Source organism: Sabethes cyaneus, chromosome 3, assembly GCF_943734655.1.
Source record: "Sabethes cyaneus chromosome 3, idSabCyanKW18_F2, whole genome shotgun sequence".
Classification (NCBI taxonomy): domain Eukaryota; kingdom Metazoa; phylum Arthropoda; class Insecta; order Diptera; family Culicidae; genus Sabethes; species Sabethes cyaneus.
The window spans coordinates 98,105,675-98,232,278 of NC_071355.1; the positions used below are offsets into that span (position 1 = coordinate 98,105,675).

Below are 126,604 nucleotides of genomic sequence, written 5' to 3' on the forward strand. Positions count from 1 at the left end.
TAAACTTATTATATGCCTGACACCTCATTCGATGTCAAGACGTAGAAACAACGAGGTTGGTCTATTTCATAGCAACGGAGCCTTTCCCTGAACACGCGCGTTAAGAATCGCGGCTAATATGTTGACAGACGAACAAGTAAGTCGCAAGCGCCTGCATAGTGTCGTCGTCCCGTCAGTAAAACGAATTAGATTAAACTTCTGGCTCGTCGGTATCTACAGTAGACGGAGGAAGAGACACAATTTGTGTGTACAAATAACTCAACCTGCCAAGGATTGGACCTTAGATAGATTATTTCCTGCTTCGAAACAATTTGCATTGTTGCCGAATTATATGAAAAAATTTCCAAGAACGGTACAGTGAAGTTACAGCATAAAGTGTTGTAAACAGTAAAATTCATTGTAATCGTAAAGTTTTTACATTAATATGAAAAATTTCCTAAGAACGGTACAGTGAAGTTACAGCATAATGTGTTGTAAACAGTAAAATTCATAGTAACCGTAATGTTTTTACATTAATATTCGTTATGCATTTCTACCCGGGGTATTACCTCTGGTTTTATTTATTGTTTTACCAGAGGATATGAGTCACAACACACTTATAGATAGCTATAAAACCATAGTAAAGCTGTTAATAAAGCAAATTTTTTTATTGTTGCTTATATTACCACGATAAGACTAGTTAGCTGCATCACGTCTCTTATCAACTTACCATAAGTGCGGTGTAGTCACACAATATGGGGTACCTATCAAAATTGACATTATTACGGTTGCTTGTCAAAGCACAATAAAAATTTGTTATGATTGACTGAAGTTTTTGGAGCGTCTTAGTAGAATACGAAACCTAAAAATAAAAAATAAGAAAACTTATCCAATTTAATTCTACTATGTTTCCACTATCGTTTGGTTTATGTTAAGTTTATGCTGAGTTGCTAGTAGTTGGTAATAATCTGTATAGTTACTATATATATAGTACGGCGGATAGAAAACCAGGCGAATTGGCATCCCTGATTTATGAAATTAAATTTGAAATTATGGTGAAATGTGCAGGTTTTTACGAAAAATAATCACTGGAGGGTGTTAAAAATGACTAGTTCTATGAAAATAAAGTGTGTTTTTTTAACATTACTCCTGCATTTTGGATTTTGAAAAGCTTTTGGCTCCGCTTTTGACGTTTATTTGGCTCCCGATTTTCTATCCGCCGAACTATATATATAGTAACTATAATAATCTGGTATGAACAATTATGAAATGTAGAATCGCGTATCCATTTTTGCTGTTGAACTAGATCCGACAGTAATTCTATCACATAAAATGTTGTTTACGGTGAATTTTATTATCAGAGAATTTAATAAGTATATTTTCGGCACTTTACGACCGTTAATTTAATAGTGAAAATTATTGGTCAATTTCATGCTCAACGTAAATATGGCATCACTCCCGTTTCCTTGGTAACGTATCCACAACGACGGTCGCGGATTCGGAATAGCAATCGAAATGAAGCAAAGTTTTTCATATCAATTCAAGTGAACAGTTTGGGCAAAATCATTATAATATCTTGCTAGATAACTGTTCGGGTGGTAAATTCAAGTTTTCTGTGTTTCAAGTTAAGTTTCGCGAGTGATGTGATGAATGAAATGGCCGAAAAAAATTAAAGAAAAATCAGCGGCGAAAAAGTGAAAATATAGTGATGAATTTTAATTGGGCAGAAATCTCAGTATTTAGTGTAAGTTATGCCCCAAAAAGTAATAGAAACTATAGAATGCAATGTTTAGTGCTTCGAGTTGCAAGATCTGATTACGGCTAGCAGGTTTGTTGAACTAATTTTATTTTTTTGTGATGGTTTCCCGAGTCTATGGGAGCATGTTGGTACATTGAAGAAGGGAAGGGAAGGGTGATATTCGCTGCCATACTGACTGCCATAAATGGACTCTGACGACCTTGTCCTTAAGATCATTTCATTATGCGGGGCTATATTGCCATATTCTAGTATTTTATTTTAGCTCGCAAACAAAAATTCATCAAAACAAAGTGTTTTGCAGAAAAAAGTTATTATTAATTGGTTTTCCTGCCACAGGAAGCAACTAAAATGATTCTGCTAGAAATTGAAATTGACTAACTGAATACATGTAGGGTACGTGAGGGTATTTTCAGCAGGTTTCTAAATTCAGCCTATTTGCCTTTTCTTTCGCCAATAAAAGTACTTTGCCGACATACAATTTTAATATGTTATAACTATTTTCTCAAAATTGTAGATTACTACTATTTTTTATTCAGTATTCAGAAGTAGATTACTACTATTTTTTATTCAAAGAACGTCAAAACCACCAGTTCTTCCACTAGAACTAGGCCATAGGCCAAAAAACAGATGCCATCGCTTAATGGGCCGAAAATACCCTATTTATTTCATAAAAACAATCATTTTTTGAAAATTGCGTCATTTTAATGGCGTGTTGATTTTATCCACCTATCATATCAATATGCACGATAAAATTTAATGCGCATATGCTGCAAACCATCGAAGATTTCTTAAAATTTATTAAATACACCCAATTCTGTTTTTGCACGGACTTTTTTTGCACGACTTTTTTGCACGGTTTCTCGAAATAACACAGATTTTACACGGTTTCTCGAAATAACACGGTTTATTTATGCACGGTTTTGTTTTACACGGGATCCCCCGTGTAAAAAAAGAATTAGGTGTATATATTCTGTATTATTATGGTCTATTATTATTTTCATTTTCATTTTCATTTTCATTTTCATTTTCATTTTCCTTTTCATTTTCATTTTCATTTTCATTTTCATTTTCATTTTCATTTTCATTTTCATTTTCATTTTCATTTTCATTTTCATTTTCATTTTCATTTTCATTTTCATTTTCATTTTCATTTTCATTTTCATTTTCATTTTCATTTTCATTTTCATTTTCATTTTCATTTTCATTCGCATTTTCAATTTCACAGCCATCAGCTTCGAGCAGGGCCCGACAACATCACTTTCAATTGCAAATTGTCACTCGACAATGAAGCTTCGGTTTCAACTGCAGCAACACCGCTTCGTTCTGTTCTGCTTGAATACGCTGCTGGATCTCCTCATTTGTGTTGCTGTCCGTGGCCACCAGTGATCCCACATACACGAGCACATTTACCACTTCTGGTTCGTCGCTGCCAACAATTGCCGTCCGCGAAAAGCGCACGTTGCTCTCGTTTAAGCCTCCACCATACATATATTTGGTCTTTGACGCATTTATTTTAAACCCAATCCTCCTAGCTTCCACTTTCAGTCTAGCGCAAATGGCCTCTGCCGTGACAAAGTTTCTGGTTTTATTATCAAAACGCGTAGCCTGCGTAGTTTGCTACATTTACTGAAAATCAAACATCTTTTTTCGATATCCGCTTGTCGAATTATCCTCTCAAGACCGATCTTGAAAAGCATGCAGGATAAATTGTTAGCTTGTTTCGACCCTGGCCGCATCTCGATCCTATGAACTTTTACAGCCTCTCCCAGCCGAAATTCGAACACATAACATACCTCGATGCCAACTGAGAGGCAAAATTTTAATAATTGTCTGATTTTATTTCAATTGATTTTTTTGCCAAATGAAGAATACTCAATTTCAATCTAAATAACTTTTAACTGAAAATAATTTCCCTATTTCTTGAATAAACTGCTTAATGTTAGGCTATGTCCGATTTTTTTTGTAAACCTCCCCCCCCTCCCCAAGAAACTTTTCTGGCTATGCCCCTGGCTTTGTTTATAACTGTCAAAATTACGCCTTCCAAAGAAATGAATTGAAATTGACCTATTAATTTAATAAAGTTTTGTAATACTCTTGAAATTTACGCTATTTTTGCAATTAACATGCGTAAATATTGTTATCGTGAATATGGTTAAATTTACATTACAGTCAGTATATTTTCAAAAGTTTTCTTTCTGTATAATACTCAATGGGGAAACTGACTGAGAAATGATTAACATTTACGACATCCGGTTAATGCAAACAACGACACGACTATAGGCATAGTATGTGCGCGATCCAATATGCGTGCTCGTCATTTTCCATTTACTTAAATAGGTCAGATGTCTGGGAGCTAAATTTACCACCTTTTAATAGCTTTGATTAGACAAGTCTTGATCGCGACTCGAAAATGAGTAATTATCAACGCATTATTTCTAGAAATAAATTGTATAGCACAAGACATGCGACATAATGTTGCAGCCGTCTGTGATTTCGTTCCACACATTAGACTAGTAGTTCCGCGAGTTAGTTTTGTCTGTGAGTGGGTTCGTTTTTGAACACCCACAACCATCCACGCCTACTGTATGGAACGCAGGATGATTAATGTGGTCGCATCTCTGCTGCGGTGGACGAGAACTCACACAAATATACCTATTTCGCAGCCAATAAAATCGAGATTTTGATAGAAAGCCACATTTTTGGAGACTTCATAGTTGTGACCTTCCGCAGATTTAAATAAATGAGCACGTCATTTAGGATAAGCGATGGTCTGTTGTTCAACTGTTCTACTAAAGGATGTTACGATTACAATTTAGTGAAACAAGAATGCATGTAAATTGATTGAATTTTCTATAAAAAAAACTCAAATTACTGGAAAATATAGAAAAAATATTCATTTAAGCTTCCGGTTGACTGAATACAATATACCGAACCTTTGGATTGGATTGCTGATCTATCGGCTGTATTTGATCAAATGTTTCGTCTTCGTTCCCAGTTATTTCCGGAGTTCCGTAAGGCAGCTATTTCTGTCTTTTTCTTTTTCTACTATACAATTATAATGCAAACAAAAACTTGAATCGATACAAAAAATTTTATGCTGACGATCTGAAGCTTTATTACGTCATCAACAAACCACGTGATGCTCTCCCGAAAAAAATAATCGTAATATGAAGATAAAAATTATTGTTACAGTAAGGTAAAAAATGTAGTAAAAACATTAAAATTTATTGTCAGAAAAGATAACCAAACCATCAAACTTATTGTAGTCCACCTTAACTTTCATGGTTTTGGGAGATTCTACCATAAAAATGACGGGTTGTTAAGTATCTTAACAATAAAAGAAATCTCTTTTTTCGCGAACAAAAATTTTCATTACAGTGAAAGTTATCGTCCTTTCATAGTAAATTTTTTAAGCGAAAAAAAAAATACAATTAAAAAAGCAGAAATTTTGTGATGAAATATGGCCTGAAATTCTATTGCATAAACAAGAAACAAAAATATGAAAAAAAATGCATTTGAGACAATTTTACAATAAAAATGTCCATAATACAATTGTTGTAGAAGTATTGTTTCTATTACAAAATTTGATTTAAACTTTTTTCAGGCTCAGACTTGACTAATGGGACAACTTTAAAGCTTTACGAAAACAACGTAAAAGGTCTTGGTGTACTACTTGATTCCACACTGAAGTTTAAAGATCAAGTATCATTTGTTATTTCTAAGGCTTTGTCTCAATCAGGATTAATTTTTCGATTTGGTAAATATTTTCACGGTGTCTATTAGGTATCGCAAAGCTTTATACTGTTCCTCAGTGCGTTCAACGCTCGAAAACCCATCCGTCTTTTGGGTACCGTATCAAAACGCAATCATCAAAATCGAGGCTACCCAACGTAACTTCATGCGTTTTCAGGAAAGGCAGCAGGTATTTTTCCATGCACTCGTTCACGTAAATTTCCTAGCTGACAGTTCCGACTGCAATAAAAATGTCGATTTTCAAGTGTAGGTAGCATGCCAAATAAATTATTTTTTAACGAAAACGACAGTTTTATATGCATGAAAATGTCTGCCACCTACCTGTGCAGTGTTGCTGTATAAAACTTCTGCCCTAGAAGCTGTTTGAAGTCTGATTTGATGTAGGTTTCGTCGTCCATCGTCAACTGATTGAGCTGCATTAGCATCTTCTTGTACAACTTCCGGGATCGGGTTTTGCCGTACTGTTTTGTTTATCGTAACTATCTGGAATCTTCTTATGAGCCGCCACTCCTGTTCGTTTTTTAAATCGAGGTTTCGCTGAAAAAAACTTGCCAACTCTTATTGTGCTGCGGTGGGGAGCTACAGCCTTTGATGTCTCTCCGATCCTGCCTTGCCTTCTGTCGACAAACGTTCCTCAAACACGTTTAGGGTAATCAACGTATTTTGGACCCGATCAGTAGCTGTACATAATTTGGACACTTACAGCAAAATCAAATGGATGGGGTCCAAAATAGGTTGGTTTGTTTTCTGCAGAAAAAAGCACGTTACAAGTGTGTTAAACTCGGAAAATCGTAAAATCATAATCGTCACTTTTATATAGGGCGTAATATACAACCGTAAATTCGCAGTTAACGTGAAAAGTAACTAACAATAACTAACAATTGTGTGAGAATAACGATCGCAAGAGTACTGTCAGAAAAAATACAATTTGTTTTGTACCATGGACCCCTGCACATGTGAATGACATTTCATACAGTTCATACATGGGTTTACCCTAGGGGCGTCTCACTAGATTTATAATGAATATCTTCACTGCAAAAGCTGCAATCACTGCAAATATCGCTTTGCATCCACGGTTGCAGCCAATAAAAAAATTTGCAGCAAAAAAATCTCGCTTGCATTTTTGCAATGAATGCAAATGATGTAAAAAGCTAATGCAAAATTGCGAAGTGAGACACTCTTTGGGTTTACCTTATATTTTGTCCAGTTAACTTAACGGTCAATTATATCAAACAAAATTTGTTTGTTCACCTTTTACTGTGCACGCATTTAAATTATCGGGGTTCAGATTAAACAAGAATCCGTTTGAAGATGTTCACATTAGTGGGGATTTATGAAAATTACTAGTTGCGTAACAAAATTTCGAAAATTCTTGAAAATGCAGATATTACTCCGTTTTTCAATGCGTATTTAAATGCCTTTTAAGCGATTTCCAACTAATTGTTATAATAAATCGAATATGTGCTCATCTAATTAGCATCATCTGTAAGACGTTCGTCGTTATCGTCATCGACCGATATAAGAAAAGCAGACTTATACTGCCGTACTCGGCCCACACACCAAGAAAATTAAACCACAGACTAGCAGACATATTATTTTAAAAAAGGTTTGCAGAATCATCGCTCCCATTTGAAGTTCTGTACATGCCAGCATATTTTCTATCTAGATTAAACCGAGACTTTTAGCGGTAGTGTCTTAAGATCAGAACAATGAAATCAAAAATGAATGGCGTGTCTGCTCCTCGGTGGCTAAACTATCACCAACATAAATCGGACGTCTGAGGCGCTGCGAATTCTCGCCACTGAGACGAAAAAAATGCGCCGACCAACAAAAATCGCTTGCGTAATTTAGAACCATCGCCACGACGACAACGTTCAGGTTAATCTTGGTTTTGCTATGTAGTTCGCTGGCGCTTGGTACGGGGAGTGATTGGCGTGGTGGAGAGCGTACTATTTTTAAACAGTCTGATGGTTTCCGTATTTTTTGCTGCCGTCGGATCTGTGCGTGTTTCGCTCTGTCGGCCTTCTCTATTTATTTGTCGCGGATGGTGTTTCCCGGCTTCCTGTTCGGTTCAGCATAGGAGGACATGCTAAGTTTGCAATTCCTTATAAATGCTTTCCAAGCATATGACTTACTGTCTCTTCGTTGAATTTCGATAATGGTTGGGTTTCACGTACAGTTATATTCTAATTTCTTCGACCCTGTATGATTTTTGCCTTAAGATGAGTGAAATGTTTCTGTTGTTTTCTCAAACTATTCATGTGTCTTTGTTTTCTTTTAAAAATTTCTATTTAAGAAATTTCCTAAAATTAAAAATTTTAATTTTTAAAAATTTAAAAAATTTTAAAATTAATTTAAAAATTGAAAAATTTTAATAATTTAAGTTTTAAAAATTTCGATTTAAATAATATCTATCATCATTCCTCGCAATCATTATTATTTAATTTTTAAACATCCTAAATATGTACCAAACCTGTATTTACACTATTTGCACAATATGATAAATTGATGCCAGATTTATGAATGGTTACAAAAAAATCTACAGCAAAAAACTGTTATATCTTTGTCATACTAACGTGCCCGATAGCGACATCTATTTTTTCATTACGATAGCATTGCACCGAGGTGTTAGTGAACGCATCGAGATTTGTAAAAGTATGTATACCACCTATACCATGGTCCCTTTTTAATCTAAACATATTAATAAATGACCAAACGTATGCAAAATTGACAGTTAAGTTGATCAGACAAATTTAAAAAAAATATAAATAAAAAATTAATGCCGAGCAGCTTTGGCAATACTAGCTCATATCTTACTTAGGAGAACTGTGGGTAAGACGAACAGGTTAAAAAGAACGGCTAATATAATACAGAGAACTTATGATTTATAAAACTTAAATACAGTTCAATATATTGTCAAAAGCAGCTAGTGAAATATTTAACAAAAAAAATGTTTTTCAATGTGTATTTTGAGTATTAAAAATGGTCCGAAAAAGTGAAAAATGAAGGGGGCAGTCCACCCCCTCCCACTAGAGGCAGCCAATAGAAAATTGTTTGAGAGTGGCAATATGAACAAGCATTCCAAAAACTGTTTTATGCCTAGCCGCTGCTAGTTTGTTTGAAGTTCATGTTTGCCGGTTAAATTTTCATTTATTTGCTTGAGATATCACTAAGAAGCAAAACGAAGAGTTTTACTACATTACAAATATTTTATAAAGTTTTTGTCTTTCCGGTGTTATGCCACTGAAGGGGGTAGGGGGCGAAAAAAAAACAAAGAGATTTTTTTAATCGAGCCAAAAAAAATTGATTTGAGGTATTTTCACTTAAAGTTTAAACGTGAAAACCAAATCTATTCTTGCTTTTAATATATACGTTATTATTTTCCATGCGAAAATCTACGAATAAAGACAAAAACAAAAGAAAAATTTTTCGGCCGATTTTCGGAAATTCCGTTGTTCGAATTTTCATTTCTGTTTCGTGCTAGAGGCATTAACTCAACTCGTATAGGGGAGAGACGTCTACAGTGAGACACTTTTTTTCCAAAAATTTTAAAAATTTTTTGGTGATAGTTACCAACGAGGTCTTCAATCCATTTGAAAGGTATATCCTTCTAGTTGTCTGAAAAAAAGTTTCAGCCCTTTTGATTAAAAGATAAAATAGTTACAAACGCAAATGTGAAGGTGTCTTTTTGGCTCACTGTTCCCCAGTAGATGGGAAGAGTGAGACAACGAGTATTGAATACTGAGACACATATTAGAATTAAATCTAAACCATATATTTTGTTTACAAAGAATAGTTTAGAGGTCGTACTGTTTATTTTGTGCATAAAGGATACATTATTGTTGTGCATTATTGAAAATTCCGATTTTACTCACATCTACATTTATATTCATATAAAGGTCAAATCCTAGTTACCTGACCTTCAACTTACACTTCAGAACTCATTTACAATCAATTTATATGGATTGAGTTACAATTCAACACAAATTTTTTTTTTTGAAATTATCCACATCTGTTTGTCTCACTGTTCCCAATAGGATTGTTTTATAAGAAATAGTGAAATAGTGGTGTTAGCAAACAATTCGATGGTCTAATATTTTTTATTTTTATCTCTCATTCCTATGAGATGCCATGTAGTAAATTTAATTTGGATTAGTTATGCGATTTGCCGTTAAAATCACCTGAAAATGATCGCAATAAAATTTACTTTGACCCCCCCAAAAACGACTTTTGTTGAAAAATATACTAAAAAATTAACAAATTTTTCTCAAACTGTATTATGTGATATAGATTCATAAACTTTGCTTTGCAGGAAAATATCATGGATCTTATATGTTTTATGGCGAAGCTATTCCCGATGTCTCACTGTTCCTGTTGTCTCACTGTTGACTACTCTCCCCTACTCATTTTTCGAGTTTTTCAGGCCGTAGAACCCACAGACAATTGATTTTATGAAAAAAAAATTAAAAAAAAAATTAACTCATTTCCTACGAATTATTTTTTTGCCCCTCGATTTTTCAAGACAATTTTCAAGGGGGGGGGGGGGGGGTTTGACAAAAACTTTTGAAATTATTACCCACACTAGCAGTTGTCCATTTCACCCCATCATTATGTATTTTTTTAAAGCGTAATTTTATTATTTCAATGCAGTCGTTACTTGAAAAGGTAATAACGGGAAACTAGCGGTCATTAACTTTTCGTCGGAATGTCCAATTTCAGTACCAGTTTTTGGGCACTTCATGCTATGAGCAAAATTTTGGAATTAAATCACTCAAAAACCTTAACTTCGATGGAAAAAAAAGTTACATCCAGACGCAGAATCATTTTCAATTTTTAGTTTTTCTGTACTTTATCAAAATTGGAAAGTTCTAAATGATGATGGAAACGTTCAGACATCATGAGATAGCAAGATGGTTGGATGCCAACAAAATATTTTCGAATTTTAATGCTTAACTGGTAGAATCAACCACCTGTCCGTCTTACCCACCCTGTTCGTCTTACCCACAGTACCCCTACTTACTTACTTGCCATCCTAAGGCAAAGCCTGTTGAACAAGGTTCCTCCAGTTAACTCGGTTGTGGGCTATCGCTCTCTTCGACAGATCTTGCTCCACATGGTCTAACCACATTGCTCGCGGCGATCCTGGTCGTCTTGTTTCTACCACTTTTGAGGTAAACACCATCTTTGCAGGATAGTTGTCCGGCATTCCTGAAACATGCTCTGCCCATCGTATCCGTCCAGCTTTAGCAACTTTTTGGATACTTCATCCTCCGTCTCCATACTCCGTTCTCCTGTATGCCACGGAAGATCGTTCTTAGCACTCGTCTTTCAAAAACTACGAGCACTTCCCGGGCATTGTCCATGTTTCATGCCCGTAGAGAATAACCGATCTAATAAGCGTCTTGTACAGGGTACACTTTATACGAGGGCTTAGCCTGCTCATATCACGTGCAACATGTCAAAAGGTCCAATATGTAAATGAGAGATTCGCTTCGAGTCTCTGTTCTTACACTTATCACAGTGACATCAACACATTTCTCGCGTTACTTTTCAAAAGGACCTAAATAACAATGAAAGATTCTTTGTGCTTCTTCTCTTTCGCTTGCCACAGCAATGCAAATGCACTTTAAAACAACAGCTTTGCATGAATCGATTACTAGCGTCGCTATCTAGCGAAACGTTAAGAAAATTTTCGTAGAAATGCATTTATGTCGCCGTAATAATCAGAAGAGAGGGACGCCAAAGAGGGTCTCTTAATGTTACTAGGTAATTTTGAAAAGTTACGCGAGATTTCACCGTAATTTTTCTTAACGATTAACTAGCTAATGACGCCAGCAATCATTTCATGCAAAGCTCATGCTTTCAAATGTATTTGCATTGCCGTGATAAGCGTGAGCCGTCAGAAGACACGAAAAGAATCTCTCATTTGCACATTGGACCTTTTTACATATTGCTCAAGATATGCAATCAATATGTAGCGCCCAAAAAAAAAGTTATTTTAGTCGGGATTGCCGTGCGGATTTCCTATCTACTATAATCCTATCTACTAGAATTCGTGTGTGTGTGTGTGTGTGTGTGTGTGTGTGTGTGTGTGTGTGTGTGTGTGTGTGTGTGTGTGTGTGTGTGTGTGTGTGTGTGTGTGTGTGTGTGTGTGTGTGTGTGTGTGTGTGTGTGTGTGTGTGTGTGTGTGTGTGTGTGTGTGTGTGTGTGTGTGTGTGTGTGTGTGTGTGTGTGTGTGTGTGTGTGTGTGTGTGTGTGTGTGTGTGTGTGTGTGTGTGTGTGTGTGTGTGTGTGTGTGTGTGTGTGTGTGTGTGTGTGTGTGTGTGTGTGTGTGTGTGTGTGTGTGTGTGTGTGTGTGTGTGTGTGTGTGTGTGTGTGTGTGTGTGTGTGTGTGTGTGTGTGTGTGTGTGTGTGTGTGTGTGTGTGTGTGTGTGTGTGTGTGTGTGTGTGTGTGTGTGTGTGTGTGTGTGTGTGTGTGTGTAACGAAAACTTCAAAAATAATTTGTATGTTGCATGTTGAAATTTAATTTAAGCCATATTTTTTTGCTTATAAGGAACAGTTTATAGGGTACGAGAGGGTATTTTCAGCCCATTAAGCAATTGCTTCTATTTTTTCGATCTAGGCCTACTTACAGTGGAAGAACAGGTGATTTTGATATATATTTAGCGAAAGAAAAGGAAAATAGGCTGAATTTAAAAACATGCCGAAAATATCCTCCCGTACCCTAGGTCGCGCTGTTTATTGTGTCTATAAAGGGTACAATTGATTCCATTAGGGAACCATTTTATTATGGTTAATGCAAAAGCAAATATGAATTATTTTGATTAGTTTCAATATGGAATAACCCGTGATCTTGGCGAGAACAAGTATGGATTCTTCGGTAAAATTGTTCAGTAGCTTAAAGCCTTCCGAATAGAGGACAATATTAGTTAAAGATTTTATCGCTAGTTAGAGTACGGGAGGGTATTTTCAGCAGGTTTCTAAATTCAGCCTATTTGCCTCTTCTTTCGTCAATAAAAATACTTTGCCGACATACAATTTAAGTATGTTATAACTATTTTCTCAAAACTGTAAGTTTTCTACTATTTTTCATTCAAAGAACGTCAAAACCACCTGTTCTTCCACTAGAACTAGGCCATAGGCCGAAAAAATAGATGCTATCGCTCAATGGGCTGAAAATACCCTCTCGTGCCCTACTAGGCCCTACGTTCGAATGACATTCGTTCGAAAGTTAAGCCGATTCGTATTCTTGTTTTCGTTTGAATCAATTCGAACGTTCGAACGCCCCTTCCTTTTGCTCATTCGAATATGAGAATTCGTTCGAAACAAGTATTCATACGAATGCAGGATACGGGCGTAAACAAGAATAAAGGTGAATAATTTTAATTTGATCTCGTAAATGTATTGCATAGGGTACGGAAAGGTATTTCCAGCACGCTACTAAATTCGGCATACATTCACCCTTATTCTTATTTACGTTCGAATGATATTCCTTCGAAAGTTAAGCCGATCCGTATTTTTGTTTTCGTTCGAATCAATTCGAACGTTCGAACTCCCCTTCCTTTTGTTCATTCGAATATGAGAATAGTGCTTCCCGATTCGTTCGAAACAAACTATTCGTACGAATGCAGGATACGGCCGTAAACAAGAATAAAGGTGATTACCTTTTTTGTTGCGCTTTCCCAAATAAAAACTTTGCCGCTATATAACAATACTGAAACGAATGTAGCACTCATAAGCTTTAATGTGTTATAACTATTTTCGTAAAAATGTAAGTAATTTGCTAAATTTTGCTCAACAAACATCAAAACCACTGTTTTTCTACTGGCAATCAGGCTGAAAAAAAAAACAGCAGCAATCGCTTACGCGTGTCCGCTCTTGATGATGGTTTGGAAAACACACAGAACAATTCTACTTCTTTTTATCACGGAAGAACACAAAAATTCCCTTCTGATAAAAAATATAAATTAATTTTCATTCACTAGCCCTTGTAGCATTTTGTTTTTAATTTCAGCATATGGTGCTCTATTTACACTACTACCAATGTATGAGGCAGTTACTCCTGAAACTATTCTATCGTGTTGACATACAGTCAAGTCTTTTTTTACACTGTTTGTTTTTTTCGATTACTCGAGAACGCTGCCACTAAGGAACTATTTGCAATCTACGTGAGGAATGTCCAGCCACTCCTAAATGTATTGAGAGATAAATTAATGGTCCCTAAGTTACCCCGTTCTTAATATTCAAAAAACCAAACCGTGTAAAAAAAGTACTTGGGTGTAGCTAGTATTTGAGTGACAACCACTTGCTTCTGGTGCTAATGTATATGCATGATTCAATGATACACTAGTGCCAGCTGCAAGCTGTTGTCACTGCAAAACTAGTTATCTTTAAAGAGCCGGTATATAGGCTATACCGACACGTTATCCATCTGTCTCTCTTTTGATCTGTTTTTGAAAAGCATTTAATCCCTGTGCTGGCTATTTCGGCCGGTCGGATTTAAAAACACAGGCAGCACTATTGAAAATGGGCTCAATTTAGCCGCAGCGACTTCATAATTTCTCGCGAGTATAACTCAAATTCAGTAGCGTTTTATTAAGACCAAAATACACGCCGATATTCAGTAAATATTATTCTATCACGAACACGAACGAAAAATTATTCTATCAACTGGTATAAAAATCTTGTCTCGAATAAATATAGTTTCAACGTAATTCCTGAATATTGTTCAGGCAACCGCTTAATGGGCTGGAAATACCCACCCGTACCCTTCAATGTAAAATGATAATCATGTTGATTTGACTTACTTTTCTTTCAGGACATCGACTTCGTTAAGGTTGAGTAAGGTGGGGCCAGAGCTCAGAGGGGGGGGATCTTAGCGCGGAGGGGGTAGCTTAATGGGGGGAGTAGCTTAGTCAAGGGGGTATCTTGGCAGGGAGGCAGCTTAGTAGAGGGGGGGAAGCTTAGCAGGGGAGGTATCTTAGCAGAGGAGGGGGTAGCTTAGCAGGGAGGGTAGCATTCAGCAAAATTTTTAAAAACCGCTACGTAACAATTTAAGTATTGACGTAAAGCTTCAAAATCATCTTTGAAATCTGTTCTACGATACTTCGTTGGTGTCCGGTACCACCGCAAGCAAGGGTCTGTGTTCTAGAGATGATCCATGCGCCCAGCTGCCATCGGCTTACCTATTACTATTCTGGCACCCAAAAAATACAAAAAACATTTTCAAATATACCTTAACCGATAACCCGAATTCCCCAACACTTAACTTTAATTCTAGCGTCCGAAAAAAACTTACGAAAATCTTTTATTTTTCGACTTTGCAGAGTAAGGTCTCCCCCTTAAGAAAGCATCTTGTAAGAATTAAATACAGGGCTGTAGACTAAACAGTTAAATAGTTTAACTACCCGAATTCTACAGTAGCTAAAAACTATTTAACTTAATACGTAGTAAACTACGCACAATCAGGGATTCCCAACTGTACACTGTCCCGCTCTTTATCATTTAAAGAAATCTGCCGCTTTTATAACTCTGAACTTGAAAGTTTACCGCATCTGCTCTGCAACTACGGGGCTCTTGCTTTATCTAAAGATAGCTTCTCGAAAGTTTCCTTCCTAAACCCAAATCCCAAAAGATCATTGATTTTATTCACCATGTAGTACCGAATTGAGGCACAATATCTGCTATGATGCTATGGATAGTGTATGCATTAAAAAATTGACCTTTTTTCGGATGTTGATAAAAAACTAAGACAGCTAATTAAGTTTGATAAATTTCCCATGGAAGGTACTTACATTAGCCTACTTGCAAAAAAATTCTACTCCCTTGTGAGCGGCCTTCCGGCAGTTAACTGGAACATTCGTCATGGCGGACGAAAACATTACAGAGACTGTAGATTACAGAGGTGCCTATAGACACTCAAAATCTGCTAAATTTTGAAACAAAACTCTCCGCTTTCGTTCAAAAATTAGCGGTTTTTGAGTATCTCGGCGCCTCTGTAATCTACAGTCTCTGTAGAAAACATGCGTGTAGACATGTTTTTGAGTTCATTCTTTGTTTTATTTATCCCGCAGTTTTCACGACAAAATTTTTGGAGTAGATCTTACGCTTCATTCTCGATGGGACGTAGCTGGGGGACGTTGGGCGGATTCGCCGACTTCGAAATTCAGCGGCTCCATCTCCTCCAATCATCGCTTCGAGTAGTGGGCTGACGCCAGATGCGGCCAGAACACCGCGTCTCCGCCCTTATGGAATTTCTTGATGATCGACACAACTTCCGGCAGGCCCTTCGTACTATAAATTTCCCCGTTCACGGCCAGTCCGGAGCTAAAGAAGAGCGGCTTTGACATCCCCTTTTCGCAGATTGTCAGCCACAGCAGTACCTTCTTGAGGAATTTGGTGTATCAAATGTACTCAACCTTGGAGCTCACTTCCTTCCTCGGGGAAGTAAAATACGAAGTGCCCTGCCAGTCGTTGTCATACAGGGTGAGATAGATCTCATCGTTCATCACCACCGCCACTTCGCGTTTCGCCGGGAAAATCGACTTGACCATCTTATTCAGCCGCTCTGCGTCTGATGATAGTCGAAGGATAGTAGACTGAAACGTCACGTACTAAAAATGGAATACAAAGTTGTCATCATTGCACCGAAAATAATCAACAAATGCGATAAATACTTATTTTGATCAGTTTGTCGAACGAAAGTGGATAGTAGTATCCATTCCGCTAGCAAAATTAAATCGGCAAAACAACACGTTCGAAATAAGTTGAACGAAAGTAAGATCTGTCGGGAGTCAGAACGAGGGCCTATAGTTTTCTCCAGAGAACACAGAAACAGAAGTTTGGCACAACTGTTCCAGTAGAAAAAACTATCAGAATACCTCTTTCACGAATGATTTTACTGTTCGGAGAGTTACGATTACGAGAAGATCGAGAAAACTATATAATTGAAATGATTGGAAATGTATTTAAAAATTAGGTTAGAAGTTAATTCGGCAGTTTTACCTTCAAAGATTTATTTTCAACAAAAAACTATTTTTTCTCGTCTGTGCGAATCAATCACAATTATTACTTTAGCAGTAAAAGTAGTCTTTTTTCTCAATTCATATTAACTAGTTAGACCCAAGTCATCCTTAAAACTAGAAATATCTTCGACGTCGTCATTGGGTTTCTCCGGTTTGTCCAAATCAACAAGTTCACTTTGCTGTGACTCTATTATAGTCTTAGATTTTTGAATAATCTGTTGGTATCGATCCTTTATTTCAACCATCCATTCATTGTCATCCCAATGGTACCAGCTCAATATACAGACAATTATAATGAAAAACAAATTAGTGGTGATACCTGTGAAAGCAAAATAACTTGTTAGATTCAATCAAAACAAACTGATTTCTGAAAATAATACCGATGATAGCTGAAAGGATTGGCCAGTTAAACATAAGATATCGCAATCCGGAGAAGTTAGCAGTGATGTGCAGCTGAGCGGAGTAGAACTGTACCGTACTGGAGAGTATAGTGATGTCAACACTGGTAGCCGGATGTACTTGGTCATCTTCGAAATGGGAAAACAATTCGATTGCTACCATCTGTTTTTCCTCTCGGTATCCCATGATCAGAAAGGGTGCGAACACTACCGTGGACAAAAGTTTCAATAGATCGGACTTGTAATGCAGCATCGAGAGCCGGCAGGACTTTGTAGTCTGAGTGCCAGAATGATCGTGCATAGTGGCGCAGATTGTGAACATTCCTGAAACGTCAAAAAATATTCAAAATAAGACAATCAAAAAGCGACAAAAATACTCAACGTTAGGACAGGACACAGAAATTGTTCATCTCGCTTTGGCATGTTTGAAACTTACGACAATCGTAAGAGTAAGCAACATGTGGATTCTGCTTGCGGTTTTTTCAGATAATTAATGGAAATTGGCTTGAAAAATTGAGGGGCAAAAAATAATTTGTAGAATACGAGTTAAATTTTTTTCTAAAACCAATTGTCTGTGGGCTGAAAAACTTGAAAAATGAGTGTACGAGTTGAGTTAACGCTTCTAGCATGAAATAGAAATGGAAATTCAAACAGCGCAATTTCCGAAAATCGGTCAAAAAATTTTTCTTTCGTTTTTGTCCTTTTTTCGTAGATTTTTGCATGGAAAATAACCACGTATTTATTAAAAGCAAAAATAGATTTGGTTTTCAGGTTTAAACTTTAAATAAAAATGCCTCAAATCCATATTTTTTTTGCTCGATTAAACAATTCTTTGTTTTTTTTCGCCCCCCCCCCCCCTTCAGTGGCCCAACACCGGAGGGACAAAAACTTTTTAAAATATTTGTAATGGCCTAACTATAGAGGATCAACTCAAAAACAAACGAAAAGAAGCTTCAAATTTGATTCCAATGCGAAAATAATTAACCAAACTAATTCGAGGCTTTAAAAACGAAGACCATCTATTTTGTAATTTACAGCTGCACTTGCTAACGAAAGTTTACTCTCAGTTGTAAATTTTAAGTTGACCACTCAAGAAAATAGACCGACATTTCTACCAAAATTAGGCTGCCATAAACTGTCTAACAGTATGATTTAGTCTTTTCGCGTAATAATGACATTTTTGATCTATGGGTATGAAATGGGGAAGGCAAATGAGGAGCGTCCAATATAGCTCTAGCTATCCCAAGCCCCTACCTAGTGCCTCCACGTGGCCATACCCGGTAATGCTCTATTGAGTAGCCAAGCTAGGAGGTGCGATACTGTGTGGTTCCCGGCTGCCTGATCTCATAATCGAGGTTTTGGGCAGACGGTGGAGCCACACGATCTGGTAAGCATAATATAAGTTATTTTAATTTTTTTTTTCGTTTTAGCTTATGAAGCATTTACTGCTTTATAGTGAAAACTTTGGCCAATACGAGTGTTAATACTGCACATGGATATTGGATACCAGAAGAAAAATTAAAATAATTATTAGAAGCATTTATGGAAACTAAAAGGACGCAACTCTATTCCATTCGAAGGACTGCTGGTGAGATTGTTCTATTTTACCCATATATACCACATTTAATAAATAAACTAGAATCGGGAAGAGGGAGGGACCATCAGAGCACTTGTTTGAAGCGGTGGGCCTAGGGAGAGTGAAACAGTCAACTTTCTAGGGTTAATCTTGGCCCGATTAACAACACATCGTGGATAATGAGCGGGCTCTTCTCCCCACCTGCTGGAGTCATTCTGCATTAAGACGGTTTATTCAACGATTGACTCAGGTGACTTAGCCCTTGGAAGGAGATTCTCTAAGTCCCTGGTACGTGTAAGTGATGTTGCTTATCGACCAATTCCCTTTTGGCCCTTCATACAAGAGTTGGGAAGCATGACCAATCGTTGAATATGTTCAACTCTTTTTGACATGATAGGCTCATTGCTATGAACGGATGTTCTGCTAAGGCAGGTGGTAGTGCCATATATTCATATTCAATAATGACCTTTTTGATCTATATTTATGTAGTTAATTGATAATGTTGATACCGCATCCATAGCAAATTGAATTTGTAAGTTAAGACAGTTCATTTTCGTCAGGGAAAAACCATAAAATGTTGGTACCATTTATCGTGGCTGTTCGAAGTTTGAATCACTCGTACAAAACGCGAGTCAATCTCCGAACACTTCAATAAATATAATATCTTTAAAATAATGCATAGATTATTGAATTTTAACTATGTTTTAGTACATATCTACCATATATGCATCTTATCATCACGAAAAGGGAAGAAAGGTCAGAGTAGTTCTAATAACCTAAGGATAATTTCTCATTTTGTTCTAGCACTTGCTGAGTTCCAAGTAGAAGTCCAACAGTTTAATGCCATATCATACCATATAGAGGACATTTTAATGAACACGGAAATGCACAGGGTGCTAAAAATATTCGCCATTTTGTCAATTGTTATTGTATTTTTCGACTGAAGATCTACTCACAATTTTTCTACTTTGCAGTCAAATTACTGATAAGAACGAACGTTTTTCTTCTACTTCCGAAGTTTCAATTGATATTAAATCTTTTTCAAGGATTAGAAAATTTTCGATAGACGAAAAACGTAAAGATGTTCAGTTCAAAACTATAATGACAGTAGTGCACAATAAATATAAGATGCGTTATCCTATTAGCACTATTAACGAATATTTTCTATTGAAGCGTACGAAGTTTGAGACTTCGAAATTTGAAACTGTTCGAAGTTTTAGTCGAAACGGTATTAAACTCGTTATTAAAATTTAGGATTTTAAAAGTAGTTTTTTACTCAAAATAGCAATTTCAATTATAGAAGTATGTATATTCATAGCAAAAAGAACAAAAGAATTGCCTGCTTCCACCTTAACGGAAAATTAGCAATCATTAACTTTTCGTCGGAATGCCCTATTCTGGAAGCACTTGTTGGACCCAAGAGAGGGTCTCTATTTTTAAAAATGTATTCACTGCATTGTTCTTGCCAATCTGAACACAGAGAATATATTTTCATGAACAGAATTTTTATTTCAAATTAAAAAAAACTGCTTTTGAAATTCACAAAATCCATGACGACTCATTTCACCTTAACCCATTATGACCCGGGTATACCTAAATTTGGACCAAATGAAGTGATACTCTGTAATCTATTATATTATGGCTTGAATGTGTCGGGAAACGCAAAATCGTCATTTGGCATGCTTTCAAGGCCAAAATATCGCAGGTTAAATATTTTATAGGCTCAGTTTCAAACAAACAAATTTCAAAGTTTTTTACAGATTTCTTACCGAATTTTGTGATAGACTTTACATATAAATACTAATTTACATGTCAGGTAATGTTTCATTTGTTTGTTTATTTGTTTGTTTATTTATTGTACATCATCTGACATAAAAGTCTTAATGAAGCGACTAAAATGAATTACTACTAGCTAATCTATTTTTAAACATATAAATGGGTTCGCCAAATTCGAAGAGATGTTCAACATTATTAAAAATTCTCACACAAAACGCTGTTGGTTCAAAATAACCGAAGTTCGTCCGGTGAAACTGGTTTACAAGCATCGAGGATGGTCGCAGCACACGTTGTGAAGCACGGAAGTTCATCATAGACAGCAGTTTTGGAGAGTCTATTTCACCGTTAAGCACTTTCGCCACGAGTAAGGCCTGTTGTAATTTGCGACGTCGTTCAAGTGTGTCCAAACCAATTAAACGGCAACGATCCGGGTAAGAGGGCAGGTTGGCAGGATCACGCCAGGGTAAATCCCTCAAAGCTAAACGAACGAATCTTTTCTGCACACGCTCAATCCGCAAGTTCCAATCGAGCTGGTGCGGGGTCCAAACCGCACATACATTTTCCAGTATCGGACGTACAAGAGAGCAGTACAAGGCTTTCAAGCAATGAGGATCCTTGAAGTCCCGTCCTATTCTAGCGATGAACCCTAATTGTCTACTCGCTTTAGACACGATCGCCGTGCGGTGCTTGTCGAATGTCAGCTTTCTGTCAAGAATAACGCCAAGGTCATTAACGTGATCCACTCTCTTGAGCGCTTGCCCATTAATCGCATACTCGAAAAGAATCGGCGTTTGAGTTCGGTAAAAAGTAATTACTTCACATTTAGCAGTGCTGATAAGCATGGAATTCAGTTTACACCACGTCGTAAATTTATCTATTAAAAGCTGCAGACGATAACAATCTTCTAAGCTACGAATCGTCAAGTAGATTTTGAAGTCATCGGCGTAAACAAGTCGACATCCATTGTCTATAGCACGAGCTGCGTCATTGAAAAATATAATAAAGAGAAGTGGGCCAAGAATGCTACCCTGCGGTACTCCAGATTCGTTTGTGAATGCAGATGATAAATCCGATCCAAGCTTGACTTGTAAAACTCTATTACACAGGAATGATTTCAGCCACGTGACAAACTGCTGAGTAGCACCCAAGCGCAAAATTTTGGTTAGCAGTGTAAGGTGATCAATACGGTCAAACGCTGCTTTCAAATCCGTATATATTACGTCAACTTGTGCTTTACGTTCGGTTTCCAATATACAGTTCGACACGAAATCCAAAAGGTTTGTAGTCACGGAACGACCAGGTACAAATCCATGCTGATCGGGATCTATGTAGTTCTTAGTGGTACTCATTATAACTGTGCTAACAACTATTTCAAATAATTTGGAAGCAGCCGATAAGTTAGTTATGCCGCGGTAATTCTTTACATTCCGACGGTCACCACTCTTGAAGATCGGGAACATATATGAATATTTCCAGATATTCGGGAATTTGCCCTGCATAAACGATTTGTTGAAAATGCAGCAGAGAGGAGCAGCTAGAGTTTCAATGCAACGACACAAAATAACAGCCGGAATCCCATCCGGGCCAGCCGAATACGAACATTTCAATTTTTTCGCAGCAGTAGTAATCATTTGTGGTGTAATTTCAAATATATCAAGATCAATAAGGTCAGCAGGAACGTTTTCAGCAGCACGCAAAGCACTATCATCTGAAGCAGACTCAGCGGCGAATACCGAAGAAAAAAACCTTGCGAAAAGCTCACACGCAGCAGATCCCGAGCATGATTCCTCATCATCGAGGTACACATCAGTAGTAGTTGAGCGGCATTTTCGTTTTGAATTTACAAAATTCCAAAATTTTTTCGGATTCCTGCGCAAATCTGTTTGGATTCTCAAAACATATGATTTGTAAAGACTGGAATTCAACCTACGGTATTCATCGCTAGAACGCTTAAAATCATTTTTTGTCGCTGCGGATTTCCAACGACGAAACTTGCGCAAGCATGCGTTTCGCTTCCGTTTCAGTACTCTCAAAAGACGGTTACTCCACGCAGGGGAGTGCGGCTGTCTAACAACTGGCACATTGTCACTAAGCCATGAACGAATAATTTCACAAAAACGTTCGGCCATCCAGTCAACATTGTCGCTTCATCACTAAATGTAGATTTTTTCATGCGTTTTGGAGACAAAAATTTTTTCGCCATTTTTTCAACTTTTTTTCCGTCATTTGTCACAACTTTGCACTGTTGAAAATACAGATGAAATGACAAAAACTGACAAATTATATCACACACACATCAGATTGATGTCTTATCTCTCTTGTAGTGATATATTAACAATGCTAACTATTGAAATTCAGCAGTAAACAGGTTTTGAAGACGAGGTATATACGCTGGGTCATAATGGGTTAAGAGGAATAAGTTTACCTGTTTTATCGTTTTGTTCCGATTCTGGCATTTCCAGATAAAGAATGACACGGTAAGGTTGTCCTACCATTAACAGTTGCTGTTTTTTAGTCAACTCAACCGTGTCCGTAGGATATTGGAGACATTTCGTGTCTGCTTGGCACTGTCTACAAGAGAGATAATTATTACAAAACTTCCAAATTTGAAATATTTCAATAAATTTGATCTAGATCTTACCGGTAACTGAGATACACATCTTTCACATGCGATACAGTCGGCATATATGTGTAGTAGAAGTAAGCATACATGAATATTGAGGCCCACACAATGGACAGTCCAATGAGTACCACGGCAATAAGCCGCAAAACAACATTTTTTGTCGATTGCACTCCAGCACTAGTTTTTCTTTTATACTCTTCAGCAAACACAATTCCAGTCACTGCTAGGGGTTTCAGCAGATAATTTCGTATCAGATGAAACGGATCCAAGATGTTTAATATTAGTCTTCCTAGCGGCATTTTGGTTTTGACAGAAGCGAGCTTCTTCCAATGGATCAAAATGAAAGTTTCAACAAGCTGCTGAGAGTTGCTTCGTTGCTCTGTGGCTCGTGTCGTGAAATAGCCGTAACAGCTGACGCTGCCAGCATAACAAACTCAAACACTGGAGAATGAAAATAAACTGGAACTCACAGCACTGCTGTCATCGATGCACGCAACGTGTAGACTGCAGACAGAAAGGCACAACCGGCACAACGACGTGCTTCAGAATGACTCGATGATCGAAGCGATACTAAAGGCGATTATTCCAGTAAGCTTTCGATAGTGGCACACAATTCTTTATCATTTTCATTGCTTATTTATTTACATTCATAATTATGTTCTCTAACAACAAAATAGAAATGCATCTTTGAACATTTATCGCCAGTTGTCAGACTCAATCGCACGAACATTGCTTGAGTCGCCTTATTAGGGGCAAAGATCACTTTTGGTACGTCATCCCATATCTTTCGTCCGTTGCAAACACGAGTAGGGTAACCAACCTATTTTAGAGCCCATCGGAAGCTGTATATAATTTGGACACTTACAGCAAAAACGAATGGAAGTTATTATTATGTATAGTTGTAGATGGGGAAAATAGGTGTTACCCTAATATATTATTCGCGACTCGATTCTTCGTGAAAACTTTAGAAGTTTTAGAAAAATTAGAAGTTATTTGGCATGGGATTACCTATAATATGGATCATGGTAAACATTTTTTGTCTCGTTTCAGCTCCGGTGCTTCTTAGCACAAGCGAAGGGCATGCATTCACTTTGAAACTTAAACATGGCTTTTATTATTTGTATGATAGTGTATGATAGAATTTTATAATACCATCTAATGCAAAAGATAGGGACAATTATTGCAGTGAATTTATTTATTCATTCGTGTAAAATGTAAAATATTTGTAATTTATAACCAACAATGCAGAAACAGGAAATGCCATTTATTTTGCTAAAATGGCTACTCTCCATGAAGTGTCTGATAGTGATACGTTAGGCAGTTTTCAAATTACTTTTTTACTTTACTTTAAACAAAGATATAGATTCATTTCGAACACGTTACATGTTACGTTATATGCTCAAACATAAATATAAGTTGAATATTGAACATTGAATTCATTTTATACTATTATAAAGTGAACTTGTTTTGAAAATCAGGCACATTACTTACATGTAAAATAAGACTGCATGGCTTTGGTATTCAAAGGTATTCAAATCGTTACCAACAAGGAAGATACGACTGAAAATTCGACGGTTATCAGCAGAAGGAGTTGCTGCAGAGTACCCTCGAAAGACCGAAGAGCGGATCGGTAAACAACTCGGAGAGATCCTGAACGAAAGTGGAGGCACATCCACGACGCTACAGTACTACAGCGCGGAAAATGAAGTGACCGATGAGAAAAATCGAGCTGCAACTGTGACACGCCAGCTGCAGAGAGAGAGAGAGATACCGAGATGTTAGAGCTGCCGAAAAGAAACTTCACCGTCGTACGAAACGTCAGCACTGGGATCGCGTTTTTGCGGAAGCAGTAGAGAATAGCTTCGAGAGGCACGATACGAGTATTAAAGAATACGATTAACCGAATCAGGAACCGGACCGTGCCAATTCCTGTTATGTACAACGACAAGGAGGGGAACCTGATTACCGAAAGATCGGAGGTGGCCCGGCGTTGGAAACAACATTTCGATGCAGTATTAAATGGTGAACAAGATGGAGCGGTCAACAGAAACAAGATAACGATTGAGGATGATGGACAAGCTGTGAATCCACCAACTTTGGACGAGGTAAGGAAAGCAGCGAGAGAGCGGAAAAACGGCAAAGCAGCTGGAAAGGACGACATCCCCGCCGAACTTTTGCAAGTCGGGCTGTATTGTGCAATCCATCAGGTTATACTAAAGGTATGGACTGAGGAGGAATTACCTACGGACTGGTTGGAAGGTCTCATATGCCCTATTTACAAAATGGGCCATCGAATCGAATGCTGCAATTATCGAGGCATTACTTTCAAGCATGCAAAATTCTCTCCCGCATCCTGTTTCTCAGACTGAGGCTGTTTCAGGAAACCTTTGTTGGCGAATACCAGAGCGGTTTTCGAGAGGGACGCTCCACGACGGATCAAATGTTAAATAAATTTCGGAAATTCAACGTGCCGACTCACCATTTGTTTATAGACTTCAAGGCGGCGTACGATTCAGTTAAACGAAATGTGCTTTGGCAGATTATGCTTGAACATGGTTTTCCAACAATACTGATTAGGCAGATACGTGCTACCCATGATGGTTCAAAATCAAGCGTCAGGATAGCGGGTGAGACATCGGACTCATTTGTGACGTTAGATGGTTTGAAGCAAGGTGACGGACTATCGAATTTGTTGTTCAACATTGCATTGGAAGGTGTTATTCGAACGGCGGGCGTGCAGAGAAGCGGTACAATCATCACGGAATCTCATATGCTTCTAGGGTTCGTGGACGACATCGATATCATCGGTGTTAACTGTAGAGCTGTGGAAGAAGCGTACACGCCTCTTAAGGAGGAAGCTGCGAGGATAGGGCTTATCATAAATTCTACCCAAAACAAAGTATATGGTGGCTGGTAGAGAGCGTGATAGCCCTTCGGGTGTTGGAACTGCGCTGGTGATAGATGGAGATACTTTTGAAGTGGCCGACGAAGTTGTTTACCTTGGTACGTTAGTGACATGTGACAACGATGTGAACCGTAAAGTAAAACGGCGGAAAGCGGCTGCCAACAGGGCCTTCAACGGATCACGTAGCTAGCTGAGGTCCCGTAGCCTACAACTCCGTTTTTTTGAAACGATGGTTTTTACAATTGATGGAGGGACGGTAGGGGAAAATTTTTTGGGAAAGGAGGCGAAAGAGTGGAAAGGAAGGGGGGGGAGGGTAATAGGTAGCTACGCTTAACAAGTTGTCGTTGTGACTCCTATCTTTTGTCCAAAGCTGGAAGGTGCATGGGTCGAACCAAGCTGTAATCAGAGATTATAACCGGATTTGAACCCACAACACCTGCCAGGGCGTGTGGCCCGTGTACCTTTGAACCATAGAGCCGCATTGGCTTCATAATGTTCCTGCAGGCTTTGTCCACGATGAACGCGATGTGCTGTTTGAATGTAAAGGTGGTTTTACACCTACAGTGAACATGAACATGAACAAATTTTCATTAAGGCATTACTCGCTCGTCCATACATATATGCAATCCGAATCCCACTAGGATGATAAAGTAATAAATGTTGCATCCGGAAAAATGTACACATTGCACATATTCTGAAATACATATTGGCATTTATTCGATTTCCGACGGAGCAATAAAATTTCACGATGAAACCATAGCGGAACCAAATTCACCACACTTCATTGGAAGTGTAAATGCGCCAACGAACGTGAACATGAAACGAGGGGAATATAAATGTCACTGTTATTCACAGTGGTCATTCGCTTCCGAACGTGTCACGACATTTTAAAAACGTTCACTCTTTGTGTAAACCCAACAATGAACGCGAAATGAGGAATTCCCCGCTCACATTGAAGTCCGGCGCGGAAAAGTGACAGGTCAAACTTTGTTCATTTTCACGACAACTGTAAAACGGCCTTAAGTTTAGAGTCGAGCAGTATTCCCAGATCCTTGAGGCAGTGTTCGCGACGTAATGGCGTATTTGACAGCTTGTAGTCAAAAGCGAACGGGCTCAGCTTTCTAGAGAATGTGATGACTTTACACTTGTTGGGGTTAAGCAGCATGCGGTTATCGACACACCATTTGGCAAAGGTGGATAGTTCCTCCTGGAGGATAGTGGCGTCGGATAGATTTTCGACTTTTGAGTACAACTTGAGGTCGTCAGCAAACAAGAGTCGCGGACCTTTGAGAAGGCAGTTGACGTCATTGATGTAGATAAGGAATATTAAAGGACCGAGATGGCTGCCTTGTGGTATTCCAGAATGCACAGTGAACGATCCAGAGAGACTGCCCTCAATGTTCACCTTTAAGTGGCGATCGGATAAGTATGAACAGAACCAACGCAGCAACGGACCACCTATGCCAAGCTTATCCAGTTTACCAAGTTTATCCAGTTTATGGATACACAATACAATCAGGAGGCCATAACAAGATTATAACTGTTTTATAACACATTCTGATATTTTTACAAATCGAAAATATGTATACTAGATAGGAAGCAAATCAAGACAAATTCAAGTTTGTAACAGACTTAGACACGAGTAACACATTGAGTTATGGAGGAGCAATACAGATTCCACCACTAAGAATGTTAAATATCACTTTCTTAACAAAATATATCACTTGCAAAATATTGTTTTATTTACCATCTTCACAGTTACTAACCCTAATGCTAACTACTAACTATTAATGCTAGTATATCTTTATTTGCTGTGTATTTTTCGAATATCTGGAAATGGAGACAATTAATCTTCAACTCAATGTGTTACAATTAAGATAAAACTATTACAGGGTTGGTCATGAATCAGGTATTAATTAGAGGAAGTTTAGCTAAAATTCCGTAGGTGGTTACGGAAGCTGATTTATCTATATTTACAATTTATCTAATTAATAACAACCGTTGTTAGAAAATTTGATAACAAAATAATATGATCTGTTAGAATTTAGTCAACAAAATATATAAATCTGACGATCGCCGTGATGTAAGCAACTACCACGGTATTACTAGTGATGTAATACTTACCAACCAGTACTAAAAACTACATATCCACTGTTCAGCGCGGCTTGGGTTGGCACCTGGTCGATGCGTCTGTACTAATCTGTTAGAGTTAATTTTCACGTGTATTTTTCAAATGAGAGAGATGAAACAGATTGATGTCAACAATACTGACCTGCTAGCGTATTTTGTGAAAACTCATCTCTTAGCAATAGAGTACTATGCGTGAAACTCGGTTTCAGTCCATTGGCCGCGTTTGTCAACAAATATGGAGTTCCTCAAGGTAGCAATTTGGGGCCTTTGCTTTTAATAACTCTAAGGATTTTATTTTTTTTTTATGCTATACTCGCTAATGAATTTTTTTATGCTATACTCGCTAATGAATGAGCGATATGCTTATTATTAATTTTTATGTGTGCTTGTGTATAGTGGGGTTTACCCTTCCTTCAATGCTATCTCCAATTTACCCACCTTACTCCTCAATGCCAGTATTGTCTCCAATTACAGCCATTCCTGGCAAGGCTAACCAGTAAATTTAACTATAAAAGTAACTTTTTGCACTGTCAAGAGTGCTTTTATGGGGATCATAGAGAATTTGGCATGAAGGAGGGGTAAATGAGGGCCTGAGAATAAGCCCATACTGAAGTCGTTTGACATCGAATGGCCTGATCTTACTAAGACTCGAACCCACGACCACTCGCTTGTCAAAGCAGACTCGGTAACCTTGCGGCTACGGAGCCTCCCAGAATTGACTACATGCGTATAAAGATTTTTTTGTCAAATGTGGTCCCCTATCATCCCCTGAAATATTTGCACCAAGCTAGCTAACACCCTGAATGTGTATCGAATGATTGGAATTTTCGCCGTTGTTATTGAATTATCACCGCTTTTCTATATTTCGAACGGATTGGTATTTCGAACGAAAGTTGTTTCGAACGAAATTTCCGCCAGCAAAATCAAATGGGCAAAACATCTCGTTCGAAACAAGTCGAACGAAATAAAGATTCGTTCGAAATACAGAATAAGGGTGTATAACAGACACTTAAATTTCTTTTTACGCCAACGTTTCGATACCGATTTGGAGCTTCATCAGTGTAGATTCTTTTAGCCTATAGTGTTGTCTAGTTCTACTCGTTTTGTAAGAAATATCAAGAGCTAGATTGTCTGTATCAAAAATTCAGATGAAGTAGAACGTAAATTCTCATTGAAGAACAAGTTTCAGCAAGCAACGAGTTTTTGTATTTTTCACACAATGTTCACAAAACACTCAACAACCAATTCAGACTACAATTTTAAATGCATACATTTTCTGGCAAAACCAGGTCCATTCCACAATCCGTTTAGCAACAGGTGCCAGTAGAGGGGCGGCATAATGTCTTTTTTCATTAGGAACATCGAATAGCGTTCTTTGCTCTGATCGATGGGGAACGTTTCCAGTGGTGTTAGACTGTAATCGAATTCCGCCAGAATACAGCTGTTGTAGCCTGTCACTAGCGGGCACGAAGCGTAACCGTCAAACACTTTAACCGGTGTATGTCCATTCATTACAGATAGCATATTTTTATATACAACCTGAGACTGGGCAGCTGAAAAGAATGATTTACATTAGAGCTACAACTTATTTGTTATCACATTAGGATCTAGATACATATTTTACTATCAATTCGCAGGCTTCATCAATATTTGTTTTGCAACCATTTCGTTTATGGGTTCATAGCAGTGATGAAGCATGCAAGTCAAAGGTGAAACACGCATCTGTCAGAATAATAGATAAACCGAAGAACAAAAAGAAGAGTTTCATTTTTATCCACGATTTACATTGTTACCGTAAGGGTAAACCACTCGCAGTGACTTACCGACAGAGGCGGCGGTTTTGGAGTTTGGACTGGCTGCACAGTCACCGATAGCGAAAACATTGTCAAACTTCAAGTGCTGCATAGTATCCTTATTTACATCAACAAACCCTGTCTCCGTTACAAGGCTCTTACAGGCAGCTAATACATCCGGAGCGCCCATAGGTGGTGTAACATGCAGGAACTCAAACTAAAATATATCGCAATTTATGGAAAAATGAAATATACATAATTCGTTCTTGCTAAAATAAGTATTCTTACATCAGAAGTAAATTTTTCTTCAGGCTTATCAAGATTTTGGAATACGGCTTTATTTTGACCGGGCAGGACTTCAACTAGGTTGGTTCGTAGATTGACCTGAATGTTACGCTTCTCGACAATTTTCCAAAGAGCATCGGCGTAATGTTTCACACCGAATAAGACCGCCAGTGAGGTGTTGTAGATCACGTTTGCGTTTTGCCGTTTTTTACTCTAAAGTGTAAGGGAAATCAAAGTATATTTTTGTATTTTAGTAACTTAATAGTATTGTCCTGTATCTACCTTACGTAAGTAATGTTCAGCGATGTACATAATCTTCTGTGGAGCCCCAGGGCATTTGACGGGGCTATTCGGGAAGGTAAAAATGGCGTTGCCAGCTTTGAACGCCTGTAGTGCTTCGAAAGTACGATTGACGTACTTTGGAGAATAATTCGAGCAGACCTTACCCTTGGGAATCGAAAGGGCCTCTACAAGGCCTGGTATTTTATCGTAATTCAGTTGAACACCTGTGGCAATCAGCAAAAATTCGTACTGGATCTTATCGCCTTTCTCCGTGTAGACGGTATTATTTTCTGGTTCAAACTTTACGGCAGAATCCTTTACCCACTGCGCAAGGGTTGGCAGAACCTTTGACATCGGTCGAAAGCTGTCGTTTAATGTTTTTATTCCACCGCCGATTAGTGTGAACATTGGCTGATAATAGTGATTCTAAAAAAAGTAATCTGCGTATAATCTATGGTTCTTTGTAATATTAATTTGTAAACATTAAAGTTTTCGGCAGTTTTTTTATTTGAACCGGTGAAAGATTCCAAAATTTCAGAAGACCTTTAATTATTAGTCTCATTGTCAATGGAAAAAGACAAAACTTTTCATTTTAATTATACTATTTTTATAATTGCTTGTTTGCGACAAAAGCTGAGTATGTACCTTAAAAGAGATACATCACATGTCTGTTTTTCTTAAAAAATACAAAATTTTGTTTATAATGCATATCCTCAGTCAAAAATCGCATCGAAAGAAGAGCAAGTTTTTGAACTTTTTTAGAACAATTGTTTGTGGTCACAATAAATATGTCTGTAAAAGAAAATCGAAGACAGTACCTCAAATAAGAACAAATAAAAGATATAAATCGATACTCGTATAATTTGGAAGGTAGCGGACGTATATTACTACCGAAAAGCCACGTGGACTTTGGAAGTGATAGGACTGACATTCTGTTTGAGAAAATCAAATCATTAATTTTTAAACGAAGTATGTGTGGAAGAGCATTCGGGCAACACCTGTCATTTTGTAAGCAATGGAGAGAACCAGTTCAGCGCGTTTTTATGTATCGCTTTTACCATTTTCTTGTCTGCATTCGATGCTAAGAAAATTATTTCATCTCATGATGACTTGCAGAAAAAAATTGCAGCATACGAGTAGTATCTCATATATTGGCCACATCTAAAACAATTAGCACTCAAAAAACTAATCTTGATTGATACCATGGCTAGAAGCGGGATTACTACAAACCTGTTGCATATTGCAAATATACAATAGTAAATAGGTTTCATGCTAATCAAATATTACCGATAACACATGCACTTGTGGGCACGGTTCGCGGTTGCTATCATTCAAAGAAGTTATATTTAGCACTGCAATAGCTTAAATGGGAATTCCCCGAAGCACTAAAGAATAATAAATCTACACTTACTTCAGCTGGTTCCAGAATGATAACCTTCCCTTGGCCTAATTTGTTGGATAATTTTGCGGCAACAGAGCAACCACCGGCTCCGCCCCCAACGATTAGCACCTTGCATCTACAATGTAGAGATATTCCCTGTTATTTGCAAGACATAGAAGCGAACCGCAATCATTACAAAACACAGAAAAAATTCACATGATCATGAATATTATTCTGTAATTTGAATATCCAAAATATCTTACTTGTGATTATCGTTGAGTACGTTGGACGTAGCAATTCCTCGAAATAGAACATCTCCTTTTAGCACATTATACCGCATCAAGTTACAGACTCTAATCGAATTCATTATCGAATATATTATGAATAGCCCGGCAACTCAAAAAAATTCGTATATACACTAGTCCAAAATTAACGACACGTTTTCGGGGTAGAGCTTGGACGAATACTGATCGACGGGGATGTCTTTTCGGTTTCTTGTTGCCCAGCTAGGAGGGTGCATGGACACAATCATAAACACGCACGCAATTCGTTTTTTATTGCTCCGCCGACGGTCGACGCAAAAGAGACTGACATTCTTTGAAGTGAAACAAACCGTAGTGAAACAGCAAGCAAGCTTTGTTTAGTGAACTGACCTTGAATCGCGATAAGCAAGAGCTTTTTTATGAACGAGTACGAGCTGTTTATGATAGATGGCACTGTAGAAAAAGCTTTATAGAGTAGATTCAAGCTGACAGGATTCATCGACATCGATGTCTGTAAGTTGAAAATGAAAAAACTGTAGTTGCTCGATATTATGCTGTTTGCTGTGATGTGAGGCATGTGAAGTTTAATTCATATGAGCTTACTATGATTTATTCAGCTAGCAGCTGAACTGGGTAGTCCGATTAAATATAAGACTTGTTTTATTTGCAATTTATATCTTTTGTAAAGTGTCATTCTCAGTTCTATTATTGATTTGTGCATATGTAAGAAAATAGATAAATATCATAACGAGACAGGACCGTATACTTGCCGTGATATATTATTGAAAGAACGAAACTGCAAACTGCAAAGCCATTCAGCCTACGGTTATGACTTTGAAATAAAGAATCCAATCTAATCTAACAAATTATCCGATAGATTTAAGTTGACAACAGTTTAAAAAGCATTTCCATTGCACTTAGGGTCTGATGCTGCTTCGTCGTAATAAGCATTTTTTATGACACAATGTAAAATTAGTTATTCCTCAGGTTATTCCCTAATATTTAGTCTGTTGGCTATCATGCGCGATCCACCCACCTAGCCAGAGGTGTGAACCCGGGCCCTATTTGGACTTTCATTCTTTTAAATGCATACTAGCTGACCCGACAAACTTCGTATTGCCACAAATTAAACTGTGTTGTACATAAATCGTGAATCTCGGATGATCTTTGTCACAATCCTGAGTTTTTCAAGTTTCTGAGGAGTTCATAGATGGTTTAATATACCGTCATCCGGGGATACTTGCAACACAGGGGTTACTTGCAACACTTTTGCGCATCGCGCTTTTGTCAGCTCTACCGCATTTGTTTGTTTACTTGTTTATTGTCCAGTAGCGTAAGATTAATATCTTTTTTAAAATTGCTACTTCCGGTTCTAATTAATAATAATTTAAATAATAAACTAATTAACACTAATTCACGATAATTACATTGTCTTATCATATTTTAGATTATACGAAGTAAAACGATGAACGTTTTACTTCGGGCGGTAGCGAGTTCCAGCTTACCACACCTCGAACGAACAGTGAAGCAGCGTAACATGCAGTGTTGTTGGCTGGTACCACGAGGTTTTGCAATCGGCGTCCACGAGTTTGGATCAGTTTCTGATGAAGAATACTGGAGGCCTGAGTTTTTAGCAGATTCCACAGAAAGACGCGCGATCTATGAGCGTAGAAGTTTTTTATCGGGCATCCAATGAGGTTCTGTTGCAGGTGACTCACGTGATCGTAGCGGCTCAGTCCATACACGTATCTCACACAGCAGTTTAGTGCCACACGTAATCGATCGAAGAAGCTTGCGCTAGGCCGGATGAGGAGGACACCGCCAAATAGAAAATGCGGCAGGATCAAGGATTTAAAAAGCGTCAGCTTAACGGCAGTCGATGCAGAGGAAGTACAACAGTAAAGCGTTCAGAGGCTAGCATAGGTTTTACCACATTGTTGTGTTATCAAGCTATCCCACTGCAGATCGCATTGAAAAATAAATCCCAGGTTGCTGGCGCTGATTGATATGATATGACAGCAGAATAGTAGAGAGCCGAGTACTGAGCCTTGAGGTACTCCATATGGTACTTCCACACTACGGGAGCAGCAACCACCACAAAACACAATCTGTCTTCTTTCACACAGGTACGATTATATCAGACTCACGGCAACAGAAGAGAAGTTGAATTGCGTATATAGCTTGGCTAGTAGTTTGCTGTGCGGAATGGTATCGAAGGCCTTCGATAAATCGAGCATCAACATTTGTTTGTAAACATAACCATTTGTAGCCAATGCCGGTTTAAAGAAGGGGCGTTTTCCTATTGTTTAGTTAAGTTTGACCTATTATATAATTGTTTTGCTTGTTTTTATACGATTGGAAAGTAATTTCACTTTCAGAGTAGGAAAAATGGATGTGCAAAGTTGCGTCAGTTCATTGACAAGAAATTATTTTTTATCGTTTGGTTCCTGTACACAATTAGTGCATCATATGAGCTACTAACAAATGGCAGCTTTGAGCTTTGTTTATATTTTGAACTTGGAGAAGACATGATGAATTCGTGTTGTTACTTCCAATATGGAGTGGTTTGCAGCACTAGTAAAATAGATAGTAACGATAACTGTTATCGTTATAGACAGTATGTACAAAGTACGTTTGCATCTGTACGATGTTGTTTTGTTTACTGCCGTCTCCATGAAAATTAAAATTGTGAAAAATTCTACGTGCCTTGAAACGGCAATTTGGAGTGCGCTGACGTGCTGCATTTTCACCGAATATCTTTAAAAAAGTGTTAGACGAAATTGGGAAACAAAACATGCCTCCAGTATCTCTTGTTTTACTACAAATACAATCAAAATATCTAAAAATAGTCATTCGCGGTTTCAAATCAAATTTAAAATCATAAGAAACGCAAAATCAGAAAAGTGTTGCAAATACAGTCAAATTTCGTTAATTGCACTAAGCTTATAACCGATTTTCACAAAAACTTTCATTAATTGGGCTGTGCTGTGATAGGTAATAGTTCAATTGATGTTCATGTCATCTATTGACTTTATTAGATCAGCCCAATTAAGGAAAATTTTTCTCAAAATCAGCGAAAACCTTACTGCAATTGACGAAATTTGATAGACCTACGAATATAAATAAACCTAGATAAAAGTGTCTGCGGGGGACTGGTTCCATTTGGTTGATTAGTTCCAAAACAACCACATGCAAAATTTCGTTTCATTTGCTTGGTTAGTTCTCGAGTTATACAGAAATTTGTATTTCATTTGTATGGGAGCCCCCCCCCCTCTTAGTGGGGGGAGAGGTCTCTAACCATCATAAGAACCTTCCCCGGTCCCAAAAACCCCTACATGCAAATTTTCACGCCGATCGGTTCAGTAGTTTTCGATTCTATGAGGAACATACGGGCAGACAGGCAGAAATCCATTTTTATAGGTATAGATTTGTATGGGAGCCCCCCCCCCCCTCTCTTAGTGGGGCGAGGAGTCTCTAACCATCATAAGAACCTTCCCCGGCCCAAAAACCTCTACATTCAAATTTTCACGACGATCGGTCTTACACATTTCACACTTCAATGAAATATGTTATACTAAAACGTAATTTCGATAAAGCTATTGTAGATTGGATTTATCAAATGTTACAAAAAAGAGAAATAATTAGCAGCCATGGAATGTCAACAGTCATGGTAAAGACTGTAAAGGGTTGCCCACAGGGAGGAGTTCTTTCACCTTCGTTAAGGTCACTTGTTGTTATCTTGAAGCGTTAGAATTTGAAATAATTGTTTTCGCTGATGACATTGCACTTATAGTCCGTGGGAAATATGAACAAGTTAGGCCATTGCAAATCATTTTTAAAGTTTTTGTCACCCCCCCTCCCCCCTCACCCTTGGAAATTGGCTTGAAAAATCGGTGGGCAAAACAATAATTTGTAGGATATGAGTCATTTTTTTTGTATAAAATCAATTGTCTGTGGGCTTTACAGTCTGAAAAGCTCGAAAAATGAGTGTACGAGTTGAGTTAACGATTCTAGCATGAAACAGAAATGAAAATTCGAACAATGGAATTTCCGAAAATCGTCCAAAAAAATTTTCCTTCGTTTTTGTCTTTTTTTCGAAAATTTTTGCATAGAAAATAATAACGTGTATATTATAAGCAAAAATAGATTCGGTTTTCACGTTTAAACTTTAAATAAAAATACTTAAAACCCATGTTTTTTTGCTCGAATAAAAAATTCACTTTGTTTATTTTTCGCCCCCCCCCCCCCATTTAGTGGCCGAACACCGGAAGGACAAAAACTTTATAAAATTATTAAAGATAGATTGCAGCATGCGCTGGATTCTACAATATAGTAGTGCAGAGATGAGAGCCTTTATATAAACCCTCACAAAACTACTGTAATATCATTCACGCGAAGAAGGAAAACTAAAATACCTGAGTTGTACTTAGAAGGAACAAAACTAAATATTTCTCCCAAAGTGAAATATCTAGGAGTGATTCTTGATAGCAAATTAAACTGGAATTTACACTTGGATCAAGTGTTAAATAAGGCTATGAATGCCTTATGGATAAGTAGAAAAACTTTCGGAAATAAATGGGGACTGAAACCTAAAATGATTCATTGGATCTACACAGCAATAATAAGACCCAGGATAACAGTTTGGTGGCCGAAAACAAAGATTAAATATACTCAGAAGAAACTAGAGAAGTTGCAAAGATTAGTTACAATCTCCATAACCGGAGCAACTACCAGTACGCCATCAAAAGCGTTAGACACTATTTTAAGTTTGTTTCCACTGCACTTATTTGTTCAACTAGAAGCTGAGAAAATTGCACTAAGGTTTAAGAGAACAAAAAAGTTCTTTGATGGAGACCTTGGGGGCCACCTCAGTATCTTAATATCATATTAACGCATGAGGACTGGTTGGTTAGGCAATTTAATTTGAACAAGTATTCCATGTGATAGAAACAAGCCGCACGGAGTGGGAATCAGGTGGGCCTAGTATTCAATCAGGATTGATAATCTTCTACACTGATGGTTCTAAACTAAATAACAAAGTTGGAGCTGGTGTAACGGGCTCCGGAGTCGACATATCAATTTCCATGGGCCAATGGCTGACTGTTTTTCAAGCAGAAATACAGGCAATTATTGAATGTGCTACAGATTGACTTCAGAATAAAATGCTCGTTAGTATCGCTAATTTGATAAAATATTATGCTTGTTATACACCACCGCGTTCGTTAGAATGTCCTCTATCCGGTGGGGTATGACATTGAACTGGAGGACTCCTTATAAGAAATCAGCAGGCGCTGGAAAAAAGTGAGAACTCAGATTTTAACTTGGTTCGCTTTCTCTTATAGCGAATTCATAAATTAACCTGGCTCAGGTCGATTAGCACTCAGTTTTAATCGAAGTGCTGTCAAAGCGTTCATAAACTAACCGAGATTGCGTTTCGGTTAAACTGACAGCATTCAGTTTGAAGCGCAGGTTAAAACTGTCTAGCATTACGGTTTACGGGTCGATCTGTCAAACTGCCCGTATCGTTCATAAATTTCGGGTTCGAGTTAGCACGAACCTAGGTTAATTTATGAATTCGCTATTAGTGTTTCGTATAAAAGTAGGGTATGTTGCTGCTTCGTCGTAATTGCCTATTCCCGTCCTATCCAACACAAATTATTAAAAATATCAGCGATTTTTAAGACACATAATGCAAAATTAGTTATTCCCTAATATTTTAGTTTGTTGACTATCATACGCGATCAATCAAAGTGAGATCTATTTGAATGCTTTTTTCATTGAAGAATTCCTAGCAGCCAAATTTCCTACGTTTTTTCGTGCGACGAAAAAGAAAATGTCGGCTAATCGTTTCAATTTCAGTCATTCATACAATGAAAATAACCCACGCAACGCATTGTCGTTATTCTGCAGCCGGAAAAACTTGCATGACCTGCAGAAATTTTGCAGAACAACATTTGTCATGCCGTCCTACACAAATACATGCGCGCTAGCTTCGTAAACATTGTGATTTTTAGTTCGGACGATGAAAAATTTTGATGGTCGGATTTCAAAACGGTACGACGAATTTAAGGTATAAAGTCAGATGCGTAATTTCAATAAAATGCTTTAATAATCGCTTTTTAGTGAATTCAAAGGGCACGGATCGGAAAATAAGTGTGTTTGAGTCAAATCAGCAGCAGAACTTTTGGAGTATTCTTTAAATCCACCTAAGAATGATGAACATTGAAGCGGCTCTCCTTACTACGACGGGAGTTAGCAATAAAGCCTATATTACATATCATTAGACGATCAACTGCAGCAGACGAAATTAGACGCAGTTTAATGCATCGAATTTACTTTAATTTACACTTTGGACACTTCCATCTGATAATAGTAGCATAGTAGCGAATTGCCCACTTTTTCAAAAGTTATTTTAGAAGAGTTAGAATAGTGTAATGAAATTATTCTCAGATTATCGATGCGGTTATTAGTACTATTGCTCGTCAACAAACAATTTACAGCATTAACAAACTTGATAGCAACAAGTAAATTGACAAACAACCCTCAGTTATTCGTAGCCTCAGTCGGAAACCAATCTATTAGTCTCTGAGGAAAGCAAAATGTTATGAATGACTGCTAATTCGGAGCTAGAAGCCTATAATTTGTACTCAGTGCATAAACACGGAGAAAGCAATTTCTTTCTTTATGTCTATTTTCGACAAACATGGCTTCTCACGGTAACTGGATCTCCAAAATTAGCATTTGTGCTATACAGCCGGATGGAATATTTATCAAGCGTTTTTCCCAGTCATACCAACAGCCGGTTTTGTGAAACTTATTTATGAATATTGTGCGATTTATATTTATAGGTATGTGTAATGTTAGTTAAACCACAGACAATCTCACTATCTGTGGTTTACCTGTGGTTAAACGATCCGTTGTGTAAATTTTTTAAATTTCTACATTTTTAATATTTTTTGTGAAACATTTAATATTTACTCGATTAAAAAAAGTACCTTTGTTGATAAAACAATCAAAATAAATGGTTTTTATAAAATCGGGAGTGGTATTGATTTAAGGCTCATTTAGAAATGAGGCACTTTATTTTGGCGTTTGCGGCGCTCCAAGTGGTTGGATATGCAGCTTTTGACTCTGCTCGCGGAAGGGTTTCAGTGGCACAAAAACCGACGATTTTTGTTGAGAATGAGTCCATAAGTTCGCAAGTATACAAAGAGTGGCTCAACAAACGAATTTTATCCTGCATTTAGTTTCATGATGATCCAGTTATGTTTTGACCAGAATGAGTCCATAAGTTCGCAAGTATACAAAGAGTGGCTCAACAAACGAATTTTATCCTGCATTTAGTTTCATGATGATCCAGTTATGTTTTGACCAGATCTAGCTAGATGATGTTATAGGAAGGACTTGCTAAAATGGTACAACGACAATGTCCAGTTCATCTCAATCGAGCTGAAATAGGGAGATGGCAATATATGTGGAGAGAAATAAAGAAGAGAAAAGTTAGGGAAGGGATTGAGCGATTCTTACTATGAAAATGCTGAAGATCATTTAGTCTTATCAGGGAATCAAAAATCACGAACGTACAACAGACAAACATATTGTCCCTACCAGCCACGTAGCCAGAGGTGGGGGCCAGGAGCCCTATCTTGGCTCCTAATACTCTATATGCATATCTTACTGCTTATAACTATAACACATCACAATAAATTTAATGTATTGTAGTTCTAAACGAAAAAATATGCATATAAAACGGTTTAAATCAAAATTGGGCCCCCGGGCCCCCCCTTCTGGCTACGTGGCTGGTCCCTACTTCAAAATGATGCGACAATATATGGTCAAAGTTTGTCACTATTGCATGAAAGCTAGGTTAACAACAAGATCTCGTAACTGCTTATCGTGGAAACAGATGTTTCATGACAACTATGCTGTTGCTCTCGAAAGAGATACGCTACAAAAGTAAACCTAATCATGTCACACTGTGTTGGCAGCCGGAGTGTTTGATGATTACCAAGGTAACTTTACCAGTGGTAAGCATTATGCGCCAGACTTTGGGTCAAAGCAAGCTAGTCTTTTCCCTAATTTTTGGCTGTTGGTCCTTTTTGTACAAGTTGCTGATAAAGTATTGTCTTTAACCAGCCGACTGGCGACCTGCACCAAACCAAGTGCTTGTCAGAGCGAGTGTATCAAAATATATTCTCACCGAAAGTTATCGTGCTTACTGGTGCGAGGTGACATGTGTTTGTCCTATTATTTTATTGTCGTGATACATTCTGGTTGCTACGTATGTTTGTTTTATAGGCAGAGAGTAACTGCATTATTGCTCTTCGTTTTTGTCGGTTATTTCTGTGTATGAACAATGATATTTTGATTCCCCGATTTGATTTTGTTTTGAAATTTCACTAGATTTCAACGAAACATGGTAAATGCTGACCCGATTTTCCTATTTCCAGCTCATCAAGCGCTTGTCCCATTGGCTTTAGCTATACAATACAGTTGAATAAGCTTGCAGGGCCAGCTTATCCTGCATTCTAACAGCTCGCTGCGAAGTCTGTCATATGATAACAGAAGGTCAAGTTTCGATAACGGAATGTAGCACCTAGGTTCTAGGCCTTGCTTTTAAGTTGAATAAGCTACTCTTAAGCGTAAATTGACTGACCGAAAATCCGACAAAATTCGACCAGTTGAAGCACCCGGTTATAAATATAAAAATTGTTATTTAATCGTTTCAATTTACGTAAAATTATGTAAATAACAAGTATTTGGAGTCTTTTGACGATATTTCAAAAGGAACAGTTCGAAACTGGAGCTCATTAGTTTGACTGCCGGATTATCGTGTCAAAATTCGATAATCCGGCCATGAATTTATCGGATTAGAGAGGTGGTACTGTATATCTAAATCTAACATTAATCATATAATGGGTGACAACTAAAATTTTGGATTTTTTTCGAGGCCCCTATACTCAACAACAAACGAGCTCAGAGAAATATGAGAGTAGTTATGTGTTAACTATCTCTCTCCCCTCCTTTTGTCAATATTTTTTGTTTTGTTTATGTTTACCCAGTTTTGCTCAAAATGGCGTCGAAACAAGAAGCATTTCGGAAGCGCGTTGTACACTTCTACGAACTGCCACTGAAATCTCGGCAATATGTATACATTTAGAAAGCAAATATGTTGCGGCTTCGACTGTTTACCACATCCTAAGATGCCCAACAACTATTCGTAAACAAGGTAGTGGAAGACCAGCCAAAAATATGGACGCAGATGGATATCATTCTGGCCTGAATTTTGAATAGGTCATAATTACGGGAACAAGAAAGATGCCGTCAAGTGCATTTGCAGAGTTCAAAATTCAGGCCAGCATTCAAAATTCAGGCGAGCATTCAAAATTCAGGCCAGCATTCTCTTTCTTGGGCCTTCAACAACAAACCCTCTGGTTTGGCTCGGCTCTCAATTAAGATGTGCACCAGACGAATATTTGAAGAAAATTTTGATCCCGTTTCTACAAAAACATCATGATGGATAATACGTGTTTTGGCCGGATAGAGCATCATTGCTTTACGCCAAAAAACACAATCGTTCCTGAATACCCATTCGATCCCATTTGTACCTAAAAACCACGACCCGATAAATCTGTCTCAGTGCACCCAATCGAAGATTTCTTCGGGATTTTGAGATTTCCTTGGTGTACAAAAATAGCTGGAGAGCCACGAATTGCAAATAGTTGATTGGTAGAATCAAGAGATGCATTCGCAAAGTTGACAACGCTCGTGTTCTGACATCAAGTGGAAGCTTCGCTGAACAGTCGATTACGGACCGTTTTCAAATGTACACTAATTTTTTTTTCAACAGTAGACAATGTATCTTTAATTTCCTTAAATCATATTTTCTTCAAGTATTTTTGTCCTTTTTGACCGCTTGAGAAAAAAATTCCAAAATTTTAGTTGTCACCCGTTATGAAAGATCTGTGTGAATAAACTGAATTTTGAAGTATTATTGGTATATCATACACAAATGTTTACCAACTGATAAAATTCATTTGTATTTTGTATAGAAACACCACATACATAATTCGATACATATATTTAGCGTGTAATTTGAACCAGATTATATTTATGTTTGACATATGGTATTATGTACAGATACATATGTTTTCCAGTGTTGAGTCCTTTATCTGTAAAACATTCTACGCTCTACATATGTTCAATTGCGAGATGACTAAAGTTATTGTCAGGAATTTTTCAATTTTTAGTGCATTTTAGCAAAGCCAACCGCTAATGAAACGATCTATTTATCAACGTTCAGTAAAAAATAGCATGTCAGTTTACAGCCGAGACCGAAAAATATTAATAAATGATATCACTGCTAGGAGGGATTAAACAGGTATTTATCTAAATGTATTAGAAATTTGCAATTTTCAAACAATCGGTCAACAAGACAATGCAGATGAATTCGATTCAGCACCTGAACTGAATAAAACATGTGAAAGTTCTCGACGCAACAGATAGTGTCCATTTCCAACAGACCTAAATCGTATGCCCGGTTTCCAACCGCAACTGTTGCTATGAATTTCACCACTTCTACACCCGGCAATTGAATATATACACCGCACATCGCTCATCTCGTCGATATCAGGATTCGTTAGCGGTCGCCTTATTCCAGTCAATTGTGAATCAGCAGGGATGCGATTATCATCGACGCAAGACGCAAAAGAACGCTTGCTGGCCGACAGAAGCGCCAGCATCTACTACCAGTCTCATTTTCTTGGTTTTCCCAAAACAGATCCAAGGCAGACGAAGTGGCTGTATATACTGTTGCGCTTATATTTACTAAAATAGGATGCCATTCAAATTGTAATTGGCAATTTACAGCCCTCCGGCCCATTTTCATTGTGCTTCGAGCAACCTTTTCTTCAGCAAGCAAGAGTTGTGAACGAAAGTTCTCGGAAACAGGAAACCTCTCATAATGTGTCAAAGTTCGTGTTTCGTATAGACGAAAACATTCCTGCTTATTATAGCAGCAAGAATTAGACCTGCTACCATAAACAATAGACTAATTCGAGCCTTTGAATCGTGATTTTCCAGTATGCGTGTATATTTAGGCTTATGCCTTGGATGCGCCAATCATTACATGCATGTTCGTCCACGTCCAGCTTGTAATCAACTAATCGAAAACTAAGTGAGCTCCGTCATACGACTTCTATGATAAGGAGAATGACGGTAATATGAGAATTAGCAAGTCAATCGATTGATTTAATTGTACATCAATTGTCGAGCCTCCTACTGCTCGGTGGGCGGTAGTAAAAAAATCCACTCGAATGTATGTGTGGCATTTTTGCTGGTGCGTATAGCATTCGAACAACTAGGAGTCTGGCGCGCAGGAAGACGTTTGTGAAAGGATCTGTCGGGGCAGCGTGGTGCGTCATTAACTGCGCGTTTGCTATATTCACCAAGGAAAAGTTACAGTTTGCTACAAAATGTAATTTTACGTATAAAATTCGCAGAATAGACTTATAGGGTGATTTATGTATTTTGGGGAGGCGATACGTGTACGTGACTGGACATTTCCATTTGACTATCCCGCAAATGTCCAAAATAGTTAATGTCACATTAAAACTTTAGATGGGAACCTCTTTAATAAAAAGCATTAAATTCTTAATGCCCATGTTCTTTGATAGTCACTTTTTAACGGTTCTTATGATAAAAACAGAAACATATAATGTTGGAGTAACGCTTGATGTATTACGTACATTCTTAAATGATTCTACCTGTAAATAGGTCGGATTTAGTTAAAGCTAGGTTGAAACTACTCAAAATGCTCGTAAAGTGTACAAACTCAGATTTTGAGTAATTTTTCAACCAAAAAGTTGGTAGTAGGAACTTAAAAGTGCATTATTTGTCATAGAGAATAATTCAAATATCGGTAGCAAGTAGCCAAAATTGGTTGAAATTTTTATCCAAAGTTTAAGTTTGTACACTTTAAGGGCATTTGGAGTAGTTTCAACCTAGCTTTAACCAAATCCGCTCTATTTACAGGTAGAATCATTTAAGAGTGTACAGCATTCACTAACATAGTGAATATACATATAGGGGAAGATAATAATAAGTCCCACTTCGGTTTCCCTAAAGTAGCGCAAATAAAATTGCAAAGCTAACGAGAAACCCTAGTGTAGTATTGTTCCGATTATATCAGCCCCTCCGTGAATTTTGGGCTCTCTTTGTAGTGATAGTAGCATGTATCCACGCATGTAATAATATAATTCTGCATGTACATCATGCTAAATGCAGCATTTGTTGAGACTAACTCCAGGTTGAGAAAATTCGATTGTTTTTAATTATATGTTAATAGCGCCTCAAATCTTACTTCAACATCAAACATTATTTACATATATATGTATTTTGATGACATCAAAAAATTGTTATGTTAAAATGGCTTGGCTGTGCTGTAAGTTGAGAAATTCAAATTTTTAGAAGTCAATAATTTTTGCTTTTACTCATTTTCATAATTGCAAGCTACTATCTAAGTAAGTTAAAGTTGTTTGGAAAATGATTCGTATTCCTGTATTATGCCGAGTTGACGGTTAAATAAATATTGACATTACTACGGATCCCTCCTGCCTTGTCTTGTCCATCATTTTCAAAAGAAATTAATCTAAATGTAATGCTTGACTATTATAACCAAGTATGTATAGAATTGCAGGCAACTAACTAACGTAAAGCAGCAAATGAAACGCTCAAAACTATTCTCGGATAAGAGAGTTAATGATTTTTCTTTCGCTTTGAGAATTGCTGCGTCATGTCACATACGCAAATATCCCTTCAGCCTGTTCCGAACAAATTTTGCAGTATATGGATGCAATCTGGCAAAAGGAAAGGGTGGCCACTGACTTTCACGTTCAGAACATCAAATTGAGCTAGATTTAATATTTAAGAAGAGGGGTGAACTCTTGCATACTTCTCAAGCACAGATATCAAATTGGACTAGGTTTAATCGCGTTCGTAAGAAATTTTGTAGGGACGAGGAGATTTTGTCACTCTTTCTGGCGTACTTCCCAAGCACAGATATCAAATTGGTCCAGGTTGAATCGCCGCAAAGAATCTTCGACCTGTTGGAACGGGGAGATTTTGTCACTTTATTTTCCAACCACGAAGCGAGGATTGCCAGTTGGACAATGCTTCATTATTTTCAATTTTTCAATTGCGTACTTTGAAATCAATAGGTTTCTATATTGAGGTTGATGCGTAGAAGATTTTCCGATTGATTGGTGCAAAAATATTTAAAATCGATCGGGAAACCGCCAAGCTATGAGCGCTCAAAACCTATCATTTTTCGTGACGCTGGCATTTTTCGATTTTTTGGAATGACACCCTATCCCAAACCTTGCCGTAAGACGTAGTCCTTCGTCAAAAAATTGTTTTAAATGCGTACCAAAAATACGATGTCTTTATAAAAGTTGTAGAACATACTACAATAAGTAACTTTATCGAACATAGTAACTATCTATCTCTGATAGTTGTCGAGATATAATGATTTGTTTGTAAAAAGCACTTTTTAAAATAATTGTAACTTTTAAGGATACAATCAGATACAGACAACTGATACTTGATTTTACAGGGTTTTTGTTGTACTTTTATGTGTGAGTTGTTTGATCTACCACCAATTGCCATCACCTTGTGAAATATTTGAGCTCAAATAAGTACTATTTTTCACCGAAAAAAGCTCAATATCTCGGAAAATTTGTAAAATAGAGTATAAAGAATTTCCACTAAAACGTGTTTTTTAGTAAAATGAATAACTTTCTAGAACACTGTAAAAACGTAAAAATTGACCAGAATAAATTAGGGACGAAAAACTGTTTTAAGGGTTTACCAACAAATAACGCTTCATAGAAGTGAACTATGAAGATATACAGCTATGATGTCTTTGACAAAGTTGTTTGTAATACTGTTTATTACATCTTTGCTGAACAGCTCAAACCTGTATCTCAAATATGTGAGAAAATTAATTTCATATTTCACTTTTAAAGGGATTAATCACGTAATGGTTCCTGTCAAATGAAGCGTTTTTTTATTCTAAGAAATATTGTCAAAGACAATCAAGGGTAGATATAATCGGGTGTAGATATTGACAAATTTGAGTAAAAACTGCCGGCGTGTCGCTACCTGCTGCGATGGTGAGAAAAACGAAAACAAATGTCAGATGCGGTACATTTCATAAAAAATTTTCAGTAAATTTAATTTTTAACTGGTTTTCGATTGAAAACTTTACTAAATTTTTATCAGGTTTTGTAAGAAATTTGCTGTTTTACAAGTTATTTTAAAAACACTTTTAAAATAGTGAATTGAAAGAGCATAAATTTGAAGAATACTGTAAAAGTTAGTGTGGCGACTTAACTAATCGAACACAGAAGTGATCCTCAAGCGGTTTTTGCATATTATTGGAATGTTTTTCTACTTTACAAGATCCCTATGCTTGTTTTGTATCGGTTCAAGTCAAAGTTCTGGAGATTTGAATATCTTTCAGTCTTATCGAACCATGTTGCTTCGGCACTACATGAAAATATGAATGTTCTCTTTAGTTATCCTGTATCTTGCTTGTAATAGCCTGGTTTATATTAATTTCACAAAAAACAAGTTTTTTACCACTCAAGCACGTGGATTTTTATAATTTAGCGTGAAATGTAACCTGTTTGTTGTCGCATAAATATACAAAAACATTATTTTCTCGTATATACTGTAAACAAACCACTGACAAAGTATATACCAAAAATAAAGTACTCAATTTTCTTACATTTTGCAATAATAATTTTACTTGTACATTGTTTCACTACATTAAGAAAATTAAAAAAGTAAACTTTTTTCCGATTCTTCAAGCAAACTGTCAACTTTCTCACCGTTCGGCTAGTTCCAAAGACCACCACCGTCAGCGCATAAGTTTCTGTCGAACAGGTCAATAATAGGGGGCTGATATAATCGGAACCATACTGCATTTGATGGAATCAGCCTACCATGACAAGTATGACAGGTGTCACAGGCTATAAAACCACAACAAAAATAAATACGTTTTCAGTATTTGAATCGTTTGTTTGAGAAACCCCACAAGTCCACTCGACACTATTGCTGAAAAAAAAACAAAAAACGATTCGATTGGTGATCTTCCATGTTCATAGTGTATAATTTGCTACCATATATCACTGGGGATGTTAATTTACTACGTACTGGTAAGAAGAAGAAGAAGAGAGGAGGGGGCGCTAAACATTATTAAAAATTTTGATGTGGAATAATACAAATTTTAGAAAAAGTTTTGCACAATTTTGATCGAAATTGTTATCATGGTTTGCATTCACCTATTAAAAATAAAAGGAAAATGGAGCTATTAGTGACCCTAGATCACCCTAGATCTAGTGATCCTAGATGGTGCTTAGCACCCGCCGTTCGAAAACTGCGAGTGCTCAAATATCCTCTTCTAGCAGTGTCCACATTTCATGCTCGTAGAGGACAACCGGTCTAATTAGCGTACAATGTGCAGATGTACACTTTGTACGGAGGCTCAGATTGCTTGACCGCAAGTCTTTGTGGAGTGCGTCTGCCGCTGATAATACGCTTTTTAGGCTCACGGCTGGTATTGTCCTCTCTTTCTAGTCAGCCAAGGTAAACGAACTCTTCGACTACTTCAAACTCATCCTCGTGGATTCAAGGTGCTACCTGAGCGGAGCTGTCGTGCTCGGTCCCATCCGCCAGCAAAACAGATGACTGTAGTTATTGAAAATCATACCCCGCAATTCTATCGCCACGCGTCTTATAACACCTTCAAGCGCAAGGTTGAATAACAGGCAGGAAAGACCATCTCCTTGTCGAAGTCCCCTGCCAGATTCGAATGGGTCCGATAATCCACTCGACATTCTCAAACAGCATGGGATTCCATCCATCGTAGCCATAATAAGTCTAGTAAGCTTACCCGGAAAGCCATTTTCGTCCATAATTTTCTATAGCTCTTGTCGGTTTACACTCTCATATGCGGCTTTGAAATCAATGAACAGGTGATGCGTGATGTCTCGGAATTTGCGGAACTTCTGGAGCGATCCTCCATGAAGCCGGGCTGATAACTTCCACGAATCTATTGACTATTGGCGACAATCAATGATGATCGCTCGGTAGTTCTCACAGTCTAGCTTATCGTATTTCTTGTAGATTCGGCAAATAACTCCGTCAGCCCACCCCTCCATATCTAGTCATCTTGTCCGAGCCCATTTCGATAAGTTCTGCTATAATGCCATCTTTTCTTGCAGCTTTGTTGTTCTTCAGCCGCTGGAGGGATTTTTTAACATCGATTGTCGACCGCATCTCGGTTGCATGCTACACCAATGATGTCACTTCTTCCACTATCACGGTCCTCTGCCTGCACGCCATTCAGGTGTTCATCGTAGTGCTACTTCCACTTTTCGATCTCCGCACGGTCATTAGTTAAAATACCTCCATCTTTATCTCTGCACATTTCGGCTCGCGGCACAAAGCTTTTGCGAGATTCGGTTGGTAAACGGTTGGATAATGCGTACCACCGGTGCCTTGCGCTCTGGGAATAAAATAGACCTTACAATGGTCCATAGCGTTTTATCCAGCAGCTTCTATCCCTACCTCCTAGTGGTACCAGCCAAGATACGAGTAAACTCCGTGTAGACTGGACAACTAACCCCGGTGGAAACCAGGCTTCACTTTCGGTTTTTGCTCAGTAGATGCTCATTTGACTACAGCGCCTCAACGAAATAGAATTAGAAAAAGTGGTGTAAAGGGCAATTGTAGAGTTAATTATTATCTACAGTATTGCTGAAGAAAGTACTGTTTTATCCTTTGTATTTACGGTGCCATGGCACTGTCACCCCGTTAGTAGCAAAAAGAACGCTCATTTAGCTATTTATAGATTTCAAAGAACTGTAGTTGTACCACTGCGCTCATTAAAACTAAAATTTGTAAAAATCTAGAAAAAAACAATAACTTTACATTAATGGATTATAAGAAACAGTCTAATTTAAGTATCACTGCTCCGCGGAAACCAGGTATGTATAACAGAAAATAGAACGATTTGCATATTGACTGCATCAAACCGCGCCTAGTTGTACTCAAAAGTAGGCAAGTAGCGTTTATCATTTAAATATCAAAAAGGTAGCGACCTGTCATTCCAATAGCAATCTTTTACATATGAAATCTGTCAGAACGCAGAGTCAAGTCTTTAGCGGTTGCCGAACCAAAGTTTCACCTATTTAGAAACTGTAAGCGTCTATTGCTTCGCAATGAAAAATTTAAATTTCATACAATTGCAATGAGAAAAGTACAATTTACCCTCTAAGCATTCAAATTTCAAAAGGGTTTTGACAATCTAAATCATTACATATGGCATATTTGAAGAAGAATTCATCCATATGCATGGAGACATTTTGGATTACTTGAAGCAAATGCTTTAATTTGTCTAAAGGGAACTCCGGCAGGTCTGATCTCGTAGATCGACTCTGTTGATCATGTAGCATCTTGTTCCAGATACACATTAAAAATCAAAGCTCAAAATTAAATCTTTTTAATTTATGTTGATAAGGACTGTCTGGTACGTTTGAGCATTTCTGTAATGCCAAAGGCAGAAAAAATATTCGTCTGTTGTCAAGCGCTAAAGAGTTGACATCTATGTGTACAATTTAACGAGACAGCATGCAATCGACGAATATGTACATAAGATTGAATCCGCACGCAGCGAGAAATCAATTTGCCATCGTTACTAATGGCTGTTCGGTAAGGAATACGTTTAACAAGGATTATAAAAGGAACCACCACGACTGGATGCTTTTCAATCGAAATTCGAAACTGAGACCGTTCCGATCGTTGCTCGTGTACCGAAAAACCGAAAGGATTGTATTATCGGACTAAAAGAATTGTGCAGTACGGTACGTGTGGTGCTAGTGAAAATATTTGGGAGGTGAAACGCCGTTTTTCCGCCCGGTCGGTGCTTGAAACAAAAGTGACACATTGCAGGTTTTGTGAATGATTGGATGTTCAACATAAACCGTTCAATTGTTTACACTAAGTATTAATTAAGTGCCTGATTAAGTGACCGCCGTCTACTCCGTCGAATAAGTTTTGTGCTTCACACTCAAGGTAGGATATTGCTTTATTTTTGAATGATGAATAACGCATGATTTATAGTAAAACATGTGATTAAAAAAAACGAGTGGAAAGTTTTGACGTTTAGCAGAATAGAACCTTAATACTACTGTGTGCAAATTAAGTGCTTGTGTGTTCCTTTTTCGTACTTGGAAAGTGCGTCTATTTGAGGGTCCATTAAAATTTTTTTTGAGCTTTAAGATCCCAAAAAGATTTACAGCTCAGAATTTTGATTTGAAAATGTTTTATTTATTTTTCTCAAATAGCATTTATTATTTATATAAATAGAACATTTAGTGTAATTCGTAAAGCGATGCAATTTGATTTTATATGGTGAAATTAATTGAAAGAGTGACCCCAATCAAAACCCAGATTTATAGTTATTTTATTAGTGGTAAATTTAAGTTTTATTTTCAAATTGGTCGTTGCGAATGCCGGCTTTTTTTTCGCTACTCTGAGTCAGACTGTAAATACAGAAAGCATTTTCAAATTATTTGTACTTGTCCCTTCTATTAGTCTTGAAAACATTCCGTAATATTCGGCCCAATAGCCTTTCGGTGTGCTGGTGGCCGACCAAATAAAACAAAAAAAAATTCCGTAATATTAAATTTTGTTTATTTATATACCAAGTTTAAGTGCATTTCACTCCAGTTAATTTATCGATTAAAGATATCGGTATCTACCATCTACCCTTTTTTAATCAAACTTTGTCTCTAAACAGCACGGGCATGAATTTATTTCAATTTTTTCATACCTAATATGGTAGGAAGAACGCTTAGTAAAGTAAATTAAGTAATTTGTTTCAAGGGACTATGTGAGCTAAATCCTTTATTTTTTCAACACAGAGCTAAATTCAGACTTGTAAAGCAACCTTTAAAACAATGGAGTGGTTTTCATTTGATTTGTGTCCTATTGAAATAGTCTGGTATTTCGTACTCGGAGAAAATGATTTATTTTGCTTAGCTTTCTTTGAGTAATTGGCTATATAGTTTGTTTTTTAGAGATAAATTCAAATATTGTATATTTTCTGAATATATAACGGCTTGCGATGCTTATAAAATAATGGCATTACCGAACCTAGAACCGATAACGATTTATTTACACTCCCTGTTTTAGTTGTCACCTCACCGGCCGGTCTGCCTCTGCCGGACGTGTACAATATTGTCTTCGAAGATCTACATGAGAATAATATATGTACATACCTATAATATATTATTGATAAATGATTAACTGGAATTCTGCGACAGGGCAGTGATCAATGCGAGTTTTGCATTATTTACTCTTTTTGAAAGAAAAAAAAAACAGTATTGCGAATGGATAAACGAAGCACCGTTCGTCTTTGAAATTGGCAGTTGCAACAATAAAGAAAACAATTATATGGCAGTTAGTCGATATATAAGTCATGAACTCGTAAAAAATATATTCCACTTTATTATTGAGCATCTTATTGCAGAAAAATTAGCAACGACGAAACATGTCCTCATTGCATGCAAGTATGACTGAGTTGGAATTTGAACTTTTATTTGAACTTTTAGAAAAATATTTGGTCACCTTTCCTATTTCTTTTCGCGAAGACAAACGGTGCGGGTAATCGCCACAATAGGACGAACATTCTTATAAATAACTGCAATATTATGGCAGTAATTCTTATAAGAAGTCACAGGACATCATGGAGTAATTCATACCGCAAAATTTTGACATAAGCTGGAATCTACACTCCTTGCTCTATTCATCGCCCTATACACACCAAGGGTCGGATGGCAGCGATTACTGGCATTGGCAGATAGGCCATCCAGGAGGTAGTATCGAGCAACCAGCAAAGGTACGTCGATGGCGTCTTTATCTGCAGCTGCTTCACTCCGCCTAGGTAATCACCGGAGCAGTTCGACCAGATGCTAACTAAGCTTACGGACGAGCTCACGGGCCGCAAGTTGGTTGGCAAGTCATTGGAGACAATGCCTGAACAGTCGAGTGGGTAGTAGGTCTGTCCAAACTGGATGTGAGTCTGGCAAACGATGGTTCCGTTAGTACCTTCAACAGAGGAGTACAACAATCAATCATCGATGTCACCTTTCACAGTCTTATGTTACGTATACGATACTACAAGGTTGACCGATGGAGGCTATCGTCGCGAGGGCTTAGATCGACGGATCGGAGATGGAAGGTGAAAACTTTCGATAAAGATGGCTATTCGTGGAAGCACTCAGCGCAGAGAGATCTGACTGCTAATGAGCTGACAAATGTCCTAATGAAAGCATATGATACAACCATCAGACCAAAACTAGGATAGGGGAAAAAGTGATTGTCTTTAAAGATAATGTGAAGTACTCTATGAATACCCCTAAGCGAGGATGTCGAGTGCCATAGGTTGTGAAATGTCAGAGGCATTCAGGATAGTGTTAGGTCGGACTCTATAAGGATGTGCCAGAGGGAATGGGACAGCGCCGAGTACGACAGATGAACCCATAGGCTGATCCAAAATATCTCATCTTGGATCGGTAGCAGACATGGCGAGATAAACTCACATAAACCTCACGCAATTTTTATCAGGCTTACCATTCAAAAATTGCCTGCACAGATGTGTGAGAGTAGGTTCACTCTTCTGCCCCGTTTGTACTGTAGCCGAGAAAACTACGGAGCACGTGATGTTTCACTGCGCGCCTTTCGTTGGAGTAGACAGCAACGCCGACAACATCGTGCAGAGAATTTATGCAGAACAGGGCGCGCGGAGCGCCGTCGATAAGCCCGTGAAGGGCCTGATGATCGTGTTGCAACGGCTAGAACGGGTGCAATGACAGTGCTTGACAAAGCTTGGCTAGGGTCAGCTATAGGGCCGAATAGGTAGTTAGGAAATCTACGGCTAAGGTGATGGGTGCAGCAGTTAGGGCATTGGTGAAGTGCTTAGGCATATCCTCCGTCCTGAAGTAATACTTGATGGTGGTACCTAGAGGGATGTCGGAAAGGTAGAGCAGGAGAGTTTTTAGTAGGTAGGGGCAAGTTTGCACCTTGCGAATCTTCATAACGCCATAAAGTGTCGTGTCTTTTGAAGGTTTTCTCAAACCTGCGTTATAAAAAAAAGCACATACTGGCCCCAGCTGTCATTCTCGTTACCGACGTGGAGTGCTTTATTGTCCTGTGCAGATAAGGTATTGCAGAAGTTTTAGATGATTTTCGGGACTGTTTTACATTCCGATGTAAAGTCAGCATTAGTGAAATAGCTAAGGTATCATCGTGTTCTTGGCTTTGAAGGTCGTTTTCTTCCGAAGGTTATTTCTTCCATATTATACACTAAAGAATGTTTTCTTCCGTATTATATACTAAATCCTATACGGGTACTCGCAAGTATACTGTTAATATACACTGTTAATGTATACTGTGATACTGTTAAGTGTTCATCTGTGGGTTCCAGTACGTTGATAACCGTCTGAACTAGCTTCATAATTTAAAAATTTTTAAAAGGCCTCTAAACTTGGCACCCAAATTTTATATTTGGCCATCAAAATCATTTTTAGTCCATGGAAATAAAACATTCAATGTTTACAAAAAGGCTCTCATCGTGTGAAGCTGAAATATCAAATCTGTAGACAATAACAAGCAATGAATCATCGTACACAAAGGGTCTAGCAGTGATGGCCAAACTGCGGCCATGAATCGTGCGGCCAGCGGACTGGTTTGGGGGATGGTGGACTTATCATTTTTTGGTGATGACTCAGTTTAGTTGTGATGTTCCGTGATATGTTGTGGACAGCCACGTAGCCAGAAGGGGGGGCCCGGGGGCCCAATTTTGATTTTAACTGTTTTATATGCATATTTTTTTGTTTACAACTACAATACAGCAAATGTATAGTAATGTATTATATTTATAAGCAGTAAGATATGTATATAATGTATTAGGAGCCAAGATAGGGCTCCTGGCCCCCACCTCTGGCTACGTGGCTGGTTGTGGATCTGAATGCTTTTCAGTATAAATATTAGGGCGAGTTCTAGAATCTCTGGTCACACCGACAACGATATGAGTAATGCGATTAAACGTCGCATTCAAGCTGGAAATCAAGCCTGCTTTTACCTCCGCAAGACGCTTCGATCAAGGAGCATACGTCGCCCCACAAAGCCGACGATGTACAAAACGCTAATCACCGGTAGTCCTCTACGGACCTGAGGCAGTAGCCCTGCTTACGGAAGATATACGTGTACTTGCCGTATTTGAACCATTTTTCGTTGCGGACTATTTTTGGTGCAATACAAACGGATAGCGGAAAGTGGCGGAGGCAGATGAACCACAAGTTTCAGGCACTACTTGGAGAGTTCTTATCGTATACCTGGCGAAAGTTGGGAGACTATGGTGGACCGGCCACGTTGCAAGGATGCCGGACGCCCGCATAGTATGCATGTATAGCATAGAGACGCCCAACATGCTAGATGACTTGGTTCGATCAGGTTGAAGCTGATCTGCGTAACGAATTGACGACGAGTAGCACTGGACCGAGCACAATAGAGTAGAATTCTTGACAGGCACCCCGGCACTATATTGGTTAAGAAGTAAAAAGCGAGTCCTGGAAAATGGTTGCCACGGCCGTACATTTTATATTTTGTTATTCGCAGTAATGACAGGTCACCGCGACCAGCGACTCTCATGGGGCGATCTGTTTGACCTGCAGCATGCCTACAGCTGGGCACCGCGGAGTCTAGCGAATTAGTTTTATGCAGGCGGATGAAACTGAGAGCGTCCGATACAAAAAAAAAGCAAAAATAAAACAACTTTGTTTGATCGAGCGCTTATCATATTTATCTGAGGCTGAAGTTAGAGCGGGTTACTAACAAACACATTCTTATCCGAGACGAAGTTTGTTGTGGGCTAGATGAGTTCTGTTGGCTACGCAAAAAATGTACGGGAATGACATTTGTGACAGTGCAGCAGTGGTGTGATTTTATGCTACCCACTTTGGCAGCACGGTAGGCATATCGAAACAGTTAAAAGTAAGTAAATATTTTATCTAACGGGTGGCAACTAAAATTTTGGAATTTTTTCGCGGCCTCAATGCTCAACAACAAACGAGATCAGAGAGAAATGAGAGTATGTATGTGTTAGCTCCCTCTCTATCCTCTTTTAGTTAATATTTTTTGTTTTGTTTATGCTTGCCAAAAATGGCGTCGAAACAAGAAGCATTTCGGGAGCGCGTTGTACACTTCTACAAACTACAACAGAAATCTCGGCAAAAAGTATACGATGCAACATTTAAAAAGCAAATATGTTGCGGCTTCGACTGTTTACCATATCCTCAGATGCCCAACAACTATTGGCAAGCAAGGTAGTGGAAGACCAGGCAAAAGTATGGACGCAGAAGGACATCGTTCTTTTTCTCGTTTCTTTAACAACAGGCCCTCTGGTTTGGCTATCAATTAAGATGTACTAGACGAATGTTTGAAGAAAATTTTGGTTCCGTTTCTACACAAACATCTTGCAGATGGACAATACGTTTTCTGGCCGGATAGAGCATCATCGCATTACGCCAAAAAAACACAATCGCTCTTGAATACCCATTCGATCCCATTTTTACCCAAAAACCACGACCCGAAAAATCTGTACCAGTGCGCCCAATCGAAGATTTCTTCGGGATGTTGAATTCCTTGGTATACAAAAATAACTGGAGAGCCACGAATTGCAAACAGGTGATACTGATTGGTAGAATCAAGAGATGCTTTCGCAAAGTTGACATGATGGCCGTACAACGCTCCTGTTCGGACATCAAACAGAAGCTTCGCCGAACAGCCGTTTACGGACCGTTTTCAAATGTACACTAATTTTTTGTTCAACATTGGATAATGTATCTTTAATTTCGGTAAATCACATCTTCTTCATGTATCTTTGTCTTTTTTTGACAGCTTGAGAAAAAAATTCCAAAATTTAATTGAAGGTTCAAAGTAACCGGTAAATTCTTAGATGTCCTAATTCAAAGAGCGTAAAGTCTCTTTGGCCCACCAAATCAGTGTTATAATGAAGTTTTAGAGATATCAAGTATTCAATTCAGGTAATTTCATGAAATTTACTTTGAAAAGTGGATTTTTATTACTTGTCTATTGCATAGATGTTCAATTGTGAAGTGCACGAATGCTGCAGAATATCAAAATTAAATATGAAACTAAATCGAAAGTAACACACCTCACTATGCATTCTCTTCGTGACAGTGAAGGGAGCGTCGAGCCAAACAAAATAAATGAAAACGAGATTTTAAGTAGAAATATTATCGGCGATCGGCGAAATGAAATAAAATTAATAAAAATAAAATAAACTGAAACAAGAACGAGTAAAGACTCGTGTCCTAAAAGAAAAGATCCACGAAATCTTTTCAGCCAAATTCAACCATTCTTTTTGTGGGTCCAGATCTTTCACATGGATCAGGAGCGGATTGCCCATCTCTAGCTTGTTACGATTATCGCTTAGCAACATACAGCACTATTGCGTTAAACGCCTAAATGTTTGCTTTAAATTGGATTTTAAAACCAAGCTTGTACCGTAAAGTGTGGTGTTATTGATTTAGGGAAGATTATGATCATTTTGTCTTTCATAATTATACTCTATAGAATAAATGAAAACTTGATATTAAATTGCGCATAAATTTCGCCACCCCGGCATATAGATTAATGGAGAATATGTTCGATTTTTTAAGATAAGATATTTTTCAAATTGGTTAAACTACTATTTTGATTAACAACATAAATTATTCAATCAATTAATCAAATCAATTGGCATATGTTTGCTTATTTATTTCAATTACAGAAGATCTCTTACCATAGCGAGATAAATTTTATTAAATTGTCCTAATATCGGTCATAAGCCCAGCAAACCTTCCACTGCCTTTATAATTTATCATTCCATGTGTAATATCGTAATCAGATCTTTGAATAATGTTAAAGTTCACATAGTTCACATACAATATGAAACTAAATCGAAAGTAACACTTATGCCACTTGTAAGACTTAACTTGGCAACAATCCTTATCACAGGTTCAGGAATAAACATGCCGTAAGCACATCGGTACAGTCAAACATAATGTTCAACGCCTTATCTACAAGACATGAACATGCCGTGTACTTAAATCATTTACCACAAGTACAGCTCGGTAGGATTAGAGCCGGACTCATGTCATAATAGACACTGTTACCACCTGCTGTACAATTACCCACATGCTTGTATAATATAAATATCAGGATACCCAAGTCCGGCTAGTATAAAAGACTACCAGGGCTGCCAACCATCTTCAGTTGTCGGTTTAAAGTGTTGTGAAATTAACTGCCTAGGTAACCAAAACAAATCCCCTGTACAGTTCTAAAACAGGGAGCCGCTTTAAAGTCGGTCGAATCACGTGAGTAGACTCGATTGTGTACACTGAAGCCATTTGAAATTCTCGTGATTCCGCTTATCTCGTGACGTTAGCTTCCTGCCAATAAACTCAGCGGGTTCAGCAAAAGCTATTATTGCTTAGTATTTATTTGTGTATTCACCGACTAATAGAGGCCGGTCTTAGATTTACATCCCACTGTCGAATGGCTGTGAGGAGTGTTTGTTGCTGATCGGTAATACAAAACAGTACAGATCGTTCGAGTTACACTCTCGATGCTACTACGTCAGACTTCGCCATGTTCGCATTTGTAAATTATTGAATTGTTATCAAACATTCGGGCAATACAGACCAGTGAAGTTGTGGAATTATTTAGTTTTGAGGCAGTCGTCAAAAATGTTTGATTGATAACAAAGAAAACAAATCCTTACAATTCTCAGAAATCAAAGAATATCATTATCAGGCAAAGTGTTTCAATAAGGCATGTCAATATGTCATACAAAACTGTGCGTCTTGAGAATAGCACAGCTAAAGTCTATTAAATGTTTTTTCATTTACTTGTTCAGCTTCATAAAAATATTTTTTAAAACATTTTGTATAATTCTATGGAATACTTTTTTCTTCATTGTTATCTTATTGGATGTACAAATTAATCCGGTTCGTTTTCAAGAGATGGCTGTTCTGAATGTTTTGTAGGACAGCTGATTATGGTGGTCTCAGAGAAGTTCGTATATCGGCCAATAACCTTAAATTTGTATTGCTTTTCATTTCATAGATAAACTTTGTTTTTTTACTGTTGTGAAAATGTCAAGTTTACTGGTAATTAAGCGGCATTTGCGGGAAGTGGTATCCCCTAGTAATAAATCGTGTAGTGAATGGGTTTGGTGTTTTAAGGATGGAGGTTTCAGTGTTGAAGGCAAGCTCCGCTCGGGACGGCCAAAATAGTTCGAAGATGAAGAATTGGGGGTATTACATGATGAGGATCTAAGTCAAATGCAAGAGAAACTTGCTGAATCATTCCGAGTGGCACAACAAGCATTTATGTGATTGACATCGATTTTGAAATAAGTGACTTTTTGTCCTTGGAAAAACGGACCGAATTAATTTGTATTTTGTGTTGTGACTAAAAGGTTTTAACAATATTTTTGGGAGATTTTATGAACTGCTTGCTATAAATGTGGTTACCAGCTGCTTTTAGGAGGCAGCACGAGTCGATTTGGTGATGATACGTTAAGATTTGCTGCCGCTTGATCGTAAAGCCCAGGCTAAGCCAGCTAAGAGCTAACCGGATGTATAAAATAATCTAGATTTCGAGACTGGATTGTCGCAGAAAAACCATAAATGACTGAATTTCGCCGCTTATCAAAATAAATTCGTAGAATTTCTTCAAAACTAGCTCGTACAAACGTCTAGCACGCTTTTTGGTTCCTAAATTCTGGAAATGTTTACTGGCACTATAAGACCTGTTGCCTTTTTCGCAACGTGGTGAAATATTTTGATGAAACTTGTTGCACCAGTTGTTCTTCATGAGCCGAGCGCTGAGCCAAAATTTTTTTCCTGACAACTTGGTTCACGTTTTTCACATGCAGACGAATATGTTGGTTGAACCTGCATTCACCAATTGGCTCAGCCAAGATATTCGTAATTATATTGTTTTTTTTTCAGTCCTGATGCGGCTTACAGGGTCCCAAAATCAGATGTTAATGTGAGTATACTGAGCATATCCAACGATATTGTATAGGTACATGTCAATACACCCATTTTGAATAACTTTAACCATTTCTATTTCTGTGCTCAATTTGCTCAATGGTACATCGCGTAAAGAAGCTGAAGATCTAATAGCTCTAGTGATATTCAGAAAGAAGGTTCAAGTTGATATTTCAAAGATAATAGTTATTTGCAAAACCGCACATTCACATGTGTTCATATGTAATCGACTTGGCACGGCCATATCCTACCCAAAATGTTATTTTTAGAACCAAAAAAAAAAAACAATACATTCCACAATATAAATCTCTTTTTTGCGGAATTTCCACTATCAAAAGAGATTATCAAAGCGTCGCAAGTGTCGCAGATTGCTGGTCCATCATCCATCAATGATTTGTATGTCAATATTCAGTTAATGGATCACCCGACAAATGACGGATGAAGATAATGAGCATTGCTCCTTGTTGGCGACCGGCGGAGGCAGGAGGCAACTTCAAGGCTGACGATTGCTGAAGCCATAAATTTAATCAAACCAACCGCCCTCTTATCACTCACCATAAAAGCGCTAGTATATTTACGGCTATTGCGTATTATTCTTGATGCGCAGCAAAGCTCAGTCAGCCATGTTAATGCTGATGGGCACGAAATCCGCTCGTAGCATCAAGTCAAAGCTGTTTAAAAATCAAGCAAAGCCAAACTGGGGAAATAAGGCCGATAACCGATTGATTGAAAGTGAGAACATTCTTCTACTGACGTAATTCTGATTAGGGCAGCAATTACAACTGTCACTTGCATGCGCGATAACGGTGAGCTAATTTGCTCAATAATTAAATAAAAAGAATCTCCTATAGACGGCATTCAAAGGCGGTGCGTTGATGAATGGAGACTTCGGAATGGAGAGGAAACCCGACTTGGTAATTTTTATACTGTTATACGATGCTCATTGATGATCACAAATTACGTACGGTACTGATTCCTGTCATTTGCAAATTGCCGTTCAACCGTTCATTACCTATTGGTATCATTGATTCAACTCAAGAAAGGGTCTGCAGTTTATTAGTCATTTGAGTCCGGGTGCTACTATAATTTAATACTAAGGCCGTTAACATTTAATAGTCTTTCAAAAGATTTGTGAAAAAGAGAAAAAATGACTTTTCTACCTAAAAGACGCGAAATTTACCAACTTATACTCAGAATAATGAAAAAAAAAATTATAAATAAATTATTATAAAAAAAGAACTTTATCATATTTTACTCCCATGGAAATTATGTTTGCAATTAAAAATATATTTCCTTGTTGCTAAAAACTTATTTCAATAACCAAGTAATAATTACAAAACGAATTATACACTCTGACATGAACTGCACACATGACCATCTTGAAACGAATTTTGTCGAAGAGCATTTTTAGCACTGGAAAGTTTTATAATTGACGCTTGGCAATAAGTAAACTGTCATGCGAAAAGTCGAGTGTACGTTTTACATTTTATTTATAACTTATTAGCGAAGCTCTAATTTGAACTAAAAATAGCACCCCAAATATAGCTGATGTAGGTGGATTTGAGACAGGCATGATCGTCTCATATCACAATTTTCAATTCGATTTCAAATTCACGTAATGAGAAAGGACACACGTCATGGTTCATTTTCAGGACAATTTTGAAAAACCAAAGTTTGAATTCCGTTCGACGTATGTATTGCACGATCGGAATTAAATTTTTGATCGAAACGGGTCCGAACGGGATGCAGAATAGGGGCAAGAGATAAAAGATGGTACGGTACGGTTTTCAGACATATTCATGATCCATATGTTATGGACATAGTTGGTCAATTTAACAACCAGAATAAAAAAAGTAATCGCAGAAGCGTATCGAAGTTATACAGAGTTAACTAACATTAGAAAGGGTAATTGCTCTTTTACGAAAGCATTATCAATCAATAAGGACTTAATAGGTACTTACTTACTTATGTGTCCATGTCTACCGGTCTGGCAGACCAAAGGGATGAAATCAGAGATCTCCACTGTTGACCCGCCATAGCTTTTATCTGTCGCCAGGACATGTTCTCTTCTACAGCCCGGATATTGTTGGCAACGCTGCGTCACCATGAGCCCCTGGGTCTGACTCTTCTAATTAACTCTAATTAATAAGGAGCTTTATTAGAAAAATCTCGAGCTTATGATGTCTCTACTAATTCTACTCTACATGCCTATGTTTTTTTGTGAAGAACAAAAATTGAATAAACTTGAAAAAATTATATGTGACTAGACTGGAGAAAACAATTGACTAGACATGTGGGTTCAACTATCAATATCTGGAGTGACATTGCGATTCTCGTTTCGAGTGATTTTGGTTCGTTTGGCCCATTTGTTTAACGTGGTCGAAACGAGCCAAAATCACTCGAAACGAGAATCGCAATTCCACCCCTGGTCGAATCAATTGTCTTTTTACCACCACATATTTATCGCCACATGCTTGATCAAGTTTACTCACTAGAAGATGTAAATATAGGACGAAGAGATGCATGGACAACGGAACCATTCCTGCTCCTGTCATTCACTGCAGACTGATTTTGTGGATGTGAGTGAAGCTTTTGTAGACACAAGTGAGCAGTGAGAATAGACGATAACTAAGACCGAGTCGTACCATTGCCGCCTTTCGTCTTGACTAGTACGATGTACCCTTCTATAAAAGCCGTGGGCAGTTTCCTACCGAGTGCCTCATTCATTAGCCTTTGGCGAAACTAGCGCTCATTTCTAGGGGGCCCTCGGCATTTTTTTCGACCATTTTATTTGGACGGCCAGGATTATTTTTCTATGTGGAGGGGGGGCTAAATCCCAGTTCCGCCACTGTCATTAGCGGAATAATTTGTAGACTAAATGTATGCTGTTGTGATTTTACTCGTACAGGGTGTTCAATAAGTTCGAATAGACTTTAAAAATGTTGACTAAACCTCGTGATTTAAGTCATGACCTTGAAATGCGGTCAGGCATATATTAATATTTTTTGAAACGATGGTTCTACAATTGATGAAGGGATGGTAAGGGAAAGTAATGAAGAAGGATTTTTTTTGGGAATGGAAGGGAAAGAGTGGGGGGGGGGGGGGTAATAGGTAGCTACGCTTAACAAGTTGTCGTTGTGACTCATAGCTTTTGTCCAATGCTGGAAGGTGCATGAGTCGAACCAAGCTATAATCTGAGATTATAACCGGATTTGAACCCACAACACCCACCAGGGCATGCCACGGCATCGTTTCCAAAAATATTTCTTTGAAAATGTGTTTAAAAAAATGAAAATACCAGATATCCCTTTCTGAGTCAATTTTCATTGAAGCAGTGTTTATTGAGAATCTTTACGACATATTTGGTGGAAGCACCCCCTTTATGTGCTTTATGACGAGCTTGAGACGTTTCTCAAAAGAATCACACGCGGCACGCACCTGGTCCATGGCATCTCGTCGCAGATTTTGGAAATGAGCTTCTTAAAAAGGTCCATAGTGCTCGCTTTATGTTCGCTTTGCTTGACCAGCATGTAAGACCATATATAAACGTCCAGCGGATTAAGATCCGGGTAGCTGGGAGGCCACAAAGTCTTATTGAGAAAATCAGTCAAATTCTCCCGACACCACGTTTGGACGATATTCGCCGTGTTGGCCGGTGCGCCGTCCTGTTGAAAGACTTAATGATCTTTCCCGTAGAGGTCACGAAGTGTCAGGGCCATAACCTTCTCTAGAACTTCGGGCTCGATAAACACTGGTGGAAGTCTCCCATGCTTGGATACGGCCCCCCAAACCATCACCGACGCGGCGCACTGGAACCGCGGGATGTTTATGTGGGACGGGGGGATGCTGGCCAACGTCGGCGCCCACAGCCAATCATTTTGGACATTGTGCGACTGTTGCAAGATGAAGAGTTTCTCACCAGAAAACACGAACTCCAGACCAGCGTGCCGCGAAAGTATCAGTTTTGCTCTGTCCAGCGTCTTTTTCGTTGTAGCCTCCGTTACCCCGTGAACCTTGCGTTTCGTGTACGACTGTAGTCCCGATCGGCACATCCAGGTCAACAGCGGTCTTCCGGATCGAGCGGTTCATTTTTCGACGAACCCGCTCCCTCACCACCTTGATGGCTGCTGGCGTCCTCGTCGAACGCGGCCGCCCGGATCTAGCACGGTCCTTGACCGAGCCCGTCTCCCGGTACCGACGGATGGTGTTATAGATGAAATTCCGCTTCACCCCGTGGGATTTCAACCGCCGAAATATGTCGCCGGGTCGCTCACCTCTCCCAAACAACTTTACTACGACGTTGCGGTACTCCTTCATCGCGCGCGGTAAACAAATAACAAATGACATCAAGTCGATACCTTGCGCGTTGCTTAGCCTGTATATACGTTGGTTAGCCTATATATAACCTGTTATAGAGCTGCAACTATTAAACAGTTATTTGAAAGCGGGGCTGGTGTTTGGATTACTTGAATCGCATGCCCGACGTACGCAGTTGAAATCAACGATTAGAATAACTAGCATGATGATTAGAACTAGCTTGGTGCGATGATGAAGATAATACGCAAGTTGCGATGTATCAGATGGGCGTAAACGTTACAAATGTTCGTGTTCCGCACTTTTGGTGTTAGGAGTTGTGTATCTAGGCTTGTTTATAGATCTGCATCCTGGATGTGTTGTTTCTAATCAATAACTTTCTACTGTCACATGGTTTAGAATAAAAAAGGGCATAGCAACGCAAGGAGAGTTATTCGTTAGCTTCTTCTAGAAAGCATATAATATCAAGACGTCGGCTATTGATAAAATTTCGGATGCGTTCAATTTCGCGGAATTGTGATGGTGCCGATGTTGATGGACGAGATATTGTACAACGTGAGAGCCATTTGTAGATTTTACTCTTCTTCTCTTCCGTCCTCCTCTTCCTAATTTTGGTTCGTTTTATTATTTATTGATCTTCCTCGTTTCATACGACTTATTGCTTTTAAATTGAATAAAAGTCTGAGAGTATGAGAGTAAATGCATAAAACTAAAGCGTTGACAAGTGAAGTGAAGTGAAGTCTAGTGAAAAATTAAGTAAGAGGAACTCGAGAATTGTGATGAATAATTATTCTGTTCGATGTCCTAAAAGTAAAGCGCATTGAAAAAGTGCGTGGTCATTCTGACATCAAATCGCATGCACCAAAATAGAAATAAGTCTAGAAATCCCCCGAATAAGGCGGCGGGTGATGCTGTACGCCCACCGCGATATCTCAGCTGTCCTTTAACCAATAAAGTTAACTTTTGGTAGATGACTAGGTTATACCAGACGCTTACAATGTACCTAAAATCAACTTTATTGATTAATGAATAACAAGGATATCGCTGTGGGCGTACACTACCACCCACCCCCTTATTCGGGAGACTGCTGTACTTAATATGCACTTTATAAAGTACTATATTATGAAATCCAAAACAGCTATATACATTAAAATTATATATTTTACAGTCATTGCAATGGTGAGTTGCCAAGAAAAGTATAAATTAAATGAACTCAATTTGTTTCGGTAGTTGATTTAACCAATACTATAAATAGTGATTCGATAAATCTATGAAAACCTCAATATTCCTTTCTCTAATCAACTTGATTCACTATCTCTACTAAGTGATTACATTAAAATTTCACAATGCAACTAAGAATGAACCTGTTTTACCTCCGGTTGGGGTTTTCCGTTAAGTTCTCGGGTGGACTGGAGGAGAGGACTACAGGTAATTATCAGCTTAAGGTGAAATTAGTCGTCATCGATTCTGCCAATTTCAAAAGCAGGTTTTTTGTTTGAAACAAAAATTCTGTTCATGAAAATATATTCGCTGTGTTTAGATTGGTAAGAAGAATGCAGTATTTACACTCTTATAAACAGAACCCAGCTTTTGGGCCCAAAAACTGCTTTCAAAATTGGGCTCTTCGACTAAAAGTTAAGGACTGCTGGTTTCCCGTTAATTTGTGAATGTTACGAGACGTTGCAGCATAGATTAAAAAACAACATCCTTTCTTTATAGAAAAAATTAGCGTGTGCCTGGTAATATTCCGAAGGTTTTCAAGCCATCTGTCCAATACAGCTCATATTCAAATCATACATTCGTCAGACTCGGAGTGTGGTTTACATGTATCGAGTTTACTAAGTCCGATAATTACGGATTTTCGAGATTATTGATCCTCATTATAAAGATAAAAGTTTGTGCGATTGTTTAGCATAGAAATCAACAGTTTTGCGCTAATCTCGGTGGAATTTTGCTCTTCAGTAGTTTTTGGCTCTGAAAAGGTAATTTGATTCCTTTCCGTTTCTTGATAATCAATTGAATTAAGGACATGTTTGGAAACATGTATACGTGCCAACACTGGATAGAGTAAGATTTATGTTCAATAACCGCTTTTACGGATTGTGTCGCTTTATACTGAAAGCTCATAATGGTCCCGAAAATTAGTTAGAAATTAGCTAGAAATTAGTTTACTTGATGTTAAAATGTTAAAATGATATAAAAGTGCAAATCTCTGATATAACAATGTAAGTATGTCTTCTAAGTTCCATCTGTAATACTAACACAATCATTATGATTTTAACTATATTAACTTTTTTTATTCTCGATTTGTCGTAATAGATGTGATAGACGAAAATTCGAATAGAAAGGTAAAATTGTAAAATACAGTGGACTCTCGGAAAAGTTAACTTTTAGAAAAGTATTTGTTCGGTTTATCGTCGCCTATCCACACTTTCATACAGAGTCGCATCATAGCAGCAGGGATTAAATTAAACGTTTGTACCGGACAGTTGCAACTATAGTTTGATACGGGCACATAGTTACCTCAGGATTTTTGAAATAGGAAACTTAGATTGAATTTTAAATGCAAAAGAAGGCACAGCAGGAATTAAAAATAAGCGCGAACATTATCAAAACGATAACTATGAAAAAACAGAAGTAAACTAATATAACAGATTAATCTAAACTTACTGAAAGGAACTAGTATTATTTTATAAAGATCTTGTTACACATTTCCTTTCATTGCAACTTTCACATACATTAATTCCCAATCGATTAACGTTTCCCAGAGTCCTCTGTATTTTAATCATATTTGTGATCATGAATACAAACACCAGCAGCGCAAGAAACATAGTTGAGCGTTCTAAGGTTGATTGATATCATTATAGGGTAAACTGCCAACTGTTACACAGCTAAGGCGACATCCATTTAGTACGTCACGCAAATTTTGACCAAAATCAAATCCCCCTTCCCCCCTTGTCACACATTCATAACGGAGAAAGTACGTCACGTCATGGCAATCACCCCCACGCTTCACAGCAAAAGAATTAAATATACATTCCAACCATTTTTTTGTTTAAATTATAGTCACTTTAACCTGTTTTGGGTCATTCGTGACTTTTACGGGGTTCAAGCTATCAATATAATTTTCTTCAATCAATTCATCAAATAACAAAAATGAACTTCACCAAATAAAAAAGGAAAATTTTCAAGCCTCTAAGTCGTCGATTCACGGATTTTGAAGATGATCTCCAACTGTTGTGATCGGAAATGCTTCAGAAGTCGCTGATGTGTCGTCGAGTAATGTTTCGCCCATATCCACGTCATTTCAAATTCGTCTGATCTAGTTGAAAAAATCAGAACTTCCAGCTGTCGTCTTGAAGCAATACGCATTGGAAGAACTTTTCTGACGGATTTTATCATTTTGTGTAGTTTTTGCAATCATTCAACATTCGCTTAGATGCGAAATATAATCAGCAACCGCAAGTGGCACAAACTTTTGAGTGTGGGGCAGTATAGGTTATACGGCAGTGCATCGGTTAAGTTCAGCACGAATATCAAGGAGAAACATTGCCATTGGTCTCTGGTAGCACTCCGTAGCTCCTCAGGAGTTTGTGCGACTGCTATTCGCGCTTATAAAAATCTTTTAGGTACTCAAGGAGCTTTTCAGTGGTGTAGAGCATATTCTGTAAAACATTAATGGAGAGTTCATACTAAAAGAATAAATGAGTTCTGTGCACACATATACGTTGAAAATAAAAAGTTGTTATTCAAAAAATTTAACTATTTGTTTTAAAATCCGTCAGTACGTTTTATTGAAACCTTCAATAATTGTATCTTAAAATGAAAACTAAATTATAATTCACCGAGTAAATTTTACATTTGATATTTCAACCCCCTCCTCCCCCCTACATCACAAATCGTTACGATTAACCTCCCCGCCCCCTTTTCCCTAAGCGTGGCGTACTTTATGGGTGGCCCCTAAGCACTGGAATTCCTTACAAAAACCGTGTAAAATACGTTTTTGCATAGCAGCACTGCACCCAATTATTACATATTAAAATAACCTTCAAATCTTATTATTGCACACATCATGCCCAATTGTTGCACAGCTTTTGTTTTGACTTTTCCTCATTATTACATTGGCCAAGTTGTTTTACCTGCCGATAAAACGACTTACATATACTTCCTGATTACCTTAACATCCAGTATGGACCTGAAAACCTTACAACAAACGGTGGAAAACGGGAAAACTCGCGATACAGAAAACTACGGCTCCCACCACTTACGTTCATAAACAAAAAACAATACCGCAGAGAAGTAAACGGTCAAATGCGCGTTGCAGAAAAAGGGGATTAAGACGTGTGCAATAACTTACGAATTTATTGGCAATTTGTATCATAAAGACCAAATTTAATTCATTTATTGAGTATAGTAAAGCTCTATCAATGCTACGAAACTTATAGAACATGTTTATTTGCATCTAACGTTCGGTGAAAGCTTATCTTGTGAATTAACTTTATTAATAATTTTGACAAGAAATTCGTTTGGTGATGGCGAAATTGGGACACATGTAAGAAAATTTATTGTTACGCTTAAAAATCATGTTGATTTACAGGAAAAATCGTAACATTCGATGAATAATGAAATTGTACGGCCGATACATTTAACATAATAAACCGTAGAGAAAAGGCACAAACACTACGAAGTGTGCAATAATTGGCAAATTGCCCTACTTGGCAATTTCCTGTCCAAAACTTGTTTTTGAAAGGTCGGTGACCCACCTTCTGTTTAGGTTTGGGCACGCTAGTAAAAATAAATTACGCTAATGTTTAGACGAATCGGGAATGGCTTTTTCGGATCGATTTGCAAATTTGGAACACCTCCAAAGCTTTCTTATCTAATCTAACGTCTATTTAATTATTTTAGCACCTGGTGTTTATAGGAGGAATTGCCGGATACGTTTCTTCTCTGTTTAAATGTTTGCAGCACAATAATATATGGAACTTGTATTTAATCGGTCTAGTCTGGCCTACTATGGACCGTTTACCGTAGCGATGATTCATAAAAATGTGTCATGCTCATGATGGAACATTTCGGGATGGATTATTATACCATTCTTCTGCTTCTATACCAGCCTTTAGCCCTTAAAATGGAGGGCTCTTTCTGAATTAAGGTTGTCTCAAAAAGCATCAACTTTGCTAACTTTTCTATCTTTGAAACTTCAACGAGACCACGTCTCGAAAAATCTTTTGGGTTCAATATTTCTGAAGGTAAAAGTCTCCTGAAAATGCAACACAAACGAGTATTTCGACTTTCCACTATAGAGTCCCCTTTCAAATATCAATTCTTTTTAAGAACTTACACATGGATTTTTGATTGCTTTCAAATATTCTACAAATTATTCAATACAGTACCATCTCGCTAATCCGACTTCGACGAACCGATTCATGACCGGATTATCAAATTTCGACTCGATGATTCGGCAGTTAAACTAATGTCAGTGGGGGTTTGAAATGTCGTGTTGTTTACATCCGAAAACAATAAAACAATTACGGGAATTTTCGAAAAAACACGCGATAAAGTTTATTTTGTTTATTTTTTTATATAGTTTTAACCATTGCTCATTCACCACACCGCAATAAAGTTGTGTTATACATTATACTAAGTAAAGCTTAATTCAATGCTTAAGTGATGAAAAAATGGAGCCGGCAAAATTGAACGCAGTTATAAGGAGCACCATTAACCATTTCGATTGAAAGAAGCTTTTTGATTAGGAATTTTACGGATTAGCGAGATCAGGACTATTGAGTCGTCGGATTATTGGGTGTCGGATTATCAGTAGGATACTGTATATTAAATACACATTCATATTGATGATAACTGTCATAGTGTTATCAAAAAGTTTAATTATGTTCGGAATCGTGTCGAATTCTATCTCAAATGGCAAATTAGATGGTATTACAACGGTTCCTTTCACCAACACGAGGATTAAATCGGTTTTTTATCCTGAGAGCACAACGGTAACGAATATTTTGTTAGTCAAGCGAGTTGCAAATATTAAAAGAGTTAAGTTGTTGAAGCATGATAGAACTACAACCTCCCATGCAGATCACTGTCAGATAAATCGATTTGAAATCTTTATTCCTCAATTAAGGCGTAATGTGATACAGCGAATTGATAAAAGGATTTAGATATAATTAGTCATCGCAATGTAAGTTTTTGTACAGTTAGGTAAATTTTGGGCGGCAAATTGCCAAAAGTCTTTCCGAATTAATTTGCGAATTTGCGTAGAAGGCCTTATAGAAGCTTCCTTATCTAATCTTGCGTCCACTCAGCCAATTTAACACCTGGTGTTCAATAAAGCTATTGTTAAACACGTCGCTACTTACTGTGTTTTAATATTTACTGCAGCAATATGGTACCATAATATAAAACAAATATGTAATGTCTGGCCACCCAAGTGATGTCTCTTGGATATGAATCATAATAAAGTATTACTTCTGATCGAAAAGAAGCACTCGAGTCTACTTTTAAATTAAATACAGATCCAAGGCGTCTGTTAATGAGGTTTGATATTTACGATGTTACATATTTTCTGTATTTGTCGGTCAAAAAGATTATACGAAATCAATAGAAGCAAAACCTGTAAAGAGGAGGTACTAGTCCTCTCTCCACTAAGTAACATCAAGTAACGGTAAAAATCCACCGTTCCGCAGAAGTCTAAACTAAAGACAAAGCTTTTTTGTGCAACAACTGTTATTTGTTCAATTCATTTAACGCTAAGTCAAAGTCGTGAAAATAGTTTATTCCAGGATTTATAACAAAACTTCGTAGCGTAATCTAACGTCAACCATACGGCCATGTCTGCAACACAACTCTTCTGATTTTTTTAACTAATTGTTTTCGAATATTTTGATGTAGGTAAAGTAATTTTCTTTTCTGTAGACCTTTAGCAAATATGGTACTTTTCCATACAGAAAAACCGGTAAATCATAGTGCACGTTTGACGACCATGAATATTCTCAGAAAATTCCCTCAATTAAACAATTATTCCTTGTAGATATACGACCATGAAACGACCTCCTTATACTGTAATTAAAAAAATTCTATGGAACCGTGACTAACCAAAACTTTCCCTTTCCACTTGCCGGTACTACACATATGCCTACCCGTAAAGTGTGTACGTGACGCTGATCTTGTACGGATCACGGTTCTACTGAAAACTGATTCTGATATCGATCTGCCGTAGGTATTGCGTCATGTTAAATTGGCCGTTGCAAAGATCAATTAATCAATCTTGATTACTATGTATATTGTAACTGCTATATATTGCCTTTTAACTTGCGACGCGCTCATTGATATACTGTATTGACGGTCAATTTGCGTACAATCAAACGCCCACACTAGTGCTAAGGGTCAATTGTCAACATAAAAGAGTCATACGATATGTGGTCAATTGAATTGTGGCAGCCATTCTATGAGAAACAATTGGCGGATTTCTTTCTTCCATCTGAGTCGATGATTTATTGTTATCTAACAGTCTTCAACCAATCAATATCTAAGATTGCTGCGCTGAACTGTGGAGTTTCAGTAGGCATGCTAAACCATGAATTCATGAGTCTGCCAGTCTAGTACCAATAAGAGTCAGCGGTTTAGTAGCGTTTGTACAATACCTCTTTGGTATACAAATTTCTTTTTGAGAATTTTTTTTTGTCAATTTTTTGAATTTTTAATGGTCCGTAAATAGAGTTAAATTAAATTATTTAAATAGCCGCGGTATCATGTCGTTAAAGTACAAGCATATGCATTGTTTAGGCTGGGCAAACTTTATGATGAAACTAGTATGATCAAAGTAATGTCTATGAAAAAAACGAAGCTGGATTTATTTCCAATTTTTTAAAGTGTAGGAGCACAAAAGCACCGAAAATTAATAATATCATTCAACTTTTTCTTCACTTTGACATGTTTTATCCGCTTCGTATCATCGCAAGAAGATAAGGCACTGTATTCAAAGACGCATCAGCAAACAATTTGTAACATCTGATCATATTACTATTTTTACCCTATATTTTTTTTATCAAACATAACCGTCGAATACATCCACTTTGACGTCAATTGCTAATAATATACATAGCAAGTAACATGTAGCTGAAACCCGCGCTAAAAAAATTTTTACTGCTTCTTACGTTCAGATTCTACCATAAATTTTGTAAAATATTATATAGGGCACAATAGAGTAATATCATTTAAGAGAGCTCAGATTTAAATCTCGGCACTGCATTAATATAACAGTTTAAAATAGTTGTTTGCCTGAATGTTAGGTATTTGCATTCAGTGTAACTAGAAACAGTAAAAATTAATTTTCAAACCTCTTTTTTCTATTCCGAAAAGTGACTTTGACCGTACATGACTGTCGTCACCCGTACAAAAACCGTGACCCACTAATATGTCATGGGATCGTTTCTGCACCGGGTGAGTTATAATTTGTGCTTGGCAGAATTATTAGTAGAGCGAACGTGGATTTCATACTCGCTCACCTTTCGGCGGCTATTGCCACGATGCAATGCTGGCCGCCACTCGTGTACGAAATCTGATGCAACTTAGGCACCGACTTTCGTTGACGATCCGGGAAGGCGCAAAATCGCGCTACTAGACGACTGTAGCATTATCACGTGTCGCACGTTTTTCCCTCAGCCGAGGGAATCTTACGTGACGTTGCTCATTCACACACGTATGTTTGATTTCGCGATAGCAATCAAACATTCCAGTCGCTGAATTTTGCTTCATTGGCGCCGGAAAGATAACAGAACCATTGATGACTGTATAGGCGAAATTACGTCCAGAGAGATTTCGTTTACCAACATGACTGGTATAAATGAAGACGACAGTTGGCTTAACCAATCACATCCGGTCAAAATACAAAGAGTCATTAGATTTAATTTGTGATAAGTACAGAGTTACTCAAGCGCATTGCTGTTCATAGTAGTCCAAAGGTAAAACTAAGAAAACTCTTTTTTTTAAATAGAGTAAACGCTTATTGCGAAAAATGAAAAATGTTGTAAATTGAAAATTCTTAGTATTAGACTTAACAATATTAGCTAAGCCTAGGTGTGACGTGAAAAATTCTGAAAATTTTTAGTTGAAAATTATAGGTATTCAAATGTTATTATCTACATTGGTGCTCCAACAAAAATCACAGTTAGACAACTGTGGCATGATACCAATGCAATGTTTTGCTGAATTAATTTCATTATTTGTTTGTAGGCAAACAAATCTATTATTTATTTACAATAATACGGCTCCACAACTTGACGAACGATAAAACAACTTCGGGGATTTATAATTCTTATACCCAAGAACTGTTTGTTGTTTTCTTTGGCGGACAAAAAATTGCGTTAAAAGTTAGTTTTTCAGCCAATACAGTTTAAAATCGTATTATTGTCGAATATTCATTCTTCTATTAAATTTAATCAAAAATATTTCAAAGAATAGTTGTGTTGTAGCTATTGATAAAAAGCTAGTATCCAACGTCTAATCTTTATAAAAATGCAAACAGGTAATCATACTGTTGAACTAATTTATGTTTAAGGTTATGGTAAATTTCACGACAACAACAAGCACACCTTCCTTGAAATATATTATTAATCGTGCATTTAGGCCATTACAAATATTTAAAAAAGTTTTTGTCCCTCCGGTGTTGGGCCACTGGTGGAGGGCGAAAAAAAAACAAAGAGAACTTTTTATTCGAGCAAAAAAAATATGGATTTTAGGCATTTTTACTTAAAGTTTAAACGTGAAAACAAAATCTATTCTTGCTTTTAATAAATACGTTGTTATTTTTCATGCAAAAATCCACGAACAAAAAGACAAAAAGGAAAGAAATTTTTTTTGGCCGAGTTTCGGAAATTCCACTGTTTGAACTTCCATTTCTATTTCGTGCTAGAAGCGTTAACTCAACTCGTACACTCATTTTTCAAGTTTTTCAGGCTGTAGAGCCCACAGACAATTGATTTTACAAAAAAAAATTCAACTCATATATCATATCTGGTGTACCTCAAGGCAGTAACTTGGGTCCACTTTTGTTTATTTTATTCTTCAACGACGCTGTCTCTGCTCTGGGAACTGGTTGCAGACTGGTATATGCTGACGATCTTAAAATTTACTTGACGATTCGTTCTATCGAGGATTGTCATCGTCTTCAGTTACTGTTGGACACATTTGTGAACTGGTGTAAATCGAACCACATGACCATCAGCATTACTAAATGTGAGATTATGACATTCCACCGTATCAAATCGCCGATCGTATATGACTACAGAATTAACGGACAGGTACTGAGAAGGGTCGATTGCGTTAACGACCTTGGGGTCACACTAGACTCGAAAGTGGCGTTTGATCGTCATCGTGCACTGATAATCTCAAGAGCAACGCGCCAGCTTGGATTTATAGCCAAAATTGGCCGAAACTTCAGTGATCCGCATTGCCTTTTTTTTTTTTTTTTTTTTTTTTTTTTTTTTTTTAACGAGTTGGGAAATCTGCTGAGCACCTTAGAAGATACGGTACTATCAGACACCTGAAAAGATAACTCAGGGAGTGGGGTTTAGGTATCCCGACCCCCCTAATGGGGCGTGAGGATCCCGACCCACTAAAACCCTACTCGAGTCTCCAGCCTCAATCCCCCCTGGCACCACCTTATCGGTATTACTTCAGGGAGGGGCTATTGTGCTTAATGCACTCGCTTAGATAACTACTGGACTATGGTAGTTAGGCTGTTTATTCGCCGTTGATCGGCTCTCCAGTGGTTTTGTAGCTCGAGTACAATCTGGGTAGCAGCCGCATTGACCGCTCCCCAGATGTCCGAGCTGGAACACATCTTTTGGACTAAGTTATCCGGGGTAGTGTCCTGTCCGCTCACTGCCATCATGCTGCTTCTCGCGCCCGCGAAACGAGGGCATATGAAGAAAGCATGTTCTGCCGTTTCCTCAACATCCACGCATTCGGGACACGCGGGGGACTCCGCATGCCCAAACTTATGCAGATACTGTCTGAAGCAACCATGCCCTGACAGAATCTGTGTCAGGTGGAAGTTGACTTCGCCGTGGCGCCTGTTGACCCACCCAGATAGTTCCGGGATAAGTCGATGTGTCCACCGACCTTTTGTGGAATTAGACCATGCCCGCTGCCATGTGGTCATCGAGGCCGATCTTGTGGTACTCCGTATGCCTCTAGTTCCACGTTGGTTGAAGCACTCTACGTCTTCGCTGATGATAATGCCAATAGGCATCATACCTGCTAAGACGCAGATTGCGTCATGTGAAACTGTGCGATACGCACTCGCCACTCTCAAGCACATGAGACGATAGGTGCTTTCCAGCTTGGCTAGATAGCTTTTGGTACCTAACGCCGATGACCACACCGGTCCGCCATACCTAAGTATAGACTGGACCACGTTGGCTAATAGCCTTCGTTTGCTGCCATATACCGCAGAGCTATTAGACATCATACGAGACAATGCCGAAATAGCTGTGGAAGCCTTCTTGCAGGCATAGTCGACGTGGCTCCCGAACTTGAGCTTGTCGTCGACCATGACTCCCAGAAGTTTTAAGGACCGCGTTGACGAAATAGTGCAATCCCCGACGCTGATCTTTGCTTGCTGTACCGACTTGCGGTTGTTCACCACGATAACCTCCGTTTTATGATGCGCTAGCTCCAGTTTCCTGGATCGCATCCAATCTTCAACAATGCTTATAGAGTGGGCAGCCGTCAACTCAACCTCTCTGATAGATTCACCATAGACTTCCAGGGTGATATCATCCGCAAAGCCGACAATCACCACCCCTACCGGGAACTTTAGCTTCAACACCTCGTCATACATGACGTTCCACAACACCGGGCCCAGTATGGAACCTTGCGGAACCCCTGCGGTGATTGGAACGCACTTCTGACCCTCCTCCGTGTTATAGCATAGCACACGATTCTGGAAATAATTTTCCAGGATCCTGTACAGCGACACCGGCACTTGGACGTTCCGAAGCGAGTTGGCTATGGAGTCCCAGCTAGCGCTATTAAACGCATTTCTCACGTCAAGCGTGACAACTGCGCAATAGCGGATACCTGTCCTCTTGCGCTGGATTGCCACCTCGGCTGTCTTAGTGACAGACAAGATTGCATCCACCGTAGATTTGCCTTTTCGGAAGCCGAATTGATTCCTTGACAGACCGTTTGTACCCTCCGTGTACTGTACGAGTCTGTTAAGGATAACCTTCTCCAGCACCTTACCGGCAGTATCGAGCAGACAGATCGGCCTATATGACGAGGGAACACCCGGAGGTTTTCCCGGCTTCGGCAACAGCACGAGGTTCTGTCGCTTCCATCTGTCCGGGAAGTGGCCAGCTTCCAGGCATCTCCTCATTACTGCTCCAAATAACTCGGGAGCCTCTAACATAGCCGCTTTAATGGCCATATTCGGGATTCCGTCTGGCCCCGGTGCCTTGCTCACCTTTAGGGATTTAGCGATCTCAATGAGCTCCTCATTCGTAACCGTCACTTCGTCCCCGACCGCCAAACCGCCGTCGCCCACGTTACTTTGGATGTTCGGCTGGGAGGCCGACCATCCTACGCTATTGCCTCAAAGCACTTTATTGTGCTTTAGTCTGACCGATCCTCGAAAACGCATGTATAGTTTGGACTCCACACCAGCTCTATTGGACCCTTCGAATTGAACGAGTCCAGAGAAAGTTTATACGACTGGCTCTACGTAATCTGCCTTGGCGTGACCCAAACAATTTGCCTCCGTATCCTAACCGCTGCCGTTTGCTTGGATTAGATACATTAGAATGTCGACGTAAGGTTCAACAGGCTTTGTTCGTAGCCAAACTGTTAAATGGCGAAATTGACTCACCGAAATTACTGTCACTTATGAATTTCCGTGCATCTGAAAGGACTTTGAGGCCGTCATCATTGCTGACTAACCCGTTTCACCGTACCGAATTTGGCCGCAACGAACCAGTTACATCGTGTGTTAGAGTTTTTAGCTGTGTTGAGGAGCATTTCCAATTTGGCGAATCACTGAGTAAATTTAAGCGGTTGGTGAGAATAAATTTATCAAGATTGTTAGAGTAAGTTCATTTAGACTAATAAGTCAGATGAAGTGTAAAACAAACAAATAAACAAATAAACAAATATATCTAGGAGACAATCAGGCAAAAAGGACCTTTTGTAAATTCTCCACGGTATGAAATCGATGACATTCAACTCTTCTGATATTTTTCAAATGAATTGGTAGTATTCGAGTTTATGTCCCGGCCTTTAAGAGGAAACCGAGAATGGCTCAAAGATGGATAAATGGCTACCGTTCGATGCATGTATTGTTTTGTGCCTTAAAAATGCATCTAAATTGGCAGAGCACGTAATCGATGCTTCCAGTGCTATTAGAATTTCCTGAAACTTGTTATTCCATTTATCGACCCTATATATATCAACAAACGCTTAGCAAAACATAATAGCTAATGGAAAATAAATTCAACTGATCATATAGATCATTACGTGTTCATAAAACGTATAATCGGGAATTAGTTAATAGATATTTGGTTGCGCACATATTTCGTTACACTAGCGCTTTCCGAAAAATAGCCCCATGGTCTCAAAGTTTCGCCACATCAATGAGCTTTTAAAAAGCTTTCTGCTTTTACCGCATCGATAAGCTTAGAGAAAGTAAACAAACTAACAGCTGACCAGCAATCAAAAACTCGCCTTCAATGCAAACGGATTAATTAGCGATCCTATTGATCCTATGCATTATTCAGTTACTGTTGCAAATCTTAGATGAATCGGAATGTCTTGATCTCTTGATAAAGAAAATAAACCATATTTCGGGATGTTCGTAGTCGGCGCGGTTGACTGCGGATCAGCTGTGTTTATGTTTGCAAGCTCTGCCATCTTATTTAACATATATTACCAATACTAATGCAACATTCAAATAAACGTTTAGGTTTTTAACGAACACATGAGAAGTACAGCACAGTGTTTCTCGCTCTAACACAATAACGTTAGCCACTTTCGGTTTCCCCTTAAGTTAGTCTCTCCTGAATACACAGTAAAATCTAATAAAATCTATTAATTATTAGATTTTACTGTGTATTCAGGAGAGAATTGGGTAAAATGGACTATTGTTGCGATGGGATTGATGGGATTTGATGCTTTAGATGTTTAAACAATATAAGGAAGCTGTTTAAGATCATTTCACGGGCGGCGAAAAAGTTTCTATATTGTTTATTTTATTTATTTATTATTATTATTCAATGTGGTTTTAACCAGTGGTCATTCACCACGCATTATTTAATTAGTTATTATCATGATTTTTGAAGATAAAAGTGCAAAATGAACGTCTTCCCCAGGTCTGCACAAGATGGGACCAAAACCAATCAATTTCTTGCATTTGTACATAGGAACAGGTATTTTGTAGGAATTCAAATTGGCGGCATCTAAAAATAATTGGGATTTCAAGCTCATTTTTGCCCATTGTGTAGTTTCAGATAAATAAAATTAATAGCTCTTTCATCCACAAAGCCAGCTTCTCAAGTCCTGCTTCAACTGCTCGCAGCACTCTTGAACTCGACATTTGAGCAAGTTAACGTTGTAGAATTGTTTACTATTCTCGTAAACATAACACGCAAGTATTGACCAAAGGTTCTCTGCGAGGTTTAGATCTTGGCTACTCGGGAACTGCAATGTTTTTATCAGACAACTATGCTTTAGCCAGCTTTGAGTAGAATAACAAAATGAAGACCTATGAACGCCGCAAGGGCTTATCCTTTCCTTCCTCGGTTCAGCAAATTTATGATGCTGATCATTTGTCGTTCATTGCCTTTCTACAAATTCGTTGTTTGGGTTACTTACTTACTTATGTGTCCATGTCCGCCGGTCCGGCAGAACAAAGGGATGAAATCAGAGATCTCCACTGCTGACGGTTACCCGCCATGGCTTTTACCTGTCGCCAGGACAGGTTCTCGTCTACAGCCCGGATGTCGTTGGCTAATCTCTGTTGCCATGAGCCTCTGGGTCTGCCTCTTCTACGCTGTCCTTGTGGATTCCAATCGAGTGCTGCTCTGCAAACCTCGTTCGCTCCTTTCCTCAAGATGTGTCCGATCCACTTCCACCTACGCTCACGAATTTCTGTGGCTATCGGCCGTTGATGACACCGACGATGGAGTTCCTCATTGGATATCCAATTATCAGGCCACCAGGCACGAATAATATATCGCAGGCACCGGTTAATGAATACCTGCAGTTTTTGCGTTGTCTCCACTGAGACGCACCACGTTTCGCAGGCATACAGCAGTACGGATTTAACGTTTGAATTAAAGATTCGGGTTTTCGTACGTAGAGTGTTCTGGTTTGAGCGCCAAATGTTTCGCAGACCTGCAAAGGCACCCCTGGCCTTCCTGATCCGTGTGGCTATATCAGTCTTGGTACCACCATCGGGCGTTGTTTGGCTACCAAGATATTGAAAGGCGGCTACCTGCTCAACTTATTGTCCCGCTACTGTGAAGTTGGTGGAATTGTCAGTGTTCACTACCATAGACTTAGTTTTCGCTACATTGACTGTGAGACCTGCTGCCTGGGAGCTCTCGGAGAGGTCGTCTAACTGCATATCGTTTGGGCGTTGTGCGAGCAAGACAATGTCGTCGGCTAGGTCGAGGTCATTTAGCTGCTCCATCGTTAGAGGATTCCAAGGCAATCCTCGATTTGGTCTACTGTCAATTGCTCCAACTAATATCTCATCCATAACGATGAGAAACAGAAGCGGTGATAAAATGCAGCCCTGTCTCACGCCAGCAGTAACCCTTATGGGGTCGGACAAGACGCCGTCGTGCAAAACCTTGCACGAGAACGCCTCGTACTGAGCCTCGATGAGATGGACTAGCTTATCTGGAACTCCTCTACGCCTAAGTGCGCCCCAGATGTTTTCGTGATTGAGTCGGTCGAACACCTTCTCGAAGTCAACGAACACCAGCAGAAGAGAGTCCTGGAATTCGTTGATCTGCTCCAATATAATGCGGAGCGTTGTGATATGGTCTACACATGATCGGCCAGCACGGAATCCAGCTTGCTGCCGCCGGAGAGTAGCATCGATCTTCTCCTGGATCCGGTTGAGGATTACCTTACAGAGTACTTTGAGAGTAATACAGAGCAACGTGATGCCACGCCAGTTACCGCATTCAGTTAGGTCTCCTTTCTTAGGGACTTTGACCAATACGCACTGCATCCAGTCCACCGGAAAAGTTGCGGTTTCCCAAATATTGCTGAAAAGCTGATGCATCATCTGGGCTGACAAAGATGGGTCAGCTTTGAGCATTTCGGCTGAAATACGATCTATCCCTGGCGCTCTATTGGATTTCATACTCTTGATGGCTGCTACAATTTCGTCCAGCGATGGCGCCTCGGAGTTCACGCGATTTATTCGACGAACTGTAGGCGTCGTACGCTGCTGGTTTTGTTGGTCTCTGACATTTGAAACTCGGAAGAGTTGTTCAAAATGTTCAGTCCATCGCTTAAGCTGTTCTGTACGGTCAGTCAATAGCTGACCAGCTCTGTCCTTTAGCGGCATCTTTGTATTCATCCTGGCACCACTAAGGCGGCGAGAAATATCGTACAACAAACGGATATCACCATTGGCGGCGGCGGTTTCTCCTTGTTCGGCTAGGGAGTTAGTCCAGGCTCTCTTATCCCGCCTACAAGCACGTTTAACAGCCCTCTCCAGTTCGGCGTATCGTTGACGGGCAGCTGTCTTAGCCGATCTGGTCCGCGCTCGCTCAATGCCGGCTTTCGCCTCTCTCCGCTCGTCGATCTTCCTCCAAGTTTCATCCGAAATCCACTCCCTCCGCCCACTGCGCGCTTTGCCGAGGGTTTCAACACTGGTCGTGATGAAGGCGTTCTTGATGCCGGTCCATTGCTCTTTGACGGTTCCACCAGGTGGCAACTCCAAGGCTCGAGATTCAAGTTATTCAACCAAGGCCCTTTTCACCTCAGGATTCTCCAGTCGGCGGACGTCGTAGCGGCACCCAACTTTCTCTTCCCGTCGTTGGACACGTGCGACGCGCAGACGTATCTCAGTGATAACAAGATGATGGTCGGATGCAATGTCTGCGCTGCGTTTGTTGCGTACATCAAGAAGGCTCCTTCTCCATTTCCGGCTGATGCAGATGTGGTCGATTTGGTTTTCTGTTCGGCCGTCGCGGGAAACCCACGTGACTTTATGTACTGGTCTATGGGGGAAGAGCGATCCACCAATGACCATGTCGTTATTACCACAGAATTCTGTAAACAGCTCCCCGTTTTCGCTCATCTCTCCTAGGCCATGGCGTCCCATGACGCGTTCAAGGTCCGCGTTGTTTGAGCCAATCTTCGCGTTGAAGTCGCCCATGTGAATTTGGATGTCCCCCTTCGAGATTTTCTCAACCACGCTGTTCAGCTGACTGTAAAAGCTCTCTTTCTCCTGCAGGTCGGCAGCATCTGTTGGCGCATAGCACTGGATTGCCGTAAGGTTCCTAACCCGTGTTCTGAAACTGGCAACGATTATTCGCTCATTTATTGGTTCCCACTTCATCAGGGCCGCATGTGCCCCTGGGCTCAGTAGGAATCCAACTCCTCTTTCTCGAGTAGCATTTTCACCTCGTATGCCAGAGTAGAGCAAGACTTGCCCGGATGATATCCTGTGTTCGCCAGTACCCGGCCAGCGGACCTCGCTCAGCCCCAGGATTTCAAGCTTCAGGCGGCTAGCTTCCCTTGCAAGTTGAGCCAGCTTGCCCTGCTGGGCAAGGGTCAGTATGTTCCATGTTCCGATTCGTGTCCGTGTTTTCATGCTAAAGGTCGTTGCCAATAATCCGGAGAGATTTCTTCTTTCATTTTCGGTAACTTTTTGTGTGTTCTGGTACAGTAGGCTGTTAACCTAAGGTCCTTATCCTGCTGATGGGGCTGCCATCTTAATGTGGGCGGGAGCCACTGTGCCCCCTTTCCTGTTAGCATACGACAACCGAAGTTGCGTACCCCAGCCGGCAACACGTGGAGGTAGGAATAGGAGTTAATGAACAGAGGTTATGGAATGCACATGTTCACCCTTTGCCAGCCAGTTGTTTGGGTTGTTTGTCTTTACTATTTTTTACTATTTACTATTCCTGTCACATGTTTTTATAAGGCCACAATTAACGTCATTTTTTCATTATTAGCTGTTATTTTTTTATTTTTATGCTGTTATTAGCTGGTTCCAAATTGTCGCATGGATGTTTCGTCCGCAAAATTTTGACAATTTCACACCCCTGCCCTGGTGTGATCGAGACAGTGTTTACAACCAATTTTTCTATTAGAGAGACTGCATCACGGTAGACTTTGATTATTACCTTTTCTCCGAACGTAAGATGCTTTACTCAAACTAGGGTACGGGAGGGTATTTTCAGCAGGTTTCTAAATTCAGCCTATTTGCCTTTTCTTTCGCCAATAAAAATATTTTGCCGACATACATTTTCTCAAGACTGTCAGTAATCTACTATTTTTTATTCAAAGAACGACAAAACCACCTGTTCTTCCATTCTTACTAGGCCATAGGCCGCAAGAATAGATGCCATCGCTTAATGGGCTGAAAATACCCTCCCGTGCCGTGTATGATTGGCGAAGAATACAATTGAACAAAGTTTGAGTAATTTAACCCATTAAGCCCCACACATTTTCCAGCAGAGATAGATAATTGAAACTTTCAGGAAAATTCTCTTTTAGATTAACTAAGAAAGAGCCGCTGACATGTATTTTTAATTTTGGTCCTGTCCTGAGTCCCGTTAAATGGTTATTACTTTATGTTTTTATTAATATTTATGATTTTACATAGCTGTAAGTTGTGGTTAAATAAAAGCATAATGGTGTATTACTCGCTTTTCTTCAGTATTGTTTGAGTTTTCGTCGTGGTGACTGACTACAGGTGTACAAAAACTGCAGTGCGACATTGTCGCACTCTCTTTCTTTGTTATACCGTCGATCTGAAAACACCAAGGTGATACGCACCTACAAATATATAAAATAACTCTTCGAGCCCAGAAGGGTGCTATCCGTATCTTAACGAACGGTGTTTGACAGTCGACTTAACGAAGGGCGCTATTTGTGAAAAAGCGCCCGCCTGACAAATAAAATTACTGCCAACATTGCAACGTATGCAGTGACACTGAGATGTTGGCGACAAAAGCACCCATCGCAAGCCCTTGTTCGAGCCGGAAGCGTCGTGTAAGCAAGAGAAAGAAGAAAATCGTCATACGCTTAGTGTCAAAGGTATCGGCACTTAAAATGTTTAAGGTTAACCGAAGCTAATGGTGGCTTTCAAAATGGTCATTAAATCACGGCTAACGTTTTCGCGGTGACATCTCTAATTCTAGTTAGAACGACACGAAGACCACCTAATCACGCATTCGATGTGAAATATAAACCAATAGGAATATAATAGGAGTACAAACGTAGACGATTCTAACACGTGGATTCGTATTAAGAACGACACAAGAGTCGTCTGAACCACGAAACAAGGGTCGTCATCACGCAGGTTGCTGAATGACAAAAGAAAAATTACCATTAAACAAGGTTGAGGTGTGGATTAGTGCTTGTGTTGGATTTCTCAACTTACTAGTACCTTGTAATATATTATTCACATCATACTGATTATATGGATATGGAAATACAAACAACCTTGACAATATCAGGTTTATTTCAGCAAGTGTAACAATAAACAACGATATGGAGAAGATTAATTAGCTCACCAACCAGTTATAGTCATACAATCAGAACAAGACAGATTTGCTATCCAACAAGATTATGCTGTCGTTCGAATCAATCGAACATGGTGAGGCTTATAAGAACGATATGCTTCTGTTGGAAACCAGGAGAGAAATGTTAAAAGACTTGAACTTTGCACAAAGTTGGCTAGAGCAATAGATCACGGACGAATTTACCAAGCGAGACCAAGATGAGATGCAATACGTAAATGGACTTATTCTTTTTTTAAAAAAAAGTTCAAGTAAAAAAACTACGCCAGAAACAACGGACAGGGACAATATGCGCCCTACGTCCAATATGCGTTGGATTATCAATTTTCAACAGAAATAGAAAATTTGGCTCGAATGGCGCGATTTATCGCAATGATCCACAATCACTCCTAATTGTCTGTCATCTAGACTAGAATTTTGAATATTTGAAATAATATGAATATTTCTGGGAGGAACCGCCTTGGCAGTAATCGACTTATTATCAACAAACCAGCAGATGCATACGAGCTGCTGATCAAACGTTAAAATAATACTAAGCCAATTTACTACTATAAAATACACAGGAATTGTTGTTAGGTATTGCCGAATGTTGAGCTAAATAACGCGATTATTTCGCAAGCTATGTGCTTGCCGTTTTTTGTTGTTGTTTTTGGGAATAAAGATCACTCACATCTAAACTGTTTAATTTGGCCAAAATGTCGTAATGTCATAAAGAAGTCCCTACGAAAGCCTACAATGACTCCATCTGACTTTAGGAAGAAGTATGCCAATATTATTCGTTAATGCTGCTTCTGTGTCTTGTTGAAGTCAGAATATTGCAAGACTTCTACCTACATTCTATTAACACTAATCCGTTTAACATTAATGGATTAAAAAACCTGTGTTGACGGTAAAGATTTATAGAATTCGAAAAATTAAATAACAATTTTGTGCCAAAAGGCCAACAGGCAAAATGTACTAAAATGACGTTCCCAGTTATTGAATTGTTGTCAAATCTGGCATTAGTTTTCAAGCCCATGCAAAAAGGTTGATTATGCGACCTTTTGAAAACTGAAGTTAACCATTTTGAAATGTAGAAGTAATAAATTCAGTCCTTCAGGCACAGGACAGGAAAATTTAAACCACTCTATCTTGGACAGGCTAATCATCGTATATTCGTATAGCGGTTGGAAGTTAGAACTATAGGCGTTGCTTTTGTTTGCTACGCAGTTGAACCGAACCGGCATTCGTCTCATGGGTAAAGTTGCAGAAATAATTAGTTGCCACCTAACTGCAATTAACTTATAATCTATCCCTTAATTCTAGCCACTGTGTTGAGCATCGATGACACGTGTGTAACAGCAATTTCTTGTAAGTGTGAAGGTAGGTACCCATTGTTAAGTTCAATTTACGGTGAAATGGGAGATAACTTCACGAGTCTTACGTCAATGGGGTTTGCGAATCTCGCAAGTCCCTGGCACCCATCAATGACAGTAACCTGGCACTGAGCAACCGGTTCTTTCTCCAACCGCTGAACGGTATCAGTAACAACATATGTGTTCAACTCAACTCCACTTAAACCGACGAGCTGCGAACAGTTTGAGCGCGCACAGAAAATGGCAAAACCGGTCCGACCGGCAGAGCCCGCCGTGCCGGTCAACAACTAGAGACCTGTCAGACATAAGGGTGCCAGAATACACTGTAAATTTTCGAACTGTTTCTGGTACATGTGTTACTCTTTCGATTTCTCATTGAGACAGGGCACGTCGCGGTGATGATTCATTCATTCAGATTGGATTGATGAATTTTTGTGATAAATATGAACTAGTTTTGGTGAGCAACTGAGACAGGTTGTTGTACATGATTAGGCAAAATTCGAAATTGTGCTAAATGTTACTGAAGTTCATTTTTTTTGCGTAGCGGAAAGTTTTGGTAGGATCATGCGGTACGAAAGAACTGAATCATCGTCGAAATGTTAGAAATCACAGTTAAATGTTGACAGCTTGTTTTAGTATTTTCTCTAGTGAGAATTATTCACAAGACATCGTATAGACAGAAGCACAACTATTGTAATTCCGTGCGTTCAATCAATTAATCTGCCGAATATAACGATGATGAAATGATGAGAATTTACAATCAATTTAATTAAGCTAATTAGGTATAGGGTAAGTCACTACAAACATCGTCATCTTTCCAGCTTTACTGATTACTGCGTAAATCACTTCTTTTCGACATCATTATTTTTTACCTCGCAATGACAAGTGACACGAACTTTTCCACCAACGGCAATCAGAATCAATTTAATGTAGCAGCGCGAAATCGCTTTTTCAAACTTTCCGTTTCAATCCATTCATCAATTGGATTATGGTTGACCTTGTCTCCCCAAGACATAACATTTCGCCAGATTGTATGAGCAATTAAGCCAATGAACCGATTTAAATTACGGCTTGCTTTACGCGCTTTGGAAATTCCATAGTCAGAGCTACTGCTGCTTATCACTTAAATGTAAACATTGCTCCGTTGTGGAACAAAGCGTGGCGGCCAATTCACGTGTTTCGAAAGGTTCAACCAAATCGAATGTTACTTAGAAATATTTCATTTATTTTCTCAAACAAGTATCATATCTGGGGCTTAGTTTTTGGAGAAATTGATTCTAACTAGTCAAAACTGGTTCTATTTTATTTAATAAAAAGTCATACGATATTATTAGGTGCGTAACTAAGCTCTTGTTGTTTGTCAAAAGATAGCTCCAGCAGTAAGTCCTGACCGATTACGACTTTCCCAAAACATCATGAACCAAGCTTAGGCATATGATAAATAAACCATTTTGACACATCAATGATTTAGTTTTATATACTTTTGGTTGTGTGAAAATGTCTGAATGTCGCCAACATTGGTATAGTTCTTACATTCGAAGAAGATGGAGGCTGAACTGCTACGAGAGCTCCAAAAGATATACGAAGACGCTGCTCTAAATGAAACAAAATGCCTTAAATGATTCCACCTGTTTAAAGGCGGAGCTTGCTTCAGTGGTGGGGTTACCCACTAAGTCATTTCCAAGCGATAGCAAGCGTTAGAAATGATTCAAGAGCAAAGAGCTTGGGTTCCTTATGATTCGAAGCCAAAGGATATTGTGCGTCGTTATGCGTCCTGACGTAGAACTAGCACAGGCCGCAGGGTGTCAGTCCAAAATTTAAATTCAGACATCATAAAAAATGAAAGATTTTGAACGCATGACAGCTTCTAATTCAGAACGGATTTTGTTGGTTCACATACCATTCGAGTCATGAAAGATGCAGCAGTTGTGTAGTTTTTACGAAAAGATTATTTTTCAACCGCTGGACGACGAAAATTAACAAAAATTTACAAGGTCAAATTTTCTATAGATTTTTCGGGCGACAACCTTGCTTTACAAGTACTAACGATCATTACAAACATCAAGAAGAAGAACAAGTAGAATAATAAATTAAACTACACTTGCGTAGCCCCGCCTTCATGACATGCGAAGACTAACGAAATGTTATAAAAAGATAAGCAGAGCCATTATCGTCATTCATTCACTGCTCGACATCCGAGCTGTTCAGTTCTGCTTTCTGTTTCGATCTAAGCTTGGACTTTATCGTAGGCACCGGTTGATAAATACTTGCAGTTTTTGCCTTGTCTCCGTTGAGACCCACCACGTTTCGCAGACATATAGCAGTACGGATTTAACGTTTGAGTTGAAAATTCGGGTTTTCGTATGAGAGTGTTCTGGTTTGAGCGCCAAATGTTTCGCAGACATGCAAAAGCACCCCTAGCCTTCCTGATCCGTGTGGCTATCACCCCTATTCTGTATTTCGAACGAGTCTTTATTTCGTTCGACTTGCTTCGAACGAAATGTTTTGCCCATTTTATTTTGCTGACGGAAAATTCGTTCGAAAGAACTTTCGTTCGAAATACCAAGTCGTTCGAAATATAGAATCAATCCGGTAACAATGTGACAGCTCCCATACTAATCAAACGTACCTATAACTGCTGGTTCATGGTTCACGACAGATGTTTGAAAGCGGCGTAAATATCGAAGAAAGAGTTTATTATCATTTTGGCAAAAAATCCATTGTGTATATAAGATCTGAATTGGTTTATTATTTCAATAGAGTATTTTACGAACTGACAACATTATGTCAAGTATCAAAACGTTTCCGTGGTAATGACAATAGCAGCATAACTGGTTCTTCTGTCATAATAACATGCTCTATTTGGTTCTGTCATGTAACAGAGTGTTTTTTGTACAACTGCAACGATCTCTATTGCATGGATTTACTAATGAATTTTGCTTAACTTGTTCTGTTAACGACAAAATCGAATTGCGCAGCGGATAACTTTCAATGAAACACGCAATATTTAAATACTTTACAGCAGACAACTCGTACACAAGATAATCTTGTAATAAATACCGCTTTTTATCTTGCAAACAAATCAATCAAACAACCCACCAAGAATTCAAACAGTTTTACCGAAAACATAAAACAATGCTGAAATAATCAATACGCACTTTTCAAATCGTTGTCCAGACAGCTTTTTGCGTTCACATTTAACGTAACAAAAATTAACATTTCCTTTGGAAATCGAAGGTCCGTCAATTTTAAACGGCACATAAAAACGAACGTCGCGACATTTTTGACACTGGCGGGTGTTATGGGAAACTGTTAATAACTGTCACTTTGTTACCGGGTAGTATAGAATAGCGGTGCATATCAGTATTGGTACCACCATCGGGCGTTGTCTGGCTACCAAGGTATTGAAAGGTGTCTACCTGCTCGACTTGTTGTCCCGCTACTGTGAAGTTGGTGGGATTGTCAGTGTTCCCTACCATAGACTTAGTTTTTGCTACATTGACTATAGCTCTTGAGCTGATTGAGCTCTTGGAGAGGTTATCTAACTTGCTCTGCATATCGTTCCGGCGTTTTGCGAGCAAGACAATGTCGTCGGATAGGTCGAGGTCTTTTAGCTGCTCCATCGTTAGAGGTTTTCAAGGCCATCCTCGATTTGGTCTACTGTCAATTACTCCAACTAATATCTCATCCATGACGTTGACTAACAGAAGCGGTGATAAAATGCAGCCCTGTCTCACGCCAACAGTAACCCTTAAAGGGTCGAACAAGACGTAGTTGTGCAAAACCTGACACGAGAACACCTCGTACTGAGCCTCGATGAGATGGACTAGCTTATCTGGAACTCATCTACGCCTAAGTGCGTCCCAGGTGTTTTCGTGGTTGAGACGATCGAACGCCTTTTCGAAGTCAACGAACACCAGCATAAGAGAGTCCTGGAGTTCGTTGATCTGCTCTAATATAATGCGGAACGTTATGATAGAGTCGGCCAGCACGGAATCCGGCTTGCTGCTACCGGAGAGTAGCGTCAGTCTTCTCCTGGATCCGATTGAGGATTAACTTACAGAGTACTTTGAGAGTAATACCGGTGAGCAGTGGTGCCCAGGAATAGGCGTGGTGCGGGCCAAATCAGATCGCCCCATGAGTTCGCGGGCCGCAATGACCTCTGGCCATTTTTGCGCATAACAAAATGTAAGATAGGCGACAGCAAAAGCCGATTTTTAGAAATCACCACAAGATTTAAACTGGAAACCAATCAGATCTACAATATGCACGAGGTATTACGACTGAATTGAGTGACTCCTATAAATACTCAGAGTATAGAGATACGCGGAAGTAGCCATCTTGGGAGCCAATCGAACAGTGAGAATTGTCAAAAGGGAGCCAATAGGCGAATTCGAGCAAAACTAAGAGCAACCGTTCGCTACCTGGTTGTCATCATTGGAACTACAAAAAAAGTGCAATTCCCAAAATGCTTGCTGGCACCTATATGGAACTCGACTTTAAATGTAATATTTCATTGAATTACCAACAGTGGGAATAATGAAAATGGATAATAAAGGTAAGAAAAAGCATTACCTTTCATTTGATATATAATGTTTCTGTTTCGGGAGAATATTCGAGCTTCGCAAGTGTATTTATGTTTACGAACTGATAGGTTATATGTTTGGTTCTTTGCGCAGATGATCCTTATCACGAAAATAAATCCGTTAGCATTTGAAAACACATTGGAAAACACTGAAGACTGAAAATAATTGGTGATTTTCTATCCAGGATATGTAAACTTTACAGCTGACTCTATGTACTTTTGTTTCATGCGGTACAAAATCAAACATTAACATTTTTCTGCCATAAAGTTAATTAATTCGAATATTTTTACTTACCTTAACGTAGATAAACAAATTTCTTCCAATATTTCGCTATCTAAAATCCTGACAATTGAAAGGGTTAATCGAAAACTGCATATTATTTCAGCTTTTTTCAAAAATGTATGGAGTTTGACAGCGATTTTACTTTTCATCACTTTTTTCATGCAGCGCCTCTAAGCGGGCGATAGCTTATCAAAAACGCCTATCGAACATGCATAGTAGAGTGTCCCGAAATAGCACTATGTCAGAAAAGCCGGGGGCTCACCCCTCAAATGGGTGTCACAACAAAACTTTTATATGACGTCAACATTGGTTGCAGCGATTTAGGAGTCGCACATTTGAGTTTTATGAAAAAATGGCATTTTCAGGAGTAAATTCAGAAAAATATCATTGGCGTAACTAGGGGGGGCTAAGCCCCCCCTAGAAGACATTTAGCCTCCCCTAGAAAAATTAAGCTGGACTTTTAAATTTAAGAAAAAACTATAGTTAAATAACTTTACATGATAAAAACTTGAGAGTAATTTTTATATGCATCACAACTTAAAGTTCCTATGCATCAATGTATATTTAATTTTAATATGCTAAGGAAATAAAATGGTCGAAAAAATGCCGGGGGCTATAGCCCCCCCTAGAAATGAGCGCTAGTTCCGCCAATGAAAAATATAGAAAAAACTTTGCCGAAGAAAGTATAGACGTATGTTCAAATCTCGCTGAGGTATTCACGTTTTTCTGAAGGCGGGACCAAACATGTTTTCGCTATTTTCAAGTTTTAGTAGTTCCACGTGAAAAAGGTAAATGATAAAACTTGAAATATTTCTGCTAAACGTTACCTACGTGTTTGATAGGAAGAAATATGCACCTTCCACTGAATTTAGCACCATTTAGGCTCAAGAATCACTTTAAAAAAGGGCGTATTTATTTTAATAGGTACTATGTTTGAAAAATCGTATCTCCCAAAACTAGGGTTGCTCCAAAATGATGCCTAAGCGTAAGTTGTAGAAAATTGATTTTAAAACCTGAAAAAATAAACACTGAAATTTGTTTTGACCCTTTTTTTACTATCAGTAGATGGCAGAATAAGCAAGGTGTATTCAGACAAAAATTACTTCTAGTAATATTTATTCTAGTTGCTAACATGGTAATATAACGCGGATAACATATGAAAAGGGCACGTTTAAAATAAAAAAATAAAATATATTAAACTTTTTTTTCATATATCTTAAATACGGCTACATTTAGAAGCTAATTATTATTTTGAACGCGTGTTGTCAAGCACATACGAAGTTGTTCTTCAAATTCAAATTACATATATGTATAACGAAAAATATAAGAATAATAATAAGAAATATAATAATAATCTTAGGTTACAAAAGATTCATAAAAGTCGTTGTTCTACAAAATCCTTTGATACATGCTGCACCATTTCAGAAAAAGTCTCAAAATGCATCAAATCACCACTATTTTTCCAAAAAAAATCGAAGTTATCATTTCCTGTATATTTTATTTTACATTTTTTTTATGTTTAAAACTCAATTTTCAAAAACTCACGCTTGGGCTTCATTATGGACCAAACCTAGTTTCAGGAGATACAATTTCTCAAACATAGTACCTATTAAAATAAATACGCCCTTTTTAGAAGTTATTCTTGAGCCTAAATGGTGCCAAATTATTTGGAAGGTGCTTGTTTCCTCTTATCAAAAACGTAAGTGACGTTTAGAGTAAACAGTTCAAGTTTTTTCATTTACCTCTTTCACATGAAACTGCTAAAATTTGAAAATTACAGAAATGTGTTTTGTTCCGCCTTCAGAAAACGGTGAATATCTCAGCGAGATTTGAAGATACGTCCTTACTTTCTTAGGCAAAGTTGTTCGCTAAAAATTTCTCATCTATACAGTATAGTTACGTCGCTCTGAGATATTGTTCGATACCTTGTTTTGACGTTAATTTAAATGAAATTTCGAAAATTTTACCTTTTTCCCGAATTCAATAAATTTTTGTAACCAATAATGACTACAGACATGCCACCATAACTATTGAATGTACTGTATGAATGAATCAGATCCCAATGATCGTGAATAAAATAGTTAAGTACCTTGTTTCATCTATTATAACATTTCTAAAAATATTTTTTTTAATTTACTCCTGAAAAATGCCATTTTTTATAAAACTCAAATGTGTGACCCCTAAATCGCGGCAACCAATGTTGACGTCATATAAAAGTTTTGTTGTGACACCCTAAGCTATCATTTGAGGGATGAGCCCCCGGGTTTTCTGACATAGTGCTATTTTGGGACACTCTAATGCATACTGTTTGCTCAAATGTTTGATTAACAAGTATTGAAATAGTTAGGCAATTTACTTAGGCTGTTGTCACGCACCTCGAATATTATACTCGGACACAGTGTGTATAAAGCTTTGCAATGCATTTTGCATAGATTAAGTTTAAAGATATATCGCTCTATTGTGCAAAATTTTTGTAAACAAAACAGAAGCGGATCGTGTTGAAAACAATCAAGTCACACTGCTACAGCATTTTGCTTCGCAGCAAGTGCCGGCAGTTTTAGGTCTCCTATTTTAGGGACTTTGACCATCTAGTCCACCGAAAAAGTTGCGTTTTCCCATATATTGCTGAAAAGTTGATGCATCATCTGGGCTGACACAGATGGGTCAGCTTTGAGTATCCCGGCTGAAATACAGTCTATCCCTGGCACTCTATTGAATTTCATACTCCTGATGGCTGCTCAGCGACGGCGCCTCCGAGTTGACACGACTAATTCAACGAACTGTAGGCGTCACATGCTGCGGTTTTTCTGGTCTCTGACATTAAAGTGAAAATAACTGTAATAAACCCGGTATTTTTTGAGTTTTATCTTAAAAACCTAAAGTGTCCGAGTATAGAGGACTTCCCCCTATTGTTTGTCATTATTAGTTTAGAGCCGCTGTGAATTATACGCACACCAAATTCGCTTTTTACGCGATTTCCTTTACGCCAATTTCAGAATTTATGCGTTTTTACGCGAATTTTACAATTCATGTAGTTTTTACGCAAATTTCGCAATTTATATGGGTTTAACGCGAAATTTTTAGAGTTACGCTGTTTTAATTTATGTAGAACGTATCCCTCGAGAAAAAGGCGACTTGGTAGTACTTCGTACGTTGAAACTATCAGTTAGATCTGGTATCAACTGGTTTTACAGCTATTTCACAATTTTGATTAGCCAAATTTCTTGAATGAATGAGGATAAGTGGCAAAAAAAAAGAAAATTAATCCACCAGACCAGTTGCCAATCACAAATTGTTGCATAGCAACAACGCTCTATACTGAAAACCTGTAGCACTTTTATTGTATTATCATAACCTTATAACCCTTTAAATGTCATTGGAATCAACATTTATTGTACAAAACAATTCATTATTTAGGATCATATCACATCAATGTATATTGAATCGCCAATAAATAACAGGCATGTTGTAGTTCAGCCTAATCACCAGGCAATCAGTATTTGATTTCAATTTGTTCTCAACGAAAATTGCCTTTCAAATTTAACGATAATCATTTTTAGAGAACAAGTCCCTGCAAGGGTGCTTCTTGGGTACCCGACGAATGACGTCAAGCTAATAATTATCTCCTTTTTAACGGCCAATAGCTTATATGCTTTCCAATCAATGCCTAAACTATTAGGACCTACAGTAGGATGTGTGCAATAGTGTTGGTATTGAATGACTATCGTATTTTATATTTCACAGAGAAAAAATGTGGTATTTTTTTCACACTATGGTTATGACCTATAACAAGAAAATTCCTGTCGAAACTTGCGGTGCAGAAAAAAAACTGCGAAATGGTCTGTAGGGAATCATTCTTGACAAGAAGACAAAAAGATGTGAAAGAAGATATACTCTAAATGCGAAAGGCAACTAATTTGACTGTGGCTAAAAACTCATTCATTCATCTTTTTGGGTAAGGCTTGCTTTTGGCAGCGACCACTTCTTCCCATTCCCATCTGCTTCCATCTGTTGAGATGCCATTTCGGTGAGTCATGCAAGAATTTAGGAAGCACATGGATCAATTGCGATACAACGAATATTATTAGGTGATTGTATTTTCAATCCACGGGAATATATTTTGTGTAATGAAGTGTAAAGCATGCAACAAAAAATCAGTTTTATTACTTTTTGACCGAAATTAGCCTGTATGTTCACAAAAGTGTCTGACTAGCATTGAACCGTAGTGGATTGTATCAAAAATTACGACAAGAAAATTAAAGAAAGAAAATTTATGGAGTGCATTTTTCTTTTATTTTTACCGCTCTCTAACTGTTCAAGTTATTTTTGATAATTTTTTTCTATTGTTAACGTTAAAACCAACACGTGACAAGTTGGCATATGACCGAGATTCTTCAACTTTCTGCAAGCTGCAACCAATTTTCAAACCTGGTTTGAAATGAAGTAAGAATAAATGACAATATCTAATAACTGATACAGTGTCTCCAGTTGCTGGTACTATTTCTTGAAATTGCTTATGCATAATAAAATCTCCCATTAAGTTACATGTAATTAAACTGCTCACGAGATAACCTCGCGACTAATCATGTTTTACTGCCTGGTAACACTCATAAACGATAGCACTCTATGTAGTTGCAATTAATCTTCGACTAGAGCACTGCAGTGCCACGATCACGATAGGATCAATAACCGGCACCCATTCAAATTTTTGCAAATAAGCATGCCACCTTATTTCGTCCGTAGGTTCACCGTGCTATGAGCGATTCGTTCAACAGCGGTAGCATTCCGAACACCATCGGTGTCACGTACATGATTACTGTTGCCTACCATAAATCAACTGGAAACAGTTCTCATTTGATGATGAAACAGTCTTACTGATGACTGACCAACTCCAGTTCCGTGCATTTAATCAGGTATCCACCGAACGATTTATGCCGCCAAACACGTTTAAAAAACATTTTTGGAATTTCCGTTTTCCAGATTAACATGTTGCGAAGAATTTCTCAATAATGATCGAATGATCGAGTGTAAGTTATGACTCACAATGGATCTATGCTTTCGGCACGAAATTTCATTTCGCTAAGCATTTATGTTTCTTTCGCTATACGTGTTCTTTTCCTATCGTGATGATGGAATATCCCCGCGGTTTATGGTCAACGATTATGACCTTGCCCGCCTGCGAACTGGTTTCAGTTGGCCCTATGGCATTGCAACGTTCAAACTCTGCACTTCATATCTTTTCCTGGATGCTCAAAGACAACGCGCGTGCAGTTGCTTCCATTACTATGCGTTCATGCTGATTATCAAATAAACCCACTGGGCAGGGTGTCGGATGAATTGTTGCTCTACGATTTATAATTGGAACAATTTCAATCTATTGAAATGCACTATGGTCATTTCGCAATTGAGGACATACTTTCATCAGCAAACACATCATGTCATATGTGGAAACCTATGTTTTAAAATAGGTTTAAAACACATCCAATCTTCCTTTACCTTTCATTTGTGCATTCTCTGTAAATTAATGCTGCATCCCGTTGGGATGGTCTACGTGATCTAGCTCACGTTTTCACGAGAAGCACATGCAGTATTTCTCTAGAAATAGGGCGGAATCACTCACTGTCTAGCTTATCCAAGAAAACAGGTAATCGAAAATAATCTCCAAATGAGCCGCACAACATGATTTTCACATCTATTCCTTCGTTTGTCGATTTTCAACCGTTCTACTATGCACCATGCACATCGTCTAGTCTTGAGGTTCAGTTGTCGTACGTTCAAATCCAGTCCAAACGCTCCGAACATCGAACTTCAAAATCTAGAATTTTCTTTTACGACCCATTCTAGAACAGCTCTAGCTGCTTATACGGTCAATCCTTGTATTTATCTGTATGATTTGAACAAACAAAAGGATTAACCAATATGCTTTCTTGAATATGTAATGGTAATAGACAGAGTGAACGGAGTTTTTTTTGCGCCACTGTTACATAAGATTAAAGACTAAACACTAAACAACTAAACAATAATTTGAATTAATTGCATATTAGAATTTCAAGACTTTATTGCGTGGTAATGCAAAATTTCAAATTGTAAAATAGATGCGTAAAAAGAATTCAAGCAATTCTAAAGCGTACATATAACTATAAGCGAATGTTTTCAAATTCTAGAAAAGAGTATTTTAAACTTGTTATTGTAAACGTATTCCGCGGCAACGCTAAAGTTTATTCCTACCCTAATTATCCTGTAACTCGGTTACCTGTTTCCGAACTCAAAACAACATACAGCAAAACGTTAAAACAACTAACAAACAAGGAAATCAACCTTCACCAGTCAATTATTCTTCCGGAATACTAGTGCAAAGACTACGGAAACCTGTTGGATTACTTAAATTTGGAACAACTCTATGGGATTTAATTAATCCAATGTGAAACAAAAATTCGACACTATCAATCTGTCCTAGATGCTAGTGTGTAACACTTTCAATCAAAAGATACAACTTGTTTAATGGAGTTAATCATTAGCAACTTGTAGATTAATTTTATATGTCTTATACATTAGAGCCATGATTTTCTAAAAGATCTGTATTCTCGCAAAGTATTTCGAAAAAGATTCTCGTTCTAATTTTACAAACTGATTGAAAAGTGGTTTTATAACTTCTATCAGATCCCTGAGTTGATATTGTTGAACATGATTGGAGAAACGAGTGTAAATTAGAGGTGAACAAAAAAAAAGTTAAAGCCTTCGCGCTGAATTACTCATTTCAGAAATTATTATTTCAACTAAGCTCTATTCATCGTAAATCAAGTCAAAACTAATACTTTTGCCTAAAAAGGAAAGCATCGAGTCGCCTTAAGTTGCGAATTGAGTAATTTATTAGAGCTTGTGCTGCAGATTAAGTGACATGACCAGTTTCTCAATTCAGTACTCTAAACCCACTGCGCGACTCGAAGGCACTCGAGAGTGCCCTCAAAACACGCACGTAGCTCATCACTCGCTTTAGGATAGATTTGATTAACCGCGCCAATTTCCCCGGAATGCACGAGTTTCTTCGTTCTCGTGCATTAGCTACCATAGCTGTTCGCGCTCGACTGTATCGTTTGCAACCTTGATATTCACGTAGGTACTCCCGACATTTCCTGAGGATTTGTCATAGAGTGGAAATTTGATCCGTAGTAGCATGGGCACCATAGAGCCCGCTTGATATTGCCCTACGAATTCTCTAGTTATTTGGGATATATGACGTAACAATATCTGAGAGAGTACCTTGTGGCAGTGTTGATCAGCGTAATGCCGTGGTAATTACAGTAACCGAACGGATCGCCCTTTTTCCATCTCGTTCCATCAATTCCTCCAATAGCTTTTCCTCCTCCCAAATCCATGAGCCGGCATGCTGGTTGCAGTCAGTCTTAGGTTGACTTTTGCACCGTATTCTTCTGTTATAGCACCATCGAGATGCCCATCAAAGAACTGCTTCCACCTGTCGACCATCTCGCGCTCGTTTATGACCAAGTTTTCCTCCTCGTCCATTACATATCAGGCTTCGATCATGGTCAATTCATTCTGCACTCGTTGACACTTGACCAAATTCTCCCTCGTGGTAATGCTTAGATTATTTTTACAAGCTCTTTTATTCCTCTCCATCGCTTGTTGTCATTCGCTATCAAACCAATCCGTTCGTGCACTAGAGGTTTCCTTTCCTAGCATTGCGATTGCGACGTGATTGACGACCGAGTGTATCTTGCTCCATCCGTTTTTGAGGGTTGAAGCACCTAGCTTCACAGAGGAAGGTAGTGCTTCAACTCTCACGCGCGTAATCCTCGGCAACTCGTGGGTTACCTAATTACCGAATGTTTACCCGAGGAGGGCGGCTTTGCGCAAGGTATGTACCGTTGATAGTTTTGAGCGCACATGTATCGCTACTAAGTAATGATCTGAGTCGATATGCGCACCCCGTAGGAAGCGTATGTTGATGATTTTCGAAAAAAAACTACCATCGATGAAAATATGATCGATTTGGTTCAATGTACGTTGGTCAGGGGAACTGCAGATAGCTTTGTGGATATCTGCGGGGAAATATGATGCTTCTGATTACCAGGCCTCGGAAAGCTACAAAGTTGATGCATCGCTGACCGTATTCATATTCTCGATGGCGAACATTGGCGTAGCTAGAGGCCTCCAGAAATTTTTCCCACTAGAATTTGAAAACCGGAAAAAATCAGTTTACATGTTCGCACTGCGTAGATATATTTTTTGAAAACACTCAGTTATCGTTGTCAGCAGCCTAGATACGAGGTGGCTCATGCTGTTTCAAGCAGTCGTCTTCATTCAACTTGACTTTGTCTCAGAAGTCGCAAAACATTTTCGACCTGGTCGAGCCATCTTGCACGTTGAGTCCTCCTGTTCCTGGAGCCGGTGCGGTTGTTGAAGAGAACTGTTTTCGTCACACTGTCGCCCAGCAACCTAACGGCGTCCGGCCCACCGCAGCCTACTGACTTTCACCAGATGTACGTTGAGCACTCTCCAAGTAGTGCATGTAACTCGAGGTTAAACACCCATTAACTCCCCAGAAACTTACAAAACTCGAGATTGTGACAAAGGTCATCCGAGATTCACGATTTATGTACAACACAGTTTAATTTGTGGCAATACGAAGTTTGTCGGGTCAGCTAGTCTTGTATAATTATTATTAGAACTTGTTGATTCTTTTCGGTGAAAATCAAAAACTATTGATTTGGTGTGACGTTTCTGCCTACTGTTTTCCTTCGGCCATCATCAGACGTCTACAAAACAATTATAAAATTTATTTATATCCAACATGGTTTATCAATAAAACTACAAAAGAGCGAGTTCACAAACACTACAACACCCTAAGTGAACCACAAAAACCACAACTAAAATATGCTGCCACAACATACATCCCGGGACTGAGTGAAAAACTCAACAAAATCATGCGCAAACATAACATTGCGCTTGCGTTTAAGCCAAAAAATAAGATAGTAAACAACATCTACAGCAAACTGAAGGACACGATTCCAGCAGGGAAGCAGACGAACGTAATATACTCAGTTCCGTGCGGTACGGACGATGGGAAGGTCTACATTGGTCAAACAGGGAGGAAACTGGAGGTGAGGCTGGCGGAACACAAGAATGACACCAAGAAGAAGGAGGCTAGGACGGGATTATCGCAGCAAACTATCCAAGATGGACACCTGTTCAACTTTGATGATGCTCGAATAGTTGCACGGATAGAGGACCAGGAGACCAGACTCACAGCAGAGGTATTCCACATCAAAGTACTGGGTGAGGAAAAAACGGTGAATCTTCAGCGAGAATGTGGAAAATTCAATACGGCATACGATGGGTTAGTGTTCAAACTCCGCCACATACAAACAAGAGAAGCAAATCGTAGGAGCTCAACCCGAATACGAACCGACGGGGTTACATTATTGGTTGTGAGTGATGATGCAGAATTGACGCGTTATTGTAAGTGATAAATTAGACCAAGTAAATGTATTGTAATTAAGAAATTGACTGAAAATTTTATGTTGTATGTAAAATGTAATAGTAAATAAATTTTATAATTGTTTTGTAGACGTCTGATGATGGCCGAAGGAAAACAGTAGGCAGAAACGTCACACCAAATCAATAGTTTTTGATTTTCACCGAAAAGAATCAACAAGTTCTAATAATATTAGTGTCACGGTGATCTAAATAAGCAAATAATAGTTTTGTATAAACATGACCGATGACTACGCTAAAATATAATGAAATAGATCATTATTTTTGTGTCGTAGAAAGAGGGACATATAACATAATTAATATGAAATATCCCACAGGTTTTCAAAGAGATTAGCATGTTTTGTGAGATTGTCAAAAACTGATAATTTTATCGACTTCACTCAACTTTTGCTTATCAAAGCATATCTTGAGCGCATCAATTTTTCGGAAGTAGAATGGCAAAGTTTACGGTAAATTTAAAATCGCACTTTAGGTTGGATTATTTGCAGGCTATACAATGTTGCTTTGAGTGATTGTTGAATTACCGAAATATATTTTTGCCATTTTATCTTGCGAAAAATGTCTGACATTATTTTGCTTGTAAATGTATAACTGCAGGGAAATATCAGAAAAAAATTCCTGTCAACAGCGCGATTAAGCTTTTCTGTTGGTAGTACGAAAACCATGCAACGCATAGGCGTTACTTTGAAATATTTCACAAACATGTTATTTTTTAGCTCGTTTCTTGCGCTGTTTCAATCGTAATCAGGTTGTAACTAAGTATGGGCTGCCACAATAGATCTAAATGCTGGTCGCAGTGGTCTAGTCTCCTATAAACAAAAAAAAGTATGGGTAAACGAAAGCTTAGCAATACGATTTGTTTTTAATCTGTTGTCAATTCTTATTTAAAACCAAGTGTGTTACTTGGGTTATTTCATCGTCTTTGTCCACACCGAATGTTCCGAGTCCAATTTTCTTAATTTTTCGAAGTGAAAAGGTTTAGATAGGTTGCCTTACTAGGGTCGCGCTTCCGTGTCTTGTACCGAGAAACTGGCATCTTAGGTGTAGTCCCGAAACAACACATTTCTTAATTCAGCCACCCGCTTCGGATCAGACGCAGTCGTGAGCCGCTCCTAACCTGGAGTTCTGCCGCGCATTTGGTAGATACCTTGGTCAAGACACCAAAATCCGCCCCTGACATGGGCCTCTTCCCTCTTGCTCAAGGCAGACGAGCCTATTCTGGGCTGGCAATGCTTGATTACCCGACATTCGCTTAGATCGCTCGTATTCCAGCTGGTACCATAAGAAGGATAGGAGTTGCTGAATAAGAGGCTAAGGATTACTCTGGGGTCTATGTTACGCATTGTCTGTACAACTCCAAGTTGAAGATATAATATAATAATATTTTCTTATCCAGCCGTTCACCAACTATTAGTTTAGCGCTTATTGCAATGTTCCTACTAGCACAGTTGTTACAAAGTTGTTGTAGTATTCGAAATATGAGTAATTTCAGTCGCAATCCGGTTGCCAGGGCTGTCCTGCACTCAGTGCACCTTTGCTTTTTAGCTGTAACACCTCAGGCAAACAATATTCGAAAATGTTGTGTATGGGGCATTTATAGCGTCGATTAGTATTAATAAAATTTCTGAACTAAGTATTGCTCTATCTTTAGTATTTACGGTGCACTCTCACTTCACACTGGGTGGAGGCAGAGAGCGCTCCGAGGGCGCCACCCAGTGTGAACTGGGAGTGCGCCGTAAATACTTAAGTCAGAGCAATACTTAGTTCAGCAATCTTAGGGTAATAATTGACTCTATAAATGCCCCATACATAACATTTTCGAATTTTGTTTGGCTGAGGTGTTACAGCTATAAAAGCAAAATGAGTGCACTGAGTGCAGAACAGCCCTACCAGTTGCTTCAACTCAATGGACCTAAAGTGTGCTACTTGGGGTTTATTCGCAATAGCTTCAACAAAAACGAAAGAAAAACCATGTACGTCAAAAGTTAAGTTGTGATAGGATATATCATTAAGCAATCAAATTTCTTAATAAAATTGCAATTTAAGAAATTTGCGCAAAAATGAAGCTATTTTTTTCCTGTATGGACTCATCACTGCGACCAGTAACGTTTGATCTATGTGATATCGCCCGGTGTTTGCTGTATAACCCGCACTGCATTTATTTTTTGCTATAATCGCTATTGATTGAGCGATATGCTTATTGAATTTTTTATGCGTGCTTGTGTGTGATTGGGTACCCTTTCTTCAATGCTTTACTCTACTTTACCCACCTCGTTCCACATGACAGCGCGAAGTCCCCAATTATAGTCATCCCTGACGTGGCAAACCTGTGCATTTTTACTCATTTTTGCACTGTTAATAGGCCATATCGGGATAATATAAAACTCAGCATGAAAGAAGGGCGATGAGGGGCCTGAGAATAAACCCATGCTAAAGTCACTTTGACATCGAATGGCCTTATTCTACTAAGATTCGAACCCATGACCATTCGCTTGTCAAAGCAGACTTGGTAACCTTGCCACTACAAAGCCCCCCTATAGACCAAATGATCATACCGTCAATTGACAGATACTGGCGCCCTTGTTTACATTTTTGAAAATTTTCCTTTTCGTTTATAGCGAATGTAACGTGTGTTTTAACATTTTACAGGCATAATGGTGTTTTAAATTTAGTCCTAATGCTGTTTAAACAACAAACTTGCCGTTTAACAGCTGAAACTTTTTTGGACTCTGCGGTCTGTTTGTAAACAAGGGCGCCAGTATCTGCCAGATGACGTCACCTTGATTTGGTCTATACATAACTAATACAAAAATACTATACAAAAACTAAATATCCTTAAGCGGTGTACAAGCGGAGCTGCAGTGCAAATGGCACACCACACGCCTGTATATATGCAATTCATGTGTGTGTGGCTTGCGTCTTTGTTGTAAGCCGTGGGGCTTCAAAAATATATCACCATGAATATTTTCAAAGTCCACTCCACAGAACTTAGCAACACAGGGCATAGCATATACTTATGCCAGTTAATATTGGCTGCAAGAGTTAGTGATCGCTACCGTTTGAAAGAGTATACGCGTATAGTATTGATGTACGATGTCATCCCATGATATCAGTGTAGTAGTGATGACTAGAATGATGATACATAGACTAGCACTTATCACCGTCTTCCGCAGAGGGCGTACTAACCCTGTCCACAGATATTTGACAGCATGCCCAAACTTGAGTTATTTGGATGTTACTTGGATATTACTCATTTTGGTCAGTTGACTGAGACAACGTGCTCTAAGTTACTTGAACATCCACGATTCGACACACATATATCTTTTAATTATCATTAGATATTTGAAAGCTGGCAAGTCACACCATTCTCCAGTTGACAATCACTTTTCTCTCCTGGGCAGTAAATGGATGAGCTTCGAGTGCACAAATCACTAGAAAATGGCAAAAACTAACGTGCGATCAGCTTAACAAACTGTGTACAAGCGGATCTGGACAGGGCATTTAGTCTTTGATTAAACCGCAAGGGGCCTGGCCACGCCGTTATAGCACAGTGCAAGTGAAGTTTAAACGTTAATCCATTCTGTCGTGCATTCGTAACACATCTAAAAGCTATTCTTCGGGTCCGCATACTATTGTAAGTGGTGATTAGACATGCCACAGTCTTAATAGCCCATTAACAATCACGGTGTGACAAATTGATTTTAAACCAAATCAGAACGAGAGTCGTAAACCCAACAGGTCATTCAACGTGACAGTGTTAGGCAGCCCGAAAGTTTGGATAAAAATGATTTGTTGTTCTTCAAGAAAAAAAACTTACATGGAACAATGTTCTCAGAAAAGACATTTTCATTGGATGCAGATGTAATTGAAACATGGTATAATTAGTTGAAATTGAATTGGCCACCCTACTGATTAAGGCAGATATCCAATTTGGCGCACTCTCTACGTTCGATCGACCAAACTTGCTTTGAATGCTGCGCGACACGCTGCCTGTTGTGTTAATCCTATGATATTTTACTGCTGAAAAAGCTACCAATCTCGTGAACCTTCCCCGGCACTCGTATGTGTGCTAAATTCAGTTACTGCTGCTACCAGCTGTTACCAACTGTTGGCTGCTGTTGCTATGCGAGATCTGGTTCAGACAGTGACAATGATCAATCCATTGGACTTTGCTCAATGCATATGTCGCTACAGAGAGCTTCCAATGATGGACGTTCAGATCTTTCTTCCGGACGGCGGGACTATGACCAGGGACATTCAAAGTCACGATTCGCTTTAACTTATCAATTATCTGCTTCTAGTTCAGATTGTAATGAAACCCATTTCTTAATTAACAATTCAAATGAAACTGGTTATAATCTGCGCGGAATTACGTGGTTTTGCGGCAGGCTGTACGGACACAGCTTACTTCATCGTTGCCGTCCGGACAACTTTGCTGCATTAATTTACTATTTTATGAGAGGCTCCAAAATTGTAAATTTACTAAAATAAACCGAATGATCAGTTCAACTGAAATAACCGTTTAATAAAAAAAAACCGAGTCGAGGTTCATACTTGGTGTAAACTTGAAATGGAAAAAAATCGCTCAAGGTGCATGTTTCGTTCCAGGACACGGTGCTCATATTTATTGTCATAGCCAACGATTTCGCTTGTATATTTCGCTTATCGGTGAGATTTATGAAATTGTATAAGCAAGAAAAAGTTTTTTCTCCACATTCTAGGGTGTCCCACGCGGTACTTTTAAAATACGGTGAAAGGTCAGTCATATGAAAATTTATTTTTCATCGAACTTTCCGGCCATGATAGTTCACATGGTCATGGTTTTGACTCTGTCCGTTCATGCTGACTTTCACCTATACGGTGAAGTTGAATTACACTGACAACGGAAATGATCATTTCGAATGAGAATGTAGATTTTCAGGATATTTAAAAATAAACTTTCAATAACAATTTGGTTCTGCAATTGATTTTGGATTGCATAGTTTCCTAAATTGAATTAGAGTTTTATTATGTATCCTTAAAAACTGAGCGCCGCGATCACTTGCGGACAAATGGAGACGCGTTGCTATTTATATATAACAATAGTATTAAATTTCCATATACTTTTCGATCAGAAAAACGACTAATTATAACGAAACTCAATAATCAGGAAACACAGTTCAACGCATAAGTTTTTTCCTGTAAGTCTAATGAATGCGATTTTCAAGAAATACGGTAATTTAATGCTCAAACGGATAAGCACTTGTCGCATGCCAGTGGAAGCGTTACCCGAGGCGATAAAATAATTTCCACGTGAATTAACCACCAACGTATCATTTTCCATTATGTCTTCAGGCTAAAGCTTGCCTATACATAGCTCCTGGTAGGCCGTTTTCTATAAATTGCTGTAGGTGTAAACCTAGTAATTTCACCGTTTCATTACTCTCTTTAAACTTTGGGTGGATTGTGTTGTTCGGATTGGTTGATACTTGAAATTTAACAATTGAATACGATGTTCAGCAATACTTGAATGAGTGTTTGTTAATGGTACAATTAATCTAGTAGCAGCATTTCTTTTTAGCTTGTAACTCTTTGGGTTACACTCAAGTACTTTTTTTGCACGGTTTGTTTTTTCGATTATTAAGAACGGGGCAACTTAGGGGCCATTCATTTATTTCTCAATATATTTGGCAGAGGCCCGACATTCGACACGTAGTTTGTAAATGGTCCCTAAGGTACACCGTTCTTGAGTAATCGAAAAAAACAAACCGTGTAAAAAAAGACTTGAGCGTAAATTGTACGTTTTTGCAAAAAAAGCGCTAAATACGAGTTACAAAAATATCAACCAAACTATAAAGCAAAATTTCAATTGAACAGCTGAAAACTGACTTCTGAAAACAAGGTTAGAACTCAAACATAAATAGACATTTTCAATAATTTTCGGTAAAGCCTTTGGAACCAAGTGCACGATAGGAAAAGACGAGCTGACCAATTGACCAATTCGTTTGCAAACAGCAGACTGACACAGGTCAGAGCCTTGAAAGAGGTAAGAATCGTATAACGCTTATTGTAGTGAGCTCTAGACTGGAAGCCAGAGCAACAATTCGTTCGAAGATGCGTTGATGATATCGGCTTCGAAGAAATACCAGACGTTTGAACTGTCAGGTTTGAACGCTTCGTAGAAACTAATTCTGTAATCAAGTAGTTGTTGTCCGTCCTTTTTTTCTAATTCTGTCATTCCACCATCTACGTAACTAATGGGCGGAGCCTGTCGGGTATTGCTCTCGCTCTGACAGTAAACCGCGAAAAACACTTTAGTCCAATACTGTTACTATTACCTATACTGACATAAGGAGCATTGAATTAGATTGGAAGCTTGAAAAGCAATAAACGTTATGATTCCAATAAATAATTTTGGCATCGCTGAAAGACGTTTCACTGCATTACATTTTCGTTATTGTTGTTAAATTATGCTTTGGTGCCTCTGTTTTGAGCAACAGAATTGTCTAAATATGCAATAAAATAGCAATGGGTAGATTCGAATGTAGTATAAACAATGCAATAGGCCAAAAAAACAAAGAGAATTTTTTAATCGAGCAAAAAAAAATGGATTTTAGGCATTTTTACTTAAAGTGTAAACGTGAAAACCAAATCTATTCTTGCTTTTAATAAATGCGTTGTTATTTTTCATGCAAAAATCTACGAACAAAAACACAAAAACGAAAGAAATTTTTTTTGGCCGAGTTTCAAAAATTTCACTGTTTGAACTTCCATTTCTATTTCGTGCTAGAAGCGTTGACTCAATTCGTACTTATTTTTCGAGTTTTTCAGGCTGTAGAACCCACAGACAATTGATTCTATAAAAAAATTAACTCATATCCTACAAATTATTTTTTTGCCCCCCGATTTTTTCAGTCAATTTCCAAGGGAAGGGGGGAGGCGGGTGACAAAAACTTTGAAAATGATTTGCAATGGCCTTATTATAAATCGATTGGTATACAAATCATCAAAATCTATTCCGGATTGCCTGAATTATTAGCACAATCTTTAACTTTTTCGTGTCGCTAGGGTAACAGCACCAGGAATCACCACGTTTGTACATAACTTTAACATAACATACTGTAGTAGAAATGTGAGCGTTTGCGTCTTATAACAGTGATAACTTGGGACAAGTCAGTAAAATTCACTAAATCCAAAACTGCTTAAGAAATCACCTTGGTGATGAAAATGCGTTCGAGCTGATTAAAGTTAGTTCCAGCGCCTCAATTGTTAATGTAAAATAATAGAAGTTTAGGTTAATAATAGTCCAACAAACTTTTTTATTGAATAGTAGCTTATTTAACTGTTGTATAGCTAATTATTGGATAATAAGCGCTTGTGAGCTGTTATACAACAATAATGTTTGTTAGGATAATGATAAATATGATAGGTTAGGATAGCGATAAATGCAAGAATGAAATTATCAATAAGGCGAATATCCTCTACCTAGTCAATCCATCGCTCATAATAAGGTAAAACAATCAGTAATACGACTAAAGACTATACTCGAACAAAATGCTACAGACAATAATGATCAATAAAAATTCATTTCAAGTATGATATTTTTGAAACCCTCCAGGAATAAATAAATACATATTAGCTATGTTTTTGTAAAGTTGGTTTATTCATTCTCCTAGGCTAAATTCTCGCACCTTGGACCAGGGGCGGATTGGCCCACCGGGCAACCGGGCAAATGCCCGGTGGGCCCCAGTAAAATTTTTGTAGTTACACAAAATGAGATATTCCAGAATTTTTATTTCAGTTAAAGTCTTTCAGCGACTCACGAATGTTCGATTGCTGGGGCCCCATGATTTATGAAATCAACCGATTTGATGATTAAAAATTCAGCTTCAAATGGGACTGTTGGGGCCCCGAACTTTAAACCAAAATTTCTCTTTCAATTAAACTTTTTCTATGACTCACGAATGTTCGATTGCTGGGGCCCCATGATTCATGAAATCAACCGATTTGATGATTGAAAATTCAGCTTCAAATGAGACTGTTGGGGCCCCCAACTTTAAACCAAACTTTCTCTTTCAATTGAACTTTTTCTACGACTCACGAATGTTCAATTGCTGGGGCACGGTGATTCATGAAATCATTTAAGTTGAGCTGTTGCTCCAAGCTCCGAAAATATTACCAGCTTCAATTCTGAGTATTTAAAAGTAAAATTAGTATTTCATCTGCAGTTATTTGACTACTTATAAATTTCGAACTGTCGGCTTAAGCTCCATACTTAGTTTACTTCAGTGGCGGCGGGCCGTTATCGATCCTGCTCCGAATGAATTATGGTCCTCCAGTACTCAATCCTGGGCTACCTTGCTTCAAACCCCTCGAATACCAGCTGAACGTGCATCATCCTCGATAGCGCACATCTATCAGTGCGATGTCTACTCCGAAGTCTAGGGCCTCTTCTTGATTCTCTGCTTAAAATAATTTTGGCTACTCTTTCGTCGGGCATTCTAGACACGTTACCAGTCCAGCGCAGACTGCCACACTGTACTATCTTATTATAACAGCATATTTACATTCTTAATATAGCTCGTGGTTCATTCGTCTGCGCTACACGCCATTTTGGATTTTGCAAAATTTTACGCTAAAACCCTAAGCATTCGTCGATCAGCTTCTTTTAGCGTCCATTCCATGATTCATGTCCGTGAAGGGCCACCGAGAGAATTAGTGTTCTCTAGAGCGTCAGTTTATGGGAATTTGCAAGCTACGGGACTTCAGCTACAAAACGTAATGCCTGCGTAAAGGCCAATTCGCAGCTACAATTGATCGGTGTTAGATCAGACCGGACCAAGTCGCAAAATTTTAAAAAATGAGTTAATGAACGCAAACGATCAAGAAATTTCAAAGCAACATTTTACTCCAATCAGACTACATAAATATTGCACACAGTCATAGTTATGAGATGATATCTAACGATTGGTAGCATATAAACCATACAGAGCTGCACACTTTGAACGCGTTTTTCTCGAAAACAGAGTTTTGTCACTTGGTTCGGTCTGACTTAATACCGACCAATTAGTCGTTTTATTTTGCGATTTACATCGTTGTCACATGTCACGAGCATACCAAAATATATTCAGTTCCTCTTCGACACCAACACCATTTGGATTTCCACGCCATGTACTTTGTTTTGGCGGTGTTAATGGTAAGTCCCAATTTCTCAATAAATGACCTAAAGGCCTCTTTCACTGCTCTACTTTTGATTTCGGTGATATCCACGTCATCCGCAAAATCAAGAAGCACGTGAGGTCTCATCTGCTATTCTGACTCATAATTTTTACTCATCCAGCGTCACACGAGTCAACGTAACTAGTTCTGTAAGAAAACCATGTCCTAGCATTAACTGTCACAGCTAATTTCGTTTGACTGAATCATATGCCGCCTTGAAATCCATAAAAATATGATGAGTCTGCAAGTTGCACTCCCGGAACTCGTCAGTTACTAGACGCAGGGTAAATACTTGATCCATCGCGAAGCGACCCTTATGAAAACCAGCTTGATACTCGCCGACGAAGAACTCAGCTAATGGACTCAGTCTAAAAAACACGATAGGGAGAGCACCTTATAGGCAAAATTGAGCAACGTAATGCCTCGATAGTTTTCTCAAGTCGATGTCCGTTTTTAAAATTTTGGGAAATGAGGCCAATCAACCACTCCTCCGATATTTATTTTCCTCCCATATTCTGATCCTGACAATGAGGTAGCGAATTGTTTCGTACAGCAGCTCGCTCCTCGCTTTTAGAAGTTCAGCCAGGATGCCATCCTTTACAGCAACCTTACCGTTTTTCAGCTCACTGATTGCTCTTTTGACCTCCTCCTGTGTTGATGGCTCCACAGTTTGGCCGTCGCTCAAAATTCTTACCCTGTACCTGCTGATCTTCGTGTTTACTTCTCTATTCAACAGCGTCTGGAAATACTCTTCAACCTGGCTGCTACCGTCATTTTGTCAGTAAGTAGGTTGCCAGCACTATCATTGCACATCACAGGCATGGCAAAATTCTTGCACCTGACCGTTTTGTAGAAACTTCGTGTGTCGTTGCTGGCAAACCGCTCCTCTGGACTGGCGAGCACGTGCTCTTCGTACTGACGTTTTTAGACGGTGGGTTCTTTTTTCCGCAGCTCTACCAAGACGAACCAAAAAGATTCGCGCAGAGTCTCGGGCATTCCTCACATTGGAATCGTGTGAGGAAATTCTACAGAGGATTCGCACAGAATACCTTGCTTATAGAAGCATGATTCTTATAGGAGAATCCAAAAGTTTAATCTCAGGGATAGCTATAACTCGGCATAGGAATCGCCTGCACTATGAACAGTTCTGTTCTGACGTGTAGACGCAGTAATCTACTCATATATATTGAACTAATGACATCCTATCATTTATCACGCAAATCAAATCAAATATTCACGCTGTGGCAGATTCTCCAAAAAGTCCACGAATACAGAATTCAACGCACAATTATTGCATTGATTTCAAAATTGCGTATGATACCATCGACCGTAAAATGAGTGGCCATTCTAACCTCGCAGGGGACTTTATCAACGTGATGGTCCCTCATGTGGGCTGTTCAACATGCCGTTACAGGATGTTATGAAAGGAGCAACACACAAGCACAATCTTCAGCAAATCTAGTTAGTTCGTCTGCTTTCCCAATGAAATGGATATTGTCGATAGAGCATCATCTGTAGTGGTGGCTGAACAAACTAAAACTCAAAGTAGCGAAGATTGGGTTGAAGAAAAATGCGACCAAACTAAAGTACCGTGAACCGCTAATATGACACACACGTTAAAAGCTAGTAACTCGATCCTAATAACAACTGAGTTTATTTGTTTCGAGCATCTAGCCGCTATGCTGCTCGTTCTCCTGATACACGACACTCGACCGTGCCTGAGTCGAGTCGAGTTGCACGACATGACTTACAAAATAGAGCCCATATTCATTCGATTTACTGACCTTGTAACGCTGATGTCTTTTGAGTAGATGTCGTTTTTTGTGTTAATTTACTATCATGAGAACATTGCAAACTGGGGCCCCTAATCTCAAAGGCCTGGTGGGCCCTTTGGCTCCCAGTCCGCCCCTGCCTTGGACTTAACGCTACCTATCAAATCCTGTGCAATGCTTGCGCCATCTTTCTAACACACTTTTATCCACTCTTAACCGTTATGTGTGCGACAGGGTACCCGGGTACCTTTTCAGTTTTAAAATAGTTATAACTCATTCAATTTAAAACATACGTCATTGAAATTTTGGGACATCGTAAAACTCGTTGATCTTAAGTAATTGAGGTTTTTTTGGTGCATATCCATAAAGGGGTTTAGCAATGAGAGTCACTTGAATTTTTTTATTACGCAGGAGGGCGACAAGGGTACCGGGTACCCATGATTTGCTATCTTCATAACTTTAGTTATGTTGAACCGATTTGGATGAAACCAGTGGCATTTGATTCGTACATTTATCTAGTTTTGATTATATAAAGCATTTGGCCATCAAATGACAAGTAGTTCCCGGGAATCGGTAATTCCGGAGCAACATCCGGTAAAACTTGGGAAGCCGCATGTTTTGAAAGAATATCAGCTTTCAGTAAACCTACTAGCTTTGAACTTGACACTGTGGACCCTTTTTTCATCTAATTATATAAATTGGTGACTTTAGATCGCATTGGCCACTCCAGAATTTGGTTCCTGTAGGGATACAGATGGCGAGTTGGGTGCCTAATCCAATATTAGAATTGGTTTAGCGGATCTTTTAGATGTTTTGAACTGAAATGGTCAGTTTAGTACTGATTGATAATTTCGGAACTGGTTCCAAATGTATAACGGATGGTTCTACGTTTTGAACGGTTCTGATAATGCTAAGCATTATCTTGAATCCTGCGGTATCATCTGTGACCCCGTAGAAACCATTTTCGAAATAACCAATCAAAATACATCGAAATGTAAAAAATATCACCTACCGAACTAATTCCAAGAACTTTGATACCCATATTGCTAGGTTTTACCTCCAATCCTGGACTGGCCACCCATGACCCCACAGGAACCTACTCCGGAATGGCCAACCTGATTCATCTCATTATATGAAATAGTACATTGTATGAATTTTTAGAGTTTTTATATCCGCATGACTGATTTTCCTGCAATACAATCATTTCTCTTCCTCACAGCGGACACTCTGTCGGAATTCCGGATTTTCGGGCCCCGTATGTCTTTTAGTGGCCAAATGGTCATATGATTCAAAACTAGATAAATAAACGAATCAAATGACACCTATTTCGTCGAAATCGGTTTAAAATTGTTGATGTTATAACAATATCAATTTTGGGTACCCGGGTACCCTTGTCGCCCTGCTAAGGGTGTTTTTTTTATTGCACACATAACGGTTAATTCAAATCCTGGCCATTTTTGAAGACCTTCCCTATTTTTCGGAGCTTTTCCTTAAGGGCCTAGAATTATCCATTAGGCGAGTTTGGTGGAGTTGCCTGCTTCGGAACAAAAACAACATCGTTAGCTTCGTACCGTTCCATCACCGGTTTCGCGTAATGGGACGATGCCAGATCTGCACAAAACAGAGTGTCACCTACGTGGGACTGGAGAAAGGACAGTAGGCGCTTCTAGAGCAATTCTTCTTTATATATTTGGCCGTTGATTGTGTCGGTCGTCTGCCACACCAAATACTTCCTGGAAAATTTGTCGACCTTCTTGTTCTGGAACTTCTCCGGAACATCCAGACGAGACTTGCCGACGAAAAACTTCAGGCTTTGGCGTCTGCTTTAATATACGTGTCGTCGTCTATTACGATTCATTTCGGCTACACCAACCGCGGTACAGTTTCATAGCGCTGGATTTCGGTTCGGTTAGGCACCGTCCTAATCTTAAACACATGAAGTCCAGCCCGCTTCTTTGGCTACTGGACGAACCAGACGAAAAAATTAACCTTCTTGGCCACGTCCCGAATCTAGAGGTTCGGGTTGTGTTTGAAGTAATCTCTCACCTTCCTTGCCTTTACGGGGTCGGTCGTCTTCGCTTTTCTTCCGCAGCCAGTTCGCCGCTGGGTCTTTTGGGTTCTTCTTGAACGGTTTTACCCCACGGGACAAAGTCGAATGGTCGATTCCCAACTGTTTCACGATCAACCGGTGGGACTGGCCTGGATTTTTCACGACCGCGCCCATAATTTTTTGTCGAAACACTGCTTACTTGAAAGCCATCTCAATAATCACTTGACAGATTGTGACGAAATTTTGCACATCTAAACATTGCACTCTAAACTAGTTTTACCCATAATTTCATCAATTTTTATACAATTTTCAAATTATACATAGAACAAAGTCATGCATATTTTTCGAGTACATTCTTTATACTGCTTAAAATAGGATTCTTACCCGAATACTAATTATCTACGCACTTTTGCCTCGTCCATGAATCGAACTTTTGCCCCGTCCGAAAATGGTTTGGTCAAATTACAGGAAATAGAAATATATTAGTGAAATTTTCTCACCACATTTTCAAAAGAGATGTTGCAGTAATGTGAAACGTTGCTACAATTATTCAACAAGTAACTCCTGTTGATATCGTATCGCCCGTATAACGAAATATTGCATCGAAACCGTCCTAAAATAACAATTCGCAGTATACACCAATCACTTTTTACACGACGCTCCGGTCAAATCAAAAGCGCGTAAAAATGAACCGCGTGCCTAAATTTTGAAATTCGCGTAAGAAACGGCGTAAATTCCGAACTTCGCAAAAAAAAATAGCTGCGTAAATAACAACGCGATCATTAGCATTAGCATTAGCAAAAAACGCATAATTTGTATAGGTTAGTGTCTTCGAAGAAGTTTGTTATTGAAGTATAACGCATCTTTTGGCACTATTAATATGATCGTGAATCCGCCTGTTAGAATGAAGAAAAATTTTGTGTTTTTAAACGCGTCCAAAATTTTTTTTTCAGAACGCTCTATCAAAAAGTAAGGCCATTACAAATATTTTAAAAAGTTTTTGTCCCTCCGGTATTAGGCCACTGAAGGTGTGTGGGGGGGGGGCAAAAAAAAAACAAAGAGAAATTTTTAATCGAGCAAAAAAAAAATGGATTTTAGGCATTTTTATTTTAAGTTTAAACCAAATCTATTCTTGTTTTTAATATATATGTTGTTAATATCCCTGCAAAAATCTACGAAAAAAAGACAAAAACGAAAGAATTTAGGTTGAAATGAGATTAATTCTATCTATCAAATAGGAACCAATTAACACCAAAAATTCATCCTGTTCAAACCCGGACTGAATAAACTCGCATTGAGCAAAACAACTATAAATCTGTCAAACAATGGTTCGCATTCTGAACTAATTTTAACCACTCGAGGAGAAATAACTATCGAACTGTCATGTTTTAACCAAAAAGGTAAAAATTTTGCGAAATGGTTCACAACCTAAATATGCATCCTAGCAATAAACAGTCTTTAGAGAAAATACGTATTTTAATATGTATACTGAATAACTTTGTTGAACATTAACAAATACTAAAAAAATCGTGTGTAAAGTTATTGAGCAGAATTGAATTTTGAATGGTTTTTTTAACGAACCATCATATTTAACAACCAGTAAGTGCTAAATAGTTACTATATTCAGCAAAGTTGCTCATTTTAGTGTGCTCTACAAATGTTTTGGAGAAATTTTTTTAAACGCATTTGAAAAAACAAAAATTTGTATCACCCTAATAGGTGAATTCATTCATAGCCATACTAATAGTACAAAAAATGCATTATATTTTATTGATAAACTTCTTCGAAGGCACCAACGATCCTGATGCCGTTTTTTGCATTCAGCACCACTGGATGATATACTATCTCTTTTCTACATATTTCTACACAAAAATGCTAGAAGTATGAACATGGCGGAATCACAATCCCCTAGAAAAACGTAAGGAAAGGAAACGATTAACAAGCTGCCCAAAAATGGCGCATAAAAGTAAGATTGATAGCTATTTTGGGATTTTTTTTTCTTCTAATTGTTATCATACAAAGCAAAGCAAAGCCTAGGTGCTAACATTCCGTTATCGAAACTTGACCTTTTGTTTTTTATACGACAGACTTCGCAGCCAGCTGTTAGAGTGCAGGACAATTGCAGGGCCAATTGCTACGATCCTATTGACTCTAACGGCCTCTATCAGTCGAGATTCGAACATACGACGAGTGGCTTATTAGGTCAGCGTCATACCTCGAAGCCAACTGGGAGACTATCATACATTGCACGCTAATTACAACTCTATTTTGAATAATTTTTCAAAAATTGAATTCTATGCTTTTGTCTGCTGTTTGCTTTATTTCCCATCTATTTTTTCGACCTTTAAAACCACACAATAAAGTTTATATTTCGAAAAGGCTAAGCAACCCGATCCGAATATGACCGAGCATTTTCGAGAATTTCAGAATAATTTCAATAACACGATCACTTGAAAATTAACACAGTAGCGGCTTATGCGTCACTTCCGCTCGCAACGATTGAATAAGTGTGTTAAAAACGAAATTTCGAGAGATTTTGAAATTAGTTGCATTTCTCCCATGGAAAGAAATAACGATTCTCGTAATCGAAACCACGATTGTAACCAGTTATTTCTGGTTCAAACATGATTTGACGCCGATAGCCCCGATCGACAAACCAGCCGAGGCTACATGTTTGAATAAGAACAACTCACGGTCAGGTCACGGAGGAAGGAAGACAGCTTGTAATTATTCACAGTGACAGCACTTTTCACGACAATGCGATAACAAGCCACTGTAAATACTAAAGAAACTCTTATCTCCCGTCGTACTGCCAATTCAAACATCCTTTGAAGACTATAGTTAAAATTAAAACAGTGTCCACCGGATGAGTTTCAACACAAAGTCCAAGCTGAAGCAGGTAACACGTGAAAGTCACGCTACCCTATGGATTCGAACCCTTCGAGCTGCGCATGTTACCACAGATAACATCCAACACATAAAGAGACACATGTAAGTGTTCGACGCTCGGTCAGAGCTCCGTCCTAATAGAAAAAGGCTTATCCACCAATCGTTTATCGCTTCAAGAAACACTCCCCCAACCATCCGTTCGACAATTTCGACAGAATGTGACTTAATTGTTTCGTAGCGTGGTGAGCGGAGGTAATACAGTCTATTGCAGACAGGTGAGGTAAATTATTCATTTGCCGTGACAAGGTGATTAATTTTAATTAATAGCAATCCGTGCTGCCACCGTACAATCACACAACATCCCCGTGAGTGTGTCGCTGCGATTGAAACTGCAGCGGTCTCAGCAGACATTGAGGTGGCCAAAACCCGTCCCGGCCGGTAACTGGCCGAATGCAGCCTCTGTGGTTGCTGCCAGCTCAGCTTCACCGTACTCGCGGTAAGCTCACTTCAAGTGCCCGCCTGCTTCGCAAGTCAGTCGTGGCACCAAAGGTGGTCGGATTAAGGGGAAACCATGTAATTTATGTAACTGCATCAGGCGATAGCTTTTTATTGCTTCTTCTATCGCTCATGCTTTTTTTGCTGGCTGGAAAGACCTAACAAGAAAATTTCTTTTAATTCAATTTTTTCACAATGATATCCAGCATGAGGCCTTCCCGGCGTGACTGCTATTACCTGGCTGGCCGGACCGTTCCTTTCCTGATGTTCAGTTTTAGTGTCGAGAATGCAAGCATAGTCGGATGCTTGCCACCGCCGCCGCCGGCATAAAAAGCCGGCAATGGCATGGATTTTACAAGATCAATTTATGAATGATCGTGTATGTATTTGAAAATGATGCATATCACTTAAGAATGAGGTGGATGAAGTCGTGGAATAACGAAAGCCCACGTTTCTTCGCTGCGAGAGAACACGATCGAGCGACAGGAGAGGCCAGTAAACGTAAAGCAAACCAGCTGCCGAATGAGGAAAGGAAACGGAGGCACGTTAAAAACGAACAGGCGACATTTCCCGAAGCTGCACGATGAGAGCTTGCGGCTACTACGCTATATAATGAGGTGCGATAGAAATGATTAAATCAGTTTTCATTTTGCCTGTGCATCGAAAACACTTTTTGTTTGAGATTGTTACTCTAAAGTTTGGAATTTAAATCATTTTCGAGGAAGTGAATTCTACCAGCCGTTTCAGTTACTCGAGTGCATCAAAAGCGACCTAAATCAAAGTTGGTGGTCCTGAGTTAAACCAGTGATAGAACACAAAGCGCACCGCAAATCATCCGACGTCAGCAACATTTGATCGCCATTCTTGTACGATCCAATTAATGTACGTTCGAAGCAGAGCGGAGTATTCTCTATCAAAAGAATTTCCGATTATTCGTGTGATATTACTACTGGTGTAGACTTCGATGAGTTTAATTTCGTTGACCTCAGATTTCGTTCATATCTCCGATTACGTCTGTAAGCTGCAGTGTTTATATACAACCGGATTTTAATGAATCCAATCAGACGCGATCCTTAGAGCCAAGCCTGCGGTTTTTTCTTACGATCGCTCCGTTTGTAGAGGTCATTATTGCGCCGATAAGCCTAACGAGCAGTCGCAGAACTGAATCTCAGACCGCCAGCAAGAGTGCAAAGGTGTCCAGCATTACGGCGACGTACGCTACACTCGGCCCTATGTTGAGCTATAACCAAAAAGTGAACCTATCGGAATTAATGCTGCTAAATGTGCTAATAAAGCATCTCATAAACTCTAACGTTACATAACGTCAACTTAAAGTGTTCTAACACAGAATCCATTGTTACTTTATCGAAAAGTGGAAGGATTATCATTGAAGCGCCAATCAAGTGCCAACCGTTATTGAATAGCACCAGGAGGTACACGATAAAAGCTAGTCCTCTGGACGCAGTTGATTGATAGATCAAAGGTTTCTGAAAATTCAGAAACTGTCATACGGAAGATTCTCAAATCATTGACACATATTATACGGGTTCGAATAGGTAAGTCGGAAAAACTTCTCATAAATTTATTGTTTGACTTTAGCAAATATTTTCTTGTTGCTGTCTGCTGCCTTTTAAAACTGTATCAACCATATGAAGCGAAAAATTATCGTCATAATCAGAATATAGTTTATTTTTCGATAAACTATTTAGTGAAAGCTACCCTAATGGGACTTCGTTTTTCTAAGGGTTTGCGCATGACAATAGAAATAAACCGAAGCATTCAGTTTAATGCTCCAGTAACTTAACTTTTTTTGGTTTTCAACTAGAAACTTACTACCGTAAAGTAATGCAAGATTTATGAAAACCGCAAAAAATGCAATTTTCTAGTATAATAGCAATTCATTCATGAGTTTCCTCACGAACGCACATGGTTGAACACGCATACACATGAATGCGTCTGCAAACTAGACGAAAGAGAGTGCTAGAAAAAACCTTCGGTTTGACGGTTTGAATTGGTAAGGCTGTAGAGCGCGGCAAGAGAGAAAGAGATAGAGAGAGGGCTAGCGGGTGATGCAATTCGAAAGGAAAATTTCAATCGTCGAACTTTTTCTAAGAATTTAAAATTCCATTCTTCTACAAAAAAAAGTTGACATGCGCCCTAACACTTTCTTACTTTTCTCCTTCCAGGAATGATGAATCTTAAAATTCTTTATCTGCTGGCTACGCTAGCGTTACTAGCACCGCTAATCAATGGTCGAGCAGTAGATCTTGACCAGGACAATTCGCTTTCGGCATCTTCTACCGGACCCCGAACGACCTCTAGGCCAAATTTTGTAAAAATCACCTCACAGCCACCACCACAAGTAACTCAGATTCGGGGAAGTACCGTCGAGCTAGAATGTGAAGTAATGGGCTCTCCGACGCCTTTCGTTCAGTGGGTACATGGCAGTGGCCAAACGGCAGATGTAAGTCATTATACTGCTAATGGTAACGACTCCAGCTGAAGTACTGATCGATGATTTTTGTTTTATATCTTTTCCACAGTGGGACGACGTAAGCATGAACATCATTAGTGAAAGCAGTCCAACTACAATGGCACGTGTGGTATCACGTTTAGTATTGGATCACTCGTCAAGAGCTGCCGAGAGTACCTACACTTGTATTGGCCGTTCTGGAGGCCAAATTGCTGTCGCGTCTACAACTGTATTCCACGTCGATTCTCCACGTTCTAACTTCTCTGATATTCTAAAACCTGGCGTTCATCACGTATTTATGCATCTCAAACCAGCCCGCGTTACGCTTCACTATCGAGCTCTATTCGAATATATGGGCTCGACAGTGATTCTTCCCTGTAAAGCCGTTGGGCGTCCAGTACCTGATATTACATGGAAGAATGAAGAAGGCAATGTTATAAGCAGCGTGCAGGATCCAAGATTTCGAACTCTGCCAACCGGAGAATTAATTATCAGCGATCTTCGATGGGCCGACATGGGCTCGTATACTTGTGTTGCCAAGAATGCTATCTCAAAGGACGAAGCGGAAACTTTTCTCTATCCCATTCGACCTAACTAATTAGGACTATGACGTGAAACACAAGCAGAATATCGGACTGCATAGAATCATGAACAAAACGGATAAGCTTCGAAACATTCCACATATAGTTACTATTTTCAACAGTCAGTAATAAACACTTATGCCATTTACTTAACTTATTAATCAGCATGTAGGAACAAAATGCATAACAAATAATTTATTTAAATATTCTTTAAAAAGTATTTGAAACAATTTATCATATAAGTTACTACCTTGAATATTAGCTAGTAAGTTTTTTTTCTACAAATGCCAACGAATACAACAGAATCGTAAAATCTTGTCATTAAATTGGTAGATGTAGGTAAATAGAATTCCAGCAAATGAATTCGAAACTAGGTGTACATTGTTTTGGATCGATTCCAGAACTGTTTGTCAGAGTACACTAAGCATGAAGTAATTGAGAGCTATGTGCAAATAAAATATTTTGAAAAATATGCGACTTTTTTGTTCTTTCGTTATAGTTGATTAGTAATATGCAAGTGAGTTTTGTGAAAATCACCGTCCAGCCGCCAAGGAACTCAAATCTGATGCGATGTAAGTGAAACGTATTGTTCTGTGCTCGCAGTTTCCAAGAATGTTATCCTCATCCGATTGGGAAAGCGCTGAAACTTCGTTCTCAAAAATCAAGCCGTGAAACTTATTCATACATTTTTCGGTAATTGTTTTGAAACTGGAAAAAATTGAAATTCCGAGCGTAATCAAATTGAAGTGTTTTTGATAGTAAGCTAAAAACAATTGTTGAAGTACAAAATGAAACAAAATTATGGTATCATCAATTAATAGAAATAGGTGAAAATTCTTATGGTTACATTACTCCACAAGTACATCATATATTATTTGTACGGCAATTTCACAAATAACAAATGGGGATTTAAGATTCGAATAAAATTTTGAGATAAAAAAAAACAAAATGGACGGTAAGAAAATATTCAGTTTAACTTGGGGTTGGAAACGTTTGGCCGAAATTGAATATTCAGTTGACAAGTTGATTATCAATATTTTAAGATAGCGGAATGATTGATTTGATGATCAATTTAATGCAGATGTTTGCAATGACTATTCGGCCTTCTTAATATATTGTTGCAAAAATAAGTATCATTTTTGATGGAGATACATAGCGTCTATAACTCGACTTTATCGGTTCCTCTGGCCACAATAATCTGCTCACTTATTAGTTTGAGTACAAATACTGATTGTGTCTTAAAATGCTCCTCGTATTCAAAAAACTAAAATTTGAAAGATATATTTTTTTTATCTACATTTTCGTTATTAGAAAGTGCAATGCTTTCACCAAAATGAGGCATAATCGTTTAACATACGACAAATGGCGCTAGATATATGAAAACTGCTCGACTTTTCATTATAGCAGTAAGTGGTGTAATTGAATTCACCGGGTGTGAGCATTTCAAAAAGGATATTTAGGCTGAACACGAACACGCCTGCAGTTATACTACAATGAGACAGATGCAGAGTTTGCCAAACTTTCTTACAAAGACAAAGCAAGAGCTTTCGGCTATGGTATAAGGCATAAATTGCATTCAAAACAGTAAACAACTTATGACTAACGCTCGTATAATGCGTACCTAGCATTGTTTCAAGGGGAGTTTCGCATCAAGCGAAGTCGCACCGTAACGCGTCGTAACATTTTGGCGTCCTTGGTGCCAGAGTCTACGTTTGTAGAGCCGCGTAAAGAAAGGTACCAGAACTAAACGAACAGAATCAAACGATCAATGTAAACAAATGTTATGAGAACGATGAAGTGGTATGAAAGTGATGTAACTGTATGTATGGGGGTAGCCACCATCACTTTAAAAATTTCCCATTGTATGCAAGTAGAATTACTGTAGAATCGAATTTGTCTACCTAGCAACTTCCATGTCAATGCTGTTCGTGAAGGACCAAAAGGGGTTGGGTTGATCAATAAGCAATGTCACCTATATGATTCCACGGGAAGAGTGAAGACACTTCCTAGACTTCCGGCTTCTAGATCCATAACTTCCCCGTGAAAACTTATCTTGCGTGATGATTTGTATGCTAGAAGGGCTCGTCAAAATCCTCTCCGACCTTATATGACTTGGGCTGGTTACCACATCCCTCATCCAGTCTTCGATTCATTCGATACCCTGATGCTCCTTCCCCTTTACGACAATGATGGTATATGGCAATGTAATAAAACATGTGTTATATGAAAATACATTATATGAAGATATATGGACAAAAATAGAACAATCGCACCAGCAGTATTTCGAATGGAATAGAGTTGCATCATTTGAGTTTACATGAGTGCTTCCATAATTAATTTATTAATTTTTTCTTCTGGTATCCATGAGCATTATTTAAACATTCTTCGGCCCAAGTTTTCACTGTACAATAGGAGGTGCTTGCTTCATGAGCTAAAACGAAACAAATAATTAAAATACCTTATGTTAAGCTTACCTACTAACAAGGTCGTGTGGCTCAGCCGCCATCCAAACCCGCAGTTTTGAGATCAGGCAGCCGGGAACCACCCGTCAACGCACCTCCTAGCTTGGCTACTCAATAGAACATTACCGGGTAAGGCCACGTTGAGGCGCTAGGTAGGAGCTTGGGATGGCTGGAGCTATGTTGGACGATTTCTCATTTGCCTCTCCCATTTCATACCCATCAGGATTCCTCTTCATGGTCTTCAAAATCTTACCACGCAGTTTCCGGTCGATAGCTCCACTCCAAAGATTGGATTGAGGCTTCCGAACGTCGTCAATGCTTCCTTATACCGTTTGATAACGCGCCATACGGTGTTTCTGGGGAATTTCAGCTGTTTAGCAAGCCTAGATGCAGACCACAATGGAATATCCAAATAACTATGCATAATTTTTTCCCTTTATTCGGCTTCCATGTTGTTTGTTTACAAAATACAGTCGTTTTGTGGAATATCAAAAATACATAGGTGAAGCTAACAAAATTTCCGACACGTGGGCGCCAAGCCAAGAACTTCCAAATCCGTCCACCAAACGCGCCACAATATTAGCAAAAGTTTGTTCCAATTTCTAAATGAAGCAAGCTTTACTTTGCGTCAGTTACTTGCCTTCAAGTCTTTAAAGTGACGTTAAAGTGACTATGATCTAACAAAAACATACATTTAGGGTAGATGCTCCAGTAATGGAGGGATTATGTCGGGGGATAGTGCTTAAAGACAATTTGAACGCTCAATTTATCACTTTCTAATTGAAGTACATGATAATATGGTGCACCATAATGTTGGCTTTAAATACATACCAAACTTATGCCATTCTGCTGCTTGATATATCTAAAATATTGGTTTTCCTTTCCACAGACATTAGTCTGTGCTTCTAAAGTAGTGGTAATGATCCTGTAATAGTGGAAAATTTGCCTATAATAGTGGAATTTTGTTTACCGCCCTTAGTAACGCTTACAGTGAGCATGGCAGCAGGTGGATAACAGCGTAGGCTTGTTAAAATGCTATGAATTGTTACGAATTTCTTAAGCAACTCCACTTTATTGGTCTGCTCAAGAGGAATTTGTAATTTTTGCACCAACATCTTAAATTTTAACTGTGTATCTTAGATAAAACTGTTAACAAATATATGTTTAACAATAGAAAATTGAAATTGCCTCGAAATTCGTTAAAATTATGATATATTTCGAGTTTCCAGCACTACTGGTACTACCACAACTACTGGAGCATCTACCCCAGATTAATTTCTTTCGAAAATGATGGAGAAGACAAGGTAGGAGCAGGATCCTTAGTGACGCCAATGTTTCTTTGACCGTCAATTCAGTATAAGGCAGTTAACCATTTTGCAAACAACTTTAGCTTATACAGTAGCTTTCAGTCATGAAAATGAATAGTGATGTAAAAAATTATCGACTTAGAAAAATTTGGATTTCTCAACCTGTAGCACAGTCAACCCATTTGAACATATCATTTTAACGTAGGACTACATCTTACGGTAAGGTTTGAGATTGGGTGATATTCCAAAAAATCGAAAAATGCGAACGTCACGAAAAATGACAGGTTTTGAGCGCTAACAGCTTAGCGGTTTTCCGGTCGATTTTCAATATTTTTGCACTATGCACCATATTTTTGAAGATCGGAAAATCTTCTACGCATCCACACAAATAAAGAAAACTATTGATTTTTAAGTTCGCACTATTGAAAATTTGGATATAATGGAGCATTGTCCACCTAGAAATCCTCGCTTCGTGATTGCTTGTTGGAAATGACTTCATCAAAGTGGTAACGCGTTTTCACGCTTCAGTCAATTTTCAATAGATTTCCAAAATATTTACACCAATAGATCGGAAAATCGAATTGGAAAATATAGAAAACTATTGATTTTCAATGCGTGTCATTGAAAAATTGAAAATAACTCTAACTCGGTCTAACTAGAAATTGCCGCTTCGTGATTGGTTGAAATTTCCAATTATTTTCGAACAACCCAAGTAACCACGAAGCTTTATATCAATTCAATTGTAATAGTGCGATGTTTATAGTGCGATACAAAGCATATCATATAATGTATTATTTTCTTACATGTACAATGAATGCAGTAATAAAGGGGAAAATGGCCCCACTATTGTCAAATTAAAGCTGCATTATAATAGCAATTGTTAAAGCACCATTACGGCAAGTATTAAACGTCGCTTCGCTTGCATTATCGACACTGTGCTACTATTAGTGAAGTGCGATCCGGATAATCAAAAAGTACTGCTAAAGGTTTCAGTATTCCTCGTCATACTCTGGCGCGTTATTTAAAACATCCAAAGGAAACTAAATGCAACGGATTGGTAAGATACGATACAGGGTTCTATTCTACTTCTATAGAATTACGCAGTTTAAATTTCCAGTTGACAAATCGTAATAACATCGCGAACAGTGCTGATTAGATTGGCTAATAAGTTTTCACAGCCACCATAAGGAGCTTTCTCTTCGCATTCCTGAGCCATCATCAGTTGTACGCGCCCAGGAATTTAACCGCCTGGCAGCCAATACTTTCTTCGACATATTTACCGAAGCTATCTGTAAACCGGAAAGTATTCACGAAACCAGATATAATATTATAATGTTGATAAAACATCCGTTATGACGTTATGTATATTAAACGTAATCAAACTGTTAATTAATTTGTACGTTCAAACCAAACAAAGCAAAATGCTTGCGTTGCGAGACAAACGTCAAGTAGGATGTATTCGTTCAACGGAAAGAGGGGTGCTGTCACCATTATTTATATTATTTACTCCGATGCTGATTTTTCCACGCATGAGAACTACCGCACAATTAAAAGATGGTGCTCGACCGGGCACTTCTTGTTCCGATTACGAGGAAATAAATCCTTGAAATGATGTATTGGCATAGACAATAGAAAGGATAGTTTTCAAGGTCAAGGTTTCAAGGTCAAATTTACTATTTTCTTTGTGATACACCTTCAGTTTACCATGATTTCGATTAGTTTCTTTATGGAAAAAAAGTGATAGTCTCCTCATCCCCACCGAAAATGATTTTGCTTGGGAAGTACACCAGGAAAAATGACAGTCTTATCGTTCCATTCCAACAAGATTTTTTGCAACCGCGATTAAATCTAGACCAAATCGATGTCTGTGTAAGGGAAGCGTACCACAAAAAGTGGCAAAGTCTCCTCGTTTGAACAAGATTTCTTACGAACGCGATTAAACCTATGACAATTTGATGTCTGTGTTAGTGAAGTGTGCCAGCAAAAATAGCAAGGATTCCTTGTCCCAACAGGTCGTAGATTCATTACAGAGCGCTGATTAAACCTAGGCGAATTTGAATCATTGGAATTGGCGAATCATTGTAGTAGTGAAAAGAGAACGCATTGTGTGTGGCATAGCATTGGGCGATACTGTATCTGTATCGAAAAAATCGATACTTTTGGGCCGATACATCGATATTTTGGATCGATATTGAGCGTCCCGATACCGGCCAGTATCGATGCTAAAACGCCGATATTTGTATCGATACCTTTATATAGTAAAAGCTAGAGAAACTAAAATACTTATCCTAATTAATAACCTTGCTTATCCTAATGCGATGTCCATTAGGATTTCACCTGCATAACAATGTTCCGCCAACAAACTCGGTCCATGGCTGCCCGTCTCCAATTTCTCGAATGTCCCACACTTTCCAGGACTTGCTCCATTAAATGGAGTCCATTTGGTCTAACCGTCGAGCACGCTGCGTACCTCTGCGCCTGGAACCAATCGAATTCGAGGCAAACATCATTTTTACGGGATTGTTTTCCGGCATGTCTCGCCCGTTGTACCCTTCCAGCCTCAGCAACTTTCTGAATACTGGGTTCGCCGAAAAGCTGCGCCAGCTTGTGGTTTATGTTTTTTCTCCATACACCGTACTCACATACACCACCAAAGATGATCCTAAGCACACAACGTCCAAACGTTGCCATGGCCGTTGCAGCGCTTTCAAGTCTCCGTCGAGCATTGTCCACATTTCGTGCTCGTAGACTTTCGGTCTTATTTGCGCTTTGTACATGGTACATTTGATACAGGGTTGAAGTTGGTCAAATTTTATGGTCTTGTAGAATCCGTAGTAAGCACGACTTCCGGAAAGAATGGTGAGGTGTGTTTCTCTGCTGCAGTTGTTATCCGACGTCATCAACGACCCGAAGTATATAAACTAGTTTACCACCTCGAACTCGTAGAAATTAAAATATGAGGTGCACCTAATTAAAAGTACGGCGGCTATTTTTATCGATAAATATACTAACGCTGCAAAAATAGATGCATTCCTAGTTCCAGTCTTAAATCAAATTTTAAATAAAACTTTAATTTCAATTTGAAATCCAATTTCAAGTCGGATTTCTTAGGCGATGTAAAAATTAAATTAAATTTCAAATCCTATTTCAAGTCCAATTCGAAGTTCCTTTTCAAGTCCGATTTAACTCCAATTTCTAGCGAAGTTGTGTGTGTGTGTGTGTGATACAATCCATCGCCCGCTGACCGGCAGCGCTTTTATGTAAAAAAATTACTTGCATCTATTAACTAGAAAGTTTATGTCTCTATATGCAAATAATTTTAGTCCTGGAGATGGAAGGTGATAGCTCTATTGTTCATCCAGCGACCCATTTCTAGAATGCCTGGATATACACGTACATTCCGAGGTCGCCTTCATGGACAATAAGCCCCGCATGGATACTTTTAAATATCCACACTTCCAGAATAATTTTCATTACTCTGGCGCGTATTGGTTTAATAAATTTAATAAAATCAATAATTGAAATAATAATAATATCGTTCTATATTACAAATGTTTGCTTTCACCCGTGCATTGCATATCTCTAGCGTTAGTGGCTCTAGTACTCTCGCAAATTCATGAAAAGTATCGATTAATCTATATAGAAAAGCAATTTTATCGATATCAATAACTATCGATAATTTAACAGCAAGAGTTCCAAAATATTGCCCACTATCTACAATAACTGGTCAAAGTGATTTGCAATTTGCATAGCAATTACTCGCGGCAGCAATACACGAATGAAAACAGAATACTTATGCTCGTTTGCCGAATGAAACTTCCGCAGATCATATAGAATCACTCGCCGCCGTGCAGGAACCACAAGAACAGAATAGCAACTTATCTTGATTTATTCGATGGCGAGATAGCAACTCGATACATCTCACTCACACCAAATAGCAAAATTTGTTACGCATTTTGTTCGCAACTACTCGCTGCTAATCGTAGCACATAGTGCCATCTCGCTTTCACTATCAGCGTCAAACAAACTGGCAGAACTTTATGTTATTTTCCCAGATGATTTTCGCAGAAAAATTCACTTTCACGGAACTTCTTTCATGCTTTTCACGTGTAAAATACGCCTATTTATTGTTTACAACTATTTTTAACGATACTAACTGAGAAAACTATTAAAAATTACGAAAAGTTCTGCAGCCGGCACGAACAGAGCACTCTTGGTTGACAGTGTTACCAGTTCTCCCAACTCCAATTTCTAGCGAAGTTGTAAGTAAAATTTCTAGTATAATTTTACATCCAATTCAGGTTAGTTTCAAGTAAAATTTCAAGTTCAATTTCATGTCTCATTAAGTCCTATTTCATGTGTAATTTCAAGTTCTATTTATATATTCTAGTCTGAATTAGTCCAAACTTAAGTTTAACTTCGCG

General features: G+C 38.6%; 3 protein-coding genes across 4 annotated transcripts; 1 reads left to right on the forward strand and 2 right to left on the reverse strand.

The window, feature by feature from the left end:
• Positions 1–16,476: 16,476 nt before the first annotated feature.
• Positions 16,477–23,540, reverse strand: LOC128742472 (seipin). The gene is made up of 4 exons (XM_053838843.1): positions 22,908–23,540; positions 22,692–22,837; positions 16,897–17,238; positions 16,477–16,835 (listed from the first exon to the last, which is right to left on the reverse strand). The coding sequence occupies exons 1-4, from the start codon at positions 23,186–23,188 to the stop codon at positions 16,600–16,602; spliced, it is 1,005 nt and encodes a 334-aa protein (XP_053694818.1). The 5' UTR covers positions 23,189–23,540; the 3' UTR covers positions 16,477–16,599.
• Positions 23,541–29,119: 5,579 nt separating this feature from the next.
• LOC128743062 (sulfide:quinone oxidoreductase, mitochondrial) lies at positions 29,120–32,229 on the reverse strand. The gene is made up of 6 exons (XM_053839580.1): positions 31,929–32,229; positions 31,696–31,801; positions 30,285–30,710; positions 30,006–30,215; positions 29,748–29,934; positions 29,120–29,477 (listed from the first exon to the last, which is right to left on the reverse strand). The coding sequence occupies exons 1-6, from the start codon at positions 32,030–32,032 to the stop codon at positions 29,176–29,178; spliced, it is 1,335 nt and encodes a 444-aa protein (XP_053695555.1). The 5' UTR covers positions 32,033–32,229; the 3' UTR covers positions 29,120–29,175.
• Positions 32,230–49,813: 17,584 nt separating this feature from the next.
• Positions 49,814–118,851, forward strand: LOC128742150 (neural/ectodermal development factor IMP-L2). Of its 2 annotated transcripts, none has more exons than XM_053838387.1 (3): positions 49,814–50,066; positions 117,544–117,821; positions 117,901–118,851. In XM_053838387.1, exons 2-3 carry the CDS (start codon positions 117,546–117,548, stop codon positions 118,426–118,428), a joined length of 804 nt encoding a protein of 267 aa, XP_053694362.1. In that variant the 5' UTR covers positions 49,814–50,066; positions 117,544–117,545; the 3' UTR covers positions 118,429–118,851. The 2 variants fall into 2 exon arrangements, with proteins under 2 accessions (XP_053694362.1, XP_053694363.1); XM_053838388.1 differs by lacking the exon at positions 49,814–50,066 and adding an exon at positions 116,055–116,913.
• The last annotated feature ends 7,753 nt before the right edge of the window (positions 118,852–126,604 follow it).

Excerpts from the sequence above, each read along its gene's own strand:
- LOC128743062 (XM_053839580.1), bottom strand. The coding sequence starts at position 32,032 with ATGAATTCGATTAGAGTCTGTAACTTGATGCGGTATAATGTGCTAAAA. Across the intron at positions 31,802-31,928 it reads GTACTCAACGATAATCACAA|ATGCAAGGTGCTAATCGTTG; the intron begins GTAAGATATTTT and ends TCTACATTGTAG. Across the intron at positions 30,711-31,695 it reads TCATTCTGGAACCAGCTGAA|AATCACTATTATCAGCCAAT; the intron begins GTAAGTGTAGAT and ends TACTTTTTTTAG.
- LOC128742150 (XM_053838387.1), top strand. The coding sequence starts at position 117,546 with ATGATGAATCTTAAAATTCTTTATCTGCTGGCTACGCTAGCGTTACTA. Across the intron at positions 117,822-117,900 it reads GCAGTGGCCAAACGGCAGAT|TGGGACGACGTAAGCATGAA; the intron begins GTAAGTCATTAT and ends TCTTTTCCACAG.
- LOC128742472 (XM_053838843.1), bottom strand. The coding sequence starts at position 23,188 with ATGCCGCTAGGAAGACTAATATTAAACATCTTGGATCCGTTTCATCTG. Across the intron at positions 22,838-22,907 it reads GATGTGTATCTCAGTTACCG|ACAGTGCCAAGCAGACACGA; the intron begins GTAAGATCTAGA and ends TCTCTCTTGTAG. Across the intron at positions 16,836-16,896 it reads AATCCTTTCAGCTATCATCG|GTATCACCACTAATTTGTTT; the intron begins GTATTATTTTCA and ends TTGCTTTCACAG.